At 40.5% G+C, this 144,179-nt stretch overlaps 1 protein-coding gene across 1 annotated transcript; it reads left to right on the forward strand.

Moving 5' to 3' along the window:
- Window positions 1-4,903: 4,903 nt before the first annotated feature.
- On the forward strand, window positions 4,904-82,344 carry chl1b (cell adhesion molecule L1-like b). The gene is made up of 26 exons (XM_083938719.1): window positions 4,904-5,010; window positions 44,678-44,869; window positions 51,219-51,327; window positions 51,733-51,923; window positions 52,513-52,635; window positions 54,607-54,777; window positions 55,055-55,081; window positions 55,238-55,349; window positions 55,532-55,713; window positions 56,919-57,050; window positions 58,207-58,341; window positions 59,283-59,394; window positions 59,681-59,847; window positions 59,929-60,094; window positions 60,198-60,322; window positions 60,661-60,762; window positions 61,073-61,270; window positions 61,481-61,551; window positions 62,319-62,541; window positions 63,911-64,026; window positions 64,230-64,434; window positions 64,566-64,688; window positions 68,853-69,032; window positions 76,213-76,344; window positions 77,239-77,311; window positions 80,393-82,344. The coding sequence occupies exons 2-26, from the start codon at window positions 44,770-44,772 to the stop codon at window positions 80,595-80,597; spliced, it is 3,480 nt and encodes a 1,159-aa protein (XP_083794845.1). The 5' UTR covers window positions 4,904-5,010; window positions 44,678-44,769; the 3' UTR covers window positions 80,598-82,344.
- Window positions 82,345-144,179: the final 61,835 nt, after the last annotated feature.

Here is a 144,179-nt window from a genome sequence, read left to right on the forward strand (position 1 = left end):
ATACAATTAAATAACCTGTTCTCATTCCAACTCGTAACCCCTTGGTGTCACTTGTCAATGCAATGGGTAGCCCTATTCGCATGGATATAACTACATATGTGCAACAAAATCATTTAAGATTAGGTAGTATTTCTAAAACTATGGCTAAAGCTCTTTATAACAAGACAGAAAAAATTATAACAAGTAGCAGAACAGCAAAACATCAGAGTACTGAAATTTGACAGGTTTCAGGTCCACACTGAAACTCATCACAGACCACAGAAAATGTGACAGCTGTCGCGCCGATGACATTCAGTCACTAATATGAGTGGGGTTGATGGATGTGAGCAGAAACAGGTAGAAGCTAGACATTATATATAGAGAAGATACCTTGTGTACAACAATTTACGCATTTTTTAAAATCTTAATCCAGTAACTAGGCGGCGGAGTTGTCTGGCAAGAGAACTGAATTCAAAATGGCCCACTAAGTCAGAAATGACATTAAGTGAGCACCTGAGCATGACTGGCAATGGTGAGTGGCCCTTCCCAACTCGTCATTTCCAGGTTGGAAATCCTCACCATTCCTTTCTGAGGGTCTGAGGTTATTGGTTAAATTGATTTCTAGCTGACCTTTCCTGGCCGCTGCCCTGATGCAAAGAGTTCTTAATGACCATGTGCTGTCAGAGGTGCTGAAATCACACATCCCTACGGAGACTATTAGTCTACAATACAATAGTTGGCATAATGAAGAAAGCAGTGAACAATTTTGATATACAGCAGCTTGACACAACAATGTGAACACCTGTTAATGGAATGCAATCCAATACAACCACCTTGCAGTGAATGCAACTGTTGAAATGGTCAGTTTCGTAGAGACCTCAAAATGATGTTGATTCAATCTTATGGTCATTTTTGAGCGTATCTTTTTTATTTTTTGTGTTGTGATAGTGTATCTGCTTTACATTGTATTGCTTCAAAAGTTGGTCGACATGAATGAATTTCTATTGAGTGGAGGAGACTGTCAGATAGCTCAGCTAATATTACTAGCTCATTTCAGCAAAATAACATATCATAACACATGGGTTACAGTTCTTCTGACCGGTGTGACTATTGTTATTTGTAATAGGTTCTCTCCAGAAATGCCGGATTTCATGGCTTATCGTTGTTTGGAAGATTATAGGTAAGCTAATATAGTCTAAGGCAACGATACAGCTTCTGTGGCCTTAAATCTAATGTTAATTATAGCTCTTAGTATATCAATAAAGTATTATGGGTTGTTCTGTTTGTTATCCATATAATAATGGTACTCTGTCACTAATGTTACCTGAATGTTTATTGTGGCTATGGCAACAACAACAAGCTAGCGTTTCAACAACAATAAGCCATAAAGATAAAATTCGGCACTTTTGAACAAAACCAATTACAACTACCAACAGCCATTCCCCTCAGGACCTTAATGATGTGTTGTCACAAGTTAAAATATCAAATGAGGGCGCACTCACACTGTCCTTCCGCACCGGGCCAAAACAGGATTTTTGGGTCAAGCCTAGTGCGTTTGACCAGTGTGAGTGCACCCGCTCCGCGCATACCTGCGGCCAGCTGGCCGTCCACGGCCCGTCTGAGAGAGGTGGGCTTTTGTAGAGCGCGTTTGCACATGTACGAGCACGAGCGTGCGCACGTGTACGAGCGCCTGTTCGGACATAGAAAATAGAAGGACGGACCATGCACGGACATTTAACAACAACAACAATGGCGGCGAAAGGTTCACGTTGGTGTGATGCGGATGTGGAGTGTTTACTGCAGATTTGGTCAGATGAAAATATTCAAAAACGGTCTGACAAGACGCACAAAAAATCTGAGGTCTATAGAAAGATTTGTAAACAAAGCGACGCATCGCGATGACGTCAATCAATGCGTGTGACGTGTTACGGCGTGATGACGTATGGACAGCAAGAAGCATTTGCGCGAGGCCCAGGCAGTGTGAGTACAAGCGGGCCTGGGGCGAGGGGGGAGAGGGGGGGGGACAAGTACCCTAAAGCCCGGAGGGGGGCGGTGCGGAAGGACAGTGTGAGTGCGCCCTCAGTTGTCTGTGAATGTTCTCATTTGTCCAGGTCATCGTTATCCCCAAGAGCAATTTCAGTCAAAAGCAACTAGACTTGGTTATTTGTATAGGAAGACGTTTCACCTCTCATCCAAGAGGCTTCACCACTTTATGTACGCATCTGACCAGGCTGGGACTGGTCCAACTATCTGGTGTGGAGATCAAGGTATTAAACCTTTCACAAGGCTGATGATGTCACTGGAACCCTTTGTGCTCCACGTGGAAACGACTTTGCCTTGTTGTATATCAAACGAAGGACACACATTGAAAATTTGATGTAAATCTGAAGAAGTTTGTCATTTTAAGCTAACTTCCTGTTGATATTGATGTGTTGGTGTGTTCAGGCTGGGGGTCTTGTCATTTCTCAGAAATCTGGTAAAGATTGGACAATGTATGCTAATGTTACAGCAACTTCCTGTTCCATAACGTGAGGCCAATATTCGCTGACAGGCCATGGGCAGACGCTCTAGAAAAACAAAAACGATGTAAGGTTACTTTGATCACTAAGGTCTTTAGACGTACAGGCCGATTTTGAAGGTGATGAGATTCAATCTCCAGGAGGAGTTTATTAAAGTATGACACAATCAAAAAGCCACACATTTCCTGTCGCTGATAGGGGGAACTCAGACCATGAGTGAATATTGAGATGGGGTTCTGTTCAGGGCTGGACTCTCATCAACCATTAGAGATTTGGTCAAGATTGGACAATGTGTGCTCAAGTTACAGCAACTTCCTGTTTTATAATGTGACGCCAATATTCGCCACCACGCCGCAGACACAAGCTCTTGAAAAAGGAAAGGATATGAGGTAACTTTGAGCACACAGTTCTTTAGATGATACTGGCCGGTTTTGAAGTTGATCATGTTAAATCTCTGGGAGGATTTCATTAAAGTATGACACGTGCAAATGTCGGAAAATGGCCATACATTCCAAAATGGCCGACTTTCTGTTGAGTTCAGGATGTTGCTTCAAGAGGCTTTTTTGTACGTCTGGAGATGTTATATATGCCTATCGATTTTCATAAAAGTACGGCCATCCTGGAGGAGTGGCTGTAATTTAAGGTGTGCCAGTAGGGGGCGCTCCCTCTGTGAGTCAATGTTGTCATCTAGGTATGTTCAGGGCGGAGCTCTTATTGTGCATGTGATACTTGGTGCAGATTGGACAACTATTGCTCAAGTTATAGCTACTTTTGTTTGTTCTGATGAGACGCCAATGTTCATAGGCACGCCACGGCCACACCCTCCAGGAAAACGAAACGATGTGAGGTTACTTTGATCACTAAGGTCTTTAGATAGAACGGACATATTTTGAAGCCCCTCAGGTTTAATCTTTTAGAGGAGTTCGTTCAAGTATGACACCATCAAAAAGCCACATATACAACTTTCTAGGGGGTGCTACTGAGTCATTTTGCCATCAGTACCACCTGACCAGGCTGGGACTGGTCAAATGCGTACATGAACCGATGAAGCCTTTGGGATGAGAGTTGAAACGTCTTCCTAGACAAATAACCAAGTCCAGTTGCTTTTTACTGAAATTACTTTGGGGACAGGGTTCATAAATCTTCACACATCTGTCAATGGAAAATGCACACTTAAAAATTAGGTAGCTTTAAAGTTCAGCAGCAATGTAGATCTTGGAGGATGTCGGCCCATGTAATCGTCTGGAGCGTTATTAAAAATGATCCTATTATAAAATTAGAGTCTTTATATTTTCCTTTTAAAGTATCCATCTTTAAAGAAAGTTCAGAAAACATGCCCTTTGCTTGAGCTGTTCTGTTAGGTCCGTTCACAGTACAAATAATAAACAGTAAGTTAAGTAAAATAATCCACCGGCCTTCATTTGAAACTATGGACTCTAGAATATTCCCATTAAATTAGTTTAGTAATATTGCAATTCCAGCTGAGTAATTTAAGCCATGAGTAAAATACATTGCATCTCCCCATTGTGATTTCCAGAATTTTTCATCATCAGTATCTGAATGAGTTTCTTGTTATAAAATAATATCAGTATTGCAACTTCTGCTATATAAAAATACTGCCTTCCTTTTTGTGTTATCACGTAAACCCCTTACATTAATAGAACAACGATTCAGTGCCTTAAAACTAAAATATTAACAAAAGTTATCTGATGTCCGCAAAACAAATTAACTCTATATTATGTCAGAGAACAAGAAATGAAATAAATACTTATGAACCTCGAACCTCTACTATAAGTACCATTTTTTTTATTTTTGAATTTTAAACCTTTTAACATGTTCAACTGTTAGGCCTTTTTGTACCACTGTGCCTTTTGACAATACCTTCGTGAACGAGTATTTCACTGAGTCACTTTTTCCCTTCAATGTAAGCTGCATCTAAATCCAAAATTAAATTACGCACTGAAATAGTAAAATTTCAAATATAAACAGAAAATGCAAAACATACAATATTTTATTATTTGTATTAGAAAAATGTTTTTAGATGAAGGAGTGCAACATATCATAGGTGGGTGGATACGGGACAGGTGGGGTCCCCTGAGCGATGACCCAGGCCAGTGGCAGAGTGTAGTGGTCCATGGAGTGGTATGAGGCAGCATAGGGTTACAGGGGAGCGCTTTAAGCCGGTCACAACGTGAGGAAGTTGCTCACGGTTTTTCTGCGTTGCCATGGGGTTTTGTAAAACCTATTGACTGCGATAGGGTCCCTTCTTTTCTTTGAGTCTGTCTTTGTTGAGGAGGACGAAGAAACCGCTATTACTTTTTCTTACAGAGGCGGAGTGGGGTGGGGTGGGGGGCGATAATAGCATCCAAGGGAGGAGGGAGGCTCCGGCTCAGACCAACTGCGAGGCGAAGGGGAGCTGTACGTGAACAGTTAAACCTCCCTCTACTCTCTTCCAGCGGGGGAGAAAACCCAACTTTCTGAACGGCTGCCACGACATGAGTTGCACCTGAACGTGAGTTTTTACATTTTTGTGTTTTCATATCTCCTGAGGAAAAAGAGCTTATTTTGACATTTTGTAATCTGTTGAGTGTTTTTTTATTGTGGCATTTGTTACAAAATTTCAACCAGCTTTGAATACGGAGCTCCAGGATTTGAACAGGCACGTGTACGGAGTGTAGCGTATATGACTCTTCATGGCAGGTGGTTGAATACTATAATAAAAAAGGGCATGACAATAATGTAATTACTTAGCCTACAGGTTTATGCAGTCTTGATTGCTGTTATAATATCTTCAGTTTTTCATGAGTGGAATAATAACTAGACTAACTGAGTGATGTGCAGTGACGTGGGAGATGTACCAGCGGAGGGCAGATCGTTTTAAATGAACTAACGTTACTTGATGCAAGGGCACTATAGTTGTATGAATCGATGCCAATCTGAGCAGATAGTTAGTTTTTTTCTCTTTATTTGTATGACTGCTTGTTATGTCTGATAATGATCACTGGCTGGAGATCACCGTCTGTCATCCTTCTTATTTACCACTACACTCCCCATTACACAGCAATGATCTAAGCCTGCTTATCACTGGCTCTCATGCTGAATACTGAACCGCAGAACTGAATCATCCACTGTGGTGAATAGCATTATCTCTTTCTCTATTGGCCACAAATGCAGACATTTCATCTTTCATGTGATGTGACAGGGATAATTCTGTTAAGTAGGAAAAATACAGGAACAGACTTGTGTAGGAGCCCTGCTGATGGTTGAGCAACAGGGATATTTTGTGGGCAGATTTTAATGTAGAGAAACTGCATGTGCCATTTCAGCAGATTTATTAATGTACTGTGAAAAGGTAGGTGGTGTAATTTGCCACTTGAAACAGCACTAGAACTCTATGAATGGTTGTTTATCTCTGGAGAATAAGAAATATAATTTATGTGATTTTTCCATCTCAGCTGACACCTTAAACAAAACACAAAGAACACATTTTAGAGAGAAAACCCAAACTACATCCTCTTTCTTTAATCCCCCTCCACACTTGAGAAAATTGCTCTTCATTACATTAATTTCTGTTGCACAAGCATAAAGCGCAAAAATATTAGAATGAGTGATGAGGCGTCGATGAGTGGGATTAAAATATTATAATGACATTTAAATCAAAAGATTGCTGATGTGGTGGGTACCTAAAGCTTTGGTAATTGATGGGGATGTGGGTGTAAAAGTTGTGCATCAGTCTTGTGTGCTTGACGTGTTACATATAAAGATAGTGATTCCCTCAGTATGAATATTTACGAGGTATGCAAATTTTTCACACTCGGTGTAAGTGCTGTAAATTCAAATGCTGGTTCTTCAGTGTTGTTGTGTCTCATTATAGATGATGCCTCTGAGGGAATCCCAGGAAACAGAGAAATGTTCCATAGTTTACACATAATTTAATATTTCTAGTCCTTTTGATGCCTTTCTTTTATTGTTCACAACAAAATCAGCTTGGCCTATATTTTTTGTAACAATTTGTGGTACACTTTTCAAAAATTGCGATTGTGGTAAACACACTACCACTCCCGCTCCTAACAGAACTAGGTGTGCTGATACTCCTAATGCTGATCCTGCCACTGCTCATTGTTAAACACGAAGACCTTCTGAAGGTCAGGCTGCCATTAGCAAATGTAATCATCTCAAGCTGCTCTTCAAGAACAGTTGTTCCTATTTGTACCATCAGGCCAAGTCATAAGCCTTCAGTGTTCATAGCCAGAATTATCCTGCGTCAGGTAAGTTGGCTGAATTTCATTTCTAGGCCAAAGACAAGAGCCTCTAATGGCACTTGTCATCACACATGGTCCCCAGCCTCTCTGTATTCAGGGCAGTGGTGCTTTGTGTCCAGAAGTAGGTCGAATGCTTCTCACCAAACAATTTGATCAAGAGCCAGTAATTGGACAAGCAAAGTGTCGACCATCTCCCAGCCGGTCCATGTCAGCCAACCCCTCTCACCACTTGATATGCAGCTCCAACCTGACGCATTTCATGGACCTTTTTTATCCTTTGAATAATTTAGATAACACAATTCAGGAAACAGAACATCCTTTGTAGCTGCAGAAAGACTCATTCTTAATATGTAAGTGGCTGCCATACTGGGCTACTAACAAATGTCAGCTCATATGTTGAGAACTGATACTGTTTAGCGAGCTCAAGCTCACCTCAAGGGGGTTTACAATGTGAACAGAATATATCACCCTCTATTCTAAGACATAGTTAAGGATAAGGAAAATCTCCCCCCAGAAAATCTTAAACGGAGAAAAACATAGAAAAAACCTCAGGAAGAGCAACAGAGCAACCATTCACACAGGTAGGAGAAAAAAACAAGCAAACAGAGGGATAGAGAGACAAGCGGAAAGGCTGAACCTGCAGGAGGATGAAGATCCAGATCCAAACATCTGTAATAAGGTACTGACGTTCAGGAGAAAGACAGAGGTCAGAGAATGGCCAATGGTCCAGCAAAGAGAAGGCTTAGTGAAAAAAGAGAACTAGTAGGAGAAACTAGGGAGAAGAGAGAGAGAGAAAGAGACTTAATCAGCACACAGCTTGGATGCTCTTGTGCGCGTGGGACACAAATAAATAGAGGGTTAGAGAAATGCAGTGGTTTTAAGGAAGAGTTCTTGTTGTAACATGTTGTTCCTAGGCTTAATAATTAAATGAAACAGAGCCACCAGGCAGATGACATACCTGAAGTAAAGAATAAGCAACTAACTAAAAGTTAAGGTGAAAAGATTACTTTCAAACCTGTATTTGAATGTCTCAACAGTGTCAGATTGTCTGATGTCAGCACAGAGGTTATTCCAGAGGAATGGGGCACGGCAGAAAAAGGCCCTGCATTTTTATAAATAGAGACAGGTATGAAGGGGTGGTCAATTCACAATTTTGCAAAAAAAGCAGTCCTATTTGACAAAGGATGGGAAGCCTATGTTGGGACGCAGCAGCATTCTGAACCATCAACATTTTTAGAACTTGCACAGAGATAGAAATTCACTCACACAAAGAGTGATGCAAACACTCAAGCTCACACCTTACTGTGTTGCCGTACACATCTGCACAAGCATCACAAACTGGCAATGAGAGAGACAGGAATTACATTGGAGATGTAAAAGTATTTCCCCAGATTTCCAGTTTATAAAGGTGTTGTGTTTGCCTTGCCACAGACTTGTTTGCGCTAGGGTTGTCATGGATAACATTTTTTGAGCTTTGGTAGTAATCAACAGCGAATATTTGGATATTCGTTATCGGCGGTGGCTCGGTTGATGAGCTGGATGAATCAGGAATGAGCGAGCCAGTGTTGCGGCAGAGCAAATTGGCATTACCTGCAGTTGACGACTGTGTTTATCTTCAACAAATCACCTGAAAATGACGCCAAATTGCTGTAGAATAACTATGCAAACCTCTGCACGCATCAGACTGGAAGGCTATGTCTTGACTCAGCCAGACATTTCTTCTTTCTCGGCTGAGATTGCAGAATGCAGTGTTTCAGTGTTTACATTGTATACATTAGTGGCTAGCAGACTTGTAAATGACAGCAAACTGAGCTGTGTGTCTTTCAGTTTAATTCAAGGCATTAATTTGTAATGATTCTGTTATTGCACAGTTTTGAAAACGGAAAAAAAAAATTTAAAGTGTCCAAAGTATGAATATCCAAATAGTTGAATGGGATCCAGCTCTAGTTTGCATTTACAGTTTGTGTATGTAATCTATTGTCCTGTGTAAAATCAGAGAGGTAGGGATTGGGAGTGAAAAGGAGAAAAGGAGACACACAGAGAGCCCTTTCTTTGTGCTGGCGCTATGTACACCTGGCCTTTATCAGTGCAGACTGTTTCAAGATTCAGTATGGCCGAGCCCCCCAGCCTCAGTGATACATGGGTGCAGGTTGAGTCAGGGAAGACTGTAACCTGAATTTTCTATATTGGATTAAGAGAGTTTCTGATACATTATGTCTCAAAATGTGTCCATTTAAACCACTCTAAAATGTTCTTCTGTGTCTCATCTCTGCACAGTCTGTAGTAGATGCATCTCTTAATCGGCATCGGCAATGTAATTTCAGGCTAATTCAGGTAATTCAGTCTGTCAGATAAATTCTGGAGTATCAGATGACTATTAGGGATTAGAAAAAGCTCTCTAAGAACAGTGAGCAGGAGTGAATTGCTGTATAAGAGTAATTGTCCATTTAAGTGTTCCTGTTATCACCCTAACTAGAAGGTGAACTGTTTTTTAGGAATCTCAGAGCTGTGTAAAATAAGTATGCTGATCCATCGATATAGGGTGTAAAGCGAAGCTGTATTAATGACAACTTTGTATTGATACAAGGCGGTGTTGAAATGTTAAGATTGTGTTTACCAGAGTTGTTGGCAGTTGTGGTGGGAAGGTGTTGAGCCTAGCAAGTACCCAGGCCCTAATTGAGGTTCAGCTCAAGCAAGCTACAAGCAATTACAATGACAACTCATGCTGTGCTGCAGGCAGAATTGAGAGGGCTGCAGCACCAGTGTACCTGAGCCCTACTTTCATGTTTGTCACTGATGACAGCTGGAAAGGCACATTCTAGCCAGTATGTACTGGAAAGGTGTTTGGCAACATGAAATATCAATTTCCTTTCCTGCTGTCTGGCAGTGTGCATATTTATTTAAGAGAGTTTTTCATGATATCTGTGACCAGTTCAGAGGAGAGGTAGAGAAGAGTTGGAAATGATTCCCTCCACACAGAGCCTCTGATAGGGGATTGAAGAGGAGAGGAATGCAAAGATAAGAGGCAGTGATCATCACAATCAAGGTTTATTTCTTACTTAGGAGCCCACTGCATCATTGGGGCCACTGGGTGAACATGATCAATCACTTCTTGTGCTGCACAGACAATTAACCAGTGAAGTTGATGCTGAAGGACAAACCTGCTGTGAGCTCACTGCTATCTCATATGTTCAGTCCTTCTTTTCCCAGCAGGAGGGGGTGAGAGGTCAGTAGCCAAGCCACCACTGGTGATGTGTTACGCACATGTCCCTGTCTGAAGATATAGATTGTTTTTTCTCTGTGGTACGGAGGCTGCCCGTAAAAATATCAAGACACTTGGTTACCACTATATTATGTTTTGTGATAGTGTTTGGATTCTCAAATAAACACTGTATCAATTTTGAATTAATAGTACATGCAAAAATTCAAAGCAGATTTGGGTTGTTTAAACCCCCGACCAGGAGATAGCAGTGTAATGTATCTTCAGCTATTTGACTCTTCCACTCCAATATTACAACATATGCATATGGTTTATACTCAATGGTTTTTCTTAAACCTTAATACCTTGTAATATATTCCCCAAAATACCATAGCCCCTGTATCATGATACGTATAATATTGCCAAATTATTGCCAATACAAAGCTCTACCTGACATTAATTTGCTGTCAGCTAGAAGTCTGAAAAAATATGAATGTCTCATTATTGTTTTGTTCAAGTGACAACATTTACACACATCCTCCACTTGTTGTGGTCTTGTCCTTTCCTCCAGGCTTTGTGTGAATGTGCTATTTATGTGAATTGTCCATCATGTGTTGGATTCAGTGCAAATACAGTGGGTTTTTTTTTGCCTCACACAGCTTTAGAATTGTATTCTTTATTTGTAATTAATCAAATTAGATTGTGCTCACATGAAAACCATAACCATTAAACAGAATCAATAAAATTATGTTTTAGGAAAATAATTCTAATCCCACTGTGCACTGCTCTCGGCTTCAAACTCACTTTCCAATCGTATTGTTGCCATTTGCTCAGATTTATAAAGCTGCTGTTGAATTACATATCATTTGGATTCAGTATTTATGTTAAAAACCTTGGTAAAAAGGGCAACACAACCATAAGATTCTCCAAGGGACAACAAACATGACACCCATGCTTCAAAGAGCGAGAAGTTATTGCCCTTAAGTCACTGCGATACAGGGATGATTTCCATTTCAATTGTGGGCTCAATTTGGGATAACTCATGCATACAGAGGTAAGGCGAACAAAGAATGTAGGAATAAAAGTGACAAATGTAAAGAATGGAACAAAGGAGCGTGGTATCATTGGCTTTGTGTCCCATGAAGGGTATTGTGTGTGGCTGCTAGGATAAGGTTACAAGAGGACCCCTGGGACATGGAAGTGAAGGGCACTGAGGATAAAGGAGGACACAAGTGAAAAGCAGGGGACACAGAAGACATATTGGTACGGATGATGCTGGCACTATTTGCCAATTTGTTAATTTGATGGAATTGTGTATCAGAGTTTCCCACACCCCAGATTGCTTGTTTTGTTTAAATAACCCAAAACCTCATTAAATGTACAATAAAATTGTACTAGCTCCTAATTCGGCAAGGAGAAGAGCTTCCCCTCGCTGCTGTGCTGTGTCAGCAGAGTCGGTCTGCTGCATGGTAACATAAGCAAATCACGTAAATAATGACACAAGTAGGCTCAGGTATGGAATAAATGCCCATTCAAACAACCCAATCTGCCCACAATTTTCATGCAAGACAGTGCCCCATGTCACACTGCAAAACGGGTGACAAAGTTCCTTAAAGCTAAGAATATTGAAACAATGAAATGGCCAGCTCAGAGTCCAGATATAAACCCCCAGAAAAGTTTTTGTTGAAGTGCCTTGGTAATTAAAAAAAAACAACAACATTTTAGTACAGCAGTGGTATAGCCACAGTGGATATTCTATTAACCTGTTCTTCCCTGAGTCCCTTTTTGAGGTTCCTGCTCGAAAATTACATGCTCATAATAAATAGGGTATATCTATGTAATTACAAGCTTTATGTGCATTATCTTGGTATTAAAATAAAGGTAACACTTGTGAGATTCCATCAGAAGTTTAAGCAGCACTATTAATGCAACTGTGTCAGAGTAAATGCAGATGGAACAAAGCATAAATGGAAGAATTTCTTCCCTCGAGTTTTTCAGAATAAATCCAGTACTAATACTTTGATTTCTAATTTTGATTTCCAGTGTATATTATTAGTTTAGCTTATGCAAACAAAAAGTGAATAGTGCTGTAATTATATAATATTAAATATGGTGAAAAAAATGTGTGTATCAGTACTTTTTGAGCATTTCCAGCATGTGTCAACTATACCACGATAATACTGACTGTATGTTATATGTATTTAATTTATGCTCATCTAACTTTATCTAACATGTGCAGCTGGACCATACTCAATCCCTGCAGTATGGTCTGGCAATGTGAGACTATGACAATGCTTACATGGTGATGTTTTGCAGGTATAATGTTTACTATGTTCACATTAGCATTAAACACAAAATGCAGGGGAATGCCATTAGTTCTGCAGGTATTTGGTCATATACCAAAGTAATGGACAATACAATTCACCCCTACGGGGGATGAATGCCTTATCCACATTTCAGGGCAATCCATCCTACAGTTGTCAAGACATTTCACCACAAATATCCACCTCATAGTGGGACTAGAGGAAAAGTCAGGGGATAAGGAATGTCAGTAGGCTTTATTATCCCAGGAAAGAGATTGTTATTAATTTCCCCAGTGCTCTCCCTGCTATGACACATCAAAACGTACGCTGTTAAAATGGTAAATTTAAGTCAGGAAACTCACTGTGCTATCTTTGCACTAAAAACCTTGTCATAGTTAACAAACTTTAGAAAATCCCTGCCAAGTATCATTTCATCACACAACACCCTAAATTGTATTTGCGTATTTAAAAAAAACCTGTCAAAAATGTTCTGTAGAAATCTGCATTAGATCATTGTATTAGATAATGCATCCCTCAAGTGCTGCAGCAGTGTGACTAGAAGTATGTGAGTGTGTAAAATGTGTCAGTGTGACAGAGTATGCAGTAAGGGCAGCGGTGCTCTATGTCCAGAGGCTTCCCCTGGGACCTCATTAAACCATGTTGGGCTCCATTGGGTGTTGTAAGTGGACTACTGGGAGCCCCAAGCCAGTGCAGCTCCATGTGGGTTGATTTGGTGTGAACATGCAAGTGCGGTATCTGCTCTGTATAGTAAGAACCTTTTTACTGGTCCAGTGAGGCCTGGAATCAAGCACAGTGCTTTATGAGAAGATGAGATAATTATTTCTAGTGTTCTGTTGCAGCAGTTGCATTGATTCCGAATTTTCATTTAAGTGTAATCATGGCTGGAGGATGTGCCGATAACAGATTACCTTTTCATCCTAATGGGGATACAAGCTTTTATAATCCTTTATTAACAATGTATAACTTGGAAAAGAGATAGCCTGGTCCTAAAACATTGTTCTGTAGTTGGCCACTACTGAAGGTACACCATTTTAGTATTTTGCTGCAAGGACACAGTGGTCCTTTCAATGTGTCAGAACCAAATTAATTTCCTCTTAACTAAAGTTTTCAGCAGTTTTAATGTTGTGATAGTCTGTTAAAGTCTTTGGCAGTTGTCCTTTAGGGTCCTTTTTCAAAGAGCCAGAACTCAGCATGTCTATTTCTTAATCTAATCACCCACAGACAGAGCAAATGTTGAGTGCAACAATCTTGCCAATCTGGTACGAATCCAAATTAATAATCAGCTTGGGGGAGCTCCATTCTCCATTTTTACAAGTGTGACCCACAGACCACCAGCTATGAACCACAGACCTTCTTGACCTCTATAGTATTACAACTCCAGACTTTTTGGGTAGAAACCGAGACTTCTTTCAGAGCACATTTTTATAGCCTCATATAAGATCCCAAACAATCTCACCTTGTAACATTTCTGCGGTTTACAGTGGACTTCTAATGAGCATCAGGGGATGGCTTTATAGGCAAAATGAGACCGGTAAAGGGTCTCATTCTGGCGAGGTGAGCTGCCTTGATTTTTAGGCTCAAAGAAAATAGCTTGTTGCTATTTGATTGCTAAATTGACTCATCCAAACACACAAGAGGGTAAATATGGTTTAATTGCATCAGCTAATCAGTGAAATGCAGGCATTCCTGAACACAACAACTAGAGTAAGGCTAATGCTGAGTCTAATGATCATTTTGAGAGGCTACCCACTAAAATGCACTTCTCTTTCAAAGAATAGTGAAGTAGGTAGATTATAATATGTTTTTATTTTCATAGTTTTGTTCATATTGTATATGCCTTTTTGGTCGTAGTATAGGAGAAAATAGAAACAACATAGCTTCACTGTTAGACTGAATGTTAAGATTATTTAAAGGATATAATCCATGCCTTGTTCCTTTACAGAAATACAACTGCAGGGCATTTCTATCTGCTATGATCCCAAGAGAGAGAAAAACACTGTATTGTTGTGCATTGTGTGTTTCTCAAGAGCAGAAAGACAAATAGCCTCCAGAATATCTGTTATAAACTAGTAAAGTAAACTTAAAAAAATGCACAACCTAACAACAAAAATCTCTTCAAGGGAGGTGTATAGGGAAATAATGATGACATTGTTCTGTCACAGAGGCAATGCATTATTAACAGCCAAATGCTAATGCACTATGTTGGAGAATTACAGATATGTTGAGGAAAAGAAACAGATGTTTGTTTCAGATTAATCCTGTTTATATTAAGAGGACTTCATAGATAAATAGTGCCCTGCAGCTCAGTAATATGGTATTTTTTCTTGTGTGTGTACATTTATCTATGTAGAATCTTCCCATCTAGGGTTGCAATTGTATTTCCTTACAAATTGGTTTAAGCAGACTTTACACATTGTTAAGGATAAGATTTTTCCTGCACAGCAGCAGACATCGGTAGACTATTGTAAGAATCTGGGTTAAATCTTGTATGGGTTCACTACATTCTGCTGTAGTTTAGCCCTGGTTCAGTTTAAAAAAGAATCCACCTTGGTCTGTGCTCAGTTGTTAGCTCTATCAAAATACTAACGTTTGTGTATGAACAAACTCCACACCGTTTCCGTGTGAGAGCTTTGCCAATTTTAAATGGCTTAAAGGCTTGAAGTGCTGGCTTTGAGAAACAAAAACAGATCAATAAAGGTGATCCAAGAGAAATCCTACTTTGATATCCTGGGCTTCAGCCTAGAAATGCTCTCATCAGTCTTCATGTGACATGTAACGCATGCTTCTTTATGTCTGAGTGGTTTCTCTCTTCTCTATAGCTTTCCGCTGAATTTTCCGGTTTCCTGTGGTGTGTCACAAGCCAGAGGCTGTGTGCGAGTCATATTCCTGGTAAGGGCGTCATGGTGGTCTTCTGTTGTATGATTCAACTTTAGCACCAAAACTCTTTGAGATATGGTGGAAATAGAGGCTGTGTGTTGTCTTAAACATTGACATTTGCATTTAAATTGATTTCATGCCGCCGTGACTTATTTTCTTGAGAGAGTGACAGAGTTTGTTGGCAGCTTTGCCCCTAATTCTCTTGCATCTGCCACAAGTATGATAACAGAAGCAGGGTTATTATTCAGCAGAGTTGTATTGGACTTTTTTGTGTGTGCTAGAGACACAAACCAGCCACAGACCACTTCTGTCCCACAAATTCTCTCAAAACTGCAGATTAAATTCTGGTCAGTCATGTGTGAAGACTTTTCTCATGAATTAATTGTAGGTAGAAAAGACATGTTTCTTCACATTGGAAAGAAAATACAGAATGGTGTTCCTATGAGCTTTGAACATTTAACTAGCAGTTCAAGAACGTAGGTAAAGACCACATTACTCTGTACTGTAGCAGTATGGCGCTCTTTTGACAGTTTACTGCAGATTGAAATGTAATGCAGACTGACACGTGTACTCACTAATTTTTATTTGTAGCCCTACACAAAAATGGGCCTATTGTGAACACCTGTTTCGCATATGTTTTCACTTGAAAAATACAGGTTTTTATCAGAATCCCTTTCAAGTCATGTTGATGTCACTCCGGTGATATATTCACCTTACAAAAACAGACGAACATGAGACTGCCAGCTCTCCAGGGGTCATGATAATTTAGGGGGCTGTGGTACTCATGGGATGACAGTTTGACACAGGATATTTGCAGAGATCACATATAATTGACACCAATTGCCTTAAGGTCTGTCACTTTTCTGACAGCTGATGAATTCACGTGTAGCTTGTTGACAAGAAATTCATACCTACTGTTTTTAAACCATTTTGCACATCAGTAATTCCTTTCTATCAACCACTTGCCCCAGCTGAGGCACAGTTTGCACTCTATATCTATGTATCGGGGATTTGTGATTAACCTCTTCAGAGTGTGAAGTGGGTAAAGCACTTTCCATCCTGCCCTCATGAATGTCTGTCCACACGTCTGATTCCCCCAGGGTGTGTATTCTTGTCTTCTTGTTGAACTGGTGCTGTATAAGCCCCTTGGCTCTGCTGTGTGGTGTAACTCACCTGCTGTTGAAACATTTGGATCATATCCCTGCAGTTAGCAGTTCCCTGGTTCCCCATTTGCAGCCAAACCAAAAGTTACAGATGGCTTTGCTTCTTCCTGTGGTTCAGTGGAAGAGGTGTGGAGAGTTTGAAGGTTACGGGCAAGTCTTCATCTGTTGTTCCGTGTCGAATGGCATTGCTAGCACACAGAGGCCTGGTTAATACTTGAGCCCCTCTTTTCTTCACCACCTGCAGTGCGATGGGATTTGAGCTGGGGTCGAAAGTGTGCCAGAAGCACTGCTATTAACCCTGTGCATTATGCCTTTCTATGAAGGGAAGTCCTCTGGCAGACACTTCCCCAATTCATAATAGAACAAACCACATTCCTTCCAGTGAGAACAGACATACTTTGCTGGCTCTCAAAGAACCTTCATGCAGATTTTGCAACAGTAGACACTCCTTTCTTCCGATCTACAGCAGCCTAATTTTTCAACCCTGTTTAGACCAAAGCTGCTCCTTCTTTTGGTTGGTTTCAGTTATCTCAGCCATGAAGTAAACAACATCCTTCCTACCAATCGCTACACGACCGGAATGTAAAGAACTACACAAAAAGAGTGAAGAACAATCAATCTCAAGTGTGTGTAGGAGTGTGTCTTCACTTCACAAAGAGAGACTGAGGCTCAATTTGTAAGTTGACAGTGGCATGTTATCATCACAGTGAAGAGAGGAGGATTCTTACAGCAATCACAGCGGTGGTATTTTGATCCTCTACATCGGGAGGTGTAACGCACTTCAGGGACACACTGTGTTAGCGGTTAGAGAAAAATCTGCACTATTCAGATACATTATTCAAACTGCTGTGGTCACGCACACATTCAAAACATTCACATTGATTTCTTATTTCACATTGATACTGGCTGGTGTTGGAGCTGTTATTTAAATTCTTTTCTAACACAGATGGTAGAACAGCTGTGACTGAAAGAATTAGTCAAAAAAAGATAAAGTAATCCGCTAGGTCTGGACCCTGCTACATCATTTTGTGACTGTGCACTTATTTAGAGATGCAAAAAAAACCCTGAATGTGTGGTGTGAGTGATGGGGATTCATCCACTGTATAGAGACTGTCACTAAGGTGATTCATATTATAGCTGTACGATCATGCTGGTGTATTGCCAGTAGAGTCACGTCCGTCTGTCTTTTTTCTCTGAATTGTGAAAATGAGGGCTCAATACCGATGAAGCCAACCATAGGCATAGCTCTATGTGGGGGGATTCCATTATGATGCTCAGCCTGAAAAAAACTCACACTGGCTCTAACAGGAACCAGTAGGTGGTGAAAATAGTATCAAAATGGTTATCCCCACAAACAGTGGCTGATTTATAAGTCTGTACATCTCCAGTTTCCTGCTGCTGTGATATACAGCAGGAGGTGGGGCCATTAAAGTGATGGCATAGCTTTGCTTCTCTGTCACTGTCAGTAAGCAGTACCCAGTTAGAAGGCACTGCATTCTGCTGCTTGCATTTTCTAAATTTGAAGATGAATTTTCTATGCATTACTTACTTTTAAAATATGGATATAAGGCTACAGACAAAACAGTGTGAAACATGTACATGGAAGTGGGAGAGAGAGAGAGAGAGAGAGAGAGAGAGAGAGAGAGAGAGAGAGAGAGAGAGAGAGATTGAGAGAGAGATACTTGATAAAAGCTGTATGTGCTTCAGTGCATCAATGAGATACTGTTCTGAGCCATTTGGTTCCTGTTCTGACCATATAAATGCAGCATGGGTGCTATCTTGACAAGCATGTTGGAGAATCCTTCCCTGTCTGACCAGAGTACTGGAGCCCAGAATGCAGAGCACAGCAAGTCCACAGCCATCATCATTAGAGCTGTGTTGCTGTGAACATTAATGGCTGTCCCAGTTTTGCTGCCTCGGCACATTCAGAGGGATCATCTGAGACTTGAGGGGTGTGAACACATTAATTAATTCAAGAGAGATTAATTCACACTTCCTGTTCCCGCTTTAAAGCAGGGCGCAGAACGTATAAACTTTTTTAGCGAAGAACAACCAATGAGTACATTAGCGACAACATCCTCTTTCAGCCACCGTCGAATGATGAAAGGAGGCTAATTGGGGAGTTTGTCCTCATTTATCTTCATTTAAAAGCTGGAAAAGATGGCATTGTTTACTCATTTCAATATCGAGAAGGGGGGCTTGGGGAGGGGAGACAAACAGTGCTGGCAGTGTTAATCTGGGGGATGGGGCTTGTAAAATTGATGTACCATCCCTGGACTCCTAATTACGTTTTAAGATTAGATCGATGTAGCCATATGATCAACTTTAGACAGAAAATATTCCAGCATTAAATGTGTTGTAGTCAATGTCTGCATGCATATTTTAGTAGAATAGAGATTTATCACCTCTATTTTCCAAGAAAGTGTTAAATGCAATATTTGAAAAGCAATATAGGGTCATGGTAAGGCACTTTCATCAAGTTTGTTTATTTCTTCTGCCATAGTGGAAAGCGTTACATGAATTACATGACCATCCTTTTCCAATTGCATACAAAGGCCGACATAATCTAACCCCCTTCCTGTTGTTTTTGTAGTGGCAGTATAGATTTTCAACCGTCCAAAGGAACTATTTGCTGAAGAGCCTGCAGTCATAGTGGTTAGCCCTTTCCCTAGTTTTAGGCACATTCATTCCCTCCTCCAAATGTACTTTACAAATCAATAAGCTTTCACAGTAATTTAACTCTGTGTGCCCCTGAGAGCTTGTGGTACATTCTCGGTATATTATAGTTGGAATTAAATCAGCATGGGTCCCTGTTGTCCTTGCTTTTGAAAAGGGTGGTAAATTGATGTCATGGTAGAAGCAGATTTATTTTTTTGTCATGGCCTCTTAAAGGGTTACCCTAACCAAACAGGATGCATAAAGGTAGTACTTAGTTTCTACTCTGGCTGGATTTATCAGGATTTCTCCCAACAAAGTGTGTTATTTTTATTTGGCTTCTAAATCCAATTTGCTTGTGGCATGTAGGGTGTCATTAATGATGATTAGCCCAATGGCTGTACTCTGTCCTACCTGATGCTGATCAATACTTGTATTGTCAATTAATCCCCCATGTGAAGCTGAGGCTGGGATCTCCAGGGCTGTTTTTTTATTTTGAGCCTGACCCTAACTGGACTTCTAGAGGCTGATTAAAAATATTATGAATAAATAAGTTAAATAAATGAGCTGATGTTTTTTTACATTTTGATTATCAAAGAGAAATGACAAAGATCAGGATATTTTACAGCAAAGTTATACACTGCCATCTTATATGTATTGTGATACCAATCTGTCTTCATAAAGCCAGTATCTGCCAATAATATCAGCTTGCTGTCATATCAGCCTGGCTCTAATGTTTTGTTTTAATCTGATTATCTCTGATTCCTGACCAATAATGGTAATCTCATTAGTTTTATGGAAATGGCGAAACCAAAAACACATAATTGGGTTTGCAGGCAGAAGGCTCGGTCACATTTCCAAAGTAGTTTAATGAAAGTTTAATCTCTCTAAATGTCCTCTAAAAAACCTGTCCTTTGATAGTGTTGCTATTTACAAATGTAGCCTCAAACCGGTTGCCAAGATACAGATTAGATGTGTTTTCAGACGTGCTAGGAATTGTTATAAGGGTATTGAAATAAATGTATTGGGTTTTTCTACAGGGCTATAGTCTATATCTCTTTCTGACATTAGAACTTACCCGGCTCTCAGGTTACCAGAATTTTATTCTCCATAAATCCTTGCAGCGCAAATACCATTATTTGATCTGGTTATCAAAAATGAGAAATATCACAAATTCTTCTCATAACAAAACATCCCCAAATGTAAGTGTATCATCATGGGTTTACGATTGCTTGTTAGAGATTTTGTTTCTAGTTCACTTGCATTTTAATCAATTGGGTTTTCTCAATAACCTCATTCTGGTTTAGCAGTTGATTACTCAGGCACTGCAGGAAACTGGGGATAGATAATCAAAGCTGCCTATTGAGAATTGCATGTGTGTTGCTAAGATGCAGTGTACCAACCATTGTTCATCATTAGGCTGGGCTGAGGGATATGCATTATGGATGACGTAGTTATTCTAAATGTGAAAGACAAACTGTTAAAGGCATTGAGATGAAGGACAGACTGTTAGACATTGAAGAGTCTGCCTCGCACTGACCACATAACCTGCTGTGGCCACAGCATAAAATAGAATCAGAGATCAATCAAAGCCTTTGTTAATGGAGCCAACAGCAGAGAAGAATTCTGCTTGGTCTAACACCAACTTCCTAAAAAGCAACAAAGTGGAATCTATTAAACTTTTTTTTCAGGACATGTTATATCTTAAGGTATGTGAAAAAATGATATGGTGCCAATTGAAGTGTAAACTGTAACTATCTAACTAAGGGTGTGCGTAAGCGGTCGATTCTGTCCTCTGTCACAGCTAGAGAAGGTCATAAATGAAGCATGGTCTACTCTATATTGACTTTTTCTATTTGATCTAAACCCCCTTCAGTCACACATTTGGGCAAACAATATTTAGCATTCTATGGTTGGATGCATGTTTCAAACTTTGACAAGGTAGCAAAACACATCAGTGTTTCTTGAAACTTGTGAAAAGGATTAAAACATAGGAGAATGGTGAATATTTTTACTTTTTTATATGTCTACATACAAATAATTATGAAGGAATAAACTCAAAATGTTGCCTCGGAAAATCTACTGTCAGATGTTCTCTCCATTCTGTCCCTACTTCAATATGTCCAAAACAGAGCAATTCCTAAACCTCCCTTTAATAGAGTCTTTCAGGGAGGCACAGGAAGAGGAACAAATGCCTCTATTCAGTAGTGGCCAAAATGCTAATGCCCTCGGCTCTTAACACATTTATAAGGGTTCCCATGTCACGACATGGCATAGTCCACCCTATTGGGGGCTGCGGCTGGGGACTGCATGAAATAGCCAGACACATAACAGAACATGATGAATATGACAACAAGACTGCTGGTTTCCTGGGGAACAGGGCATCTCAAGCCCCTATTTTCCTTCTGGAAGATGCACACAGGCCTGTTATGTCAAACTGAACTTTGAGGTTTGTTTTCTTCACTGAAACCTCTGTTGGGGCCGAACGTTGACACTGACATTTAGAAAACTATAAAAGTTACAGGCATTGTTACCAGCTGCACCTTGTGAGTCTGTGTGTGTGTGTCAACATGTCAAAATGGTTCTGGAGACACCTACTGTAGCTGGAACTTACACCGAGGCAGTTGTGAGTTTTATATGTTTGTCTGCAGCCATATTTTGTCACCATGATGGTCTGAACAGTGCAAGATACAGTCACAAAAAGGTTACAGGCGTGTAGTTTAGATAAAAAAAAGATGGCTGAGTTCCAAGATGTGTGCACACTAGAGGGTCTCTAGTGTGGTTTTGTTACTATAACAGCCCACATGTCAGTGTTGTCATAGATTTTGTGGACTTGTTAAAGGGAAAAATGACGCATTGAAGTCACTGGAACTATTTGCCATTCCAGTGATGGATATTGAATTCTAGTAACTATGTACTCCCATGTAAAAGATGGCATCACACGGTTCTTTATTGGAAAAACTTTCTGCAAGCAAATAAATGAAGGGAAGGCTGGACTTAGTGATTGCTTGGGAAAGTAATTACTCCTTATCTGTATGTGTGCTCGAAGGCACTTTGCAGAGCCATGCTCCACTCTAGGCCTCTTTGGATTGATATTATGTCAACTGCTCAAAAGCTATTTCTTCAGTGACATTCTGTTCAACCTTTGGAACAGGTCCAGTGTTGTTTTGACCATTTTGTGTTGTATCGACCAGTGTAAAGATTAGAGTAAAACTTTTCTCTCAACTCTTAATTCCATTATCAATATCATTTCATTATCCAAAGCATGTAGCTGTTGCAGCTAGCTGACTAGTGTTGACAAGACAAACATTACATTGACATTATTGAACTACTTAGATGAGAAGGAATCGCTTAAGAATAAACTCAATAGCCCTATTGATAGAAAGTACATTATACACATTAGTGTAAATGGACTGTGTAATGCTTGGACAACAGAGCGACAAGCTGCCATCAATGCTACTCTTAAACAGGAGTGAATTACTATATGGGAGTGCTTTTCCCATAGCTTTTCTCGAGCAATATCACCGTTGGATCATATCAGTAATTCAAAAACCTTAATTAAAGATACCAGTCAACATTTGTGCTCAGGTGTGTAAAAATTTGTGTTCCCACTATAAGCTACACTAATTCAGACACACTGCTGGCTGCCTACTTTGTTTATTGTGCCCCTAATCCTTGGCCTCATGGTAATCTTACATAGTAATGATTCCAGTCACAATAATACTGTAGATTAAAAGTTTTGGGGAAAAACAGCACTGGTATTGGACAGGTACTAGGTAATCAGTAATCACAGATAACATGAGTTGAGATATTGGAATCAATATAGGGAAAGAAAAACTTGGATTGATTTTTTTTATTCATCATTTTTTCTCATAATGTTTTCCAATTCAAAACAATTACTAACTACAGACCATCTTGCGACCAGCTGTGATGTCAAAGGGCATAAAGTGTGTGCTTCATTTAGATCTTAACTACAAAACTGTAAAGTTTTGTGACTGAATCTTTCACAATTATCAGGCAAGGGCTGTATAGTGGGGGGAACCTTTCCTACTTCCGGCCCCCTTGGTCAGATCACCACCCGTTTTCGAATATAGCCTTCATTTTGATTGCAACATCTATCAAATTTTGTGACTGTATCTTTCAGTGTTGAGAAGCTATAGCGTTGACATAATCTGTCCACAGATAGACTAGTGGACAAGGTCTTGTTCATTTCTTCCATTTAAAAAAAAAAAGCTGCTCTGTTAGTGGTCAGATGTTACAACTTGATATGTAATTTCAAACTTGTTGCCAAAGTGGCTGACGTTTGGTCCGATTCGGCCTTGTTTTTTTCACAACACTTGTTGAGTCAGTCTGTTTCAAGTCAAATAGGGTTTTTCTCTTGTTTCTTGATATGTCCGTAGTGCCTTCCTCCATGATTAGGGCCAGGGATAAGGTTATGTTCAGATTTACACAAAACACAGTCCCAATCAATGTACAGCATTGAACTGTTGTGAGAGTGAATGATGCTCACATTCCCAAATTGATACATTCAATTCACCATTCATCAAAAACACAGCACATTTTGTGAACACCCTCTTTTTCATCACGTTCAAGTATTATGGTATAATGTCAGTTATATAAGTCAATAGTGCATGTTTCCCACCATCTCTAAAGTCTTCGGTCCAAAGCCATTTTGTACAACAGTTAAATTGACTGCTATTTGGCCATGACAAAAAAAATTGCTTTCCAATGCTTATTCAATGCTATATGCTTTTTGATGACCAAGTAACCCGATGTGATGGCTGAATAATCAGCCATGTGATGGCTGAATACTGGGAGGTCAGCTGTGTCCCCGGCTAGCCATCGGTCAACCTGTTACTGGGATGTGGTCCAAACCACAAAATAAATATATACTGCACCACTCTTTGAAGTAGCATGCATTAACACAATACACCTTTATTTTCCAAGGCTATAGATACGGATAGCATGCCGACACTAATGATTTTCATCTCCATTTCTTTCCCTCATCCTGTCCTGTTGTTGGTTCGATTTTATGATTAAGCAAACAAGGTCCTATCACACTCAGTGCAACCACCGAATAGCAACTACAGTACTTAAACATACTCAGAACCTCATTTTGCTCTAACCACTTGATACCTCTTGAGATCTAAATTAACTCTGTTTACTCATTTGAAATATATAGAGCTGTAGGGAAAAGATGATGAGTATAGCCTAGTACCTAGAAAATTATGTCTAATATTTCTCGTTTATATGTGTGTGTTTTGAATATAAAAATGGGCAGTTAGTTCTCCTCTCTATGACTTTTAATACAACAAACAGCAGGCCTCCACCCACACACAAAAAACACAAAGCTATATTTTGTCTTCAGGCAAAGCGTTTGATGTTAGCCTGACAAAGGCACCAACTTTAAAAGACCCTTTCACTGGATATTTCTAATGCCCCATGTGTCCTTTCAAGTTGTGAAAAGATAACGTTTTGGGTGTGCCTCGTGTTTCAGTTGAAGCACACTTTTGTTCCATGTGTTGCGAACATCCTTTCAAGTGGCAACAGCTCTTCAAAACAATGAGAGCCTTAAGATCTTGATTTGGCGAGACTCTTCACATCTGTCATAAAGGTTTGATGTTGTGTAGATACAGCCTGTCAGCATATCTACATTGTCCTGTGGTTACATTTCCTGTTTTTTACGATTTGTTCCACAGGTATATCCTTGTACTTTACCACTAATGCTTATAATGTGATGATGGAAACCAGCCATTTTTTATGATTGCCCATTCATTATTACACACAATGTGAAAACTGTACCTGTTTTGCCCCAAGTCACCAGGTGCTGCTTTATGTTCATCCTTAAATCTTTCACATACTCTGTAATTTATTAAGCTGTCTGTGTCATTCATGAGAAAGTGAATAATTTATATTGATTTTTGGTTCTCTAAGCCACTACTACCCTGAGCCTCATGTAGCTCGTGCCCTGCTTGAATTTCCTGGAACATGTGTGTCATAAAAATATAACTAGACACCGGTAAGCACAATCCATCAAGTGAAGCCATGAGGGATATTTTCATGGTAGTGCAGTTCCTGTTGTACTTGTACTTGTAGAATTGTGCCTGTGGGCTACTGCACCTGATGAGGGCTAATTGTCTACCAAGAGAGGCTCTGAGAACAATAGGGCTACATGTTTCCCATGGACAAAAAAATGACAGACAATTAAGATATGCATGATGCTGTTGCATGGCAGGTTTTTCAAACTGGACACATTTGAAGGCAAACATTGGAGAATCAAGGATTGCCTAGTGTTGCTAAGGCCAAGAAACATTGAGACAATATTTTCAGCACACACACACACACACACCCACACACACAGACACACACACACACACACACACACACACACACACACACACTTAAGTAGACTTTCTTTTATTGCGTTCAGTGAATGGCCATGAGGACGAAACTTGAAAAGTTGTGCAGCCAGCCTATTGGTGAGCATGTCTGTGTAGAAACACACACAGAGGATACCTCGCCCTCAGCGCCCCACTCAACACACATACACATCTTGAATTCGTCTCAAATATTGGTCTGCCTCCTCATCTCTTGCTGTGTGTCCATGCGAGACGGATCCCACCGACATTTTCCACCACAGGATTAACACTATTGCTCGACAGGCTGCTCTGCCTCTGTGCACCTAAAGGGCAGACCCCAAGATGTGCGTGAGAAGAGGTGGCCAGCAGGACACTCCTTAAAAGGCTATAAGATCCTTACTGCTTATTATGAGTGGGCGTGCAACCAAATTATCCGCCTTGCTTTCCCTTGTCCTAGGACTATAGGCGGAAAAAATCTTGTTTTCTGGAAATAACTAATCCTACTTGTTGGCATAATAATATAGAGGTGAACATGTTGCTAGTGCCTTGAGTGTCTCCGGACAAACTTTTTTCTGACAGTTGGGCTGCTACTGATGGAGATCATCTTCTCATTTAGCTTCCTGCCTGCAGGACCTTTCAATTGCATTACAACTGATCCACCCACACCAAAGAAAGTGATTTGATTCAGACTAGAGCAGGTTTGTATTTGTGTGTTTGGTGCGTATGTTTGCACACAAGGCTGTGTCCAGGGTGTATCTCAAAGCAGGGCCATACCCGGTTACCATGCCTACACATTTTACCAAGAGACACTGCATTTATCGTAATGAGTTCATTTTCAAGATTTAGTGTTTGCCTTGGTATTCTCTGTCAGCTGTGTACACACTCTAAACAGCTATAGAGCAGAGGCCCTTTCCATTGCTTTAAGTCACTTGGTGAATAGATTATTGATTCTTGGGGGAATCAGGATTAAATTGAGGTCTAAGTGGACAGTTCATCTGAACTTGTCTACAGAAGAGAATATAAAACATATAGGATCCAATCTGATTTTGTCCAGGGTCTGGTCCAACATTTTCTCTGTGATGTGGTTAAATGGATGTCCCAAAAGAAATTTAAGTCAAAAGCAACTGGACTTGGTTGTTTGTCTAGGAAGACGTTTTACCTCTCATCCATGAGGCTTCATCAGGCTGACCAGGCTGGGACTGGTCCAAATGTCTGGTGTGGAGATCCAGGTATTTAACCTCTAGTAGGGCTTTCACAAGGCTGATGATGTCACTGGAACCCTTTGTGCCCCTAGTGCCAACAACAGTCGTTTGAGTGACAGTCGTTGGTGGGAAGTTGGTTTCGACTTTGTTAGTGGTCTACTGGGTTATAACGGCAGTCGTCAGAGTCACAGGAGGCCATTTGTGAACAGTTGTTCTTTGAGGTTAGATTGTTGAATCTCCTGGGAAGGGATGAAAGGGCAAAACATTAAATTGGAGATAAGTGGTGTCTCAGACCTCCTCCTCTGGTTAGCGATGGTTTCTCTACTTTTGCATTGGACAGCATAAACCAGATTGCTTTTGTCGGTGTGTAGTGTTCTGTCCTTGGGATGTACTAGTCTCTGTCTGAGTGTGTTACTGGGTTCGAAATACACAGGGATGCAGTGTTTAAAGTATTTTTGATTTGTTGAAGATCCCCCTGAGTTTGTCTGATACCGCAGCCACATATGGGATGACTATGTTTTTTATATTATTTTCTTTTTCTTTTTCACCCACTTTGGTTTTCTTTCTTGAAGCAGCTGCCATTTTCACCAGTCCAACTGGGGTAACCACAAATTGTGTGGGCGCCTCTCAAGTGCTTGCATTCTTCACCTTGGGCCTGTGAGCTGGTGGGTACATTATCAGCTCTGTGTTGCAGGGTTCTGATTAATCCAAGTTTGTGTTCCAGGGGGTGGTGAGAGTCAAACAGTAGATATCTGTGTGAGTGGGTTTTCTGTATACCCCAGTGTGGAGGCTCCTGTCATTCTCCATATGGGCCTAACAGTCTAAGAAAGGCAAACTGTTGTCCTTGACTTCTTCTCTGGTGAACTTGATGTTTCTGTCCACTGAGTTTATATGTTCGGTAAAAGTTTGCACTTCCATGGATTTGATTTTACCCCATGTGTCGTCCACATATCTGAACCAATGGCTCAGTGTTATTCCTTTGAAGGAGTTCAAAGCCTTGTCCTCTACCTCTTCCATGTATAGATTTGCCACAATATGGGATACTGGTGAACTTAAGGCACAGCCATGTTTTTGTCTGTAAAACTTGCCATTAAACTGGAAATATGTAGTGTGGTCTGGTTGGAGATTTGTTCGGTTGTGTAAGGAGTTGTCCTGTGTGAGCCACTCTCTGACTTTTTTCACAAAGTCTATGGAGTTTTGGATGTGGTGTGGGGTGTTGCCCACCAGTGGTGCCAGGATATTGGCTATGTGCTTGGCAATGTTGTAAGTGACTGAGTTTATGCTGCTGTCAATGGGCCTGAGCGGGGCCCCTTCTTTATGGCCCCTTCTCTACCAAGTCCAGTCCAGTTGCTTTTGACTTAAATTTCTTTGGGGATAACGATGACCTGTACTAATGAGAATATTCACAGGCTTAAATGGGTTTCTTTCATCTATATATTTAAAAAATATCTTAACTTCAAGTTTGAATAAAAAAATGGGGTTACACAATTTTGGATACACGTATAAACTTGAAGCTCTTGTCACAGTAAATAATATTTTTATTCTTAAAGATTATTACTGCACTTTTACATATTACATATTCAACTGATGAATTTTAAGGCCATGTTTTCACTGACATGTTATGTTCAGGAAATACAAATATTTTACATGGGGATTTTTGCAGCCTTGTTATTATAGGGCTGAGCTCAATAAGGAACTCTAAAAGATTTTTTTAGACTAATTGCTTCTTAGTTGATTGAGTCTCTCCACAAAAGAATCATGCAGAAGAACCTCTTTAAATCTTGTGTTCACCAGAAATGTGCTCAAAAGTTTCTTAAAAATGAGGCATCCATCATTTAAAAAAGCATCTAAAAAGAACAAAAGAAATCTTAGTTGACTAAGACAGAGAAGGGGACAGTGTTTGCTTCATATTTTGAAAAAATGGGTGTGTTCCTGCATACGTGTTGTGCAGCCAGAGATGGAACAGACGTTGTTGTGCACATTGTGTTCAGTAGGTGTGCTAATCAGAAGAAGAGATCCCCCGATCACTGCCATGATCACTGAGCGCACCATCTGTGATGCTCTGGCTGAAAGCTGGATCACAGTGTGGTACAGTCTCTCTCCTGTGCCCTCCCTGTCCTCACAGGGCTGCAGTGAGCTATGGCTTCACACTCTCCTATGAGTGTGCTGCTTTTTATGTTTGTGACCTGGAACCACTTAACACTTGCCCACAGACACTTCTTAAGCTACAACACATAGGAATATTAAATACTTTGTAGAGTTCCCCATAAACCACAGAACGTGTGCAGCACCCTTCGGGGCAGAGAATTGAACACAAATGTGTGCCATGTCCTTGCTGGAATTTAGCCTGTTTTTCATTTGCAGTAACAGGTCATAAACAGTACCAGTCACATTTCTGGCAATACTACATGGCTTCTTGCTGAGTCCAGATAGAGTTACAACTTGTTTGTGATGGAATTCCAAAACTGTGACCAGGAATGCTTAAAGACACTCATCTAGCATGCTGTTTTAAACAGCTTCAACCCAGAACAACTTTTCATCAATGCCTTAGCATTATGATCATTATGAAGGTAGGGGCACCTGTTACCATGACAACTTCTAAAATCATACACAGAAATGTATAGCTTTGTATATTGATTCAGACCTCAGAGAATAAAGCAGATGACATCAGCCAAAGGCAGGTTGTCCTGCTTCTTTCTGCAAGTGCAAGGTTAGAGGCTTATTGACCGTTTTTGACAGACTGAGTAACAGACGATTTTTGGGTGAAATGGGCCATGTGCCCAAAGTTCAATTAAAAGCTTCACACTGTGTGTAGTAAGCATATTTGCCAAATGGTGGGTGAAGTGTAAATCACTCTCACTGCTACCTCAGCTATTTTGTTGTTCTTGAGGGATATTGATGGCTCTACCATTACTCATTTTTTAATATTCCCTTTGATGCTTTAACATCTGTTCTTACCTGACAGGTTGAAGGTATCACATGAAACATATAGCTACGTTTTCAGGTTTCAGTAGGGCCAGGAACTAGCCGCCTGCATGTTTCTTTCTTTGCTGTGGGGGAGCAACATGGAATTGGGAGGGGGAGGGGGGGTGGGAGGTCAAGAGAGCATTATTTTATTTCCACTGACACACTACGGCTGCTGATCTCCATCTTGTAGTGGTTGGATAACATTTTATTGATTGCTGCTAGAGGGAGATAAGACATTTCATAAATTAAAGATGTTGTAAACAATTTCTATGAGAGCGCAGCAAATGATCTCATTTTAAATTAAATGTCTGAATGAGTCTTACCCAAGTGAATTCTGCATGTTTGTTCAATCCATATCAGACTGGCAAATGTGTAAAATTACACATCAGGTTTCAATGATGCATGGTGACGGAAAAAAAAAACTACATTTATGAGAGTCTATTGAGATGCACAATCTGCTTACACTTTCTCCCCAGCTTTCTTTATGGCATTTTAACAATTGGTTCAAAGTGTGAATAAATGTTTGCCTTCTTGCCTCTGTAAGTCATGTCCAAATCAGTGAATCAAGTGGGATGGAAATTTGAACAAGCCGGGAAGCGGAGAGAAAGGGGAAGAGGCTTTCCCCGGGGCAGTGCCCAGGACAATGTCAGGTTTGTCTGGCCCGAGTGCATGAACACTAAGCTTTTCGGAACTGGCAGCCCGCCCCGGTACCTACCCATCTCCCGGCTTCCAGGGCTGTCCAGCCCCGGAGCACTAAGCATTTGTACAAAGTTCATAAGGCTTCCCTCTGTTTGTGTGGCCATAATGGCAGCTCCATCCTGTTGTAGCTCAAAGAGTGCTTATGGGCTCTAAGTGCGCTGTGCTGGCGCTGCAGAGGCGTGTGAGTGTTCTCAGTTACTGACTTTGGCTGACTGCTCTCATCATGAAAAGACCAGCGCCCCCACCTACCCACTGACAGCTCTAAATCTCAGCCTCCAGTATCAGCATATCCTTTATCATCTTCTCTGTCTGTCTTTTAAATAGTCTTTTAAAACCTAATTTTAAAATCTAAATGGAAAATTCATGCTAGATAAAATAAAAACTAAATAATTTCATTGATTAACATGACAAGCAAATCCGTAAATCGAATCAAGGTGATTTGTATTCAGTATTAACAGAAAAGGCAGGTGATGTACATTAAATGGGATAATTCCTAGTTGTTTTAAATACATTAAATTGCCCATAACAAGCTGCTAAATGACTAAATATATGTGTCCAATCCTACAACACACATTCAGGTACACATTCTCACCTCCACCAATTCCCAACTGTCAGCATTTCTGAGGTCTGCGTGATAATAACCTTGTTATTTGTGGCTGTGACTTCCGTGGAAGCCCTGCCTTTGGTTGGTTTTCTACCGTGGTTACGACCCACATCAGCATAATTCAAGCATGACCCTCCTCCCCCCTTTCATTTTCTGCCTTTCTCCTTGTTAAAACCCAAGTCTCAGACTAGGGTCCACACCATACATCATCCAGACTGGGGGTGCTTCATCCCTTCCCCCTCCTGTGTCGTGGGAGAGAGGCTGCAGCTTTTTTTTTTTTTCTTTGGGCTGGTGGAAGGCTCTTATCGACAGTCTCAGCACTCTCTGTGCATTGAGCTGTCCCCTGACGTGTCACCCAACCTCCACACAAGTCCATCTATAAAGTCATGGTCTTGTTCACCAGTGTGGAACAATCAGGTCCACTTGAATCCAGATGCATACTAAAAATCAAACCAATATCCTTTTACAGTACGGAGTGAGGGGATTTTCACTGTTCCAACAATGCTTGGTAAATGCTGACTGACAATCTTCAGCAGTATAAGCAATTAAGGAGATTGTCTGGCTGACAGAAGAAGATTGCAGCAGCAGCAAAACTCAACAGCTTTTCACGCAGCAGGTGATATGTGCTCCCACCTAGTTTAGTCTATTATTTCGTCAGTTGATTACTACAAATAAACATTTTTTTAGTGCGACTTCAGGTACAGCAAACGTCTTCCATGACACTGAAGGGGGGCGAGATGGAACTTGCATTCCTCCACTCTCCTTTGTACACACCCGGTGAATAGGCTTTAGATCCGGCTTTGTGGGAATGATTGTCAGTGGCTTAATGAGCGCCTTTGCTTTTGGCAACATATGTGACTACAGTGCCTCTGTTCCTCTCTGTCTCCAGCTTGTATGACACAACACAGAACAGGCTCAGCACTCTCAATTTTTCTGCAAATTCCTTTTTCCTTTGCTTGTGGATGTTGTTACCTGGAAAAGAATAGCTACTCCTCTCATGGGGAGCAGAGCTGGGAATGAAGTCCAATTGTAAGTATCCCGTAGTATCTAGGGACATCTATAAAGCTGTTGCAGCAGATCTGGGTAAAGCATGTTTTGTTTTTTTCATGTGCAGGAGACACTCCGAGAGACAGTCAGCAGATTTTCTTTCCACAAAAGCAATGAGAAAAATCATTGGCTTATGATTCACATTGTGAGTGAGTTGAATGAGGTTCTTTTCTTGCTTTTTAAATGTAATATACTTTTATATAAACACAGAAATTTGCTGCATTTATTAGAAAAAAACCTGTAATGATGTTTTAAGTATTTTTATTATATATATAAAACAAGAAAGAATGAATAACAAAATGTTCCCCTTTTTTCTATCCGACCACCAAGCTCACTTTTAGAGAGTGGGAGCCAAATCAGATTACAAACTGTCACAAAAAAATCTACAGTTTATAAAAATTAAAGTATTCACTTCATGAGATTTTCTTGTCTTATTTACTACTATAACTAGTATTTGCAGCCATACATTTGAAGTTGTGCTATTATATTAAAAACATACAGAAAATAGTTCCTTTAGTTAATTAAGTTATTAAGAGCATGTCCATTATTCTGCACATTGACTAAACAAGCAAACGAGCCAATGAGGTTAGTGAAATTTAACGGACAAAATAAATACATAATTACACTAGCTGGCTACACCAGTTCTTAGTGTAGATTAAAGGTTTGTCTTACAGAATGAATCAGAGGTTAATCATACTAAAACATTCTGAAGTCATGTCTTCAAGCATCGTAGTTCAAGCTTCAAGAACTTCAATAACTTTTCAATATACTACAGTAGTATGTCAGGATACTTTTCTCGAACACTCACTAAACAAATCCATGTTCACTTAAGTGCCTCTTTTTTGTTTATTTTGAATTAGATAATTAATTTAGACTGTTGAATATGTTTATGGTTATGTTTCTAAGCTGCAGTATGATCTATTATATCTTTGCATTGTATTGTAGCTAGTGTATCTGTGTTAGTGTAAGCAAACACTTCCTTTTGTTAGACATATTGTTGGTCTTAGAAGCATCTTGCTTTCACTGATATACTGCCGTGAGAGAACTGTGTCAGTTAATGTTAAAAGTTTTATTTTATAAGAAAACAGAGAGATGGCTCTTTCTGTCTCTCCTCACTTGTCTGAGCTGTTGCTTGGTAACAGAATGTGAGTAAGATACACTGAATTGGTACACCTAGCTTCTTCCTCCAAAATGGTCACACAGTGGAATCAACACATTTCTGAAACAGTTTGACCAAAAGCTAAATATTAAAACCTTCATTAAGTAGGATTTATTGCAGGCAGGGCTGTAAACTAGTGGTCGCCACTTGCCAAATGTGACTAAAATATTCCCCTGGAGACTTAATTTTGGAGGGCTACATGCCACGGAGCGGGTAAATGTTTGTCCCGATGGTCGTGCTTGTGCTATAGATTATGCATGATTGTAGTAGCTAGAAAATTACAAATTATGATGGTAGCAAACGTTAGCGCTAAACCAGTTATTTGTTGTGTGTAGCACTAAAGTAGCTCTCCGACGTCACCGCTGTATAAAATAGTTCCCCTCAGAAGCAATGTAGCGTACGCGTCACCGCTCTTTAAAAGTTTGGCGCAGTGACTTTGATCAAAGCACAGCTATGATGATTTACAGGTGGCTGTGTAGCCCCGCCCTAAAGTATCCACTGCATTATGATCTATTTTTACTGTAAATGGCATCATAATTGTATGAAGAAGACTTAAAACTAGAATTTGAGACCAAAAACTGTTTGAATGAAGGTTTACAGCACACACTCAGACCTGGAAGCACATATGTCCACTTATTTTTGATACCGGCTATGGTCATAACACATAACATTACATGTCCACTATGAAATTAAGACGCTGTAATGTTTAAGTATACTGTAAAAGTCCAGCAGATCTTTTGATGAAGTGCTGTGCAAATGTTTTATCTCCTTTCACCCGTTGCCCATCTGTACTCATCTGGGCTGCTCACATGTGCTACCTCGTGGGCACTGCAGCTAGTGAAACTAACACTTGAATAAATAATGTTTGACCCCCTTAATGACGCTATTGCATTCAGGCAGAGATCAGGTCAAATAAAAGGGGAAACATCTGTATATGGATGGTGGTGCAAAAGGTTGTCTGCTGAAGACAGTGATGATGAGTTCTGATTAGAGATGCATACTGGACCAGATCGGTCCCATCTGTAGTTCTGATGAGTAATTAATGAGTGTGTCCTTTGTCAAAGTTTTGCCTTGTTAAAATTTTCAGTCTGCAATGTTTTGAAATTCAATTGATAAAATTAAAACGTATTTCTAAATAATATCTCTTTTCTAAGCATGTATTGCTATGTAATACTTTTTTCTCAATGAAAAGTACTTGAAACAGATGTATATGCAACGCAATTTATTATTTGGCTGGTAAAAAATGTACTTGGCCGGTAGATTCATACCATTCTACCAATCCCCTTGGCAGGTGAGCCAAAAAGTTAGTTTACAGCCTGATTGAAGGACAGATGGATTAGACTGCATTAGTTTTGACTAGGTGGACCTGATCAGTTGGAAACTGTGTGTAGATTTTTATGACAGGATGTCATTTTGGGTTGTATGTACTGTATGTCCGCATGTCTATCTGTCTGTCCCATTCTTGAGTACACAATATTTTAGGAATCGCCAGAGGGATTTTCTTCAAATATGGCACAAATGTCCATTTGGACATTGGATGAATTGGATGAATCTGATCTGATTTTGGAGGTCATTTTGACCTATCCTAACACATTTTTGGCCATAACTCGAGAATTAATTCGCTAATTATGACAACGTTTTACACAAATGTCATATAGGATAAAACGATGAAGTGATGACATTTTATATCCAAAAGGTCGAAGAGACAGCATAATGTTTCATATCTCAGGAACAGAAAAGGGGCAGCATTTGGTCAGATAGTGACTGCTAACACTAATCTTGACACTGTGTTGATTGTAGAGATCTTCTGCTGCCGGGTTGAAGATGTGTGTGAAGCGTCCATGTTTCACCGAAAATAAAAGCAATACATTTCATTAAATTCCTTCAAAGTCTTCATTCAGAATGTAAGTCTGGACCCTTTGGATGTTAACTACAGCTTGACTGCTAAGTGGAGGCATGAAACCACTAGTTTAATTCTGGTAGCCATCAGTCATTCACACTTGATTATAGAAATTACTAAATATGTATTAAATTAAACAATAGCCTTTAAATTGCAGCGATAGACAGATAGATGGAGAATAACACAATAGTACTACAATAATATGGAGTAGTAGATCCAGTGACTTATTGAGATAGGTTTATTATTGTTGTGTCTGTGGAGCATCAGTTTGAGTAAAGATATTCTGCCTCGTCATATTTTAGAGTCCTAAATCTTGAGTGTCTGGTGTTGAGCTCATTCCATTGGATTTGTCTCAACACAACCCCGGCTCTACCCTTTTAAATGATGGAGAGACACAGGAACTGAGCCACATATCTCACAGCTGTGTCAAACAGCTTAGCCAGAGGAACACTGTCCAGATGCTCAGCCATAGCACGGCACCGGAAATTCAAATTCCGATTTCACCCTGCAGCTCATTTTGCTATCTGAAATTATTTTTTTTAACTGTATGTATATTGGACACCTGAAGGGATTAAAAAAGTGGATGTAGCAGCAAAAGTATTTCTGTATAAATGTGGTTTTGCTACTGCTCTGTGCATGCTGTAGGGACATCAGAAATTCTTGGTTGTTGGCAGAAATAAATCCTTTCGGGGTCTGAGGGAGGTAAGGATTTTGGTTATACTAGCTATAGATCATGTCTTGCTGTGGCACAGTTTTGTCTGGGGAAATTTCCAGCATCAGTCAGACAAAGTGAATGCATGTGGAGTGGAGCATGCTGTGTTCGTTCACACAAAATAATATTCCAGTCCCTGCAGACCAACTTGTGAATTCATCTCTCTGCCGGCTACTCAGCAAGGATCACACACTAATGTGATTATTGTCCTGGGCAAGGGGCACTCCTGTGGGACTTCAAAGAGAGCAGATCAGAGAGAAAATGAGAGAAAGCTGTGATGCCAAAGGTGCAGTGCACTCTCTGAAACCTTTTCTTTGGCTTTAAACATATTAACAGGTTCAAAGTGAGGACTCTGACAGCACCTGGTATGTAGTTTTAGCCTACATGCAGTAGCACATATATTCGGTATGATTTAATATGATTGTATGCGACATGCTGTGGTGATCAGCTTAAGTGTTTTCATTCAGCATATAAATTATGCAAAAGACTAGAATTAAAAGTCTTAATCCGTAATGATGGCCTCTATATGGAGGAGATACTACTGTGGGTTTTTTCAGTACAGTTCTCACTCTTGTTTTTCCTGATTATTCTGAGAAGAATTTCATATTTTACAGAGCTTTATTCAACACAAAAGAACAACTAATAATGTGCACGGGAGTCTTCATGCCCTTCGTTCATGAAAAAATTAAAAGCTTTTATAAATATGCACATGTTGACAAGATGAAGACCTGTAGTGGCTGGAAACCTATTAAATTGTTTGTTTCCTCTTTTTTTAATTGAACAACAGCATTGACCATGGTACAGTGGCCCTCAAGTGGGTGTACTGTGAAGCGCGCTGAACATACCCAGAGTTTGTTTGGATAAAATGGATTGACAAATCACAATCAGAGTTAAACGTTACCATGGAGCTCACTTAAGAGGTAATTTGTCAAGCCGAGGTTTCCACTTTAGTTTCAATGCGTGTTCTCATAAAAAGAGCTTGTATCGTGTCATTTGACTCAGCCTTAGATAAAGGGCCGTATATTTCACTCAAGAGGAGCAGATCATTGTAAAGGCGTGGTGGCAAAAAAAACAAACAGATTGTGTAAATTCATAAGTGAAAAGATTCTGTATATTGTCTAAAAATAAGAATTGTTTACACATTAATGCACATTACATGGGAGACCTGTACGCAGTATTATAAAACTGACGCTCTGCCTCCACTCTACCACTGTGTCACAGAGCCAGAGGTTTTCTTTCACTCCAAACACTATAAAATGCTTCCTTGACAGTTTGAGTGGGCAAAAAACTCTGAAACTTTACAAACATATTGTGCAATGAGTTCAGCACAGCTACAATCCTGCTGATTGCAGGGCACACCGCATTTTTTCCAGCATCACTGACTGCATGACAATATGTACCTGTGGCAAAGAATCGCAGTGAAACACAGACACACTAAGCACACGTCTTCTTTGTGTAGCACTGCCAACATTAGTTCCAACAAGGAAGTGAATACCCTCTGATGAGAACCTGTGTCTCTCATAAAGGAAGTCTAGGAAGCTGTGCTTAGCTTTAAGTAGCCAATCTGACACAAAAGTCTATGTCACTTAGCTCTAAGTCTTAGCTGAAAACCCTCTCCCAACCAAGTTTGGTTGAAAGCATGAGTTACTATGGTGATACAGCTACGCTAAAAGAGAGCGGCTTTCATGACACAGCTGACCAAGGCTTTAAGCGCAACACACCTCATTAACCTACTAATCGAGCTTCGTAGTACACCCCACATGTCCTCAAAAAGTTACTCTGTGGTGACCAAATATCCCCTGTAGGTGACAACAGGGTTTTATCAGGTCTCCCTTGAGAGTAAGACGACACAATGTAGCATCACTATATCTCAATGGCGCTACTGGGAACACCGATGTTAACATGTTTCTGTGAAAATGATGTTGTTGCAGTCAATAATCAATTTTCATCCAGTTCATCCATTTTGTTCGCCAGAGACTGTTCATTGTTGAGGAAAACGCTGGGTAGAGATAACTGTTTACATTCTTGATGCCACCTGCGAGAACTTCCAGTTGGCAGAGATGGGTTGGTAAACCTGGTCAGTGTTAGTACTCGGTCTTGACTCAATCTCAGACAAAGAGGACTCTAGGTTTTATTTCAAGCCACAACAGAAGGGATATCGCTAGCTTTCCTGTGCATTGTCTTATACATGTGCATATTTACATCATTGTTAGTTTGTCAACTCTATTATAAACGCTACATGCTGCTGTACACGCTGCTGTACACGCTGCTGTACACGCTGCTGTACATGCTGCTGTACACGCTGCTGTACACTCTGCTGTACACGCCGTGTGCTGTACATGCCGTGTGCTGTACACGCTCTCTTGAAAAGGTGTTAAATTGCCTTTTCTTTTTTAATATAGTTTACATTATTACATTGGGCATGTTGTATACAAGGCAGTGTGGGGTCACTGGAGGCTGTACAGTGTGTATCCCACTCTCCCCATGGTGATAATGGTTCATGCGGGGTCGTTCTTCATTAATTCATATAGAACACAGGGGTCACGAACCCCACAGTTCATCAATGCAGCTGCTCTATATCTTTCTCTTCATTCCCCCATACCCTCAGCCTCTGCTCATTCCTCCACCCTCAGCCTCCTCCATCTTCCTTATGTCATCCCTCCTCTGCCTAGCTCTAGTCTCCAGTCCCCTCATCCTGCTACAGACTACAGACCCCTGAAATATTAATGGCGTGATAATTAACCTGCCATGCTTTCTGAAGTGCAATAAAATTGAGCCATTCTAAATTAGACAAGCATATTATCTAATATTGTTCTCACTTCTTAATCTCATTCAGCATCTTGTTCCTGTTTTTTTTCTCCTGCTACTGATATTTTAGTATTTAAAAAAAAAAAAAGGTTTTTACCTTTATTTATTAAGGGGGAGAACACTGATCATATTCACAGTTTCAAATTCACACCTGGAAGCTGCCCAGTACAACCACAGTCTGCTCCACTGGAGTGGTTTTGGGGGTTATGGGCCGTGCTCAAGGGCACCTCAGTGGTCGTAATGAGGAAAGGGCACTTGTCCCAGGCTTGCTTCTCTAACCTTTAGGCCATCACTGCCCCAACAGTTAGTAATAGATGAATCACATGGCCAAGTAAGTAAATTACTGATTGTATGAATCATTGGATACAATAATCAAAAATCTGAAGAGCTAGTGGGAAAAACTAAATCTCCAAACACTCATGAGAATTAATTTCTACAAAAAAAGGGTTTTGCTATGTACAAGCTTTGTTTTACACTGTGAGCTATACATGGTGTCAGATTCGCAGGGTAAATGAGCAATCGATTGGACAAAAAGAACAAAATGACGAGAAACTGCGCTCATTACACACATCAGAAGCCACGCAAGTCAATTGGTGCTTAGTGTTAATCAGCTCTGCCTTTGTTTTAATTGTTCTTGAATGATCAAATGAGAATCAGTGTGAGAGAGGAGTTTGGAGCTGCTGTCTTCCCGTCTGAGGTCTTTAACGAAGAGAATATTTTAATCCAGCGCGACAAGACGAGGATCTGCTGAATCCTATTAGAGGCTTGCACATTAAACTACAGTTGGCCCACACCTCCCTGCCTGTTGTCTTTGTGCGAAAGAAGGCTATGGTGCCAGCTCAAGAGCCTACTGTAGTGAACTTTGAATGGTTGTACTTGGACCCCACCCAACACGTCCTCAAGTGTGGAGAATACCATCGGAAACAACTTGTGGTATCATATGTGTTCCTTATAGAGTGTGATCCTTATCACTAGATATGCGTGTGTGTGTGTGTGTGTGTGTGTGTGTTTATCATAAGGCTCAAAGTTAAGGTATTATCCTACACCATTAGACCAGATGGCTGAACCATTAGAGTAAAGAAACAGACAAAGCTTGTGCCAAAGTCAGCGGAAGCTGCACAGTTATCAGAGATACATTATACAATTGTTTAAGGAAAGATAAAAGACTCTTAGACCTAACACACGGACAAGAAAATTGAATTAAAATATAAACATGGGTTATATTAACGATGGTCACTATCAAACACTTTTGACAAGAAAATTAGAAATGTTACAGTCATAATGGAATGTATTGGCATCCTATCATTCTGAGACAAAGCTTTTTCTAACTATTTGTGTGCCATTTGTTTAGGAACTGAAAGCACGTCCCCAAATAAGTACAGCACATGCTATTGTTTTGGTGTAAAAGTCTGTGAAATGAGCTCTTGCTCTGATGGAACTCTGTCTTGTCACACACACTAGGGGCGCACTCACACTTTGCCCAGATGATCTGTGTCGTGTTCTGGCGTGATTGTCCCCCTTCCCTCTCCCCTTACAGCCCAGGCCCAATTGCACTCACATTACTTAAAATTAGTCATCAGACATCAGTCTGAAACAGAATCTGATAGGTGGTCAAGATATACCACAAACTAAATTTATCACCTGAAGCATCACCATCTGCTAAAGCATGAGGAGAACAATCACCCACACCCTCAACCACCAGCAACTATACCCTGGATTTTAACTGATACAAAACTTACCCAATATGCAGTACTAGCTTCCCGGCTGTAAACATTCCACCCTGGGGGGATTTAAGGATTTAGACTGAAGCTGTTAAGACAGTGTCTAAGGTTATATATCAATACCAACTACTATGAAGTAAGCATAATACATTTTTCTTCTACCATGCCACCCAGCAATAAGGTGAAGTTTTTAACTCAGCATGTAGCTAATACCTAGGGTTGGGTACCGAAACGCTCTATTCAACCAGTATTGACAGAAAAGCAGAACTGTTGTGGGCTTTGACGGGACTTTATGGAGCTTTCAGGTGAACCTCATGAACTGAGAAACTTCAGTGGTTATAATAAAGTACCCTTCTGTCTAGTTTTTTTTAATGATCTGCTGATCTTTTTGTATCTACACTCCACAATCTAACATTTGGCATAAAGGTCTGTGCTAAAAAAACAAATTGAATCGAATCATGACCTTAAAATTGAAAGCCAAATAGAATAATGGATTAAGATAATTGTGACAATCTTACTGTTAATGTTAAAAAGTTATTATATTATTTTCTGCTTATTTAAAGTATCGGTTCAGGCACCGTTTAGGTTTGGTCGTTCATTTTAGCATCATTATTGGAATTAACCCAAGCGATACCCAACTCTCCTCCTGACAGGAGAAGTTTGGAAGTTTTCGAAGTTCGAAAATGATCTGGGTCGCGTTTTATTGTGGCAAAGCTATTGATGATTGGAAAAATTAGGTTACAGTGTCTTTGTTTCAAATTGGTCTACATTTGAATGTGATTTGGTGTTGTTGACAAGGGGGAGGTTTGCCGGAGAGTGCTCTACATCTGTCAGTCAGAGAGAGCTTTAAAGTATGGAGACTTTACTTTGCCCACATGTCTTCAGTTCCCTCTGTACCCCCTCCACTGCAGAGCTTCTGTCCCCTCTGAGCCTTGGCTAAGTAAGGTTAGGGTACATATTGGACTTCCCACAGTGAGCAGCTTTTAACCTCCTGCCAGCTTCATCAATCTCAGGCTTGTGTGATCGCTGCTGAAAGGGGTGGGGATTAAGAACAGCCTGCTGTCTGTAAATCAGGCAAGCTTGAGGGGGCCCCTCTTGTGTTCTTCATATAGGTCCAAAAGGCACTATACCCTATGAATGTAGACATCATCACTCGCAGCAGTTAAAGAGCGTACCTCCCTCAACCAGATGGCAGAGCTGGATTTTCAATAAATGTTTAACGAGGGGAGAACAAATTAAATCAGAAGGCAAATTATCAAGCAGAGTGTGAATGTAATTCATCAAAGCTGGTGTTAGTTTGGTGAAGGATTTTGGCCAATGAGAAAACATTGTCTTATGGGGATTGCCCCTCCCTCTCCTCTTAACCAGGCCAATCTTACTAGCAAAGCACAAGCCAATTAGCCCAAAAGCCTCTACCTTTTGATCTAATTCTGTGTTTAGCAACATAAATCACCATGTCTGGGAAAGACTGAAACAAAGGAAAGCCTAATGCATTTTTTCTGGATGACTTATAACTCTGAGACACCAATCTTCAGTTTGATATAAAGTCAATAGGCCTGAATTGTGATTGAGTGGGGTGGGATGCATATAATGTATAGCACACTTAGAGTCTCAAGCCTTGTGGTGATGCTTTAGGTGGGTGGAGCAGGGGTCACAATGGTTCAGAGAGCCAGTATTGAGTCACAGACAGATTTAATACTATTAACATGAGGTATGATTGAAAAGTTCTGAGTGCACATTCGTCTGAAAACTGATCTGCGCCGAATGAACAAATTCTACTCCTTTGATCTTTTGTCAATTATTTAATTACATCCCTTGAACAGGAGTTTGACCTCAGTGTTTCCTATTGAATTTCATAAGGCAGCAGAGAAGAAATTTGTTTCAAGTACCATTGTGAACATTGGGCTCTTCTGGATGGAAAACACATTTTCAAGAGGGAATATGTAGATTGTCCTTGGATCTCAAAAGGTTTACAAAATGCCTGTAAAAAGAAAAATACACTTTACAAGGTCTTCATAAAACAGAGGACAAAACATACAGAAATTAAATACAAAATATCTAAAAAATGAATTAACTAAAATATTAAGAGAGTGCAATACATAATACTTTGATAAAGTATTGAAGAAGAACATAATAATCTGAAAGGAATGTGGGGGATCCTAAACAAGGTCATAAAAAAGGGTTCAAAGCAAGTGAGTTATCCTAAGTATTTTATCTACAATAAAGGGGATAATTACAACATGAATGAGGTGGTAAACAGCTTAAATATATATTTTTTTGTAAATGTTGGGCCTGAACTTGCGTGGAAAATCCCTGATTCTGTGCTTTCTGCAGAAGGGAATGATCTGTTAATTGATCGAAATATTGCCTGCATGTTTCTTGCAGGTGTGGAAGAGAAAGAAATTATTGATCTTGTTAAAAATTGTAAAACCAAAAGATTTACACATTGTGACGGAATTCATATGACTGTTGTTCAAAAGGTCATAGAGGGAATTTCAGAACCACTTGCTTACATCTGTAATTTATCATTTTAACAGGTAAATTTGCTAACAAAATGAAAACAGCAAAAATCATCCCCTTGTACAAAATGGGGGATAAACACAACGTCACAAATTATAGACTTGTATCTCTACTGCCACAATACTCAAGAATTCTAGAAAAACTATTCAATTACAGTTTAGCCAGATTCATAGACAAACATCAATTACTTGCAGACAGTCAGTAGGGATTAAGGCCAAACCGTTCAATAGCACTTGCATTAATGGATCAAATACAGTAAGCATTTGGGATATTTATTGACCCAAAAAAGCCTTTGACACAATCAACCTTTACAATAAACTGGAGCGGTACGGCATCAAGTTTTAAATTGGTTAAAAACTGGTTTAAACAGTTATCTTAGTAACAGGAAACAATTTGTGCAGTTGTGTGAATATTCCTCTTCATGTTTGGATATTACATGTGGTGTGCCACAGGGGTCAGTACTGGGTCCACAATTGTTTGTCCTGTACATTAATGACATTTGTAAAGTTTCAAAGGTGCTCAAGCTGTTATTATTTGCAAATAACACAATTATTTTTTTGTTCTGGGGCTCATCTGCAGAGATTATTAGAGGTGTTAACCCTTGAAATGGACAGGATAAAAGGCTGGTTTGACAAAAATAAATTGTCACTCAATTTGTCCAAGACTAAATTCATAGTCATGTATCTAGTCATATTTCATGTATTGCACTGACGTCTGGGGAAACACATAAATCTGCATTGCAATCACTAACTATATTTCCAAAACGAGCTATAAGAGCACTTCACAAAGCTGAATATCGAGACCACACAGATTTTTTAAAAGTAAAAAACAATACAAATTCAATTCAATTTTCAATTAAATTGAAAACGGTCATCGTGCATACAACAATGAAAAGTTTCTGCATTTCAATCCGGGAGTAAGACTGTGGAACTAAACTTATTTACAACCTATGCATTGACCTATCAACACTAATACAGTAATTGCAATTGTTGGATTTTACTTGCTCCCTGCATGTTAAACCAGTTCTGTTGCACATGAACACCAGCAAAATTCCCTGTAGATCACATTTTTCTAAAACTCTAATGTTTTGCCATTGTTCCTCTTTTTGTTAGTATGGTGTTTATTAGCTGTTCAGCTAATTACTCCAGCGTGAGCCACTGAGCTGGGTCTCAGCCAAAATGAGAAAGACTAATGACTGACATGCCAGAGGGTGTACAGAGTGGAGACACTAAAATTCCCATACATCCCTCTTTGCCTTCCTCCCTCCCTCCTCCAGTTCTGCACTCTGGACCGAGCATGTGCTCATTATGGTCCAGACCCTGGTCTGTTAAATGGAGAATGATCCAGTGCTCTGCACTGTGCAGCCTGTCAGTGCGTGAGTGCAGACAGCTTCCTTGTTAACTATGTATGATATTTATTCCTCACATCCCTCAGGCAGCAATATTTTCTGCAATAATAGATATGTGTAGCCGCATTGTTAATCTCTTTGAGTCATTGTTATCAGAAAAATGCAGGCACAGATGAAAAAAGCACCATGATTAAATTGGCTGAATAGCATCTTAACTTTGATAGTAATTCTGATTTCAATCTCAACTTGGTCATGAAATAAATGCCCTTTCTCCCAATAATACTGAACATCTGCCATGCACTAATAAATCCACAGGCTCCTTCATTTGTTTCTTTATTTATTTCCATTGTCGCATGGAAAATTTACTTTCCACACCACTGACATCAAACTACAAAACAAGTTGAGCCCCAGAGGGATGGGAGTGATAGGAGACTTTAATGTGAATATTTCTTTGTCACAGAAAATTTTGAACTAGTGCAGAACAAAGTCCCTGTTGATGCAAATGAAAATGTGCGGTGTGCTTGGTTATGCCTGGCTGAGCAGAGAGCAGGCGGGCTCCCAGTCACGAGGGATTTGTTGTGTTTGGGGTTTGCTTTTCTGTCTGCCAGCGCGTGGGTGGATTCATGGGAACTCTGTCTGTGCTTCTTTCACAGGTACCACATATTAAGCGTGCCAGAGAGATGAACTGAGGTCTGAGTGGGAGAGCATTCGTTTCTTGAGGACGTCCAGGATTTAAGAAGAAACCATGAGGTTGCAGAGGAACCCGGGACTGGTCACGATGCTAGGCTTGATCACCTGTATTTGTGCCTTTCATACGACTACAGCCATTGACATCCCACTGGAGGGTGAGTGTTAACTTTAGTACTAAATAGGGTATGGAAAGGGAATGGGTAAAGGAGTGTAATAATTTCTCAGAGAAAGATATTTAAAAATAGAGAGATAATAAGTAGAGAGAGGTACATGAAAATATCTGTTTCTTCATATTTTCATTGAACTGACAATTCAAATAATTACTTGTACACTGTAAAACAACAAATGTAAACAATTAAAAAATGCATTCATGTGTGTTAACGGAACTAAACTTGAATCATCTGTTTACTCGACTCATGAGTAGGGTGGGATGAAATATTAATATAGGAGCATATGATATTGCTTCCTCTTGCAAAACTTTATTGATACACTAGCGCCAAACAGACAGCAAATTTCCATCATGTCATCGGTATTTAAAATACAAGAGAATCAAAGACTGGAGTTTTTTGGACAGTTTCAACCTCCAGGCAATGTATAATAAGAAGTCTGCTCATATGCTGATCATGTTTGCTAAAAAAAAAACTACATTTGATGAGTTTAGTGAGCACTCAACAGTACATTCAGGACTTCAGGACAACCTTTTGTTAGAAATGACTAGGGTTGTTATGCGACTAGAATTTGAAAGTTGATACCGATACCCAGGCAAATATTTGATACTTGATACCATTTAGAGAGAAAAACTGCAAAACATGAAGGCAGCATTTTAAGGTACAGATTAGAACAATACAAACAACATCAGTAACAACGCAAAAATTGCCTGACATACTGAGAATAAGAAAGAAAACACATAATTGTAGGGTGTATATAAATATTACAATACAATACAGTATTTAAATAATACAAATACTTTCAATTTCTCTTGTTTGATTTGATTTCTATAGCTCAGGGATTTCTGTGTACATTAAATGATTCCATGTTAAAACGTGGATTCACTAGGTGAATACGTTTTTGGTAGTCAGGTATCTGGTCCATGCCAATGTATTCAGCTACAGTCCTGTTTATCTTTCGTGTTTCAGGTGACTTGGCACCATATTATCGTTGCTGATTAAATAGAGTCTGTAGAGCAGGCTTACGCTGTTTCTGTCTCCCTGCTGGCTGACTTCATACACGTTATTTTGTCATCCAGTTAAATTAACCTCTCTTAACATTAGACGAGCAGGAATGATGATGTTATCTTCTTATCGTTAACGATACCATTACTGTTTATTATTAGACCTTAAACACTCATGGCTTGATTAAATCCTAAGCCTTTCCTTGGTCATTCGCATGCTCGTATGCTAAATACTTTCAAACAGCACTTTTGCTTTGTTCATTTTCTGTTAAAACTGGCAGCGAAAGTCCTCCAACAGCAGTGCTAGCCGTGTTCAGTCAGTTCAGTGTTGTTAACGTGATAAAATATCGAGAGACGAGCTGTAGCTTCTGTCTTGTTTAATCTGCAGTGCTGCTGGGTGACTTTAGGCGTCAACTGGAGTAGGCTGGAACGGCACAGTTGACCACAAAAGTATTGATACTTATACTTTTGCAAGTTATTATCTATTGCTATACTAATTTTTAGTCTTGATTTTTTTTTTTGAGTATTGTTTTTTTGGACAACCCTAGAAATGACTGGAAATTAAAATCTTGGATATTAGGTTAATAATAAAAGACAAATTGTTTCCACTTAAAGGCTGTTTGGTTTTGTTTTACATTGTAACAATTCAGTATAAATTGGCTGAATTATTGGCATAACAGACACCTAAACCGTTCTTATTTAACACACTTTATAAGCTACTCCAAAACAGTCATTCGTAAAGCAAAACGATACAGCAGAATATATAAACGAGGACATGTTATGTAAAAGTAGTCTTAATGCACATCTACAGAGACATGTCCTTGGTTTAAGTTGAAGTGCTTTCATCACAAAAAGGTGTTGAATAATTTAGGGACAAATAAATCACACCCTAGAGAACTGTTACAGTCATCAAGTATTCTGTGAACGGAATATATTTACAGCTATTATCTTGTTTGAACCAGGTTTTTTGTTTCTTATGTGTTGGATTGGCGTGCATCCCAGTTTCCCTGGAAACGCATATCAAACCTATCCCTCTGAATTATTCAGAAATATTTCCTAATGCCTTGATAAAGAACAGTTCAAACAGGTTTTCTCACATGTTTGTGGGGCCACTAATGTTTTTAATTCAGTCTTCTGTTTTGCATTACTCATGTGTGTGTTTAAAAAGTGTTTATATAGGGAATTTTTGTGACATGAAGAGATTATTCCCAAACTGCTGACTGTTTTTGTTTTGTTTATTTTCCCCCTGCTGGCATGGATTTTGTAGTTTTAAGTCATGTAAACAGTAAGTTCACTTTGACATACTGTGGCATTAGTGACACCCTTAGTTCTCCTCTCTTAATCTCTTTGGCTCGCTGTTGAGCACAGCAGCAGCAGCTTTACTAGGGCGCACTCACACTGTCCATCCATACCGTGCCCAAACAGGTTCCACGGGTAAAGTCTAGTTAGTTTGACCAGTGTGAATGCAACCATACCTCGCCTAGCTGCGGCAGCTTGTCAGCCATGGACCGTTTGGGAGAGGTGGGCTTTTGTAAAGCACGTTTGCACATGTACGAGCTCGAGCACGGGGCACAGTACGGACGGACAGTGTGAGTGTGGACTTAGAGCCGTATGTGTTGGATCTGAATCTCACGTGTTAAGTCATGACTCCATATTACTGGTATTTTAGCTTGCATGCCCTCATTTTTCTTCACACAGCACCATTAACTCATTGTGTTGTGTTTGTTCCATGCATAGCACATTTCACAACTCGTAGGATGATAAGAGTCCAAATGAGAGTTTTATGAAAACCAATCTAGCAAAAAGACAGATTAACTTCAGTAGGAATTCATAATTTCTATATCAAGAAATAATGTTTTACTTATTAATTTTTTTTATTGTGAGTAAAGTTAGTGTCAGCATTTTATGAAGAATAATGTTTTGTGATATAACTCTGAGTCCTGCACTGGTCCAGTTATGCAAAGCCCCACCAAAACCGACCTGTTAGCCACAATTATCTTCAAGTCAAACATGGGCCCAACCTGTTTATATAATTTGCGCTGCCCGAGAGAGCACCTGTGATGCATCCGGTGCTGCATCATCAGCTCTGGAAAGATGTCTTGTCAAATGTTCTCTGCATATACAGTGATCCATAGCTGCTGAGCGTCTACACAGCTCCGGCATCGATGTCAATCAAGCCATGTGCCAGTTTGTTTGAGAATAAAAAATATTTAGTTTAATGTTCAGAATCAGAATAAGAAACACTTTAATAATCCCAGGGGGAAATTACTTTCATTACAAAACTCCAGATATAAAAATATTATACAGAAAATAAATATAGAACAACAGAATATAACTATATATATATATATATATATATATATATATATATATAACTATATATATATATATATATATATACAGTATACATATATGAAATATCAAATTTAAATTTACAGAAATTAATATTTACAGTGCTGAAATATATACAAGATCAAAAATGCCAGACTAATGTGCAGGAAAACAGACTGTCTTTGGTTGAGTCTGAATCACGGAGAGGAGGTTACATGCTCTCCAAGGGTTGATTTTATAGTTTAATGACCAAAAGCAGGAAAGATGTTCTGCTGAAGTTGCTCCTCTGTTGGGCAAGTGTGTCATAGAGAGGGTGTGGGACATTGTCAAAGATAGACCGGACCCTCCTCAGATCCACTACAAGCTCCTTTGTTTCAGTTTCGTTGAGCTGCAGATGACTCTCACAGTGCTCGCAGGCTTGTCCAGATGACTGTAGACTCTGTTCAGCAGGTAGGCTCCCAGGCGAACTGTAGTGGATCAGTGAAGGGCCTGACCATAGGCCTTAGCTGCTCCAAGGTGAGTCTCTCTGTGGTCTTCCTGATGTGGGACATCGGGGCCACCAGTCTGTAGTCATGAGGGCCACTGGGACGCGGCGTCTTTGGCACAGGCATGAGGCAAGACGTCTTCCACAGCACATGGACCCTCTGAAGGTGCAGGCTCAGTCTGAAGACTTGACTCATTACTCCACACAGCTGGGGGGCACAGACTTTTAGCACTTTGGGAATACGCCATAGGGGCCTGCAGGTTTGCCAGAGTGGAGTCTCGTCAGCTGTCTTCTTACCAGGTCAGGCGTGACGGACACAGTAGAGGTGTCCCTTGGGGAGGGTTGAGGTCATCAGGTTGTGGAGGACATGATGCAGAGCAAGGAGGAGGGGTGGAATAGGTAGGTGTGAAGTGAGGTGGTGAGGGACAGTCAAGGGGTCTGTAAGGAGCAGGAGTAGGGGGAGGTAAAGTGGCATTAGTTGAAGGGCAGCCAGCAGCAGAGTCATGTGGGGGATGGTCCGCAGTATCAAACCTATTGAAAAATTGGTTTAGTTCATTGGCCTAGTCCATACGGTCCTCCAACCCTGTCCTACCAGTCTTCTGGAGCCACTCCACACCTCCTTCACGTTGTTTCGCTGGAGTTTATTCTCCAGCTTTCTCCTATAATTGTCTTTAGCCTCCCTGATTTTAAGTCTGAGTACCCCCTGCACTCTCCTCACCTTATCAAGGTTGCCATCTCTGACGGCTTTCTTCTTTTCATTCAGGATGGCCTTAATGTCCATGGTGATCCAAGGTTTATTGTTGGCGTAGCAGGTTACAGTCCGAGCTGGGACATTGCAGTCCACACAAAAATGAATGTAGTCTGTGATGAACTCAGTGAGCCCATCTATGTCCTCCCTGTTCGGCAAAAGTGCAAGCCAGTCAGTCACTTCAAAGCAGCCCTGCCCAGAGGGGGTAGAGAACAGGAGATGTATGCATCCTTATTGTTAGCATACATCAGGTCCAGAGTCTTCTCCTTTCTGGTAGGACAGCTCACATACTGTTGGAAGGTCCGTAGAACTCTATCCAAGGTGACGTGGTTAAAGACTCCCGACATGATGATGAGGGCACTGGGGTGTTGAGTCTGGAGATGGTGGTGTCTATGATGCTGCAGTCAGATGTCGGGTTTGCAGAGGGAGGGATGTACAGAACAACGGTGATGACATGTGGGATCTCTCTAGGCAGACGGTATGGAGTCCAGCGGCCAGCAGTTTAACACCCGGGTTACAGAGCTGTTCTTTAACAGTGCTATGACCAGGATTCCACCATCTGCTGTTTACTAGTATGACACGCCCCCTCCTTTCCGCTTACTGCGCTCAGTGCAATCCCTGTCAGCCCGAATGGTGTGGAAGCCACCCACGGAGACGTTCTGGTCAGTGATGTCCCTCTGCAGCAATGTCTCCTTGAAACACATCAGACTGCACTCATGGTACTCCTGATGGCTCCGGGTAAGCGCCGTCAGTTCATCCATTTTGTTGTACAGAGATCGTACATTTCCGATAACAACAGAGGTGAGACACGGCTCAAGTGTTCTCCTCTCGCTAAGCCCGTCCTGTCTCGACCCTCCTTTATTGCCCCAGCGTTGTTTCCCAGTGTGTTTTTCTCCAGTGTTCGGGTGGAATATCAACTGGTCTCGCCGTGATGCCAGCCAGCATTAGGGCGATCAGATGTTCTCCGGAGTAAAGAAAGGCAGTGTGTCCCGGTGGAAGCAAACAACAAAACCCTGAAAACAATTGAAAGTAACCTCATTGTAGAGGGCAGAACTTCACAGAAGTTATGGTGAAGAAACAGAACACACAAAAAAAAAATAGAAGTCAAGAAAGATTGGAAAAGCGAACTCAAAGGCTGGAGTGGTAACAGGCAGCGTGCAACTTTCGCGATGCACACTAATTAAGCATGCACACTAATTGGTAATTGTTAATGTTAATGTTCACCTTAAGTTAAGTTCTACCCCTGCCCGTACCTGTGAAATGTTTTATACAATTACCCGTTGGGAACCTGGCCCAGTACAGGACTCTTCTCTTTATAGAGATAACAATAATAAATAAAATATTTGGCATGTGTTGTAAAGCTCTTTGAGTGCTCGTTAGACTAGAAAAGCACATATAAATGCATTCCATTTAAAATCTATTTACCATTTACAGTGGTTCTCAACCTGGGCTGCATGACCCCCCCCCCCCCCCTCCCCCCTAACATATATCTGAGTTGTCACAAGGTGATTAAAGGAATAAGAAAAAAGATAAGAAAAGTGATCATAATTGCTTTTTTCTTGTGAAAGACTGGACATTTTTACTACTTCAAGCTTCTTGAAATACTTCAAATAAGCCAGTCTGAAAAGTTGTTTTAAAGGGTCGCAAGACTGCAAAGTTTGGGAACCACTTCTGTAGTATCGCATTAATCATAATACTTCTGACTAGAGGTCTGTATTGAGGCCTGTGTTGTGTTTCTCACATGTTCTTGCCTGCTTGTATGTTGCCCAGTTGAGCAGCTGCCCACCATCACAGCTCAGCCACCCAGCTCTCTCATCGCCTTCCCTTTCGACGAGAGCTTCCCCATGACGTGTGAAGCCAAAGGGAATCCTGAGCCAGAGTGAGTACTGACGCTTGCATCACTTCAGATGGGAAGAGAGGATGGAGGGCTCGTTAGCAGCCAGACACACACACCAATAACAAACAACAACAACAACAACAACAACAACAGTTAGCTTTGATTTCAGCTTCTTAAATGTGAAATTTTTCTGTTTTTTTTCCTCCGCTGTGACAGTAAACTGAATATCTTTAAGCTGTTGACAAAACAAGACAATTGAAGATGTTATCTTGGGCTTTGTGAAACACTGAGTGTCATGTTTCACCATTCTCAAATAATCCTCAGCTCAATCGACAATTGACCATCAACATGATGTATTTGGATGCTATGGTTTAGAACTTTGAAAAATGAGCATGCTGCCGTCTTAGTTAAGGACTTGACATTTCAATACTGGCTTCCTTTATGTAGATTCAGATGGATGAAGAATGGCCAGGAATTCGACCCCTCTTTAGACCCCCGGCTGATGAAAGAGGAGAATTCTGGGACCTTTGTGATACCCAATAATGGGAACCTCACAGAGTACCAGGGAACCTATCGCTGTTATGCCTCAAACAAACTGGGGACCGCCATATCGAAGGAGATTGAGTTCATTGTGCCCCGTGAGTAACATATATCTGTGTGTGTGTGTGTGTGTGTATGTGTGTGTGTGTGTGTGTCTATATGTATGTATGCGGGGCGGAGTTGCTCTGTAACAGTGCTTTCTAAGTTGGTTTAGGGACATCAGTGCTGTGTGATGACTTCACCTCTCCATTGTGAGCTTTTCATTTTATTGGATGTGGCAGAAAGTCATTGAGGCTCCCGAGCTGAGGTGTGATCCTGCCTCCATCATTTCCTTTGCTACATTCTTTTTAGTTGGTTTACAAACACAGTACATACATTCTCAAAAAGATACACTCAAAGGGAGACTTTGACTGAATTTGGCTGGGCTTCAACCATTAAACAGCGGTGACAAGCCAAGCACAATAGTACCAGTGATGTCTGTTTTGTTTCTGCAGGCCAAGAACGGAAAGATCCAATAGACTTTAATCTACTGAATGATACAGATCCAAGAAAACACATGCTATGCCTTCCACTAAATCCAAGAATGATATTACTGCCATCTTCTGGAGTGAAAGAGAACTGCACTACATATTTCACTCATTTATATCTGGCTACATTTTCTTATTGTGGGTTCTGTTTTTTCTCTAGATGTTCCAAAATTCCCAAAAGAAACACTTGATCCTCTTGTGGTGGAGGAAGGCCAGCCTTTTGTTTTACAATGTAATCCACCTCAAGGAATACCTCCACTCCAGATCTACTGGATGACTATCAGTAAGTGATGACTCTTACTTATAATCACTTAATACTGTTGTATGTGCAATTTACTTCAGAATACAAATGTAAACATATTGTTATAATACATTTTTCAATCTCACCCATGGAAAGGAAATTTTTCTCCTGTCCACCTGAACTGATTAACTCAATAAACCTCACTGGTCTCAGGGTGGGTCAGCAATTACAAGTGCAGACAAACATTGTTAAAACCCACACGTTCATTTTAAACTCAACTGGAGATGCCAAAGTTCTCAGATATCCTAAATTTGTCTTAATTATGTTTATATATGTATAAAATGATAAAACAATCCCTCACATAGCATAATGCCTTAAAAAAGAACAGTCTTGTTTTTTTAAAAAGCTTCAAATGAAAAGCTTGAACGAGCTGATACAAAATGTGTTGTATATGTTAGGTGGGCCACACCAGTAAAACCATTGCATAATAACTGATAATAAACACCTCCTCTATAACTGTATTCTGGTCAAGGTGGACCAGTTGGAAAACCAGACCCTGTGTCAATTTGGTCCCCTTTTGGACGAAGCCATTTTCCACCTACGTGTACGTAGTTATCCATAACTGAGAGCCTGCTACACTCCTTGATTTTTCTACAATCATCACATTTTGGAAAATCATCCAGTGGGCTGCATCGGACCCTTTAGCGGGCCAGTTCTGGCCTTGGGGCCTTATGTTTGACACCCTTGGTATAAGTGATAATGCCAAATAGTGTGGAACAAGATGCTTTTTCCAACCTTAAGGCACTTAATGACATATTGGCAGACCTAAATCTTATTTCATTTATCAAAGTCAATATGTCAGTATGACTGATTTATGTATCTTTTCAGAAAAGCTTTTTATTAATTGCATCACAGTGTTATGTTTTCAACATATCTGATTTGTTTATTATTATTATTCTTTTGATCTTATATTATCATATTTTTAGATTATTTAAATGTTTCTATTGCATTCCATGTTATTATTGTATTACTTAAACTTCCAGACATTCTTGGGTCAACTAAAAAAGCAAAAGTGCTTTATAAATAAAGTTGTTATTATATATTGGCATATGATGGAGCTGTGATTCATTACAAATTTCCAGGATGTCTATTCAACTCACCCACATGGATAAAAAAGCATAAGACATTCAGGTTTTTAGTCGGGCTCAGGCCCAAAACTTCTGCCGGGGTTCAGTCTTGGGTCAGGCTTGCAAAGAAACTATTCAGGTGGAGAGTAGTTATAGTTCCACCCTTGGGACCCCGCAAGATAAATGTGAGTTGCTGTGAGATCATTATTAAGGTACCAAAGAGAAGAAAAAATAACACAAATTTGTATATTTGCATGGACTTTTCTCTAATCTTTGCTTTTTTCCCAGAAACCCCTACTTTATTATATAAAAATGCACTACATTTTATAAATTTAGCTGTTAATATAAGTATTTTGTATGTAAAATGTTAATCTAAAAAGAAATCAGAGATTAGAACTATCCTGTCAGACCAATATAGTGGTGTAAAGTACAATGTTTTCCTTTTTAATATACCGTAGTGAAGTAGAAGAACTACATTGGAATAAATGTATGTAGACTGAAAACTTTTATGTTCACCTTAGCTTTCTGCTAAATCTTGGCACTTTTAACGTCCGCACTGTTTTTATTAATGTCTATGTTTTTATTCTCTTTGTCTTCCTGTAATGCATTTTAATTCATGACATGTTGTGCTGTAAAGCACTTTGAGTCTGCCTTGTGTATGAAAAGGGCCATACAAATAAAGTTGCCTTGCCTAAATAAAAATACTAGTAAATACCTCAGAATTGTTCCTTAGTATACATGTTACGTTCTTAGTTACATTATACAACTGCTCAACAGGTAGAAAAAAAAGAAAAGAGTAGTTATGTCGGACCTTCTAATGTCTGATTAATGGACGTAAGACAAATGAGCAAAAACATGAAATCCTCCACTCTCTTTTCTGTGATAGATCTTCAGCACATAGAACAGGATGAGAGGGTCTCTATGGGCTTGAACGGAGACCTTTACTTCTCTCACGCGGTGGAAAAGGACAGCAGGAGGGACTACTGCTGCTTCGCCGCCTTCCCAAGAATACGAACCATCGTTCAGAAAAATGCCATGTCTGTCATCGTTAAGACAAGTAGGTACCACTTCAGCTTCTTTGCCTGTTTGCTCTCAAACCAGCATGATGCAAACTTTAATTTGTTTTCAGAGCGCTGATCATTTCCAACATGTTGATTGATGTCCATATTCATAGCTACACTTCAAAAGCCATCTGAAATGTCATGCTGTCTTGTTTATGTGCATCTCCTTGGTTTTATGTCATGGTTTTGATCTTGGTGATGTTTGTCATGATGTATCTATGGGCTTCTCATGTTCATTGTTTGATTTGTTTGTCTCATCCACCTCCATTTTAGAAAAAAGTGACATGCATGCTGAAACTGGTAAGTTTGAAGTTTTTAGAGTAACACACTTGTGCTGTGTGTCATCTGTAAACAGCTGTGTGCACAAGGCAACTGTGTGTATAGAAATGTTTACAATATAAAAGCATAGTCTCTTATTTCTATTCTACTTGTATTTTTTCTTGTATACTTCCTTAGCTAATGCACTCCTTGAGAGAAGTCCCTCTCTTCTGACGCCCTCTGATGCCAGATCAGAGATACAGCTGGTCAAAGGAGAGGACTTGAAATTAGAGTGTATTGCTGCAGGATTGTAAGTAACACTGATTTTTGTTTGATTACAGTTAAAAAGAGTTTGAGTTTCTTATGCAGTTGAGGGTTATTTGTCAAACATTTTAGTCATGTTTGCTTCTCGACCACATTGTATATCATTTTCTGTCAAGTATGGTCAATATCTCATGTTTTTGGACTCACTCTTTGTTCGCTTTCTGTTAGTCCAACTCCACAGGTTGAGTGGTTGAAGATGGGTCAGCAACTCCCCGTTAAAGCAAAAGTGGAGAATCATGGGAAAGTGCTGATGGTGCCGCGGGTTGAACAGGAAGACAGTGGGAAGTACATGTGCAAGGCAAAGAACAATCTTGGACACATTGTCCATTACTTCATTGTGACAGTAGAAGGTAACTACTTTAAAGAATCATATAGAATTAGTAGCTCTGATGAAACAGTTTATGATAATACTGATTTAGTTCAGTGGTGGAAGAAGTTCTCAGATACTTTACCTCCTGATATATTAATATATAGGGCATTACAAACAGTCCTGAATTCAGACATGTAAGTAAAGGCACAGACATGTTGTCAGCTAAACATACAATATTAAACTACTCCTTCTACATAAACATGTCTCTTATGCTTGATATATTATTATATATGGCATTATAATAATTTATTATACTGATCCATGAGTGTGTTAGCAACATTATATTGTTCTGGCTGCTCCAAGTGGAGTTGAGTAGAGACCAGGCCCCTCGAAAGGGTTAAAAGATAAATCCAAGGGGTCATATGATGATCAATGGGAAAAGGAAGAAAAAAAACAAGTTTTGATGTAGATATCTGTACCCATATTTTGGCTTTCTGCCTCCTTCTGTTAAAAACTCAACAAGTTTTTTCTTACATGAAACCATGTGAAAAGTTTAGAGGGTAAATGTTTCTCTGGTGGAGCAAATTACTCATAGACAACTAAAGCTCATAAGCCAAAAAGGCTAGAAACTCTTGGTTTAATCTTTGACTTTGTGCTGTATTTTATTGTTTTGTAGGTAATAGCTTAATTTCTAGTAACTTTGGGTAATTTGCAAATACTCAAGTACAAGTACCTCAAAATTGTACACTACTTGAGTAAATGTACTTTCTGCTTAATTTGAACTTTAAATGCATTTCACTGATTTAGAGAAAATTATATATATTATAAATTATATATACTGTTTATACGTGTAACTTTTTTATCAGATATCCTGTAAATAACCGCAATATCCTTTGCGTTAAAATATTGCTATGGCTCAGTGCTGTGCTTGTTATTGTGTCATCTATGTCTATATCTGGAGACACGTGTGCATATTAGCAGAATGACTTCAAAACAATATGTGATAGGAACCTTTTCATAATGCAGTAGGCAGCTGAAGTGTCTCTTGTGCTTCAGTGCCAAGGCCTGTCAAGCGCGGACCTATAAGTGTGTGTAAGTGTAGCATTTATTGCAGCATGACTCTTTTACTGAATAAGACATATTGCACTGCTCCTGTGATTGTGTCCATTCCCTGTAAATGCTTAGTGTCTTTCTTATAAAAACACTCATCAGTGTGATGATATCATGCTGATTGTGTCTCCCCAGAGCCTCCAGAGTGGGTGGTTGAGCCTGAGAGTCAGCTCAGTATGATCGGCTCAGACGTGCTTATCAAGTGCTCTGCCAGTGGGACTCCTCAGCCAACTATAACATGGAGGGTGAACGGTGAACCTCTGCAGGGTCAGTCCCATCACATATTTACTTTAAACACCCTTTACTATATACAACCTTTTTACTTTGGGCTAGTCCTCCTAACTGTGTGATTTCAAGTTAACAAAATAAAGCTAAAAACACAAATTTCTCATACTGTCTGTCTGAATATACCTGTATTCATCCTCCGTCTGAAACATGCCCAAAACATGTTTTAGTGCCTGTCTCTTTAAGACCCCCTCTTGAAAAAGCCCAATCTGCTCTGATTTGTCTGCATTTCCTATTCTTCCACATCTTTGCTCTTGGTGTCTCTACACCAACACTGCATCCAGGGAGTGACTATAACAGCACTGTAGTGACACTTTCTACCTATATATAGTATAGTTGTGACATCACAAACCTAAACCTGCTTTAATTTAAAAGATACAAAGATACTTTTTACAGTGGCACTGTGGCATTGTACAAATACGACGCTTGGACCAGGAAATAAAACTTTGAAAGGACGTTAAATACAACCTATTATATAACTTAAAACTAGAACCAGAGCGATATATCAGCTGATATTGACATCACAGGCATAATATACCGGCATATATATGGCTATATATGTGCCGATATTAAATTTCATTTTTACAGAACAAATAATGCAGAAAACGATGATTAGGGTGATAAGGAAATGGTGATGTTTCATATTTTATCCAGCAGAGCGTGGTCAGCAATGGACTGATAGTGAACATACAGTGCTGATCTTTATTTAGTTTTCTTTTATATTTTTATTTATCCTTTGTTAGCTCTGTGTTCATTTCTATAATTGGTTAATAATGTAATACATTTTATATGATGTATTATAATGTTAAATAGTCTTTAATGAAGTTATATATATAACTTGTTAGTAATAAAAGTTAAGGTTATTATTTAGGAAAAAAGCCCTTGTCGACTCATATTTGCAAAATCCATTTTCATCCCACATTAGTTGGGCCTCACTTAAAACATTGGAGGGAATGTTAAAAAGTGGGCGGGAGAGACAGCCCTGGCTTGTGGACTTTGGGGTATGATTACTCGAGTACTTAAAGCTGATATGTTGAGTCCAGTCTGTCATTAATGTACAAACAGTGTGGCAGCATAAATGGTGACGGTCTGAATCTCTTGTATTTACTGAATGTATCTTTGTTTTTTGTTTTTACAGGAGCCCCTGCAGCCAAGGCATTTGATGACACCATAGTTTTACATAACGCCAAAGCGTCTGACAGTGCCGTCTATCAGTGTGAGGCCTCCAACAAACATGGCACCCTTCTGTCAAATGCAAACATCATGATTATGAGTAAGTACTTTTAGTTCTGTGAGTCATCATCATTTAAGTTTCACCATCAAGTGTTTATTTTTAAGTACATGAAATCCTGATTTGGTTCCAAGTATATGTTTCACAGTGTTCCGGAGGAAGCGTCAGACTTAGCAGTGAGTCATTGGGAGACTGCTGACTGATGTGTCAAACTAGAGAGCGGGCTGATGTTGGCATATACCCATAAAGCAGTGAGGAGCCCAGGGAAGGAGGGCTGTCTACGAGCTGTACTCCTTCATTCATGCTAGTGGTCCTCCCTGCGGAGCAACAAGCCCAGCTTCCTGCCATTTATATGCTAACAAGTTCTCCCTCAATCCCATACTGAATTCAGGGCCATAAGATAAACATGTGCTGCTTTACAAGTGCAGATAAAAAACAGAATGTTGTTTTCCATGTCTCAGCGCAAACGTGACGAGTTTGTTCTCGGCGACACAGGAGTTAATAGAGCTGGACAATTGCTGAATGCTAAGTCCCAACGGCTGCCTTTGTAACCAATTAGGAAGGACAGACCATTTTAATCGGAGGCTTTAGCTACAACAGATAAGGTGCACACGCTCGACTCACTCATTATTCCATTGTTTCCTTCTTTGATTTCATTTTCACATTAACACATTTCTGACAAGCTGACAGCTGAGTAATTTTTTGACACAAAGGAGCCTACAATTAACAAACAGGGAAAGCAATAGTTCTGTCGCCTCATTTAACCCATGATTATCTCCCTTATTCCCTCCTGTTGTGTCTGGTTTTAAGACTGCTAAATTGCAAACTTGATCTCGCTCAGTGTTGTTTTTACTGTTTGAAAGTCCTGAAATTTCAGAGCCACATCTAGGTTCCTCCAATGGACAAGCCACATTCGAGCATCCTCTCGAGCTTTTCTGATAACCTTAGATTGCTGATTAGATTCTGCTGCATGTTCTTTACAGATCTGTCCCCCATGATTTTGACAAAGGAGGGGGAGGATTACTCTGCTGTGGAGGGGAAGGGAGTGATGATGCACTGCCATGTCTTCAGCTCTCCTCCTTCTACTATAACTTGGTAAGAGTGCGGTATTTTCCTCTCTTGGATACACCAGCAGGGAGCAGTATATCTCAACTGTTGGTTGCAAGTCCTTCTTTAAACAGCATGTTTCTTTAGTGGCGACCTGCTGTTTCTTTAAAGTAACCCTGTCACTTAACACTAATGTTCTATTAGTCAACTTTGAATTTTTCTTTGCAGCTGCAGTGACACATTTGTCCAGTCAGACTACTGCTGTGTTCATATTTAATTTGTCTTGAGAGTACTTTGAGACTTTAATTGGCATTTTTTTCTAAATGTTTTCCAGGAGCAGAGACGACTCCTCTGAATCTGTGGAGGGGCCGAGGTTTACCGTTCATGACAGTGGGTCACTGGAGATCTACAGTGTGGAGAAAGACGACACGGGACAGTACACATGTTTAGCTAAAAACACAGAGGGATCATCTGCCATCGATGCCATGCTCCACGTGAAAGGTAAACAGTTTTACTTGTAAAAAGTGTATCCAGTAGCTCACAGTGCTTGAAATGTAACTAATACTGTTGTGCCAATGGAAGATCCCACTAGAATAGTGGTGGCCCAGAAGGATCTGGAGATCTTAATAGGTACCACGGCCCAGCTCTCATGCCTCGCAGAGTACGACAAGTCCTTCAGCAACGACTTTGAGCTCCTGTGGGAAAAGGATGGCATGGAGATAGCCCGAAACTACACTGAGAATTCAAGGTAGGATGCTGACTGTTTTTAACAGCACTGCAGACCAAATCCCAGCAGGAAAGCTATTTTATTTTTGTCAATCAATATTGTGTCTCCATCTTTCTGTCAACAGATACTTTGTGGAGGATGGTATACTTCAGATTATCAATGTAAGCCACAGGGACCAGGGTGTGTACACATGTGTGGCGAGAACTCCAGTGGACCAGGACAAGGCCTCAGCACTGCTCATGGTGTTAGGTGAGTTAATGTACGAACACGGTTTCTGCTCCGGGCCAAACAGTCAGAGACCCCCTGCTGCTACATTTATGTATGACACATTCATAATATGTCAGGATCAATATGTCAGGAAGTCAAAGCAGAGCATGAGCATACAGACCATGGCTTTATTAGTGCACTGCTGTGTCTGACAATCGTTCTTTTGAGATATATTTGACATCTGAATGACTAAAAGAAACAGTGGCATTCAGCTCGTTCCACATCCTCTGGCTCTCAGGATGATTCAATTGAACATTTGTACCCATGGCCTTTTTTGATGTGTTTGTGATTGTCCAAAGCCATGTTGTGATGATTTTCAGATGTCCCTGATGCACCTGAGTACTTGGTACTGTCTGAACACAAGAGCAAAAGTGTCAAACTGAAATGGATCCCTGGGGACGATCACAACAGCTCCACCACAGGTAGAAGGAGCATCTGTGTGTGCAGGTGTCAGAACATACAGTATACTGAATCAGTGCTAAACAGTATTAATACATCCACATTTTGGGCATCATTCTTCATGTGAATAGATTTGTTTGATACCATCTTGTATAATATGAGTCTATTATTGATTCATCCAAGCATTAATTATGATAAGTCTCCCTTAGGGATATACAAACCCAGAGCTGGGTTTGAGGAGTTTTCTGCACAGCTGGTGGTTAGATAAGCAATCCTTTGGCAGAAACCATAGCAGTGAGGGACCACTCTGATTGTCTTCCTGCCTGTCAACAGAGTTTATTATCGAGTATGAGGAAAGCCAGTGGGAGCCGGGAAACTGGAAGGAGCTGCTCCGAGTACCTGGGAACCACAACTCAGCTGTGCTCAATCTCCACGGCCATGTTGATTATCGCTTCCGTGTGTCTGGTGTTAACACTGTAGGGAGAGGTCCCTCCAGCGAGTCCACAGAGAGATACAAACCCCCTCCGGCAGGTATGAGGCTTTCTCATTTCATTGTTTGTCATACTTTTTGATAAGCTCCTTCAGGCCACTTGAGCTACTGCTCTGTGAACTTTAAAACACTCACACCTGCTACAAAATTAATTCCACTCTTGAAAATCTCTTCTCCTGTGTGTCTGCTTCACCTGAGATTTATTCCACTAACAATAGCGACAAAATCTATATTCCTTTTTTCTTCTACAGCTCCTGACAAGAACCCTGAAAATATCAAAATCGAAGGTCATTTGCCCCATGAAATGAATATCAACTGGGAGGTAAGAGATAGAGATTGGTCTTACTGCAAATTCTGTAATGCCAGCTACCTTTATATAGTGAATTATTCATATCTTGTACAGTTTTTGAAGTCAAAGAACAGATATTGAAGTTTTATGAATGTCTCATAGGCAATTACCAATAGGAATTTAATGTAATAGAAATTGTCCACTTTTTATATTTCATTCTGTGGTTCAGATCTTTAGAAAAGCCATTATCTGGGATCACTCTGAATGTGTTTCCATTGAAAGCTGCTCCTTTTCTGTGAGCTGTGAAAGGGATTTTTCTTTCTTTTAATGTGTACAGTAATATATTCAGCTTTATTGTGAAAAGATAAATTTCTCTTTCACTTAATATCTGGTTGCCCTGTCATCGTAACGCAGTCCCTGAATCCTGAATTCATGAGCTCTCCCGCGGTTAATGATTTGCTTTTGTGGATAATGGTATCACATTCTGTTTCTCATGGCCTGATTTCTGTTAGGACATAAATCTTTTCATCTGCAATGTCTTAGCAAGCTCTATATCAAAGAAAAGCCATGCTGCTAGACCAGGTCAGTTGTGCCATTGTTTTATTAGATTGCAGCATAAAACACTGCCGATGTTTCAGGCAGGGTTCACTGCGCTAGCTTGTCATTTTAATTCCACAGAGGCAGTGACATTGAGTGGTGAAATATAATAAGTGTCTTATGCAACTGTGAAAGTCTCAATGAAACCCTTCATACCATTGTTGCTCCTTCTTATTTTCGATTTAATTTCTTCCATTATTCAGCCCTTGTTACCCATTGAGCACAATGGTCCCGGTTTGGAGTATAAGGTGAGTTACAGGAGACAGGACATGGAGGATGACTGGAAGGAGCACATGGTGAAGAGACACTCCTTTGGGGTGAAGAACACTCCCACCTTTGTGCCCTACGAGATCAAGATCCAAGCCAGGAACCATCAGGGCTGGGGCCCCGAGCCCAAGATAGTGACTGGCTACTCAGGAGAAGACTGTGAGTTGGGAACTTTGTTGACCATATGTGTACAAACACACATACACACACACACACACACACACACATACACATATTTACACATGTATACATAAAGTATATATAAAAAATATATATAAATATATATATATATATATATATATATATATACACACACATATACACACACGTGCCAGTCCTGTCTCCTATCCTACTGAGCTATCCAGCTGCTTTATCTTTTCACAACATATATATATATATATATATATATATATATATAGCAGTTCCCTGTAGAAATGAATGTCCCCCTGTGCATTTTAATGCCGTTTAACTCAGTGTTTCATTTTCCCAGACACAACTGCAATCTCATAAACCTTGTATCCAGCTCTAAAAACGTAGTGCATGCCCAGAACCAGACAATAGACAAAGTTAGCAACTAGCTCGTGAACAAAGCATTTCTTCCCCTCAGGAAACATTTTACATTTATCAGGTGCCAAGAAAGATATCTCCAAATGAATATAATAAATAAATAAAGTGAGACTTTGTAACTTGTGAAAAAAAAAAAGTCCTCTTATAAAGAAGAGTTTAACTCTTGGATGCAATCAATAATAATAATAATAACAACAACAATAATAATACAATATCAATTAATGCTGCTTTAAAAAAGAAAGTATTAAATTATCATTTTTTAAAAAGCTGATATATGCACTTTAAAATGCCTGTATATCCAAAACAGAAATATTATATTTTCTTTCATTTAAATTGTGATGACACCTTTCTGCTCTGAATATAAGGAGTTACAAGAAGGAAATTGCAGACAGACCTGGTGGATAAAACCAGGCGATGATGTGTCTTGAGTTCTGTCTTATATGGTTTCTGGGTATGAAGTTCTCAAATTAGTTGCAAAGTAGCCAATATAGTGAGAGAAATGTGTGGTTTAATTAAATATCTCCTTCCCTTTCAATTTAACTGGCTTCATTTATAAGATTTAAAATGTTGAAATGTTTTAGACTTGAGAGTATGACCTTCACAGTTGTGTAGCAGTTACAATTTCTCAGGAGAAGAGCAAATGTTTACTGAATTTCTTGTGTTTAGCTTTCTTCTGGATTTGCCCACAGGAAGTAACCTCAGGTCATGACTCTTCTCCTTGTTGTGTCCTCCATCAGATGTGGTGTTTTTATATGCTGTATTTAGCTCAATGGCTCAATCCTTTATATTAGCTTGTGTGACTGTAGGTAGAGTCCATTATTAGTAGTCCCTAATAGGTGCTCCTGTAAGTAGGTGATCAGTGATTATAGCTAGATGTATACAAATAGTATTGATATCATTTGAATTTGCTTTGTTTTTCCCTAGACTAACTGCATATTTTAACGTGCATTTGACTTTGCAGTTCCCTCTGCTGCACCTCACGATGTAGCTGTGGAGGTGATGAACAGCTCAGTGGTCAAGGTTAGCTGGACACGTGTACACAAGGACAAGTTACATGGACATCTGGGAGGCTACAGGGTAATACCTCAAAAACAGACCTTTGCTTTTAGACACAGCTTAAAGGGAATGGCGCTGACCTCTAAACATTTGCTTCTCTCACCCCACTCTGTCTCCTTTACCTAGCACTCTCAAGGTTTTCCCCCACACACGTGTGATGTACAAAGTTGGTTATCTTCCAGCCCCTGCTTAGGATGGCTCTGTGTGTCTCTTTCCTGATGTAGATAAGCTGGTGGCGTCTGCGCAGTCTGGCGGACTCAAAGAAAAGCCACGGAGAGAAACAGACACTAACGTTCCCAGGGGACTGGAACCTCGCCACGGTACCGGGACTAACACCCTTCTCTGAGTACAGCCTCATCGTCATGACCTTTAACGGGCGGGGCAACAGCCCCGGCAGCCATCCTCTCAACTTCAAAACCCCAGAGGGAGGTAGGATTGTGGAAAAACAACATGGAGTGTATTGATTCACAACTACTAAAGGGAAAATGTAATAATAGCCAAGAAAGCTGGATTGCAGAATTTGCCTACTTACTGTGTATAACCTTTTTTTGCCCCCACAGTCCCTGAGAAAAATCCTGTTTTTAGAGTCAAAGATGTACAGAAGAACACTGTCTCTTTGGACTGGGCTCCTCCACTGGAGCCTAATGGGATTCTCACCGGGTACCTCCTCGAGTATCAGCTCAGTACGTATCCCTATGCCTCATGCTTAACTAACTCAGATACAATGGTGATGCCTCTGTGATCCCACTAGGATTTTTTACTCGTGTTTATTAGTGTGTTCCTTTTCAGCTTTTAACCTCTGAAGAAAAAATAAATTGATTCTTTACAAAATCAAAAACACACAGGCCATATGTTTCAGTTTGGAAACAGTGACTGCACATCAAAGACCTTAATAGCCTTACTGTTTTAAATGCACAGCCTCTACCTCCATATTATTGTATTGTATTGGTACAGACAGGTATGTACAATACAACAGTGTGTTGGAAAAATAAAGGAGGAGGATCTTGGTGATTGTCTAACCCATGATACTCAGCAAGGGAAGGAAAATCATTGTGCTGCTCTAATAGGGCAAGGGTCATAGTAAGATCAGAGTGTGTGTATAGGAGACATGTCAGGATGATGTCTACAGGCCAGTTAGTCACAATCAGGGCTCAGCTAGTGCTGACCATGCCACTGTGTCACAGTCTGTTAAGGTCCAGCTTTACTTACCCCATCTTGTCTTCCAGGGACATTTTCACCATAGCTCATATTCCCAGGGGATACCATCACTGAACACACTTTGCCGTCCTTGACCAAAAGTCGTAAGAAAGCCAAAGACTAACTTTCAATAACATCTCAGGGTCCACTCACACTGTCCATCCATACCGTGCCCCATGCTTTAGGGTACTTTCCCCCCTCCCTCTCCCCCCGCGGCCCAGACCCGTTAGTACTCACACTACCTGGGCCTCGGCGCAAATGCTTCTTGCCTGCCTATACGTCATCATTCCGTAACATGTCACACGCATTGATTGACTTCATCGCGATGCGTCGCTGTGTTTACAAATCTTTTTTTTGTGCGTTTTTGTGCGTCTTGTCCGACTGTTTATGAATATTTTCTGCCAAACACTCCACCTCCACATCACACCAACGTGAACCTTTCACCGCCATTGTTTTAAATGTCCGTGCATGGTCCGTCCTTTTTTTTTCTATGTCTGAACAGGCGCACATGACGTCAGTTCCGCCGTAGGCCTCATGCTCGTGCTCGTAGACGTGCTCGTACATGTGCAACCGTGCTTTACAAAAGCCCACCTCTCCCAAACGGGCCGTGGCCGGCAAGCACTCACACTGGTCAAACAAACTAGACTTTAGCCGTAAAACGTGCTTGGGCACAGTACTGATGGACAGTGTGAGTGTGCCCTAAGTGCCTGTATATCCTGGCTAATTGAGTTTGATTTGGTGTCTGCAAAAGAGGGCCATGTGTCATACAGTATTTCAGGAGAGGACGTTTTCATACCACAGCAATAAAGCTGATGGGCTCTTTGAAGTGGAACTTTTTTGAAGTCCCCTTGAGGGAAGTCATGTGTGAAATGTTGAGGATAATGTGGCCAGCTGTCAGTGTATCATCAGCGACACAAAGGGAATCTCAAGCTGCAGCACAGCTGTTTTAGGGCAACGCCCATCTAAACCGCAGCCTATAATAGCTTTATGTCTCACAAGTTTCACAGGAAACATAATTTAACACACTGAACATGCAGGAATATAAGAGCGTTTAAATTGTTAGACTAACCTGCTTTGAAGTGGCACATTTTCTGTGTGAAATCTATACACTTTGTAGTGATGACAACAGCTGTTCACTGAACTTGTACAGAATGATTTTGCCAGTATACTTACTTATTCTTTCTTCTCTCTTCTCTCTCTAAATCACTAAATAGATTCCAAAATGTATAGGCTGAAATGCTGAGATGTGGACAGAAAATAAATAGCTTGTGACTTAACTTGGACTTGTCGTTGTCAGTTACAAGTCCAATAAATATTACAAATGTTCAAAAGTGTCAATGTAGACATTACAAGTGTCTGTGTCTGTGAGGACTGATGTTAGCTAATGTTAGCCAGATACAACCGATTCCCTCACACTCAACTTGACTGGCCTGAGAAAAACATGATTTGGGACCTACTTTAGACTTTGACCAAATTAATTTAGTCACATGTCTGGCTGAATGTATCGCAAAGTTCCCCTCAGAATTGAGTGGGTGGCAGGGTGACACTGCCTTAAAGAGCTGCTAACCCACTCTAAAGCCTGGGGCAGAGTAGGCCAGCACAGGTCAAAGAACCATTAGCCTGCCTCTCAGCAAGCTAGTCACACTACTTGACAAGACAGAGATAAGTGTGTCACAAAGGTTAAGATGGGAATGCACACACCATCCATCCAGTCATTTCATTTTTTCAGAGTAGTTTACTGCATCATTTGTTGCTATGTGGCAGAGTAGATAGTTTTCTTTTACTTTATTTGCGGTTGTATATTCGTGCAGAACACCATTCTATATTAGAGTTACTGTAGAGCAACTTATCAAGAGTCAAGCTTGCACTTCACTGATGTACATGCGTGGGAGTTTAAAATGACCATGGCTTCTACTCATTGCTTTTATTCCAATTTGTGCAAAATTCATACTACTGTTGGGTCACTCTTAGATTTCAGTGTTGGTCTGTTTTACACACAGCACAAAGCCAACCAGCCAGTCTACAGCCTTCAGAAAGTTCACTCTAAATGCTCATGTGCACCAGCTGTCAGGCCTGAGTACTTCCGCATAAGTGAGAAAGTATCCATCTATAGTGTCGAAACGTGATGCCTGTGGCCTTTTCTCTGCAACAGCCGGGATTGCATAATTTACCTAAAATTGACTGTTTTTGTCCCGAGAAACTACAAAGAACTATGACAAAATAAAAACTGTGATGTCTGATAACAGCGGGTGGTGTCCTGGCAAAAACAGAACAGACCAATACATTCTTGTTATTGTTTCCATTGCCTGCTACCAGAGAGACATAGCACCTCTTTCACAGCAAAGGGCACCTGCTGTGTTTGTTTGTGTTACAAAGAACTTAAATGCCACCTCACTACCTACTGTGCTACTTTACATAGTGAAAAATGAGATCCCATCACAATGTGGACAAAGAAAACACTAATAAATTCCAGTTGTGAAGGACACAATCTGTTTGTTTGTTAAATGCAATTAACATTATAAAGGGTTATTAAGCAAATACAAATGTCTTTTATCTTCCGCTAAAGCCAAAAAAGTGCTTTGCTTTATTTGGCATCGCTGAAATGTCATTTGAAATGCCTAAGTTTTGTGCTTCAAAACAGAGTGCAAGCTGAAAAATCCTGTCTAATGTCTAAACATTACACAGTCACTCGTAAAAAAAGCTTGTACTTTGTCAACTAATATATAAGATCGACTAAGAGAAAGCAGCCATATTGTCTTGTGGGAACGTTCCCTTATAAGAACGTCAGTATGCAGATTTACAACTGCACATTGTTTTGTGTCGTCCTTCCAACATTTTTTACTGGCAGGTGAGTGAGGAGCTACAGGCACTGGCAGAGGCAGGTACCCTGATCTGCACGTACTGCCAGCACTGTGAAATTGAAAATAAAATCACTTTAAACACTCTTTAGACACTCAGCTGCCATGACATTTTGTAATCATATGTAGAGATATAGCCTTACCAATGCATCAGGACATTCATTTGAGAACAAATAAAAGACTAGACAATAGCTAATGAATATGACCATGCCAATGACTGCAAGGGGTGTGAATTAGTTAAAGTTCCTCGCCACTCAATAGTGTGTTTTTCTAATGTTTCTATCTTTTAAAATGTCTGACATTGGCTATAGTGACTTGTATCTGTAAAACATTTGTCACTGCAGAGGTATTTTCACATTCCTCTCCTGAAGGAGATGTCTGCACTTCTCTGATCTCTGAGATTTAAACGTATCCCGTAACTAATCCATAAACCAATCACTGTCTAATATGTGAAACACTATTTGACAGGGGAACAACTTTAACGCAAGCCCGGCAAAGAAACCTGCAACCTTCAGCTCAGAGTAAACTGTCATTGCAGACAGAAAACACACTGCCATCATAGCTGTGAGCCACAGAAACTAATAAAAGATGCTAACTAAACTTACCGTACTGGACGACAGATTCTTCATCTGACTTACGCAGCATTAAGGATGTCAAAACTATAACTTAGTTGCAGATCGCTAATGTTAGCTCTGTGCATGGGCATCACAGGCTCTGTGTCTGTCCATCCAACCACGTGTGTACATGTCATGATCAAATGTATTAATATTTTTTTTCTATTTCTACATCTAGTCAACGACACAGAGGAAGTGGGGCCACTGCAGATCATAGACATCAGCAACCCTGACATCACCAAGTGGACTCTGCGTGACTTGGATCCTGTAAGCAAGTACAAGTTCTACCTGCGCTCCTGCACCACAGTGGGATGCGGGCCAGTTGTCAGCGAGGAGTGCACCACCACCCTAGAAACAAGTGAGTGAGGGAGGGTCCAGTAAGCAATTGTCTAGGTGGTGTATGTATGAATAAGCTCGTGGTAGCAGGTGAGTGGATGGGTGAGTTGCTTCCTGGGGGAGACAATGAGAACACAGACAAGCTTTGAAGTACAGAATTGGCTTTGCTGCATACGTGACAAAGCCATTTCAGTATTTCAAAATGGCATTGAACTAGTGCAATATGATCTATGCCTGGGCAGCCAAGCTTTTCATATCTCCATGTAAGTAATTTTTGTGGATAAACAATTTCATATGGGTGTAGTGGAGGTTTTCATTTGTCACTGTCATGAGAGAGCAAGTGCTTATTGATCGGAGGGAGAGAGTGAGCTATGAAACAATCAGCTAAGAAAGAAAATTGCTTTGAGCAGGAGGAAAACTGAAGGTTTTGATACTCAATTGTGTAATCATGAAAGAGTCGGTGGGTAAGTAATCATAATGAGCCGGCTCATAGCATGTAATCTTTTCTCTTCAACTGCATATCATTTGTTGAGGACTGAATGTCATTTTTTGGCTGGCTTAAAGTCAAGTCAAGCGTGTGTACGGACTAGATGGGAAATTAAACAGGAAACTGCATGATTCACCTGAGTTTATGAGTGTAAGTGAAATGGACTGCAGCCCGAATAAATGCAGTACGTCATTCAAGCTGTGTTATGCAAAACGACTTAATGCTGAAATACACTGCAGGTGTTCAATATGGCAGCGATTTCTTAATGTTTACTGGAAGAATCCTTATAATCACAGAAAGAAAGAAACATAATTGGCCCTGAGGGGTTGTTTATTTGCGTGCTGAAAAGACAGCAAAATTATTTCAGGGAGGAGGACTCATTTTTTATGTGTTAAATTTTGTGAGACTGTTTGTCGTGGCAGCTGTACTTTGACTATTTGTGCGTTTATGTCAGTGTTTCTGTCAATTGTACTGCTCCTGCCTTCTCTTACCCCACTAAAACATGCATAGCGTTGAGCATTACCTTTGATCACATGTGTATTGTGTGTCAGTGTGTGTGTATGAACGTCTGTCAGCATTGCTTGTCCCTCTTTTTCTTTATTTTATACAGCTTCCATTTTGGCTTCCACCGTTGGCCTCAGTATGTAGATCCTTGTTCTTGTAGAAACTGTGCCATGTCATACCTACTAGGGATGCACAAATCCAACTTCTTTAACTCTGATACTGGGCTTTGATACCGATACTGAGTATTTAAAAAGCTGTAGGCCTCGCTGTGTGGATGTGACTGGAATCCTTCTTTTAGGTCTAAAGCAACATCACACATGATTTAAACATTGCTTTCCTAACAAAATGCAACAAATAAATACATTGAAATAAATGTTAACACCTTAGTCATACAACAGATGACATACAGCACAGCAAGAGATTATTACAAACTGACCCCATTCCCACCTCTTCCCAACACAGAAACAAGAGGGGCCAACATGCATGCAGAGTGACATATTGCAAATGCCAAGGAGACAATACAATTCTGAAAAAAATAGTAGTTTATAATATATGTATAATAAATAAATTAGAAATAAAAGAAAATATGTCCCCAAATAATTAATGAAAAATATATAAATATAATTAAGATACAAATAAAAACATGTACATCCATCTCATCTTTGAATTGATGCTTCTAAAGAATAAATATATATGCCCCACTTCAGGAGATATCTGAATTTTTATTATCATTAAAATAAATAATTTGTGCGCTAGCCAGTAACTAAAATCATAAAGAATTACAGGAATTACAGTTCAAGAGTAAATCTTTAAAATGCAGCAACAAATTAAACATGAATTAAAATTACAGTATATAACGTATATTGTAAATAATAACAATAACAATGGAATGTTTTTTTTTTTAATGGATTGGATTTACATAGCGCCTTTCTCAGTACGCTTTACAGGTTCAGTCCAGGTTCCACTCATTTACACAGACATGCATGGTGGTGATAAATTACGATAGTAGTCAGAAGAAGCGTGATAGATAGAAGCATGGCTCCACCTCCTCAAACATATGGCAGTCGTACACATTCACACGAGGCAAGGTGGGTCAAGTGTCGTGCCCAAGGACACAACTATGACACAAGTACGGCAGGACGGGGATCGACGATCCTTCAGACATTGCACCAACCCACTCAAAGCCAAAGCCGGTCTGAATTGAATAGATAGGCGCCCTCGTCACAATGCCGAAGCCAGCTATTTCAACCAGTTATCAGCCCAATATTGGATATTAGTATCAGATCGGTGCATCCCTTGTACCTACACATACAATCTCAAATTGCTATGAAAGACATGAATACTTCATTTTGGAATTATTTGTGTCTAAATTTGCTGTATGATGGTATGACATGTTTTACAGTCATGATTTATTTTAGGTAGCGGGTGCATGCTTTAGATTTAGAAATCTGGACAGGTTTGAATGCTAGAGGCCTGAATAAAGTATCAGGATTTGAGTGAAACAGCTCAACACATTTATTTTTCCTGTACGGAATTAAAAAGCTCCAAACACTGCGCTCCTCTGCAGATAATTGACCTTGTCTGCTGTTTGCCCTTGCCATCAGCAGACAGCACTCTGATGCTTCCTTTGATTAGAACATTGTCAACTTCTTCTTAGATAAAGTTTGTGGCTTCCTCTCTAATAGCAATGGTAATGAGTAACCTAATTATACATTCATGTTAATCCTGGCTCATTAGTGACTGTAAACGAATATTGACTTTTATCCTAGCAACAGCAGACTTAGTGCAACATGTTTAACTGAGGATATAAATGATGCGTTAAGAGCCAAACCCAGGAAGAGCATCAGGTCTTCATCCTTCTTCCTATTAATGATGTGCTGAAAGAAAAATAATTCACTTTTAAAAGGCAAAATCAAGTCACATTAAAAACATCACCTCATGCATAAAGAAATGTCTAATGTATGTATTTGTTTCGATCGTAGATTATATTTCTCAGTAGACCTGACTAGAAACTAATCTTAAAATTGAGCAAAAAATTGCATGTGTGCTAACAGTAGAATATAGCGCCCCAAGCTTTATCCTAATTGATAACCACAAGGTCTGTCTTTCTTTCCAGGCAAGTCAGCTTCCCCCTCACCTCCAAGCACTCCAAAGTCCCCAGTGACCAAACCCACTCGTTCCACTATAGGTAGAGCTGCAGCACATGCTCACACAGCAGCTTTAATAGTTGGAAATGTAAACTAGCTCCATTGTGTTGTTACAAGACAAGTGCGTACTGATGAAAAAGCTGGTTTTAATTTCTCTGCTGCACCACAGGGAAATCTCAGATACTGGATCTATATGCCGACCCGACAGTGAAGCTGTAGAGTGCAGTCACTTGAAGGGGACAAATATGTCTAATTGTCAGTGATTGATTTGTTGGGCCTTGGTCCCCCCATACACGTCAGTGTATTGACCCAATAGTCACCTGACATTTCCATGTAATCTTCAACTGCGTAAACAGCAACCATGCTCAGGGACAAGGGACAAGGAGTTGTCCAGGGCAGCATGTGGTCTGACAGAAAAAAAGTGAGGATGAATGCCCTCCCGGGCCATGCTGGAGAGGTGTGAGCTCATACTGGGAAGGTGGTATTTACAGGACACTGAGATAAGTGGATAAGTGGAAGCTGTTGCAAGCTCCTATATCAGAATATTTTCTGGCCTCCAGACTTTGAAGGGGCTTCTTCCAGGGCATCAGCATCCTGCTGGTTGAACAGCTGCTTTCTGCAGCTTTTAATAGCAAGCTGAGGAGCACAGTGACAATGCACGACCAGCCTTAGGATATTATAGTTTAGGGACCTATGTCACTCAAGGTCATTGTGCATTTCCAATGATTGGAATGACTATAGTTCCAGACTAATCCATCAACATTAGTTAGAGAGTGTCACTAGCATTGGTTGAGATGGGCAGCACAGACACAGGTGTGTGCCAAATGATCACCTGAGATAATAATGCACCTGAGCTGGAAACACAGCAGAAGATTTGCATGTTTGCCATGGGCAAATGAAGTGAATCTGCGGTTTGTTGACTGGCTTAGACAGCTGCTGTCAAAGCAATCTCTTCCCATACTAATGATGCACATCATTCTCTACATTATTAGATTGTTTGTCTTCCCAGTTGGGTATCAAGGCTACATTACATGATATGTCTGAGGCAGATAAAGCTTACACCAGATGGAATTTGCTCTTGCTTTCAAAACACCTTACATGAAATAGAGTTAATAAAGCTCACTAATAATTGAAAATGAAAAATAGTATAACCAGGGCGGTAGCTATCACAGAAGACATAGAGCGCATGTCCTCAGTGTTGCTTCTCGGAATAAAATTTGGAGCTGAAACAATTATTATTATTTATTGATTGTAAAGATTATTTTTGGGGCATTTTGCCTTTATCATAGTTACAGCTAAAGATGAAAGGAGGAGAGAGAGGGGATGACATGCAGAAAACAGTCAGATCTGAAGCCCAGTCTGCTGCGTCAAGGGGTCTCCTGATCTACCGGGTTTCAGGGCCTAATTATTTGATAAGGCAATCAACAGAAAAAACTTTTCCAATGAATTGATTGTTTATTAATTGTTAAGTATCAATAAGTTATCATTTATAAACATTCTCTACATCCAGCTGAAGATATATTGCTTTTATTTGTTGTTTTTAAAAAAAAAAGTATTTGGGTTTTGGCCTGAACTGAACAAAATGAGACATTTGTAGCCATGACCTGACCTCTGGCAACAGGTGCTTTCTGACATTTCAAAGGATAAATGATAAATGATATAATAATTGAATAATCATTAGTTGCAGCCTTACTAAACATTGCAAAATCTGACTGCTTTTCGGCAAAACTGTCAAACCTAGGAGAACAAAATAAAGGTATTTGGCACTAATCTGATCATTGTGTAGGGAGATAAACATTACTTTATTTTTTAATAAGCGTTAGGTAATAGGTAATAAGGGCCTTATAAGTCATTATGAGGTGGTTACTAACATTATTATGTGTTAATACGACAAAACAACTGTTAATAATAGCATACAAATACATTTGTTGGTAGATCAAGATCTCAAGCATTATGCATCATTATGCAATAATACATTTTATAACTAAGAAAAAAGTACAAACTGAATGTTTGCTTAGTGTCTTTTCTGGCTATTTAAAATAATGTAAGGGCTAATTTGACCTCAGTACTGTATTTCTAAAATCTTCGATATGGCCTTGAGTATAAAAAACAATATCTGAACTATTGTTGACTAGAGTGGCTGTGTAAAATGTTATATGACAATAATGTAAAAGTAGAACTATATTGAACATTTAAAAATGCTTATATTGTTTTGATGGCAAAGATTAAAGTAGATTTCCATTTATCTTTATTTCCATATCCACATTACTCTTGTCATGTTTGCTGTTGAGTGATTCACCCAATGTCCCATCTGTCAGGTGTAATTGATACCTCCTTACAATAGTGTCAGGAAACACAAGAGCATGTTCACTTCTTTTATAGAAGGTGAAGAGAAACATCCTTCATCACATAATGACAACACTCATCTAACCGCTTCACTATGGCTTTGGTCTGCTGTGTCCTTTACTTACCCTTCTTTCTCTCTTCTCTTGTCTTCTGTCATTTCTCCTTCAGTCCCGGCCTTGTTGAATTTTAGATCAGCTGTTAGTGACAGCTTTGCAAATATCAGCTGGATATCTGGAGGAGCACACATAGAGTTTTATATTGCATATATGAACAACCGTAAGCTCATATTATTCTTTGTGAGTGTTAGTTTCTGAATGTTGTTGGAGGTATTTTTAGTGAAACATCGAATAACTTTAGATGTGTTGTGTTTGTGTTTGGTCATGTCTTTTCATTAATATCTTCTCTGGATTCAGTAGTTGTGTGTTGTCATGAGTACTAACACATCCTGGTAATTCACCCTCTACACAGGTGAGGGTCTCTGAAAGATATCAGAGGCCTTAAACACCTAAGACTTCCCACATCATTGACGGTTTCAAACCTGGCACTGTGTACACTGTGCGCCTTATTCCTAACAGCTGGGTTGATAATTCTAGTATATTTGAAGATTTTTTCACGGCCCAGTTTACAGATGAAGATGGAAACCAGGGCCCGCGTTCACAAAACATCTTAAGTTAAAAGGCAAGAGTCAAAGTGTATTTCAAGAGCTTTTTAGCAGCTCCTAAATCCTAGAAGTTAGAAGTAATCAAGGGGACTCATAAGTAACTAAGAGCACATCACAAAAAATCCCAAATGACTGCTTTTGGCAATCTGTCTCATAATTGCATCAAGATTTTACAGACCTATGATGATAGAGGGAAAGCCACATCTATTTCTTGGCACATGTTTCGCTGTGTTAATTTTCTTTTTTGCTTTTGCATTTATTCCAACTTTGATAATGTCCTTCCTTTCATTATCAAGTTGGGCAAGAAATAAAGGCTGCGGTTTTCACCTCTCACTATCAGGCTATGAGGCTTTTTACATGGATACCTGCTAATTGTTAAAAAGGTACCAGACATGTAAAAGGCTGACGATTTTCTGCACATTTACACGTCAGTGTAGTCTATATTACTCTTTGTTTGATGTTAAATAAGTGATAGTACTTTTAATCTTAAAATCTTTTTTTAAAAATGGTCACATACCTACAGTATTCAGGAACTCACTGACACACTGAGACCCGAAACAGCCAGTCAGAGTTTCCTGAAACATGACATCATCCATAGCAATAGGGTCAACCCCGCCCTTTCTCTTAGTCAAGACTTCTCACTGTTTCTTAGTAAAAGTTGGTTTCAGCAGCTTTGTGAAGATGTTTTAAAAGAAGACTCGTAGAGGAGAAGAAGTCCTCCTAGACGTTTAGAGGTCCTCCTAGTGGTAAGATCAAAGGTTTTGAGAATACACGCCCTGAATAACAAAAAAAAAAGAAAAGCAGGCAAAACTAAGTGCAGGTGCCCACTGCGTGGCCTTGAGCAGTGACTCAATCTGTAGCGTGTGTGTGTGGACTTGATTAATTAGACAAGCAGGATTAGCTATTTAATATTATTATTTGAGCGTTTGCAACAGCAACAGCACCCTGCCACCTTCTGCTTTTGCATCAGATTGGCTTTGTCGATTTAAACATTCAATCAAGGGTCCTGATGAAATGGAAAAGGCATGTCAAAGTCATCGGGTATTGTTCTCCTTAGGTCTGGCCAGCATCCATGGAGGAATATCCACCCAGGGCTGGTTTATCGGCCTGATGTGTGCCATCGCTCTCCTCACACTCATTGTGTTGATCGCCTGCTTTGTCAACAGAAATAAAGGAGGAAAGTATTCTGGTAGGTGCTCACTTACAAGCACACACACATCAACTTGCTTGAATAGTAATTGCTGCCTGGAGCATCATTATATTTCCATTTGGTGCTTTGTTGCTATGAAAGAAATTATCAATCACACCAGAAGCCATTAGAGAATAATTTTTTCTTCCAGCCACACAATTATTTGAATGCACATTTTTACATAAAACAGGCTTGTGTATTGATAGGAAAATGATCATCTCTTTTGTATGTCCAGCATTTGAATATGGCATTATTTAGAAATGCAGCTTTTTCCAGCAACTATCTAAACAAAGTGCAGCCTGCTGCAATACAAAATGTAAATGCTGCACATGGGGTGGCAGAGCACGGAATGATGACATAAGCTCTGTGGTATCTCAATGTTATTCCTCCTATTGGGGACATAAGAGTCCTTATCTGCTTTATTATTCACAGCTAATGGCCTTCAGGTTGTCGTCTGGGCAGCGTTCGCTTCACTCGTCAGCAGAAAAAGAGAGCGATATGCAGCTCTGTCCTTTGTTTCCTCATTAAGTTCTCATTATCACCAGTGGCTCCAACAACCTTTTCTTTCATTTCCCTGTGCTGTGTCTGTTTTCTGTTACATCACATATAGCAGTATACTTTTGAACGTCTCAGAAAGGTTTAGAAAAAAAAAACACTGAACTTTATTTAGCTGTATTTTTTTTTACAAAATGTTTGATTACAATGTATTTGACCTCATTGAAACATTGCAACATTGCTTTTCTAAGGCTTGCACTGATCTTTCATTTGATGATAAGTGCAGGGAATCAGGGACTGAGACTTATGACAACTTATTCAAACAACAGAATAGTCAGGGGACATTTGCAGCCATCTCTTGAGAATATCGCTGATTTCTTCTTTTCATTTTGTGAGCAGTAAAAGAAAAAGAGGACCTTCACCCAGACGTGGAGTCCCAGGGCATGAATGACGACACATTTTGTGAATACAGGTAAACGTTACCCTTGGAGCACTATTTCACCACCTCATTGCAATTCACATGCAACTTAGTATGAAATTCTCTTCTGCTGTCCTTGTCTAGCTGTAATTTTTTTTGCCTTTCTCCTGTCGCTGAAAAGACAACCCAGCATGCACCAGGTTCACGTGGAGCCTTACACTTCTTCTGTTGAAGATATTTGATGGCCTGAGTAACTGGAAAGTATGTGATAAACAGCAGTAGTGTCCCTGGGCTGCTTACACATTAGTGTTTTCCAAGTAGCATCCCTTCATAGGACAGTGTGATGTTAGATACAGTGTCGTTGTTTGTGATAGACATTGCATCATAAAGGGAAATACAGCGTTGCCATTTTGTGTCCGGGAGGAGCTAAACGCAGGCTACCCAACACACAGCAGGAGGCTAAAACCAATCAGTGTAATTGAAAGCAGCTCATCTCCAGGGCAGTAATATCTGGGCACGTTTCATTAATCCTTTAGTGGTCCAATTCATAACATTCTACAACAGTATGAGTCCCAGTGCAATTCTCCAATCAGTGGGATCCGCACAGCACAACAAATGCTTATGTGATGAAGTCAAAAGTAGCTCAGTGTGACAGGATTTATTATGTCATGTTGACTCCAGGAGCTATCAATAAATATATCAATAAGTTTGTGTTGAAGTTTGTTTAATTACAAGCTAGTTTCAAACAAGTGATTTACTGCACTGTAGTGGAGACGAATAATATAGAATATAATAGAATAGAATGACTTTAATGATCCCAGACTGGGAAATTATTTATTATAAATTATTGGACTTATATATTCAAATATGCTTTTTTTTTTTTCTTGCTGCTGATGAGAACATCTACGCTGTCATGTCTATACGGTAAATATGTAGCAGCCAGTTAGCTTAGCCTAGCACAAAAAACAAACAGGCAGAAACTATTTCCTGCCATGAGATTTGAGACTACAGTTAGTTATTGCTCCCATACTAGATTGAATCAATAAAATAATCTGGCTTACTATGCAAGCATCTAAAGTTAGCAGTAAGCTAAAATTAGCTTTGAAAGGTTGGGGTTACAGTTTAAGTTAAAGCTATTACACAAAAACTAACCGTGCATTCACACCGATGGTTTTGCGTGTGTCACTTGAAGCTGAAAATTGTAACTTTTCAAGCGACATCGCATGACGCTGTGCCGCGACAGCCAATTGCCGCTGAGATTGTAGTAAGCGCCATCGAAGTTCTCTGTGATAGATTCAAAGGGCTCACCAATGCCGCTATTGTTGTAGTCCTTGGGGGAAATCAGACCGTTACTATGGATATAATATAATGGATATAACTATGAACTATGGATGGCAGCGACGTGTCTTTAGGTATCTAGTCCGATGGAAATTCAGAATAAGGAGAAGAAGAAAGCCGTCAGTGAAGAGTGAAGCGTATCCCGGTCTGATCCCCTGGAGAGCGGACAGCAACCTGTGCGGCTTCGGAGGTTAAATCACTGACAGCCTGATCTCACTGCAACACAGCGGCTCTTTGAAGAGCCAAACACTTCGTCTGAGAGCTCAGTTCTGTTCTTTTAAAAGCATTTAGATCCCTGTTAGCACTAGCATAACTTCCATTTAGCACAAAATAGAATAGGGTGAGCTTCAGTTAGCTAGCTACCTCGGCTGGTACCTGCAATTCAAGCGATGAAGCGATCATCAAAAATGGGACAAATGTTAGCAAGCGACGTAATACTTGCGTACCGAGTGATTTAATCGCCTTCATCACATTTGGTGTGAAGGCAGGGTAACTCTCTGAACTAGCATGGAAAAAAAATCTCAAATACTCACCCTGGAAATGACAGAAGAAGACCTTTTTTTCTTCGTCGTTCTAAAAAAGTTTTCCGTCCACACAACCTTGGCTAAAGAAATATCTTCATCCACACAAAAACAGTGAAGTCGAAACGCTGTAATACACATGCCAAGCCTGGATTTCGCGCAGTAACTGCCACAGAAATACACCAACAACGGAGGGGAAGAGACAGGGAGACGCTATATAGCTATAATAGAAACACCGGCGGCAAGTTTCTTGCAAAATCTGGCGACTTCCCAAATCCTCATCCATCCTATAGAGAAATCTAGCAAGCCCCATCCCCGTACCAAAGCACTCAGGGGCGGTCACTGTCTCGCTAGATTTAGCGACTTTTCACAACTTCTTAGCAACTTTATTAAAAAAAAAGGTACTAGCGACCGATTTAGCGACTTATTCAGACCATCGGGAAAAGGGAGAAATATATTGCCTAATTCATTCCCACGTATGTCACTCAGAGTACAGTTCAGTATACAGTCTATGGGTCTCTGTCTCTTTCCACACAGCAGCATGGTTGTTATGTCATGCCATGGAGTTAGAGGTTTGAGGTGGTGCGATGATGGCATCGTTTAACAAAGTATGCAGTTTCACTGTCCAGGCAATGCCACAGGGGTTGTTTTCAAATCTTCCCAGTCTGGGACCCTGTTTCAAAAGATACCATTTTCTGGCTAAGATATCGGTGCTGCATCTGCGTGTGGATGGTCGGCGAAAACGATACTTTAGTTGTGCGGATACAGCAAAAATGTATCTTTGTGTGGATGGGCCCTAAATCTGCACTTGGTATGAATGATATGCCTACGCTATTTTGACCTTACGAACAGCTGGTGCAAGTGGCTCCAAGGTAACATGAACATTGTGTCAAAGGTTATAATGTGACCAGGAATTCAAAAACGTACTTGTTTATAAAGATAAGAATTAAGAAGCAAATAATGTTTTATAGTCAGGCAGCCAAAGCATGTGCAGCTTCAATAATCCGGTTCAATGTACCACTCAATATCTCATTTCTCTTCCAGTCTTGACTTTGTCAAATGCATTGATGCATGTGTAGTGTGATGATTAATATCGTCTCAACATGTGTGATTATTTCCCATTGGTCAGCCAGATCTATATGCTTATGTCAGTCACAGAGGCTCATCGTGGCGCCAGGGATAGCTCGAGCCTGCACCCCTGTCATCTCCAATAAGCCATAGAGTGAAGCCATGGATGAAATGAGGTGATTCTAAATCCACTGTGCCTCTCTCACAGTGACAACGACGAGAAACCACTGAAGGGCAGCCAACACTCGGTAAGCAGAGAGATCAAAGCTGGGGACAGTGGGGACAGCCTGGTGGACTATGGGGACGAGGACGTTCAGTTCAACGAGGACGGCTCCTTTATCGGCGAGTACGCAGGGCGAAAGGAGAAAAGGGTGTCAGCTGAGATCAGAGCCACCATTCAGACCCCGGCATGAGGAGCCAAACTGAACATCTATCCTCTCCCGGACAACATTTTCATTAAACCCGCTGGGAGGAACAAATGAAAGAGCAAACGGACATTATCCATACAGCACAAGTTTTGTGTCAAATGTAATGTGTCATTGCCAACTGCACACTGCCACCCTCATTTTATAAAGCTCTGTTTTGTCAAGTTGCAACACAATGACCATTACTAAATACTGTGTATATATAGTGTATATTGTACCTGCAGAGTGTCTTTTTTTTATAATTATTATTACACAAAAAATGTAGAGGGCTTGGATTTTCTTCTTTTATCTCCATTACTTCAGCTTTTTGTACAAATGTTAGGAACATTTCACTCACCATTGCACATCATTATAAGCAGCTTTGCCTCTGATATCATCTTGTAGCAGACCACAGATAAGTGGGGATATCAAGTTGATAGTTTTCAATGGGAGCAAATATTACTGACCTTTTGTATTTTAAATTGATTCATTAAATATGATGTAAGAGTATAAAAGAGTATACAGTTTGCTTATTAACTTATTTTTTTTCCAGTGGTTTTATACCTGACACAATTACTTTACATATCATAAACTTGTTGGCACATGAATCTCCCTGTGATGTTCAAAGAAAATAAAATGTAGCTATATATGTCTTATTTAGCATTTAGATCCATTGGACATTATACATTTCAGAACTCAGTCTGTGCTTACTATAACAGCCCCATGGACTTCTATTTTCAAAAAATGTAATCCATTACAAATTACTATTTATCTGATTATTAGAAATAGTTGTGTAAACGTTATTCACTTTTTTTAATCAGAATTTTTATTAAAATAATTCAGTTGAAACCAGTTCATAGACAACATATTTCACAATGCTACTATCAAATGGAGTTACTCTTAAAACATGATTTAGTTGTGCAGGAACCACAAAGTCTTTAGAGGAAAAGTTTGACATGTCCCCTTTTTCGTTGATAGTTAGATGAGAAAATTCATACCATTCTTATGTCGTTACAGAAAATATGAAGCAACAGCTAGCAGCTGGTTAGCTTAGCTTAGTATAAAGACTGGTAACGGTAGTCCAAAACATAGACAAAAAGATTTTGATCAATCTTGAAAGCATAATAATTATATATTTTCCATTAATATCAAATTATTCCTTTAAAGCAGTGCTCCAGTGATTTAGTATTGTACTTCCATGATGTTGTAGGACAAAAAATAATGGTAAAAATGGAAGCCCCAAAAATGTAGATCCTACACTTCCCATAAATTATGAGTCTTTTTAATATATAAATACTGTCGGATGAACACCCACATCTTTCAAACTCCACACCCCCAGTTTGTAATGCAGTAAAGTCCAGAAGTCCAAGTTTAGGTAACCCATAGGACAGTTCAGTTGTTTTTTTTTGACAAAGCATCTTCAGAGCCACTGAACATTATACAACTGCGCTTGTAGACTCTGTAGTACTCTCCATGATCAAAATTGATTTTTATGTGGGAATTTGACAAAGAGTGCCCCTTTAAGAGGAAAGTGAACAAAAACTTGTAATCAGATTACTATAATCAGGTTGCTTTATATTTGACATCTTCCTACCTTAATGAGATACAATAGACTGTCGTCACTGTTACATCAGTCTTAACAAGCCTTACTCTGTTATTTTCAATATACTGCCATTCAAAACACAAGCATTATGTTGTACAGAATTAACATTAGCACCATGATCAGAAAAAAAGGTTTTGTAAAAATTCAGCCATTGCATGTAAAGAATGTTAATTGGTGTTTTTGATGTCATTAAATTGCTTTACTTTCCTACAAGCTTGTAATGGTCTGAATGCCTGTTTGGTCACACCAATCAATAATGGATGTTTATTAATCTTGACACTTTGTATGCCGCTTCACAGTAGACACATACATGACATATCTAGTTGGCAGCAAAACCATTTTTGAGAGAAAGTTGTACCTGCAAACCCTCCTCATTCTCTCTGAATAAAACAGAAGATCTTTGACAAATTGTTGTAGTCTGACTTTAACAAATGTCATGCGAAGGTCAAGTCTGTTTGAGTCGAGCTTCTTGTATAATTACTTTCGCTGCAGGAGAAGATAATCATTAGAAATCAAAGGAGTGGGCTCAGATAGGCACTGGATCATAGAGCGATCGTTGTAATCATGTCTGATGGTTGAAAGTAGGGAGTGTCACTGTGAGGGTTCTCACCGCATGGGTCACATCCGCCTCAGGTGCTTTGTCATCACTCAGCCAGGTTTGCCTTAGCTGAAGCAGTTAGAGGCTTCAGCTTTCAGGACCTTCAGGTGTTAATAATGGACTCTGGAAGCCAATTCAAAGGTCCACAGCCCTTTTGTAACAATGCAAACCGCTGGACGTGTACACATACCATCAGCCATGGGGGAAGCTACTTACAGAGCTTAATTCTGCAACATACAATTACTGCTCTCTGGAGAGATGCATAATTACATCACAGCTAGAGCTAGAGACTACAGTTTGGACAAAGCCTCTTAGACAAAATACTTTAGAAAAGACAATATGATACAAGGATTGTTATACACTCACATGGCCAAAGAGTCATTGTAGTAATTCCTGCTTTCCATACTGACCATAAATTGCTTACTCAATGTGAGGGACAAGATCCACATTCCTCACTCTTTGTAAACATTTATTATTAACTTTAACTGAAACTATTATCAAGTTTAAGCAAGTTTTAGTTGGTTAAATTAGCTTGCTAGTATCTACAGACTCTAGCCTTCGGAAAATAAACCAAAGAGCCTTTTGACAATCAGACATGTAAATTCCATACTGTTCTGAGATGAAAACAACAAAACATGTTCTTCTCTATTGCTATAAAAAGTCAAAACTAAAGTGCCTTTTATTTTGTGCAAACCACTTGTTGAACTACTCATCACGCACAATAGACCACCAACTTCTTGTGGCTTCAAGAGATTACCATAGGTAATACTCTAAATCCTTATTCAGAATGTGAATGAGATTTTATTTATGAGAGAAAAGGAAGGAGCAAGGAAAAAGACAAAGCAACAGGTCTGTGATTAACATGCAACCTTGTGATTAAAAAATTACCTGCTCTACCTCCTGAGCCTGAGCCTTCACACATACAGTGCTTATTCTTTAGCAGCAACCTTCAGATGCAAATTGACAACTCATTCAGCTCGTTGGATGTCCAACAGAATTTTTTGGAGGGTTGTGGGAGACCACAAAAGGTTTCAGGAGTGGCTGCACAAAGGTATGTTGAAGCTAGAACTCAAGGCCACTTAAATGTCAGATGAAAAAATAAAATTCTTCCAGTGACAAGTTTCCACAGGCGTGGGGGGGATGAATAGGGTGAGTACTAGGTTCAGACACAATATTGGAATATCACTTTATACCTCGTTCCACACAGTTTTGTTTGGTGTCTGTAATCCTGTAAAGTATAGCATCTATTTACGGATGGATATATTAGCCATGGGAGATGGTGTTTTTTGCCTATCCGTGCGTCTGAGAAATGTTAAATATGCTATGATGTCTTACATATGTGGGTTTGCATGCATGAGGGGAGATATGTCTGTCTCCTCTCTAATGTGTGAACAAGGGGTTGTTTGGATATGCTGGTGTCATGACTGATAACAGGACGTTGATCCTTGGGAGGGTTGTGCTATAATATAGAGTGCACTTTTGGACACACTTTTGGCTTGCTGGTGTCTGCAACCATGTACTGACGTGCCGAAGCTTCTTTGATCAGGTCTGTTCTTATTAAACTATATATTCAATTAAGATCAACTGAGGCTCTCAAGTTATTACTTTATGCATCATCTGGGAGAATCATCAACAGTACTAGTTTTCTTCATCACCATGTTAGGAAATATGCAAATTGAGCATTACTGAGATAAAAACAGGACAATATTCAATTTTACTACAATTTTATTAACAGTGCAAAATCATAACAAAAGTTATCTCAGGACAATTGTTAGACCGAACAATTCCCCCGTTGAGTACAGTTGCAACAAAAACCTTCCCTTTAACAGGCAAGAACGTCGGACAGACACAGCTCTATGGAGGACCGCCATCTGTCTTGACCAGCTGGGGAGGAAGACAAGGAGAGAAGAGACAAACTGAAAGATGGACAGAGAGAGACAAAGACAGACACAAAGACAGACAGAGAGAGACAGTCCCAGAGATGCAAGCAACCACAAATGTAACATCAACTTTAATAATATCTATAGTAATTTGAAAATTACTTATACTTTATGGCAGTTAATTAAGGTGAATAGTAGAAACAAGTAGAACTAAGGTGACAGAATATGACAATGATAATAATTTTGGTAGTAAATATGATCAATGATGAGTAGCGGTAATAACAGCTGTGATACAGTGAGATACTGTGTATTACTGATGGTGTTTTTATGGCTACAAATTGTATAATTTATAAGGCTAATGATAGTATAAATGAGTAATAGTAACACTAGCAACAGGAAGCGCCATGCAGGACCACAGCAGCAGGCACCACCACGATCAGCAGAGACCTGCGAGACGACAAAGCACACACAACTCCTGGGAAGAAGCTGAATTAGTAACATGCATTGATGATATATGAATGTTACAGATAGATAGAGAGGATAGAAGCTCAGAGCATCAGGAAAAGTATTTTCCCCCAGCAGACTAGGCCTATGAAAGCATAATTAAGCTTACTCTTAAATATGGGGACAGTGTCTGCCTCCCGAACAACACTTGGGAGTTGGTTCCACAGGAGAAGAGCTTGGTAGCTGAAGGCTCTGCCTCCATTCTACTTTTGGAGACTCTAGGAACGACAAGTAGCCCTGCATTCTCAGAGTGCAGCGATCTAGTCAGGTAATATGGTACTATGAGCTCTTTAAGATATGACGGAGCCTGACAAAGAAGAGCTTTGTAGGTAAGGAGAATTATTTTAAATTCTATTTTAGATTTTACATGTAGCCAATGCAAAGAGGCTAATACAGGAGAAATATGTTCTCTATGATTTATCTTAGTCAGTACATGAGCTGCAGCATTTTGGACCAATTGGAGACTCTTGACAGACTTATTGGAGCAGCCTGATAATAAGGAGTTGCAATAGTCCAGCCTAGAAGTAACAAATGCATGGACTAGTTTTTCTGCATCTTTCTGAGCCACAATGTTCCTAAGTTTCGCAATATTACGCAGGTGAAAATATGCAGTCCTTGTCGTTAGTTTTATGTGAGAATCGAAGGACATATCCAGATCAAGAATAACACCCAGATTCCTCACTGTAGTCAACAGCACAACATGACAACACAATGTCATCCAGAGTAACAATATCTTTAGAAATTGAGTTTCACTCAAGTTCAAGTTCCACGTTTCTCCTGTTTATTTGTTAGGGAGGCAGGGAAGATTCCTGTATTTTCTTTTATTATTTAATTTGTGATAGGTAAGTTAGTTTTCAAATCAGAGATGTTTTGTTAATTATCTTACTCATCCTGAAGTTTAACTACCCTGTGATAATACATTTGTTGGACTGCTACTTTGCTTGTTTATAATCTGTTTAAAATAGATGTGGCATTAAATCTGAGGAAGGAGGAGCTGCTCCAGCTCATAACTGTGAAACTTGGGGAACGAGGTTTGCTTACCTCAACAGACGACACTCAGAAAGCTGACGTGACGCTTGCAGAGCCGGTGCCACCTGCCCGCTCCCACTGATCCTCCCATTTTGCCGGCGATGTCAGCTGAGGGGCTCAGACTGACCCTGCGCATTAAGGAAATGGAGTTGAGGAATCAGGAGTTAGAGGTGCAAGCTATGCAACTAAGGGTGAGGGCATTGGAGCTTGAACACCAGCCTAGTGCCGCCAGCCAGTCTCAGTCCAGTCAGCAGACACCTCATTCGTCCACAAACAGTTTTGATGTGAGCAGACACTCTGTTCTTGTTCCACCTTTCAGAGAGTCCAAGGTGGACTCTTATTTCAGTGCTTTTGAGAGGATAGCAGCTGCTCTGAGTTGGCCGAAGGACTTTTGGTCCCTTTTGCTCCAGTGCAAGTTGGTGGGTAAAGCTCAGGAGATTATGATATCATGATGTTGTTAAAACTACTGTGCTCAGGGCATATGAGCTTGTGCCTGAGGCTTACAGACTAAAATTTAGATTGTGTGTAAAAAGTGTCAACCAGACTTATTTTTTGCGCGTGATAAAGGGGTCCTTTTTGATAAGTGGTGTCTGTCTAGTAAAGTCAACGATTTTGCCAAGCAGCGTGAGCTTAAAAAGTGTCTGCCCGAGCGCATGGTCACTTATTTAAATGAGCAGAATGTTGCATCTCTCGCTGAGGCCGCAGTCCTTTCTGATGAATTTGCACTGACCCATAAAAGTGTGTTTTTGTCTTCTGTGCGCCGCGACCCTCCAGTAACAAACAGATCACCAAGATTGCCCAGACGCAATAATTCTGCCACCGGTGAAAACCGGCAGTGTTTTTACTTTCACGAGTCTGGTCACCTCATTGCAGTCTGCCCTGTGTTGAAGCAAAAAGAACAAGCCAAGAGTAAAAGTCACTCCACGGTGGCGTTGATCCGATCAAACATAGTCATTCGCCAGCATGAACAGCTCACTGAGCCACCACCTTAAGAGGTGGATGAAGACTTTAAGGCTTAAGCCATTCGTGACACCTGGTTTCTTTTCTTTGACTGGCCCCGAGGTGGACAACGTTCTGATTACCATTCTAAGAGACACATGGGGCAAAACACTCTGTGGCCTGACATGGGGTTGTGCCTTTTTCGGACATTTCATGTTGTGGAGCCGATTTGTTGGTGTGGGGACTTAAAATGAGTGTTGTTCGTGTGCCCCTTCATAACGTCACTTTCTTCACCTCCTTAGTGTCTAGCCTGGTTGGAGTTGGTGTGCATGATCAGCTGCTTGATGCAGGGATCGATCTCATCCTAGGGAATGACTTGGCGGGAGTTAAACTGTTCCTAAGGTGACAGAAAATCCCACTGCAAATTTATGTGTTGTCCCTGCAACGCCTGACAAGCTATCTGTTTTTCCACTGTCCACTTGTCCGTTAAGCACTACATCTCCAGTGCGTATCACCCACAGAGTCAGGGCGCACTGGAGCGGTTTAATCAAACACTAAAGTCCATGCTTCTAAAATTTTGTGTTGAGTCAAACAGGGAGTGCGATGAGGGTCTGCTACTGCTGCTGTTTGCCATTTGTGAAACCACGCAGGAGTCCCTTGGTTTTAGTCCGACTGAGCTGGTTTTTGGGCACACTGTGCTTGGCCCGCTTTGTTTGCTGCATGAGAAGTGGCTTGCAAACGGACCCAGTCCCGCGCACAGCATTTTGGACTATGTGAGTTTGTTCAGAGAGAGGTTGCACACTGCTTGTGAGCTAGCCTGCAGTTCTCTCTCTGCTGCCCAGTCCAAGATGAAGAAACATTATAAGAAAAGAGTTCTCGTCCTGTTACATGTGGTTGGTTCTCTTGGGGCAAAGTTCTGCGGTCATTGCGAGATTGAGAAGGCGTAAAGTGACACAGACTATGTGGTTACTGATCGAAAGAAAAAGTCCTGTGTGTGCCACATCAACATGTTGAAGACATATGTTGCTTGTGAGAATGTTATTGTGCAAACTAGTAATCCTGCTTCATGTGTCACTCCCGTAGTGTCCCCCTCATATAGTTCAGAGGAGGCTGCGTGAGCCGACAATTCCAGTTCCGTGTGCTCGCTTAGAAAATTCTGTGATTCTGGAGATGTTGTAATGGCACTTGTCATATTTATCCAGCCCTGTAAAAAGTGACATTTGCCGCCTCATTCGTAGCCACATGCCGTTATTTGATGACAAGCCCACCAAAACGACATTTCTGCAGCATGATGTAAATGTTGGTGACAGCAAACAAATTAAGCAGCATGCGTACAGAGGTCGAGTATCTCCTGGAGAATGGCTTTGCTGTGCCCAGCTCCAGTCCATGGAGCTCACCCTCTCTCCTGGTCCAAAAATCAGACCAGACTCTTCGCTTCTGTAGTGATTAACGCAAGGTAAAGGCCGTCACCCAGCCCGATGCTTTTCCTCTCCCTCGTATGGATGACTGTGTGGACGGTGTGGGGTCAGCCAAATATGTGACAAAGTTGGTCCTCCTGAAAGGGTATTGGCAGGTGCCCCTTACTAAACATGTGTTTGATATCTCTGCTTTTGTCACCCCTGACCACTTCCTTCAATACAAAGTGCACTTTGTCACCAATCCTGTTCGTAATTTTCATGGACCGGATATGGAGGCGTAGCCGTGGTGGGGAGGGGTTGCAGGTCAGTGGGCTGAGGATCTCATCTCTGCTTTTTGCAGATGATGTGGTCCTGATGGCATCGTCGGTCAGTGACCTTCAGCACTCACTGGATCGGTTCGCAGCTGAGTGTGAAACGACTGGGATGAGAATCAGCACATCTAAATCTGAGGCCATGGCTCTCAGCAGGAAACCGGTGGATTGCTTACTCCAGGAAGGGAATGAGTCCTTACCCCAAGTGAAGGAGTTCAAGTACCTCGGGATCGTGTTCACAAGTGACGGGACAATGGAGCGTGAGTTTGGCCGGATAATCAGAGCAGCGGGGGCGGTGTCTCCCTTAGGGATAGGGTAAGAAGTTCAGCCATCCGTGAGGAACTCGGAGTATAGCCGCTGCTCCTTTGCGTTGAAAGGAGCCAGTTGAGGTGGTTTGGGCATCTAGTAAGGATGCCCCCTGGTTGGTGTGTGGTGGTGTGAGGTGTTCCAGGCACGTCCAGCTGGGAGGAGGCCTCGGGGAAGACCCAGGACTAGGTGGAGAGATTATATCTCCACACTGGCCTGGGAACGCCTCAGGATCCCCCAGTTAGAGCTGGTTAATGTGGCCCGGGGAAGGGAAGTTTGGGGTCCCCTGCTAACGCTGCTGCCCCCGCGACCCGAGCTGTGTGTGAGCTTTTGAGGTGCTCACAGGACAAGAGACTACTCTGCCTCTTTCTCTATCCCCTCATCTTTTGTTCAGACCAAATGTCCACAGTGACTGAAACATGGTCAGTGTTGCTCAATTGAGTTTTTAATTTTGAACATCTTTCTTTAGCGAGGTTATCTGTTTTCTCTTTCAGTGTTGTCTGCGACACACTGGGCTGTGCTTGCTATCAAGAACTGTCAGAAAGTGCAGAAAACTCTTGTTTTTTTCCACAATAGACAGGGAAAAAAACTCATATTTAAATTCAAAGAAATAAATATTTACAGGAGTGAAATATTTCCAGATCAAATATTGTCTGTGGTTGACATTACAGAGAGGACTTGACAGCTCTCCAAGGGATGCATTGTATAGTTTAATGACCAAAGGCAGGAAAGATTTCCTCTGGCGTTCTGTGGTGCATCTGGGTGCAAGGAGTCTTCTGCTGAAGGGGCTCCTCTGATGGGCCAGTGTGTCGTAGAGAGGGTGGGAGACATTGTCTAGGATAGACCGGAGCCTGGACAGCTTGCTCCTCTCCGCCACGGTTGTTCAGGGTGTCCAGCTCCTCCCACACGACATCACTGGCCCTCCTGATCAGTTTGTTCAATCTGTTGGTGTCTGCGACCTTCAGCCCACTGCCCCAGCATGTGACAGTGAAGATGATCGCACTGGCCACAACAGACTCTTAAAACATCCTCAGCTGTGTGGACAGGCTTAACGACCATTGTAAGCTACATGTTTCTGGTGTGGCGGGGCGACCTTGGGCCCAGCAGAGAGGCTACGGCTTCTCTGTTGTGGAAACCAGGACCAGCAGCCTCCGCAATCCCCCTCAGCTTTGTCACTCCAGCTCTCCTCAGCCTCTCGGTGAGTCCAAGTCTGCTGTCTTCTTGGAGGTCCAGCTGGGTACCCCACACCAGAGGCTCCTCCAGGAGCCAGAACAGAGATGCTGCAGGTTCCAGTCTTGTCCATTTGAAAAGTTCCCATGCTTTAAAAATTCCATGATAAAAAAGAGGCACATTACACAAAGGGATAAAAATACAGTCAACTAAAAACAATGAAGCATCAAGACTCAGACCTGCATTCCCCTTATAATGGTGCTGGCTACTGGTCTACATGACATCGTCATTTTTAAATAAAAATCTCTGTATGATATATATGTAGTCGAAAAGCAGTTGTGTGTAGCTTAACCAAAAAAAACTGATGAGTGCATTGTCTGGAGCAGTCTGGATGTGTTGTGTGTGATGAGTGTCATCAGTACCATCAGCATATATTTGCAACCCACATCCAGTGCATACTGATGGCTAGTCATTTATATAGAGGCTGAATGGGATTGGGCCAAGGATATATCATTGTTGTTAACCCAGTTTGTTCCTTAGGGTTGGCGATATTTCACCACGTGCCCTTAGACACTGATCTCTGAAAGAAAGAAATTAAAATAAGACAATTTCTGAATGAGCACTTTATGACTGACAGTGTCAATAGCTTTCTTAAGATCTAAAATCATCTCCTGATGAAGTGCTTCTAACAGGTTCTTCGATAAGTAAACAGGCTAAACATAAACTCAAGAGGCTACCAGGGCTCATAAAGCCTATTGTTATTATTTGAAGTAACCTACATGATAGTAAATGAAAACCCCAGAGGTCACCTGACAGGACTTTGCAATGATTTGGCTGTAATCTGATGGACAGCTGGGTATTGAAAATGAGATGGTGTCATCACAAAACACCCTCGATATCATGGTATTCGCCATGTTGGCAGGATCCCGTCAAATGCGTTTTTGTGTTCTGTGTACTGTGTTTTTACTTTTCTGCCATCATCCCGCCGCCCCCTGATGATGTGATGCGAGGGCCCATTCAATGCTGCTTGCAGCTTTAATTTATATCCTGTTTCCTATAGGTGCAACAACAGCTTTGGTCCATGGCAGCAAATAAAACAAAGTTCCTGTTGTTACATTAGACCCTTCCCCCTGGTTTTCCCTCAACCAATGTCATGTGCTCAGCTCACATTTCTGAACAGTTATCTGCACGTGCCGAGCCAACGCCTATTTTCCTCTGATCTGTAGCTTTTGTCGGGGAGCTCAAACAAATGTTGGAGAAGAAAATCAGGGCTGTGGCCTCATAGTGGAAACTAGGCAATAGTTTAGCCGAAGACTTGGAGCAAGGAGGAACTAGTGACTAGTTTGTCTTTAAAAATAGATTGATTTTAATGTCCTTATAGCAGCATGTCCTCATAGCAGGAAGGACAGTTGTTTTATGGCAATGATTGAAATATAATCAAAATAATAATACAAATAATCACACAGTCCCATTGTGTTGTGTGCATTGTGCCCGTGGAGCAGCACTTAGCAAACAGGTGAAAGGATTTGAATATAGTGGGAAAGCCATGAAGTGCAGTGCCATATATTTAGCCAGTCTTTATGAACCCATACCCTACATATCATTCCATGACCCCAGTCCATTACAATGGCAATGTCAAAGGCTTAAAAAAATGCTCAATTGTGTGTCCTCTAATAGAATTCAGAGTGGGTAATAGTAACAAGAGTCTCTATGGGCATCACCATTAGTTGAGTGATGAATAGAGGAGAGGGAGGGTCAATGACTTGAAACACATGGTGGACTTTTAAGAGCTTCAAAGATGTGCAAGACCCCCTTTTTGGAAAAAGTGGTACTAGTCTTTCAACAAATCATTTATAAATAATACAAGACTAAACGTCAGTGTTGCCTCCAAGGTCTCGCACTGTAAAAAATCACTGCATTAAGTAAAGAGGAAAAATGGACCCCTAAAAAACGCTGTAAGGCCGACATCACAAAAGCAAAGGAAAAAGTGGATGCAATTATGATTTTGCGACTTCATATTCATATAACAGACATGAAAGTAAAGCCACTTAGTAGCCTTTTGCAGTCTACATCAGAAATTATGAGCGCAAATTAAACCAGTGGTTGTCTGATTCATACAGATGGGTAATGAGAAATCCTGCGGCTCTAAAGCACTAATTCATTTGGGGAAATGCTGAATTTCCAGTGCCATCACAGTCTTGTGACTCTTTCAGAGTGCTCAGGCGTCTGGTACATCTGAGGGACTGATCTCAACATATCACACTAGCGCTGCAAATGAATTGGTCCCCAGGTCTCCAGAGCTGTCAGCAACTCACTTTGTATGAGAGCTTCATTCATCAACATATTTTTCACTGTGAGCAGCAAAAACTGAATAAAAGAAGGAAAGAAATGTAGCAAAACTTTTTTCTATGTGGCATATTCATGTGGTATTGTTTTCTGTCAACTGGCTATATTCCTCATGTGAGTTGTAATATCAATGTTTTCACCTCTAGATACATACAGTATGCACTGTTTTTGCAAATTTGATCATTTTACAGTTACATTTTAAAAGAGAAAAGGGCATTTGGACATGTACACTCAGTTATTCTTTATTTTGTGTCCCAAGTTTCCTGGAAGGAACTAGGCCATTTGGTTGTAATTATGAGGAAAATATGAATTTCAATAATGGTAAAAACATACTTTGAACCTGGTATTTATCAGTTGATTAAAAATATTTCTTAGAAATGTTATATGCCATGTTGAATGTCAACATCACATTTTTATTTGATTGGCTGTGCACTGAAAAACTTGGTTGTTATTGGCCATTATTTGCAATGATTTAATTAGGAGCTTACCTCTTAAAATATATAATATAATATAATATAATATAATAATGCAATCATATTAAAAAAAATATTTTAGTTTCTGAAAACATATCTTTTAATTGTGACTTGGAACTGGGAGAGACCACTCATTTAGCCCCTTACTTACCTGGAATAACCAGCATTAGATTTTTCCTAAACATAGGAGGCTAGGTTCACACTGCAGTTAAAATTGACCTGAATCTGATTTTTTAGATTTAGGTCACATTGAATCTGACATTTTCGAATCAGAATTAGGCCACTTTTAAATGTGGTACTGAGTACGTATCAGATTTCCTTTTAATGCAACCTCAATCTGAACAGCCAGGTCACATTTAATGCAACTTTGACGTCATTCTGACCTGTGCTGCACTGTTTTGTAAATGAATAACAAATAGAGTTTGTGTGCCACAGGCAGGAGCCAGGAACAGAATCAAAAAATCATGCAGGACAGCAGTGATGCAGGCACCCTGTTGAGGGATAGTGAAGTTTTAGACCTCATTAGTATTTGGGGTGACACTTCAGTGCAAGCTTGAATATATACTAATGTTATACCGGTTGCCGTTGCAATGTTTGCTTCTGTACACACCGTTGTAGCGTGATGTCATCAATTATCAACTGCGCATGTGGGTCACTTCAGGAGTGTAAGCTGTTCACACAGCAATCCGTAGACAGGCCACAAGATGTAATGTGAACAGCCAAACAAAAAATCGAGTTAAGCAATAAATCGGAATTGTGCATTAAGACCTGCAGTGTATAGGTAGCCCTAGAGATTATCATCACTCTTATTAAAACCTTATATTAAAAAACGCCCATTATTATTTTTAATATGCTAGTGAAATAAGATTGCTTTCAATACACATACACCTGTTTTCAAGAACTTTCAAGAATTCATATTTTTCTTCATCGGGATAAAAAGGCTACTAGGGAAAAAATGCATTGTTTCTAAAAAATTACCAAAATTATTGGAAGCAGATGTCATTTCTTCAATCGCACACTTAAATATTTCATTTTTCTAAGAAAATAAGACCATTAGGTCTTAATATTAGTTAAAAAGAGAGTTTTGCACTGCAGGGTAAAAGTCTAAAAGCCATCATATGTTGATATTTATATAGTCATTTCATCCTGTTACAGACAGTAGGCCTACACACAATTTCAGGGCCAAACAACAAATATCATGTATTAACTTCAGAGATCATAAACCATAAAAATAAAATGAAGCTAAACAGGCACTGAAATATACTTCTTCAGAAGAGGGGCAGCTTGAACATCCAAGCATTTACATAGCTTTTATTGTATGATACTTGAGCACTGACTTCCTTCTGACCCTACTTCAGAAGCAGTTCTAAAAGTAATGATGATTACGCAGCAATGTCAACTGTCTGGGGCCAGCACTTGATGATGTGTAATCCAAACGCCCAGGCAACATAGGGCTTTCTTTCTGGGGAGGTGATAATTTACTGGAGAGGTGTGGGAAGCCTGGAGTGCAAGAACATTCAGTAATTGTGGAGGGGCTGTGAGCAGACAAGCAAAGACTGATGTATCTAGCACAGACATATGCTGAATGTGTGCTCGGCTGCCACCAATTTAGGAATGTAGGCTACGGTGGAACACATGGTGGGGCAAAGGTAGCAGTGGACTCAGGGGAGGCAGGCAGATGGACCTATATTAGACGTCTCAGATAGCTCTGCTTCTCCCTGGACGCAGCCTAACACTGCCAGGTCAGAGAGTGAAGCATTGGTCTCTTCAGATCCAGGTGGCTCCTTGTTTGACCCTTACTTCAGCATTCATCTGCAATGTATTTCACGCCTCATTCTGCACTGCACTGACGAACAAAAAGAAGAGACACCTGCTCCCCTTGGTGGGTTATGAGATGGACATGTATACGGCCCCAATACCTCTCCTATAGGAGCAATACCCTTTATATAGTTACAGTATAAAGTTAAACAACTGTTTTTGTTGTTGTTTTGTCTCTTTGAAGTCTTTCACATCTTGTCATTTTTTTCTCTTTGTAGTTGTTTTGTGTCACATTGATATCATTGTTTGTCTCTTTGTTGTCTTTTATCTATTTGTGGTCATTTTGTGTCTCATAGTTGTTTTTTTTGTGTCACTTTGTGTTCACTCTGTATCTCTTTGTAAGTCATTTTAAGTCTCTTTGTAGTTGTATACTACATTGTAATTGCAAAAGTCTTTTTAAGGTGTTTTTGTCTCTGGTTGTTTGCACCTTTTGTGTCTCTTTGTAGTTGTTTTCTGTCTGTGTGTAAATTGTAGGTCTTTGTAGCCATTTTAAATTATTTACAGTTATTTTAAGTCTCTTTGCAGCTGTTTCACATCTCTTTTTTAGTTGTTTTGGTTTAAGTGTTTTATGATTCTTTGTGGTTATTTTGCATTTTCCTGACACAGGGCTTGTGCCCAACGGATGGGCATCCATTAATCCATCCATGTCTCCACCAGAGAAGAGGAAGTCTGGAAAGGTCCGTTTTATTTCTTATTAATTCAGCTTTTCATTTGTGAAAGAAAGGTCCACTTTCTCCTTCAAATGTTACAGTGTCAATTTAAAGCAGTCTTAATTGTTAGATTTTTTAGGCCCATGGGGCAACAGAACAGTTTAAAACACACCTTTCACATAACACTTTACAAGTGATACATGATCATATTTTTATGTAATAATCTGGATAAGCCTGTGAATGTTCTCATTTGTATATAATAAAATGGATACTTCTTGTTAGCAATAATGCCAAATGTCAGAAAGAAAAAAACATCGACAGAGTGAAAAAAACTACAACAACCTCAAAGCAATAAGTTATTAGAATGCTGACAATTAATTATTACAAATATTAAAGGGGCTTTACGGTATTTGAAATTTTTACAATAACTTAGGTAGATAAAAATGTGAAAATGGTGCTTGTATGATGAGTCTACAGAGAGTTGCATATCCTCTAAGCTTTACAATGCTTTGTAGGGAGTTTAAACCAGACCCTTTAAAAGCCCACCGTACACTACTGGCAAGGCACCAAATGGCCGACCATTAGCAACAAAGTTGATGGTGTTTCAACGTTGCTTTCCCAACATGTTTCCACTGCCCCAGTGTGGCCAGTACAATCAGGTTTAATTATCACCATGGTCTCTACTTGAAAGATTGGAAAGGTGGCGTTTCCACATAAAATCATAGAAACACTGCCAAAGCACTTGTTTCGTGTAATAGCTGCATTAGTGGATAATAAGAGAAGGTCAAAAGTTGAAATGGTGATTAAATCCCATAACGTTCCTCCACAGTAAATACTCCCCATCTCTGTATTATGTGAACTGATTCATGGGGAAAGGGGTAATACAGGAATTGCCCGTGGCTTGTATTCAATAACAATGCAATTTCAGCGCTGCTTGTATTATTTATTGAAGTGCTGTTGAGGGCACCGAACAAATTTTCTTTAACATACAAATGGCTTTGCAAATCCTTGTTCACTGTATTTTGGTTTTACAATTATTACCCCGGATACAATGTCCTTGCAAAGGACAAATAGACTCCTCAAAGTGTATGGCAATATATATTTTAATTTGTTGTATCTGTTGCCATTAGTTTTTTAGGGCCATCTGGGGAAGTGGGATGTAGATAGCCACAATATGATGGGTTTTGATGCATATGTTAGCAACTCTCCTTCAAATAAAATTTTATGAGTGTAACATGGGATACTCGCAAAATGGAAAACAGGTTTTAATGATATTTTTACCTGTGCTAGACTTGATTTCCAAAGCTGTGCAAGAAGAGGAAGAATAATCACCCTTCGCTGAAAATCAGAATTATTAAATGTTTTGGCAAAGCAGAGAGAAATACACAATGTCCAAATATGTATAGCTAATTGTGCAAAACAGGCTCTGACTTTCCAATAAGAAATTAATCGTCTGTCAGCTGCTGCAGTTTCCCTGTCAGCATACTTACGATGCAGCCAATTGTTACCCCATCAGATGAATATATGTTATAGAATTAATTTTAGTAATGTATGTTATCCTGCAAAACCTGCTGTAGTATAATCAATCCGACAAAGGCTTTTTTCAACACTACTTAATATGTGCTGAGTTTCCCCTGGGTCCTCTGGGTAACACTAATGACACTCTGGTTTGAGTGGCCTTATCCTGGCTGTGGTCCTTCCCTTTGGCTCCCAACTGCTGTAGTGCTGCAAGAAGGCTCCTTTGCTCTGATCCAATCAGGTAAGGACAGGTAAGGAACTTCACCTGTGATGCTAACCACCTCAACCGGGGCTGTGGACTGCAGAAACAGAAGCAGGTCTTTCAGAGATTCGGCACACATTTTTCACACCAGTTAATGCAGGATAAGCCCTGAGCCGAGCCCCTAACATGGCAGTTTTAAATGCCCTCCTACTTCGAGAACATTGGGCTTGTTGCACCACGGTTATAGCAATTTAGGCTATGTTGCTTCTGACATTCAGGAAAAAAGAGTGGATAAAATAGCAACAAAGAAATTAAAAATATGATTTTACTTTTGCTGACACATAACGTGAAATGGTCATGATACATCTGCAGAGAATAGAGGAAGGATTCAGCCAACAAATTCAATTCAGGGAGAGACATAAGGTTGTCAAAATTTGCTTTCTCTTATACTCTCTGTTTCAGAGAGAGTAAAGAGAGTAAAATGTCCTAAGGCAGTGGCACCCTTTCCATCTGACATTAACATGCCGCTCGGGCTTTATAGTTCATCTCTGGCATACACATTAAAATCCCATTTCTCTCTCACTCACCAAACATTTGTCATGCACAGCATCTCTCCCTTCAATATCTTTTCCCATTCTGCCAGAGCCAATGCCGTGTCCATCATTACAAATGCTTGTTGAGTATGTAAGCATTGTTCAAACTCACATACCTTTATTTTAAATTCCAGAGAAGATGCCATGGTTTCATACTGATATCAAATACGTCAGCTGAACTGTGGGGGAATGTACTGTACATAAACAGTGTAATGTGACATGTGGGACATTTTCATAATATGTAATGAAGCATCACAGGAATAAATATAAAATCCAATGCCAGCATCATGTCTGTGCTTATGTGTTGAACAGAATACATGTGTTATAATATGATCATGTTTTTTTTTTTTTTTAACAAATTCTGTGCTATTTATAATCTGATCAGCCCCGGCTGGGTCACCTGGTGGAGGGCGTATGATGTTAAAAGACCCGAATCGCCCGATGATACCAGACACATCCCTGACAAAAGACTATGAGCAAGCAGTGTACATGTATCTGCAAGATCATCCATGGCCTAAAGATTCACTGAGCGAGGATGAAGTGTCCGCTGGGAGCAGTATCAACGCCATGAGAGAGCGCGTGCTGCCTTTATCTCCAACCCCTTTAAGTTCACCAAAGATTTGCTAGGGCAGAAGCGCAGCGGTAATCTTGCCTCATCACAGCAAGACATCCACCAACATCTGAAGCAGACGTACAGGGAACCTGCAAGAGAGCAGGAGCTGGGAGAATGCAACATCCTCATAGACATTGCTGTTAACCGGAGGTGCAGTTCGACACGTCAGAGCTGCAGCTAAAGGAAGTCAGGGAGGGTGTGCAAAGTAAGGGCAAGCTCTGCTTCAGGACCAAGTGGCCCCTTATACAGATGGTCCTCCTTTCATTTGACCTGAGCTCTGCAGGAATGCCTTGGCGTAATTAAGGGGGGTGAAACATGATTTTTTTTTCCTGTTCATTTTACTGGCTGCAGTAGCTGCAGTGCTCACCAGGTGAGCAGCTCAGATGAGTTATACAGCCTATGGTATAGACCAGTGGTGCCTAATTTATTTCCTATGATGGGCCAAAAATCAACCTGGGTGGGGGGACGTGGGCCAAAAATGATCACTTCTAAATCTAAAATAAACATCTGAATGAATGAAAATACTACTGTTTAATCGGTAATGTATTGAAATAATTGAAATATCCAAAACAGTTTGCCTTATGTGTGTGTGTGTTTTTCTTAATGTGTAAAAATGTACATGAAATAAACAACCTGGAACTTATCAAAAATTGCTCCATACTACAGAACCTGTATTACATTGAAATGATTTGTACTCAGTTATCACTCAAACCATCAGTGGGAGACACGAAGATGGTCTTTGTTTTTCAAAAGTCTTTCAAGATTGGGCTCCAACTGACTTACTGACAGAGGGAGAATGTACTGGAGGTGAGAGTCAGAGTTTCACACCTTGCACTTGTTCGAGTTCATCAGGTTGAAAGACTGCTCATAGAGGTAGGTGCTGCCAAAGAGGGACTGCATTACTTGTGTGTGTTTGCGGATATTTGCATTCTGGAACACATCTGTACAAAAAGAAAAGTATAATCTGATTGACATTCAGGCACAGCAAATCGTTTGTCATAATTTTGATGTTTGCTTGGTTCGATTGATTGAAGCCTTCCTCCATAGAGCTGGGTCCGTCCAACGTTCCTGCCTGCTATAGGGAAGGTTTTCGTTACCACCATACTCAATGGGGGAAACGTTGGGTCTATGTAAAGCATTAATAAGTCATAGAGTGTGGTTTATACCTACTCTGTAAGGTGTCCTAAGATAACTCTTGGTATGCTTTGGCACTGTAAATAAATTGAATAGAACCTAAAGTCAAGACCTGCATTAATGTTTGTAATTTTTCATGATGTTAGCACACAAACAAATCAACAAACATCTGCATTGAATTAAGGCGACATTTTGAGTAACCTTGTTAAACGATAAGAATCCAAACTTTTACTGTAGCTCAACAACAACTTAATTCACCATCATGGCCGGTCATACACAACAACTTCTCCCTTCCTGAACACAACATCCAGTTCCTTCACAATAAAGGTTCCTTTACAGTAAAAATTATATTTTCCATACAGGTTGATATTTGGCTAACAGAATATATTAACAGTACAACAGTCACCTATTGTTTGAATTAATATGTGTGCATTGTCTATGAATATACTGTACATTTCCATTAGATTTTCTTTTACATGTCATAGAGATCAATTGCATTACTTTTTTTGTTATATACTGACACTAACAGATTTTGGTTGGTTTGCAGATGGATTTGAAACATTTCGGCCTCATCCCCTCCTATGAGCAGATCACCCAGTATGTATGCGGAAGCTCATATAGGTACTATGATATGTCCACAGTGAGCCTGACTTTGCACCGCAGTGGACAACAACAACAACAACAACACCAAAAATGTAAAAACATAATCCAAAGGAAAGATTATTTTCACGAACGATGACCTTGTTGACATTTATCTTCTCTACATGAGAGGAGATGAAAAAAGCCAACAGGTGACGCTTATCTGATGATGAAGCAGATTATCCGATTTCATCAACTTACCGGAATCCTGCTGCTACTATTTTTCTTCTGCAGAGCTCACATATCTTCACTTGTTCTCAGTCTATAAATCAATTTGAGGCTTTGTGTTTATTTTTGTGTCTTGAGAATGTTCTAGAACATGTAAAAGGTTAATCCATATAGTCTTCACTCACTACAGAGATGTGACTTTGCAACTTCATCTCACAATATCTGGGATATTAAATAGGATTTTTTTTTGGTAACAAAATGAAAACAATACAACAATATTACACTTATCGCTTTGTTGTGGAAATCAAATAAAACACTTTCCTTCAAGAAAGATGAAGTTCCATCTCATTGATAAGGTAATGATGTATGCCATGGGTCAGGCAGGGAGAGGCGATAATGATGATAGTCATTTAACATATTTACTGGCGTGCACTGGATTACCATCTGCAATTTTATGGTTGATTTAGAATCACTTTATCCTCTCTTTTATAGCGGAGATTTCACAATCAAATGTGCACCAGCCATCCTTTTCTCATCTCTTGTTTGCTGAGCCAGCAAAGAGCAGTTTATTGCCATGGAAAAAAAGGAGTCTTTCATTACATCCCAATACAAATGCTTTTTATCTAAGTCTGTCTTCAAAAGAAGGCCTTCATGTTCAATTCTTGACCAGAGCTCATCATCACTGAATCTGTTCACTGCAGTCTTTAAGACTGAGTTACTTAATGGTTTGAGGGATGATGAATTGAAAAATTAATACCACCCCCATCAGCTTTATTATACTTCAAACTATCTGTCTTAAATGAATGTGCAAATGTGATCTACGGACTATAACACTAAAATGACTTGGAACGTTTTTCAGGATGGAGAATAATTTGAAACAGTAGTGAAACCATCATAGGACATGACATGTGATTCATTAAGTTTTAATTAACTATGTCTTATTTTTTTTTTTTTATTAATTAGGTCAAACATGATATTTGTCTCAAAAGCATCCGATAGTACATGGGCTGATATTTGTTTTCAACATAAACTCCTAAGAGTTTGACAAGTCAATTGCAGTATCTAATTGGGCCATTTAATGCATACTGAATTAGGGTAAAGTTTTTTGGGGGCCTGATCCTGACCTGATGTTCTAATTTCAGTCCATGATGGTCAGTTAAGCTAAATTACTTGTTTTGTTCCTTTGTAAACCTTCACCCCTGTGTGAATTCACAGATTGTGATTGACAGCCAAAGTGTAACACGGTCAGCCCCAAATTCAACTGACCCAACTGAAAGGTTCGTCCAAAAATGTGTAATTCACATTATCAGTTGCAAGAAAAATAAATTGATTGCAGGGACTGTATGATGATACGTTTGTTTAAAAAAGACAAAAATGGGGCAAAACTATTATTTTGCTCCACCAAATTGAACAATAGGGATGTTCCCTGACTGTCCAGTCCTGCACCACCACCACCACCTTCTGACAACAACCCGTTGTTGGGATTAGGATGCAGTCACATTTACACAGTCTGAGTCACAGTCAGAGTGTACATAAACCTACTCACTGTTTTAATCACACCCTCAACCTTGTTTTTGCTTATGGTGTGGAAATCAGACCTATATTTAATAACTTCTGAATTCATATTACAGGACTACTCACCTCTGGGCAGACGTTTCTACACTAGATGTTTATCTGATAGCGCTGTTGCCAAATTTAAGGAAGCAATTCCATCTGCATTTAATGTAATGTCTTATCCTAATATTCTAGATTCAAACTTAGTCTATGACTAACTTTAATTTCTCTGAAATTTATCACAATGTTGATGGACAACACTCGACTCTGTTGCCCCTATAAAAAAGAAGATAGTGAAACAGAGGAAGTTAGCTCCATGGTTTAACTCACAAACCCGTAAATTAAAACAAGTATCACGGAAATTGGAAAGTCATGGCGTTCCACTAAATTGGAGGAATCTTGCTTAGTTTGGCCAGAAAGTCTAAAAAAATTTAGGAAGGCCCTCCGTAATGCCAGAGCAGCTTATTACTCATCTTTAATAAAGGAGAATATGAACAATCCTAGATTTATTTTTAGCACTGTAGCCAGGCTGACAGAATCAGAATCAGGTTTATTGCCAGGCAATTTTCATTACAAGGAATTTGACTTGATTTGACAGTGCCTACATAAATATAAACATGAACACAAGCAAACTAAACATACGGCATTGAATTATATACATGAAATATAAGTGAGTGTATTTGCATGACCAGTGCAGGTGGTAGTGTGCAAGTTAAAGTGTCCAGTGAAAAAAAAAAAAAAAGGGGGGGGTTAATATAACACCTGTGATTTGGGTATGTTAATATAACGTATGAGTTCCAGATGTCGTTAATATAACGAATGACAGTTAAGTGTCTTTAGCAGAATTCCAAAGCCTGATGGCAGAGGGGAAGAAACTGTTCTTGTGGCGGGAGGTTTTGGTCCTGATGGACCGCAGCCTCCGGCCAGAGGGGAGTGGTTTAAACAGATAGTGTCCAGGATGGGAGGGATCAGCAGCTATCTTCCTTGCTCTCCTCAGGGTCCTAGAAGAGTAGAGTTCTGGGAGAGAAGGGAGGTTGCAGCCAATCACCTTTTCTGCAGAATGTATGATACGCTGCAGTCTGCACCTGTCCAGCCTATTACTTATCTTCAATAGAGTAGAATAAGAGCAATCCTAGATTTCGTTTCAGCACTGTAGCCAGGCTGACAGAGAGCTACAGCTATGACCCTCAGTAGTAATGACTAGGACAACTTCATGACCTTCTTTAATGACAAAATTGTTAATTAACTATTAGAGACAAAATCAACTCGGTTGGCACCAATTTTTCTTCAGTCCCACGAACCTCAGAAACAACTGTACGACCTGATATATTCTTGGACTGCTTTTCTACAGTTGACCTTAACAAATTGACCTCTACTATTTTGGCATCAAAGCCTTCTACTTGTCCCCTAGACTCAGTTCCAACTAGGTTACCTGAAGAAGTGTTGTCTTTAATTAGCCTCACTGTACTAGATATGATTAATATGTCTTTATCAGCAGGTTATGTACCACAGTCTTTTAAAGTAGCTGTAATTAAACCTTTTCTTAAAAAGCCCAGTCTTGATCCAGAGGTACTAGCCAACTATAGACCTATATCTAACCTTCCTTTTCTTTCTAAACTCCTTGAGAAATTAGTTGCTAATCTGCTGTGTGAATTTGTACATAACAATGAGTTATTTGAGGACTTCCAGTCAGGATTTGGAGCAAATCATAGCACTGAGACAGCACTGGTAAAAATTACGACTTTCTAATAGCTTCAGACAAAGGACTTGTCTCTGTGCTTGTTTTACAAGATCTTAGTGCTGCCTTCGACACTATTGACCATCGCACCCTGCTACAGAGACTGGAGCATCTAATTGGCATTTAAGGAACCGCATTAAGCTGGTTTAAGTCGTATTTATCAGATATATGTCAGTTTGTACATGTTAACGACAAATCCTCCATGCACACTAAAGTCAGTCACAGAGTCCCATAGGGTTCTTTCCTTGGACCGATTCTTTTCACCTTATATATGCTTCCCTTAGAAAATATTATAAGGAAGCACTCCAGAAAGTTTCATTGTTATGCTGATGATACACAATTATATTTGTCAATCAAACCAAAAGAAACCGATTAGTTAGCTAAACTTCAAATGTGCATTAAGGAAATAAAAATCTGGATGACCTGCAATTTTCTGATATTAAACTCAGATAAAACTGAAGTTATTGTACTTGGCCCTGAAGGCCTCCAAAACTCAATAGCTAAAGATACTATTGATACTCTGGATGATGTTGTGTTGTCCTTCAGCACCGCAGTAAAGAATCTGGGTGTTATTTTTTATCAGGATATGTCCTTCAATTCTCACATAAAACTTACGACAAGGACTGCATATTTTCACCTGCGTAATATTGCGAAAATTAGGAACATTGTGTCTCAGAAAGATGCAGAAAAACTAGTCCATGCATTTGTTACTTCTAGGCTGAACTATTGCAACTTCTTATTATCAGACTGCTACAATAAGTCTGTTAAGAGTCCCCAGTTGGTCCAAAATGCTGCAGTTCGTGTACTAACTAAAACAAATCTAAGAGAATATATTTCTCCTGTATTAGCTTATTTGCACTGGCTACCTGTAAAATCTAGAATAGAATTTAAGATCCTCCTCCTTACCTACAAAGCTCTTATTGGTCAGGCTCCATTGTATCTTAAAGAGCTCATAGCACCGTATTACCTGACTAGATCACTGCACTCTGAGATTGCAAGGCTAGTAGAATGAGAGGCAGAGCCTTCAGCTACCAATAACCTCTCCTGTGGAACCAACTCCCGACTGTTATTTGGGAGGCAGACACGGTCCCCATATTTACGAGTAAACTTAAAACTTTTCTCTTTGTTACGAGCCCTTAGCTATGTTGGTATTTTTTTTATTTTTTGATGACTTAGTCATGCTTAATGATGATGCAGTAGCCCTAGTCTGCCGGAGGATACTATTGTTGCTGATACTCTGAGCTTTTATCCTGTCTGTCTGTATCATTTATGACTCATCAACGCATGTAACTAATTAAACTCTACGTTTGCCACCATAATTATTATCTTCTCCATGTTTTGTCACTCTAGCTGTGCCTGTTTCTTGCTGTTCTGCTGGATTAACTGCCATAACTTGTAAGTTATATTCACATTGCATTAGCTATCACTATAGTCACTGTTACTTTTGTGGTTGCTTGCATCTCTGGATTTGTGTCTGTGTTTGTTTTTGTGTCTGTCTTTGTCTCTCTCTGTACATCTGTCCATCTTTTCTCTCTTTCTCTCTCTCCCCAACCGGTCAAGAGAGATGGCCGTCCTCCATAGAGCTCCATAACGTTCCTGCCTGTTATAGGGAAGGTTTTTGTTGCCACTGTACTCAATGGGGGAATTGTTGGGTCTATGTAAATCATAAATAAGCCATAGAGTGTGGTGTATACCTACTCTATAAAGTGTCCTGAGATAACTTGTGTTGTTATTTGGCACTACAAATCAAATTGAATTGAGTTGAATTGAATTGAATTGAATCGATGCATTTTCTCGCTGCTCTGGGCTCTGCTTCCAAAAGCAGGCTAAACAAACTCCTAACCTAATCCTGAACTTTGAGTTGATCCATCCTGTGATGGAAAACTCTGAGATTCCTGTTCCACACCTGATCAGAGTCAGTTGAATCAGTTCTGAGTAGGTTGAGCCTGACACAAAAAGCCAATATCAATGGAGCTCTGATACAATGATTCAACATGGCAGCAAGGTAAATTAAAGACAGAGCCTCCATTTAAATCGAGTGTATGGAGATATTTTAATGGATGTCTATGCAGACTGGGCACATTTATCTTTAATGAAAAGATCCTGAGTCAGGGCAGGGAGAAGTGTCAATAAGGTATCACTGTAGGTTCAACCGGCATTCCACAGAGGATTGTTCATTTCTGGATTAATTTGAACTTCCAGTTTGGTTTAGACAAGGCCGCAGCATGATCAAACAAATGACTACACAAGGCCAAAAAAGCCTGCTCTCTGTCATCTGGTCAGAAACAAAGGGAAGATGGTAACAACCAGGCCAACCCCTCCCCCAACAGGTCACACCTATGTGTGGAAAAACCCTTGAAAGGGCCCCAAACTGTTAGTCCATTAGCTGACCTGACCTCTGTCTGATGACACCATCATGTCTATAAAACTGGAGGACACCCTCCTGCTCAACTCTCTCCTGCTGGATCTCCTCTGCAGCCTCTTTAGGACCGGTCGCCCCAGCCTACCCGAATCCTGGAGCCTAAGTGGCCTGCACAGAGCAGAGCCGCCTGACGAAACAACAGACCGGCAGAGATGTGATTGCGATCGCCTTTTATGTGTGCCTGTTCGGACATAGAAAAAAGAAGGACGGACAATGCGCGGACATTTAAAACAATGCCGGCGAAAGGTTCAGGTTGGTGTGATGCGGAGGTGGAGTGTTTACTGCAGATTTGGTTGGATGAAAATATTCAAAAACAGTTGGACAAGATGCACAAAAACTCTGAGGTCTCCGCGGGGGGAGAGGGCCCTTAGGGCACACTCACACTGTCCAACCGTACCGTGCCCCGTTCTTTAGGGTACTTGTCCCCTCCTCCCTCTCCCCCTGCGGGCCAGGCCCACTGGTACTCACACTTCTTGGGCCTCGGCGGAATGCTTCTTGCCTGCCTATACGTCATCAGGCCGTAACACGTCACACGCATTGATTGGCGTCATCAAGCCAACCTTTCCCAAACAGTCCGTGCCCGGCAAACTTGCCACATCTAGGAGTGGTTTTAGCCAACAATACCAGGTTTTAGCCAACAATGCCCCCACAAAAACTGTTTTCACCTTGCCTCTCAGGGCTTCTGTAACATAGATACAGATCACAATCTGATCTAGTAATAACGTGTTTCTTATCTCCAGGTTGAAATCCAGTAGATGTTAGACATCTAGTCTTTTTGAATCTTTGCGCAACAGCATTTAGTAGTTTTACTTCAGCTTCTTCAACAAATGTACTCAATTTTAACAAAGTCACAGTCAGCCAGGCTGCAGACTATTCAATGACTCACTTTCAAACTATAATCGACAGAAATATCAGAAATATGAACATGTAGTGTTTGAAAGGCTTTTGCTCTTATGAGTAACTGTCATTTAAGAGCCTCTACCTTCGCCTTCTCACCAGAGAGAATGACGTTCCTTAGATAAGCTACGTTTTTGTTATTGCCTGCTAAGAGTAAGAGTTGGAAAGCAGTGCACACAACCATGTGCTTATAATTCCTCTTCTCCCATATTTCTCCACTGAGTGATACTCCAGATATTAAGTTTATGCCTGAAAGTAAGTGTTTGGTGCTTTGTTATTCCATTATTGTGAGTTTAATATCGCTCCTGTATGTGCAAGTTTGATGTTTAATATTTGCTAGCGCGCCCTATACAAGTTAGTGCTATTTCGTTACCTCCAAAACATTGGTCCTTCAAGCCGGATATCAGTATTCAAGATGGAGTTGGATAGAGAAATAAATCCTACTGTGAGGCCTCACCGGCAAACACATCGACCTGACAGATTCAGAGATCTTGATATGGACTATGTGGATTCCTATTGGAGAGAAATAGGAAACCAACCCTTAACTACTTCAGCAGACAGGGCACTTACATATACAATAGGAGGATCCAGTCCAGGTGACCCCCTTCCATCCAGCACAGTCTCCCTCTGCTAGCTTCCATGGGAATGCTGCTCACCAAGAAACTCCTCAGCTAGCCCCAATCTGCCATCAGAGGAGAGACTGGAGTAGTTCTGTCCTATCTGAGTATACGGCCCCCTACCAGGGTAGCCCCTACCAGAAGCCACAAATGAGCGAGATGAGAGACATTCAAGAAAAGAACGCCAGGCTAGCGCAATCAAGTCAGGCTTTGCAGACATTAAAAGCCATTGATGATGCCTGATGTGAAATCAAAGAGCTTATCGAAGTAGCTCGTTCCCTGAGAGTGGATATGGGTCGAGCCACCAGCCTAACCTCATCATATCTTCACCCAAACCCTCAACCAGCCAGCGCTGTAGACTCCCGGAGCTACTCAGTTCTGACTGCAGCACTAAAGGAATAGGATGACTGGCCTGACCCTCCGCCATGGCCTGAACCTGTGGAGGACCTGCACAGTGTTACTTGTAACCTTAAGTTTGAACCTGCTGGTAGAGAACCCTACTACACCCTTAAAAATGATGCCTCCACCGCTGATGCTGCTGCAACCTCAGCACCCGTACACGGCTCCTCATCCACTTTCTTATCCTGCACCAGCCTGTGCAGGTTCAATGCGCTCAGTGCCTGCATTAGCCTATCTTCCCTGGGCATCTGCTATGTCCTTGCCACCACAGCTGACACCTACGTCCACGGGTAGCTTAACAAGTGATTAAGGGTCCCCAACCGACCTTTCCAAAATTTCTAAACCCTGACGCCGGTGAGTATGCGAGGCTTCGCTTAGCTTCCCATAACCTACACCCAGCCCATGCCACAGAACTGTTCAAGTATCAGGTAGTTGTGGACAATCTGAAATTAGAGGAAGCCAGTCTCATTGCTAATGCCTATTTAAACTTGCCAACCCCTTATACACATACCATGGCAGCCCTTCATTATCAGTACGGTCAACCGCATCAGCTTGCCCTAAGGAAGATAATGGGTGTTATGGAAGCCCCTGAAGTCGGGTGCGGAGATGCTAAAGCCTTCCGGAGGTTCTCCCTCCAGATAAAATCTCTGGTTGACTTGTTGCAGACCCTGGGACCTGAAGGGGAAATTAAACAAAAAAATGTGGCTCACACGTAGCTCGACTGGTTTGCAAACTTCCACCAGAACGGCAAACTGACTTTTGCCGGCAACAGTTCAAGCTGCCTGGGGCTCCCCACACTCTGCATGAGTTAGCAGAATGGTTCCACTATGAGTATTGTGTCAAACTAGAGGTATTAAAGAGAAGCAGAACACAAAGTCTACCTATGGATGAGCTATACCAGCATGTCCAAATTCTTCGGCAAGCAGATACTGTCCCCTCCCAACATGACAAAGAGGTCTTGCAGCATCAAGACATGTCCCTGCTACACGTGCCCAAAGAGTCAGTCATGCCTCTGCTGTGTAGTATGGAGAGGCGTCTCCGAAAGAGCCTCAAGCAAGCGGACTAGCGTACACCTGCTCCCTGTTGCAGTTCCTGTGGCGTCACCTGAAGGTGGATGAGGCTAAAAGAACATTCAAGTAGCAAGTCCTGCCTTTTGGCACAATGTGCAGCCTGTGTTGTGCTGCATACACCCTACAATGCCAAGTTGTGGATCACATTGAGCCAGACGATGAGCTGAAACTCTCAGTGGAGAAACGCTTCTATGTCGATAACTGCCTGCAGAGTGTGTGCACACCGGCTGAAGCAAGATTACTTTTTGATCAACTCAGAGACCTTCTTGTGTGAGGGTGCTACTCGTGAGGTGCACAGCTTTGCAGACGCCTCCAAACTAGCTTTTGTAGCCGTAGCCTACCTGAGGACCAAGGACGATGGAGGCCAGATACACCTATTCCTCAGCCTTGCCAATTTACAAGCTTTGTGCAGCACTTGTGGCAGCACAGCTGGCTCATGTCCTCCAGAAGGAACTGACCTTGATGTTGGATCGTACCATATTGTGGTCCGACTCCACAACCGTGTTAAATTGGCTCCACTCACAGTCTTTCCGCTACAAGGTTTTTGTGGGAGCTAGAGTCTCAGAGATCCAGGATTTAACAGAGAACTGCACACAGCGCTATGAAGACTCTGTGAATAGTCCCGCGGATGATGTGACTAGAGGGAAGACCCTAGAAGCCCTTATAGTCACTAACTGATGCTCCCAAGAATCCCCCTTCCTGTTCCAAAGCTCGGAGACCTGGCCAGTAAGACCTGTTATGGGACAACATCCGCAGGGGTACTTGACGCCCCTGTGGATGTTGTTGGAGGTGCTCCTCTGCTGGGCCTGTGTGTCATAGAAAGGATGGGAGACATTGTCCAAGATAGACTGGAGCCTACTTATACTCCTCTACAGTGTCCACAGGGACCCCCTGGATGGAGACAGTGGTCACTGTTTTTTTTACCTCCCTCGGATCCACTACAAGTTTCTTTGATTTAGTCACATTGAGCTGCAGATTATTCAGCTCACTGTGACAAAGCCAGTCCTGTATTCACTTACATTCCCCTTTCCAATGCAGCCAACTATTGCTGAGTCATCAGAAAACTTCTGAAGGTGGCAGGACTCAGTGCAACAGTTGAAGTCTGAGGTGAAGAGGGTGAAGAGAAAGGGAAAGAGGACAGTCCTCTGTGGGGCCCCAGTGTTGCTGACCACCCTGTCAGACACAGTTCTGTAGGCTTACATACTGTGGTCTACCCATCAGGTAATCCACAATCCAGGACACGATGGGAGCCTCCTCCTGCATCGCAGCCATCTTCTTACCCAGTAGAGCCGGATGGATGGTGTTGAATGCACTGGAGAAGTCAAAGAACATGACTCTCACAGTGTTTGCAGGCTTGTCCAGATGACTGTAGACTCTGTTCAGCAGGTAGGTGATGCAGTCCTCAACTCCCAGCCTGGGATGGTAGGCGAACTGTAGTGGATCAGTGAAGGGCCTGACCATAAGCCTTAGCTACTCCAGGACGAGTCTCTCCATTGTCTTCATGATGTGGGAAGTCAGGGCCACTGGTCTGTATTCCTGAGGGCCACTGGGACGCGGCGGCTGTGGCTCAGGCACGAAGCAGGACGTCTTGCACAGCACAGGGACCCACTCGGTGCAGGCTCGGGCTGAAGACTTGACTCAGTTCTCCACACAGCTTGGGGGCACAGGCTTTAAGCACCCTGGGAAATACATCATCGGGGCCTGCAGCTTTGCCAGAGTGGAGTCTTGTAAACTGTCTTCTCACCAGGTCAGGTGTGAAGGACACTGTAGAGGTGTCCGTTGGGGAAGGGCTGATGTCATCAGGTTATGTGGAGGACATAATTTAGAGCAGGGGGGGAGGGGTGGAATAGGTAGGTGTGAAGTGAGGTGGTGAGGGGCAGACAAAGGGTCTGTTAGGAGGAGTAGTAGGGTGAGGTAAAATGGCATCAGTTGAGGGGTTGGCAGCAGCAGAGTAATCTGGGGGATGTGCCGTAGTATCAAACTTTTTTAAAAATAGTTTCAGTTAATTGGCCTGGTCCAAATGGTCCTCCAACGCCATGCTACCAGTCTTCTGGAATCCGGTGATGGTTCTCATGCCACTCCACACATCCCTCATGTTTTTTCACTGGAGTTTGTTCTCCAGCTTTATCCTATAATTGTCTTTAGCCTCCCGGATTTTCAGTTTCAGTACCCCCTACACTCTCCTCACCTCTTCACGGTTGCCATCTCTGAATGCTTTCTTCTTTTCATTCAGGATGACATGCGGGATCTCTGTCATCACTTAGGGCCAATGTATGTACTTATAGATGATAGCCAAGGGTGTGAGCTTTCAAATGTTTTTCATTTGGAATGTGGAGATCGTGCTGACGTGTTACGGTGACGTATAACGTAATCTCTGGTGCTTGTGTGTTGGTCACTCGTTGTTTCACTGTTTGCTTCTGTCACTAAATGCTGCTGTTTTTGCTACAAAAGTTATCTCAGGACACTTTACAAACTAGGTAAAGACCACACTCTATGAGAAACATAGACCCAACTAGAGTAGGGTGGCCATCTGTCTGCACCGGTTGGGGAGGAAGAAAAGGAGAAAGAAAGAGAGAAAAGACGGACAGATGGACAGAGAAAGACAAAGACAGACACAAAGACAGAGACAGACACACTTCCAGTAACAATTATAATATCTATAGTAATGTGAATATGACTTATTGTTATGGCAGTTAATACAGCAGAATAGTAGAAACAAGCACAGCTAAGGTTATAGATTATAATAGTAGCAGGAAGCGTCATGCAGGACCACGGCAGCAGGCACCACCACGATCAGCAGAGACCTGCGAGACGACAAAGCACAAACAACTCTGGGGAAGAAGTTGAGTTAGTAACATGCATTGATGAGACATGAATGATACAGAAAGAGAGGAGAGAAGCTCAGAGTATCAGGAAAAGTATTATCCCCCGGCAGACTAGGCCTATAGCAGCATCATTAAGCAGAACAAAATCAGCTTAAAAATAACAACATTGCTAAGGGCTCGTAAGTCCTAGCTGTAAGCTTTATCAAAAAGGAAAGTTTTAAGTTTACTCTTAAATATGGGGACAGTGTATGTATACCGAATAACACTTGGGAGTTGGTTCCACAGGAGAGGAGCTTGGTAGCTGAAGGCTCTGCCTCCCGTTCTACTTTTGGAGACTCTGCTCTCTCTTGCTGAGAAACGTGAACTTAGAGACTCTGCTCTCTCTTGCTCGGAGTGTCGTATGTTTAGCTACTCCTCTGCCTCCTTTAGTGATATTGGTAAATGTAATAAATGTAGTGTATTTGTAGTAGGCTCAGTGAGTTAGAGGCACAGCTCCGCACCATGGAAGCTCAGTCTTACGCTACGGTAGCTAGCCGGCCACCAATTTTAGCCGGTGCAAAGCCACTTAGAGCGTACTCACACTGTCCTTCCAGACCGCGACCCGGACTTTAGGGTACCTGTCCCCCCTCCCTCTCCCCCCGCGCCCCAGCCCCGTTTGTACTCACACTGCCAGGGCCGGCCAATGCTTCTTGCTGTCCATACGCCAACACGCCGTAACACGTCACACGCATTGATCGCGTGTGTGTGGTTTTGTTTACAAGTCATATTTGAAACTGCTGGCTAAGGATAAACGTAAATATGGTAAGATTTTTTTTCACGTCGGCAGTAATGACTCCCGATTACGTCAATCGGAGGTAACTAAAATTAATGTGGAGTCGGTGTGCTCTTATGCAAAAACTATGTCGGACTCCGTAATTTTCTTTGGTCCCCTGCCCAACTTGACTTGGGATGACATGTATAGCCGCATGTCATCATTCTGTCGCTGGCTGTCTGGATGGTGCCCGTTAAATAATGTGGGCTTCGTAGATAATGGGCCATCTTTCTGGGGAAACCCTCATCTTATTAGTAGAGATGGCATTCATCCTACTTGGAGGGGTGCCGCTCTCATATCTAAGAACCTGGATGCAGTTGTTAGCGGTCTAAAACCATTACAACCCAGTGTTGGGATCAGGAAACAGAGTCGCAGTTTAATTCACCTCTCTGCGCTGCCCTTATCACAGATGCCCAGTAAGCAGAGTGGCGGTCTTACACACCTGCGCTCCCTGTGGAACACTTTCCAGCTCAGTATAATATACAAACGCTGTCTGCCCGACAATCATTTAAATTAACGAGATCAAAAATGAACAGAAGGGGAGCTATACAGAAAAACTTGATACAAATCAACACAAAATCTGCGGTAATGCAACAAAATCAGATCTCTGTCATCTAAAGCTGTAATGGTAAATGATCTGATATCAGATAATCATATTGATTTACTCTGTCTGACTGAAACCTTGCTGTGTCATGAAGAATATGTTAGCTTAAATTAAACCAAATCTCCCAGTCATATTAATACTCATATTCCTCGAGGCAGTGGACGAGGAGGACACGTTGCAGCTATTTTTGACTCAGGCCTATAAATCAACCCTAAACCTACACTAAATTATAATTCATTTGAAAGTCTTGTTCTTAGTCTTTCACATTCAACCTGGAAAACTGTGCAGCCAATTATACTTGTTTTAGTGTACTGTGCTCTGCTGGTGGAGCCGTCACATTTTGTTTCTGCCTGGTGTAAACTTTGTAGCATATAGCCATGTTGATATCTATCTTTGTAAAGTTTTTTTGTAATTTTGGGTTGCCATTTTCCATTGGATAGATGCTATGAGGTTTATGTTCATGCTGAGATGTATTGTTTGAGTTGATTGTGTGCTATACTGTATAGTGAATTGTTAGTGATTTGTATACAGTCTTTCAATATTTATGTATCATTCATTTATGACTTATGGTGATTATGTTTTGTTCTAGACTGATGACAATACCCAGTATTGGAGTATTGGAGATAAATACGGCTAGAACGCTTAGAAGAAATTACGTCTCCTCTTCATTCCTGTCCTGATCGACACGTCATTCTTGTTTACTGTAAATCCTATATGAGTTAGAGCGATTTCGTTACCTCCAAAATCGCTGCGACCGATCACATACAAGTGATAGAGTGTGATAGTATCTAAAGCTTCATACCGATTATTTAAACTGAGATCCCACATAATGTTCAATGAACATTTTAGCGGAAATGCTCTAACAAACTGATGACTGTCTGCACAGAGTCACTGTGTTGTATTTGTTTATTTGATTATTTAAATGTGAGGGCAAAAAACACTGTTCAAAGAAATAATCGACAGCGCATAAAAGTTACCACAGTTACCGACCCAGAGTTTAAGTAATCTCTCTTTCTGAAACCAAAAACCCAGAGTTTATCTAATCTCAGTGTAAACATACTCAGTTATCAAAAATCCTGCTTTCTGAAATAGGGCCCAGGTGTTTATGTTTGTAAGACATGTTTATAGATTCACATCTTCTGTATAGGAACCAAAGGGTTTGTTCCTACTGAGTCAGAAGGTACAGCATATGGTTGAGCACATTGTTGGTTTGAATTTTTTTCTTGGTAATTGCTAGCACAAACAAATAATTAAACCAGCCTTATCCTATTGTGCTCAAAATTGAATGACACTAATCTGCTACTTGTTTTCACTTGACAAACCTGACAAATCACATTTGATGTCATTTGATCCATCCTCATATTCTTTACATGGTAAGATGGATTTTAAACCTGTGGGAAACACTAGTAAATTGACCTCTTATTAATAATATTTTGTTAAACTTCCAGCATTCGGCACACATTTGACACATTTTTAAACTTCTTCTATGGATACCTATGACACCAAGCACAGCTTATTTATTAGAGTTCAATAGGTTTACAGTAACATACTGTAGAGTATCACACAAAGAAGCAGCAGGCCTGGTGGCTATGATGTTGTGGCACACTGCCAACTTCACACCTTCCCCACCTGTCAAATTACAAGCAGTGTGCACTGTGGTTGTCTTTGAAATTGACAAAAAATAAATTTGAGCAAACAGATGGTCAACGGGAACTGTGTTTACCCAGATGGCATTTGGATTGACAAAACAGCAAACGCCTTAAGCAATGACTAATACCATGTTTGCAATGAGATAAAGCATTTTTACTTGAGGGAGTGTGTGTTTTCTTTATACTCAGGTTTACACAGGAGCATAATGCAAAAATTTAAATCGTATTAAAGGCTTACCAACATCTGAAAAGTTGATGCCAACCCAGTCACAGAGACATGAACTCAATATAGCCACAAAATAACACTCTCTGCAATGTGGCGTGTACCTGCTCGGGAAACTGTCATTTTTTCTGTAAATTTACATGTAGACACATACCTGCCAGCCTAGTAAATTATTGTTGTACTTTGTACTTTGTACGTTCATAAAAAAATTAATGTGAGGTTGTTGGGTGTAACTTTCGAACTGTTAAGTCACTAGAGGCATGTGCAGCTGATAGATTCTTTGGCCAAGTAAACGAGCTGCTGGCGGAAATAATCCAGCCGTCTGTACCCAAGATGGCTACTTATTACGTATGACGTCATCGGACCTTGTATGCATTCTTCACTATTTCTAAACATCAAAACACAGTATTTTTTACAAGTTTGCTGCAGAGAAAGTACACAACATGAGGCAGCGTCTGTGGTGATCCTGAGGTGATGCACTGAAAAAAGTGTAAAATGTTCATTCAAACTAATAACTGCCATTTAAAACAGAATAAAATTATTGATTTGATAGTGAAAATCTTTGAGCATTTAGAGACATGTTTGATTTTTACTGAACTAAATAGTATCCAAAATAATTTGAATCAAGGCAAATAATTAAGGTTGAGTCAAGTGCAGTATTATTGTTTACGTAAAAATAAAATAATAAGCTCATAAGAAGTTACTCAATTTAGATTCTGTGAAATCAAATTTTTAGATGTGATATCTGGACATCATTCTTTCTCAATTTATACAAGGTTATATATATATATATTTTTAGTGTGAAGTTCAACAGGGAGTGTTAAACAAAACACTATTTTCCCAAAAATGTGTTCATAAATCTGCTACTTTTTTCTTGTAAAGATAAAAAACGTTTTTTTCACCTCTAAAATTACCGTAATCTTAGATGCTAATCTTGTGATCAAACTGCAAAAATCTTGTTTGGTTTCATCTTGTTGTGGTTGTCTAAACTTTTTCTTGTGCACTCTGCAATTTAGTGGTCCCACCTGAACATGTTGAGCAGACGAATGCACAGGCATAGGTTTGCACATGACCCTACTTTCTCCGTGGATGAAATAAAAATGAACCATAATTATGGATTATATACTAATCACAGTGCACATCAGTGTGCTCAGAGAAGCTCATTCATATTTCCCCAGACAAAACCTTAGCTGTAATGTCTTCAAAGAAATCGATATTTTTGCATGAACAGTGACTATTGATGGAGCCACAGACCAAGCAGGTCAAGATGCTGAAAAGGCTACAGCTGACAATAAGTTTAGAAGGTGCTGCCAATATATCATTTTAATTGATTTATTTTTGAACACTTTTATTTTTTAAGCTGTACCAGCTTTAAAATTGGTATAAATTACATTACAAAAATAAAATAATTTGATGAGAACTTCACAAACATGTTTAAGCTTTTATAGAGCATTTTGCCAAAAATATTTATATTAAAGTAATACTTCACCCATTTGCATTAAGATTTGTAGCCTTAGAAACTATTAATGATGAAATATTTTTGAATGGTCGTGCATCATTCCCTCATAATCCCCTGACACGGGAGAGAGCCGTATCTACCTCTAACACTTCCTGCTTTAAATGTTATTTGTCATTTCATGTAATTTAAGCAGGGAGTGTTAGAAGGGACGGGCTCTGGTGAGACAACATCTTTAGGGGGTAGGATCCACTTACGCTACAGACCTATTATAGATCAGTGGGTGGGACTTCACTTGCCGAAAACCGGCAGAAACTAACATCCGCCATCTTACTTGGAAGCTAAGCTAACAGGTGCTGTGAAGGATGTGGGTGAAGTAATGACAATGGCGGCAGATATGATACGGAAGAAAGGGATTTGAAAGACCTGATGCTCGAAACTGATGTTCATGGCTACCCTCATGAGCTGCAATACTACAATGAGCAGCTGAAGCTGATGGAGGAACAGGAGGCGGCTACTGCAGCTGCTAAAGCCGAGTCAGAAGACCTGTCTGTCACTGACGAGGAGCTCGGGCTGGCTTGAGCCGGGGCGGACTGGTGGTGCCTGTGCTGTCACTGTGTGCCTATGGACACAGAGCATATTAGTTTTGCCCCCTATATGGACAGCGGAGACATATTTCCATGTCCAAGATGTCTTGTGGCAGCTATAAGTGAGGAAGAGTGATGCCTCTGATAGGCGGGGTTATAAGCCAGTGGAGAGTGGCCTGCGTAGCTGTGCTTTGTGGTGCATTATGGTTGTTGTCGTCAATCCACAACCTCTATAAAGTCTTTGTCTGCCTTTTCTTGTTCATATAACTTACTTTTGACTGGTTGACACTAGGGTTAGCTGGAACGCTAGGCTGTTGCTCACGGCGTCTCTCACGGAGACGGTTGTCAATCTTTATTGCTAGGCCAATGAGCTCCGGTAAGCTACTGTTCTCAGATCTCCCCACTACACAGTCATTCACCTCCTCGTTTAACCTCTTGAAGAATATACTCTGTAAAGCCCTATTGTCCCACCTCAAAATCTACTTAATAATCTGACTAGTGCGTGAGAATTTTACTCAAAAACTGCTGAAAAGTAGCGTATTGTGTTTGAGGGTTGTGCCAAAAAGCTGCTCCCCAGTCTCAGGCCCTACCAGTGAGCAAACCTAACACATATGCTACCTTGGAGCTATTGCTAGCGTAGGTGAGGGGCTGTTGACCGAACACTAACGAACATTGAAACAGGAAAATTTTGCATTCACCCAACTTCCCATTGTAACGCTCTGGTGCAGGGAATGCTAACCGAGCAAAACTCCCTGAGCGGATACTGCTTGACAAACTGAAGTCTTAGTGTCTGCAGCAGAGACATCATTCCCTTCTTCTATACTGATCCAGAGACTTGAAACTATCTCAGGGATATGTTGTCTGGTCAAAAGTAGGTTTTGAGGATCTATCTAACTTTGACAGGGCATACAAAAGGCATGAAAAAAACAATAAGCATGTGAGTGCATGTGCAAGGTTAAGTTGCCTGGGCAGAGTCAGGGTTAAACATGCAATAAATGAAGGTGCTTGCATTCAAGTAGCAAAACATAATGAAACAGTCAAACAAAACTTGTCTTTCCTAAACCGCCGTATTGATGTGACTTCTTTGCTTGGCCATCAGGAGCTATCATTTAGTGGGCATGATGAGAGTGGTGAATTCACAGGAATTACAGGAAATTTACAGACATATTAGCAAAATATGACTCTGTCCTGGCCACACAATTCTAGTCATCAGCTGTGTTTTCTGGGATATCCCATTCAATCCAAAATTACTTGGTCAATGCTCTTTCAGCCACTGTTTCTGATGAGTTCAAAGAGCTAAGCTCCTATTCGATGGAATTTTACATTACGGATAGTGAGCTTTGTGGCAAACAATTATGATGCCCTCCTGGAGACTTTTGAGAAGATTATTGCAGAGAAGACCATGGATAATGACACATTAGATTGTGCCAATGGCTTTCTGATGAAACTGGAGGATTTTGAGTTTGTGTTCATGTGAACAAATCTTCTCTGAGACAGATATCTATGGATGTTCTGTACTGTAAGAAAATAATCGAGTCTTTTCATTTTACTTTACTGAATGATGTAAAAGGTTAAAAAAAAGAGAAATAGAGAGAGAATCAGAAATACTTTAATAATCCAAGGGGGAAATTGTTTGTGGCCAATGTGGCCTTGCAAACAGAATGGCTATGGATCTTACTTGCTTCACAAGGTGGGGCCAATACGTCATGAACAGAGATGAGCTGGATACTTGGCTGACACGAGTATCCGGTGAGGATAAAGCAATTTTGCCGAGTCCGAGTAATATATCAGTAATATGCGTCAATATCTGTGCTTGGCTTGACTGAAAATCCTCATAGGGTAGCAGACTGTGTCACAGCACCCCTCCCCTACATACATGCAGATCTTGTTGCTGTGTCTCGCTTTCATTAACACACAGAGCAGCTCTATGTTTCTCCCTCACTCAGACTCGCGGGTCTTTTCCTTTAAAGTTTTCTTCAGCTTCAGTTTTCTATTCCTTTCGGTTTGTACTCACTTATTAACAGCAGAGATCTGTAAACGTGGGTTCATTCAGATGTGCTGCTTGGTGGAATGGGACTCGTGTCCCGTCTCTGCCTGTCGGAGACTTGTTCTCTTTTTCTTTTTTTAACCGAGTGTCCGATCCTTTCTTGCAGTATTCAAAAAATAAAAATAAAGGTAGTATTAATATTACAAACTAATTAAGCTGCTTCTTTTAAACCATCAGTTGTCAACACAGGCACTCTTTCCCTCCCTCTCTCTCTCTCTCTCTCTCTCTCTCTCTCTCTCTCCCTCCCTCTAGGAGTGGGAGTCAGTTTAAACAGATTTAATAAAACAATGTTGTACAAAAAGTAGGCAGTAGGCGGGCACAGCGTGCTGATGGTCACAGGCTTCAACTGGGAGACATGGAAGGTAGGATGGATCCTGAGAGATGCGAGGAGTTTGAGTCAAAAGACAAGGGTTAATAACAGCCTCAACCTCAAAGGGACCAATGAAATAGGGAGCGAGCTTCTTGGAGGTAACATTCAGAGGGATGTCGTGTGAGTTCAACCAGACCTTTTGACCAGGTCTGTACTTAGGGGACGGGACGTGACAGCGATCTGCCATCCTGCGGTTCTCTTCTGCCGTGCGGAGCAACGCCCCTCAGACCTCTCTCCAGATCCGAGGGACCCTTCGGAGGTGATGTTGGACTGAGGGAACTGCAATCTTGGACTCCTGGGCAGGAAAGAGAGGATGTTTGTAAACCTAATGAGGCGCCTCGATAGCTGACATACCCGTGGCAGAACAGGTGAGGGAGTTGTGGGAGTATTCCATCCAAGACAGCTGAGAAGACCACGATGAGGGATTGCGAGCGCAGGGCTGTCTCCAGATCCTGATTGGCCCTCTCCGGCTGCCCGTTGGACTGTGGGTGGTAACCCGAGGAGAAACTCACATTGGCTCCCAAAGTCTGGCAGAAGGCTTTCCAGACACAGGAAGTACCCCGGTCCGAGACGATGTCCAGAGGGATACCATGGAGGCGGAAGACATGATTCACCAGGAGAGATGCAGTCTCCATGGCTGACGGCAGTTTAGGCAGGGGAACAAAGTGAACCATCTTAGAGAAGCGGTCAACTATGGTCACAATGGTGTCATTACCTAGAGAGGCAGGCAGTCCAGGCAGTGACAGTCCAACACTATGTGAGACCAGGCACGGGAAGAGGATGGAGAAGACCAGCTGGAGGATGATGAGAGGCCTTGCCTCTATCGCAGATGGTGCATGCCTGGACAAACTCCCTGGTATCCTTCGTCATGGAATTCCACCCGAAATGACAATGAAGGAGAGACGGTCCTGGTGCGTTGGGCTTGTCTCACCGTCGTCTTTATTTCGTCTTGATGGCCATCCTCGACAGAGCTGGGTCTGTCTGACGTTCCTACCTGTAATATGGAAGGTTTTCGTTGCCACCGTACTCTACGGGGAATTGTTGGGTCTATGTAAATCATAAATACGTCATAGAGTGTGGTCTATACCTAGTTTTTAAAGTGTCCTGAGATAACTTTTGTTATGATTTGGCACTAGAAATAAAATTGAATTGAATTGAATTGAATTTCCATAACTCAGGAAGAGGGTAGGATGTGATTGGAACCGGCTTCCTCCTCTTCAGCTGGTCCGAACTGTCTGGACAGGACGTCAGGCTAGACATTCTTACTCCCTGGAATATAAGTCAAAGAAAAAATAAAGTGCTCAAAAAACAAAGCCCACCGGGGTTGACAAGAGTTCAGTCTGTTGGCCATCTGAATGTACGACAGGTTTTTGTGGTCAGTCCAGACCACAAATGGATTCTCCACTCCCTTCAACCAGTGTCTCCCCTCCTCCAAGGCCATCTTGACAGCCAGTAGTTCCCGGTTACCTAAGTCGTAATTCCTCTCTGCCGGTGAAAGTTTCTTTGAGAAGAATGCACAGGGGTGAACCTTGTTGTCCTTTACTGACTGCTGAGACAATACAGCACCCACTCCAAGGTCCGAAGCGTCCACCTCAACAATAAACTGGCAAGAGGGATCGGGTTGGAACAACAAAGGACCTGAAAAGCATCTTCACCAGAAGGAGACCACACAAAGGGAGAAGTGGGAGAAGTTAACTTGGTCATAGGAGAAACAACCTGACTGTAGTTGCGGATGAAACGACGGTAGAAGTTAGCGAACCGGTCAGGAGTCGATTTTGGGGCCTTACAAATATCTCCAACTTGACTATCAGAGATGCTCCTATGTCCGTGCATTATTGTCTGACCCAAATAAATGACCTTCTCCAGACAGTACTGCAATTTTTTTCTGAGAGATGTTTTCTCATCTGGTGAGCAAATAATGATGTCATCCACATATTGGACAACAGTACTTTGTAATAACTGATCTATTCCAGCCAAATCATCCTTTACTACTTTATTAAAAATATGTGGCGAATGGCGGGGCCCTTGGGGTAACTGCTGGTATTCATATAACTGTTTTTTATATGTGAACCAAAATAAACTCTGACTTTCCACACTTAGGGTAACACTAAAGAATGCACCAAAAACATCTAATACTGTGAAATGTGTCACATCAGGGGGAATCTGACCTAACAAGGTATGTGGATCCGGCACTTCATTACCACTTTATTCACTGCTCTCAAATTGTGTTCCAGGCGTAAAGTTCCATCTGTTTTTTTCACAGGCAACAACAGTGTGCTACAATGAGGATTCTTTGTTATCTTCAAAACACCTACTTTCAAAAGTCCAACCAATTTGTGGTTTGATTCCTTGTATTGCTTCTTCTTTCAATGGACACTGGTTCTTCCAAGGAAGTCTTACTCCTGGCCGGGCTTCCATTTTTCACTGGTTGTGTTGACTTCACCAGTCCAATATCAGTACTGTGCTGAGACCACAAAAATTCTGTAACTTGTCACAACATTTCTTTCAGCGAGTCTGAATCAATCTCGACACTGCAAATTCATTCATGTGTCATCCGCACAGCTTGTGGCTGTCCTTGTCCTTGAGCTGAGATCATAATCTTCAAGAATCGTTGAACTTTGCTCCTCCAGATAACATATTCTCCTTTAATGGCAAAAAAACCCCAGCTTTCTCCATCTTTATCATCATTTATCATATTTGCTTCTGCTCATATTCTTCAGCCACCAACAAAGTCACATGTGGCACACTCTTCTCAATATCAAATTCTTTATCCAGATAATAATCTTTGTTTATCTTCATAGTCGCTCTTTTAGGTCCCAAAATGATACCGCATGAACTAAGTTGAACTCGCTTTGGTTGAAGACTCAACCATTCTTCTGAGTTTGATTTGATTGATTGAGCTTTGTGTCAGGCCTTCAGCATCAGTCTCTGTTGTCATCAATAATTGGTGTGCTGCTGATCTACACAAAGCATCTCTTCTGAACAATGCATTAGGTATGTGTTCTGATACCAATATGGGTATTGTAGTTTTCTGGTCAATGTGTTCCGTGAGAGGAATCAGCTGTTTCGCTCCTTCAAACCCAAATGTCCGAATCAACTGATTGGACATGGGGGGATGTGCAGCATCCTCAGGCCGAATGCAGGTAAAAGCAGCTCCACTATCAGCCATCACTTCCAAAAGTCTATTGTTTATTTTCACCTTTAATGTTGGATCTCCCTGGCCCTGTTTTCTGGGCACCTCTAAAATCCTGGCTCCAGGCCCCTATAAGGGTTCACCGGTCCTCCAAATGGCCTTGACTGGCTTCTGCCATTGGCCTCTGCCATTTGCTCCTGGCTTGTTACATTCATGAGCAAAATGACCAACCTGTCCACAATTGTAACATGCTTCTGAAGACTCGTCCTCTTCCTCTTCCAAAATTTCCTCATCCTCTTCCTCCTCAAAACTGTGTTTGTCCAGAAACAGGCTGTGGGTAGGAAACAGCTAGAACAACTAATGGTGGCTGGGGCAGTTGGGGCTTAACCTGGTTTGGTTGCAGTTGAAGTGGTTGTTGATTTAGTGGAGACTGACCCTGTATGGGCAGAACATGTTTCTTTTCCTTACTATCCACCAATCGTATTTGATTGAATTGTCTAAGGATTTCTTGGTCCAGTTCTTTCAGGTCACGTTTCTCTCTTCCTGTATAGCTCCACTGGATGGGCTATATGACCCATGTAGACACCTTTCGCCATGCTGGCTTGACTGCTCTATTTGATTCAACTCTGAGTCATTTCCAGTGATATTTCTCCACACCTGATGAACTCTTGACTCTTCCTATCCCAGTGACTCAATAAGTATAGTTATTAGGATGCACATTTGTAGGAAATGTATCTCTCAGTGCTCTCCACATTTGACCTCTACTTGCAGTAAACAACTCAGGATCATACCCTCATATCGAGTCCAGCTTTCTGTAAAATTTCTTCCATAGCCGGAACCCCGAGGAGATTGTGCTCCATCTTGAAGAGTAGGCCGCTTCTCTGTAAGTATATCTTGACATATCTGTGCACAGCCAAGGCTTGTACTTCAAATGCCGTGCTTGGATGGTCACTGGAAACATCTCCTCGTGTGACTTTACTATTTCTTGAGCACAGTGCATATCTTCTGTCTGTTTCTTGGGACTCTTTCTTCTGCAACTCTCTTTTGTTTCTGCAGCATCACTACATGATCTTCCACTGCTCTAATTTCTTCTGGTCCAGTTGATCCGTCCAAAAATTTTGACACATTGATCAATTCCTCGTTCTACTTCTTTTAAGGCTGTCTTATGATCCTCTTCTTTCCTGTAATCGAATATCGGAAGGTCAAAGTCTCTTGAACATGAAGCACCTTTACTTTCCAAATCTCCATCACTATATTAATTTTTACTCACGTCTGAAGCATAACCTCCTGTGTCCTTTTCTCCATGTCCTCTCACCTCTCTTTTCTCTTTTGATCAGTATCTTCTTGATCTCAGGGTCATATCCACCTATGATTTCTTCCAGATCACTCTGATCATCATCAAACTCACTTGGACGCATAGTTGTTTCCACATATCCTGTTTCAATTATCCTGTCATTTTCGGCCCTGATGCAGAAACCTCCCTTCTGACTGATCAATGGAAGCTGGGGATAAATATCCTCAAACCTCACCTCCTTCTCATAATCTGGGGGTTTCTTGACCTTCTACTGTGTGTGAAAAAGGTGTATTAACTTCCGCCATTAGTTTTCCTGTTGCTTTTGCCTCTTTTGCCATTTGTTCTACACCTTTATCTATGTTTTCTTTTCAATGTCCCTCATTTTCACACAACTGCAGCATGCTCACCTCTTTTTGTCTCTTTTCTTTAGGTTTTTGCCCTTTCTTTCCCTTCTTTTGGTCTGCTTTATATGTGGTCACAAGCACTTGCATTATTTTAATTACATCTGGGTTAAGAGTTCCTTCAACTGGCCATGGCTGTCAACAGGTGTAAAACCTTTTGGAATTTTAGTGTACTTTTTCTTAATTGTGATGACTCTTGTTTATGTTTCCTTTATTGTAAGTTATTATAATTATTACAATAAATTAAATCATCAAATTAAGGATTCTTAAAGCTATTTTACTTATTGTCCCTCTCTTTTTTCAATCCAAAAGTATTTTGTAATTAATTAATTTTTATTAATTTAATTAATTTCAATTAATTAATTATTCTATTCATGATGTAATTTATCATTATTTTTCCTAATTCCATTAATGTTTGAAATCAATCAATTAATTTAATTAATCAATCTTTAATCAATGAATTGGTTAATCAAGTATTCTATTGATAAGCAATCAACTTCTTGTAATTAATTAATTAATTACATTCAATCCCACCAAATTGTTTAGTTCCACAAATGATAAAGAAAAATTAAGAAAAATCTGAGAAATTAAAAAACCTGTTCACAGCAAAAACAGTCAACTAATCGCCTAATCACTTTGATTCACAGAATGATATCAATACTCTCACCAATGCAACTCTTATCAAAATACACCATGCACAAGCAAAAAACTAACATTTAAGACTCTCAACAAGAAACCAAACGATCATAATCCATTAATTAATCAAACACATTAAATGGTCAGTCAGGTGCCAAGCCCCTGCCAAGTGATCACTACGTGAAATATTTTGAAAATGTAAAAATTAATGAATGTACCCTCTTAACCCGAGTACTGAGAAATGTGTTTATAACTCACAAATGAAAACAAACTAAATGTATATCAGTACTAATAATCACAAACATAGACACATATATCAGAATACTGCATTAAGTGAAAGAGTTTGTGGAGAAAAACAGCAACATTTACTGGCCTTTGTGGACTGGAATCTTAGGGCTGCGAGCAATGACGTCAGCAGGCCGCGACCTTGGATCAGCCCCTTCTTTCTGCCTATTTCTGTCTCCTCTGTTTCCTACCTTTTCCTGTTTTTGTTTTTTTTAAATCTCCCAGGCAGCAAAAGACGACAAAGAATACAGACAACAATTTAGTATTTCAAAAACCTACTAAGACATTCAATCTAATTAATACTCATTATCTGCTTAAACAAAGATGGTTTATAAATAAAACAAATAAAAACAAACAAATAATACCAAATTTGGTAAGAAAAAAAAAAAAATATATATATATATATATATATATATATATATATATATATATATATATATATATATATATATTACCAAATTAAAACTTCATACCACACATTGTCAGTGTGCAAACATTCATTTATTTTGACTTTAATAATGTGCAAATCTTCTAACATTATATATTACCAATAAATTGAGTATCTCTATTTCTTGTTTCGTACTCAGAGACATACAGACGTGTGGAAGCTGGGAAATTATACAATTCTCTTCAGCCAAAACACCGACTGAGTTGAGTGGACTAAAAATAGATAATTCTGTCAGCTAAGCAAGTAGCACACACACACACACACACACATACTGTACAACTCTGAGTGCTCTCTATCCAGTACATTCATACAGCTATTAGCATGCTTTTTGCCGCACCTTTATCCTTTTTCCTTTATTTTCCTGAATTGTTACTACCTTGAAATATAGAAATCCAATAATTGGCCACTTCAAACGTAAGCCCTTCAACATATGTACTGAGTGGTGGCGCCAATTGAATTTTAAATTCTACACTTCCAGTTCCTTTGAACGGACCTGAAAATTGATCTAGAAATTTGCAGGATTTGCGACCAGAACCTAACTCTGCCTCCTTCAGAGGGCTTTTATTCAAATCAGCAGCATTCCCATAAACTTCTTCCTTATTTCCTTTTTTCCATATTTCCTTTTTTCCTTACTTAATTCTTTAACTATCTGCGATTTTGTTTAATTTAAAACGGACCAAACTAATCACATTAACACATCATGAAAACAGACACTCGGGTCATTTTACGGTGAAACCTAACCAGCACACACAAACACACATCCCCAACGGATATGCAACGCTCACGGATGACAAAAGTGCTCACCCAGTATTTATTTTGGGCTTGGAGTGAGCAGATGCGCTGGAGCTGTCGTGCAGCAGACCAGGTCCCAAAACATGTCCTTTGTTCATGATGCCAAGGTTTGTTGTATCTTGTTGATGATGATATGAAAATGTGATGTAGAAAGAAGTCCGCCATCACGTCTTGTTGTATAGAAAAACCAGCAGAGCCTTCGGACGAATGTTTAAGAACTCTGCCCAACTGAACAAAAATTTGTCTCACATAGATAAACTGACATATCCCTAATCTAGAGGTGTTGTTGTGTCCTGCTTAAAGGAGCCCGGGATTTGTCAGTCATAAATCAAGAAGCCCTTTCAGGATATTTTAAACAAAACCATATGTGCATGTCTGTGGACAATTCAACGCCAACCATGAATCTTGCATTTTCTGTGTTAAACTGTATAACACAACCTGGTGACTGTTACCTCATCCCACAACCTGAAATGATCATCCTGTTTGTACTTTGCTGAGTAGGCCTGTGATAATGAGTGTGACACAAGCATGATATGAGATAACTCCAGAAGAGACAGAGGCATTGTGTGACCCACCCTCTTGTTTTGTATAGACAGGAGATGACAAATCATTATTGGTTGCATGTGTGTTGGTGAAGAATGATGAGTCTGAAAAGTGCTCTGTCCCTGTCTAAAAACGTCATCCAGCTGAACTCTTGTTTTTTTTTTTTTTTTTTTACCTCATCTGTGTTTTGTCTCCTCCTTAAAAGGATAATCACTGTATGGGTCCGGCATCCCTCCTTCTGATTCTTAGCCTTGTGCATGAAGCAGCTGGAGTGAACATTTTTCTGCAGAGAAATACTTTGACACTGAACCACGGAGAAAAGCTGATCCTGTGTGTTGATCCTTATTGACCAGATTCTTCCACAACACTACTGAAAGCTAGTATATTCACCTTAAGGTGAAATTCCAGTGTAAAATCATCCCAGGCTCTTTTTAGACAAATACACACATCAAAGAAGCCATCTAGACGATTTTTTTTTGTGAGCAAACAACTAACGGAGAAATCCGGGACAGTAGCTAACAGCCCAATAACACGGATAAGCTCGAGGCGGCGAGTTGAACGCTTTAAAAGAACGTCTTTTTTAACCACCAATATAGCTCCAAATAACATCAAACCTTTGCAGTAGCATGATAAGAGTCCTTTGACATTAACTGAAGCACCAACAACTATTAGTGACATCAGAGTGTTTTTGAAAGACTTACCTATTCCCCCATTACCAACTCCCTCTGTAGTAAAGTCAATTCAAGTATATTACAAATACAATCCAAAGGGAGGAGCTCATTGATGATTTATTCCAGCAAAACACGTAAACTTTGTGGTATATGGCACTTTGGCAAAACATCGTTACCCCCAGTCTATCCGTATTCAGTTGCTGCACTCTTGCATTCTTCTTCAAGCACGCCTTCTTTGGGTCAGAAGCTCTTCTAGGAATTATGAAGTCATCCTTTTCCAAATGTTTGCTGCAGACACAATAATCCCTCTGTCTAAGCATCTTGATCAACGTCTCAATGTCCAGATTCAAAACAATAACCCACTAGTTTATCAGAGCACGGTCATCGTAACACAATGGCAGCCTATGAAAAGTTTCTGGGTTTTAAGCTTTCATTTTTGTTACACAGCCGGGAAAGTTACAAACACAAACCATTCTGTCTCTCTTCACTTTAAGTTGCAGGCTCGTCACTACTTGTCAAATTATCAAACCACGTGTTTTGCTGGAATAAATTAATTTGCTCTTTCCTTTTGGATTGTATTTGTAATATAGTTGAATGGACTTTACTACAATAGGAGTTGGTACCGATAAGTAGGTAAGTCTTTCAAAACACTCTTTCAAAAAATTATGATGTAACTAAAATTATGATGTAACTAACTACGTTGTTGGTGCTTTAGTTAATGTGTAGGGACTCTTAACATGCTACTGCAAAGGTTTGGTGTTATTTGGAGCCGTATTAGTGGTTAAAAAAGCCGTATAAGTGGTTAAAAAAGCCTTTTTAATGCGTTCAACTCGCCGCCCCAAGCTAATCCGTGTTAGCCGCATTCAGCTGTTAGCATCTGTCTCTGAGTTCTCGGTTAGTTGTTCATGTATGAAAAAAAAATGTAATATAAAAGTATATTTGCTTAAAAAGAGCCGGGGGTGATTTTACACCGGAATTTCACTTTAATATAACTAATTAGGTCTTTATCACAAAAATCACAATCATGTAACACTGTTCACATACTTACAGATAAATATTTTCCAAGGCAAAAAGTGGAGGAAAATTCCAACAATATAATTTCAGCAGTCTGTTTTGCTGTCTGTGCTCACTTTTCAACCTGAGCATGAGTTCTGAGCATGCAACGAGCCAAGCACTCACTCTGACGTGGTTTCTCTGAACCAAAGAACTAGTGGTGGGACACGATAAAAAAATGTATCCAATTAATTAGAAACTTTGTAATTAATTATTCGCAATTAATCACATATCAATATTTGACTAAAGAAGCAACATTTTTTTCAATTTAAATGAATTGTGGTATATGACTTAATGAATACACACAACAATGAGTTTATACAACAAAATGTGTTTATTTTTATCAGTGAGCACTAACTTTTTGTAAACTTTTATGTCTTAAACTGTTTTGGTTTATAAAAAATAAAACAGTGCTTGGTACGGTATATTCAAGAAAAGTGGAATCCTAACATTGCAAAAATAGAATTATTATTATTATCAATTATTATTTATTATAATAATATAATGATGAAAGAGTGCTTTTTCTCCCATGTTTTCAAAAACACAGAAATAAAAATGATCCATCCACTAATGACCCTCCTAGGAGCGTTCTCTGTGCTAACGTTAGGTGCAGCATGTTTGGCATTGAGGTTGAAGCGGAGGCTGAAGAGCTCCAGTGGGAGGTGAATTCTTTCTTACACATTGTGCACACAACCGTGCTATTATCCACGTTTTGACTTGGTCGTTTTTTAGAACTCAAATGTCCGCCCACTGAATGCAGCAACAACTCATCATCGCGCTTCTCATCGGTTTGATTTCTCTCGTGTTGTGTCCTGTGCATCAGTTGAATGGGCTGGTTGGGAACACATGCAATGAGCAACGTTCTGCACTGTGCAAAAATAAATTGCGATTAATTGCGCTATTTTTTTGTCGTGTCATTTTTTCTGTAATTAGTTAATAGTAAATAACGCATGTCCCAGCCATACAAAGAACATATACTTTTTAGACCTGCTTAATTTTAACTTATGAACTTTAACTTCAAATCTAAACCCTTAATGACAGTACAGTTACCTTTAAACCAAGTTAGGACTTCGCAACAGAAAGTAACATTACTACCTAGGAGACCCATTTCGGTCGTAATTCTGTCCAAAAGTCGGCCGTTTGGGAATTTGACAGAGGTGAATAGGACAAAAGCTGTAATCAGTCCAGCTGTATGTTGGCGGAGAGCCACCTACTGTACCAGAGGTTGAGTTACTCCGTCATTTTACCATTTTCAACCCCGGCTGATGATGATCAATAATTGGATCACTCCCTAAACTGGGGTGTTACAACCCAGCTTGTGAGGAAAAAGGGAAAAGTAGAACAGGAAAACATACAAAACTACAACAGAAGAAGGGCCTACGGGTGCTGCTAAAGCAATAAAACAAATATAACTGAAAAAGCACTCTTTAAAAGTAGAGCTGAAACAAAAGGCTAACAAAAGATCATCCACTTAACTAATCCTTTAAAAGAAAACATATTGGCCCTCATTTATCAAACGAACGTACGGCAGAAAAACGTGCGTACGACCATTTCCTGGCAAACGTCGGCATTTATCAATTTGGACGTGAGCGGGAGCTACGATCAAATCTCACGTCTGGTCTGAGGTTGTGTACGCACATTTGAGCCTGCGTATTTGCGGTGCAGCAAAATCTGGCTGAAAATAATTAACAAACCTCAGCTGTCATTAAGCATAAGCAGTCACATATTAAGAACAGTTAAAAACAGATTCTTAAAATGAATAAAAAAAATTCAAATTGTGGTTAGAGCAACTGATTGTACTCATGTGCGTCTGAAGGCACTATCCATGGTTGATTACGCATTCATCAATCGCCAAAACTACCACTCGATAAATGTACAGGTGATTTGTGATGCCACGCTGTCGCTTTTAAACGTGGTGGCCAGGGGGAACACACGTTTCTTTTAAATATCAAAACAGCTCGGCTCCAGCCCCCCACGACCCCGACATTGAATTAATGAATGAATGTGTTGGCGCGTGACTGCAGCAAGACGCACTGCAGAGCCAAAGTCATCTATTCGGTTAGTGGCTACCCTAGATAAATTGCATTAAATCAAACAAGGTATCAGATGATTAACATCTTGGTATGGTTCTAGGTGACAAAGGTATTCTCTTACGGAATACCTAATAACCCCGCTGGCAAACCCCACTACAGAGCAAGAGCGCAGGTGTTGTGCTGTATTCGGCACCCCTGCCTTGAAATGCACCCCCTCGCATTATAGGTGATATTCTGGATCAGAAGGCTGTTTCGACCTATAGGAGTAGTTTATATACAGCTAACCCACAACGGTCAGACCATTGGTTACTTACAGTCTTTAAACAATTTTAAGAGTTTAAAATCACAAACTTGGATAATAGCGAACACAAAACAACACTTTTTGTATGTTCTGTGGAAATATACTGCAGCCAAAATTACAAAATGAATTAAATGAATTCTTTGAGCAAGTTGAATGTATTTGACTCAGCGTTTCCTAAATATAATCCCAGCTTTTCTTGCAATTCATAGGTTCAAAAGTGTGTGCTTCTAATGTGGTTACCTGTAAATAAGCTACTCCTATAGGTGGAAACAACAGCCTTCTGATCCAGAATATCACCTATAATGCGAGGCCATTTCACGGCAGGGGTGCTGAAGACGGCACAACACCTGTCCAAAAGTGTGCACAAGCGCACTCGGGTCACAGTGGAGCGCTGCTTCGGGTTGACTGCCTCCGTTATTTTTTTCCATACAGCCTTTTTATGGGCCCCTTTTATTCCACTCTTAAGACTGCAAAAAAGCACATGTTTATTTTGCTCCATCTCGGATGTCAGGATGCCCATTTCTGTGTCGGAAAAGTTTCTTTTCTTCACAGTGTTTCTCCTCTCCGTGTTGACCTCAGTGGGCGAGGCCTCCGAACCAGGAATATTTAAGGGCGTAACATGTTAATGACGATCGAATTCAGCCGCCGCATTTATCAAGGCCCACTTATTCGTACGCTGAGATTGGTCCGATACGAATGTCTCATAAATCACATGTGGGTCCTGTCATACGACCAATTCTGCGCTCAGATCTGCGCCCGTTTCTCACGCAAGATTGATAAATGGGGGCCCAATGTGAGCAGCACCCCTATCCCTAGCATTACTAAACATGAGGCAGCTACGGTCGAAGCAAGATTCACGTGAGTTAACCTTCCCCGGCCCAATCTCTGGAGTAGTAACTCACACAAGAAACGAACAATGAACGATACAACATTGAATGGACAGCAAAGCACACAACAAAGCACGGCTTCTGAGTCACAGAAACACAGCGCCCCGGTTGTCACACAGGGAAGGAATTTATATGCATAGCCATTTATACTGTAGCTGAGCCAGTGACGCTGAAGTGGCTGGAGCTGCTGCTTAATTAGTGGGGACTACTGCAGGCTGCCACACCAATCGGGATCTGCAGGAACCAGGAAGTGGGATGGACCAGACTGAACTAATCCCCAACAGGAGGCCACACATCCTACTTTGCATACACACAAACACTTAAACACATAAGTTGGGAATAACGACAGCTGTAACACGAGGTAAGGTGTAGGAATTTTACACAATACTTTTCAGAATTTCACACCAATCAAAAGGACCTAGCAGAGTATATATTGCGTAATTCAAATTCTACAGGAGGCTTTCTGGAGTCAGCAGAGTCGTTGGTAGTTTAGTGCGCCAGCAGGCATTTATTAGCAGAAGGACATCGGATGATACAGACGTCTGGAGAAATGTTCTATTCTCTATCTAGAGTAACTGTGAGCACACAGTACCCGTGATCAGAGTCAAGAAGTTCCGATATCTATTCTAAAAACTCCAGCATATAAACTTGTTACAAAGGCGTGGTTATGTGTGCGCTTGTGCGTGCATATGTGTATTTTAGAAGTAGCAGTTGCTCCAGCCTCCATCTTCCTCCCTGTGCGTAGGAGTAGCCTCTGTAGAGCAGGAGTCTTCTTCTTTATCTGTGAAGAAAGCACAACACGTACAGCAATCTCCTAATCTCAACTAACTTTGCCAGGTGCATATTTGCAACATGGCTAGTTCATTGTCTTTGTGACCTTGACCGACTTACTGTTCCTGTGCTTTTGGAGAAAGCAGAAAAAGATTGAGTCAAAAGTTTGTGTGCTTTTGGAAACAGAAAAGTTTGAGCTTGGACTAATAATCACTATCACACTTTAAATGATCATACCTAATAATCACACTTATCACATTCTTATTAATCATTACTAATAAACTCGCTAACATATGATTATTAATTCTTCAATCATTGATTATCACACTCTTATTAATCATTACTAGTACACATGCTGACACATGATTATTAATTGAATTATTACTAATACACACACTAACACATTGATTTTTAATTCTTCAATTCCCCCTGTTGATCACTCACCAGAGTGATCATTCCTCCGAGACCACAAAATCCTGGATGTCTAAAGGGATGCCACGGACGTGGCCTGCCAAGTTCTATAACTCTAACAATTATCAAACCATGCACATATGAGATAAATTACCACTAAAATAATGAATATTACAATAAACACACTAAGTGTCCACACACACACTGTTTGTTCTCTACTCCTACTTAACACCTTTACCCTATTTATCAACTCTATATACTGTGGTGTTCTTTACTATTGGTGTATGTGGGTCAATCATAGATTATATGTATTTACAGAAGTCCCTTAACCCTGTTCGGTTAGATCTGTTCTGACTTGATCTAAGGACCTTTTGGGCTCCTCCCCCTGTCTACACCTTGAAAGGTGAATCCACTTGTCACTGTCCTGCACTTTTACTGCTGTGGAGGTTCGCTCCACTACCCTATGGGGTCCTGTCCACCTGGGGTGTGTCCACTTTCTTTTCAATGTCTTTACATACACCCAAGGTTCTCCTAGCAAAGTCAGTGAGGCGGGTACTGGTCCTGACCCCCCTTGGCTTCCTGACAATGTCTTTACCCAGCCTTGGAGTTGAGTCACCTGGGACCGTGCTAGTCCTGGTGTGGCCCCTGGCTGCAGCGGTTCCTGGTGTCTTGGTCCAGGGATGGTGCGACCTGTAAATAACTCATAAGGGGTAAATTTCTTTTCTCTGTTCACACTAGCCCTCTTAGAGTATAATGCCATAGGCAAACAGTCTAATCATGATAAACCTATAGTTGCCATCATTTTAGCTATTTTCTCTGTCCTCATTTCCTCCTCATGCTTAATAGGCAGACCTGGAGCTGTCACAAAACCTGCTCTCTCTCACTCTTTCAACTGACAATGCACTGCTGCACAGGCCTATGCAGAGTCTGCATATGCCTGCCATCAGACTGTACAACGCTGCACAGCCACGCTGAGCGACGCTCAGGGAATAAACTAACACTACTCATAGTGACCTATCACTGAAATGCACCTTTATCTCTCTTGCACATTAAAATCCACACAGCACATTGTAATATAGTGTTTATCTGCGATACTGTACTTTTATTTTATTTTATTGTTGTTCATATTTTGTATTTTATATTTTATCTTATTTTTAGTACTTCTGATTGTTTTGTACCGCTGCTACGATGACCTCATTTCCCCTCGGGGATAAATAAAGTTATCTATCTATCTATCTATCTATCTATCTATCTATCTATCTATCTATCTATCTATCTATCTATCTATCGTATCTATCGTATCTATCTATCTATCTATCTATCTATCTATCTATCGTATATGTTCACTCTCTTTCCCTCACCATGCTTACGAGCTGCTGTCACTGCCATCACTTCCTCTCGCTGAGCTGACGGTTTTTCTGTCACTTCTCCTGTACTTAGTGTCTCAAACTTTCCCTGATCTTTGATTACCACTGCCTATGCTGCGCTTAGTCCTGCATTATCTTTTCTGAAACAGCAGCCGTATACATACAAGTCAATGTCTGGTCGATCCTGTGGTTTTGCATGCAAGTCGGGTCTCACTATAGTGGCTTGCGTTGTCAGTGGAATGCAGTCATGTGGGTTTTCGTCATCTGGAACTGCTAAACAGCTCGCTGCATTAACTCCTTTGTGTGTGTACATTATATTTGCATCTAAGCCGTCCTCTACTTTTCTCAGTCGAGAGTCTGATAGAGTAAAAACGGATGATGAGATTAACGCTATTACACTATGCCTGGTCAAAATTTTGAGGTGATGCCTGGATTACATTTTTCTCTAATTCTGATTGTGAGGTGATGTGATGAGTGATCTTGTACACCTGTCCTTCTTTAGAGTATGTGACTGCCGGGATTGTGGTTTGTTCCCAGTCCTGTAACTGAGATGTTGTTTTTGCCATGGGCCCTAAATCTTTAGCTTGACTTCCTGCTCCTAATGCTAAGCTAATATGGGGTGTTGCAGTGTCACCCATGTTGTACCACTCTGCCTGCTCTACAGTGAGCAGGACTTGTGCTACTACTCCTTTCTTTGATACATATGTACTATGAACTATGGTCACTTCTGTTTTTGCACTATTTGGTCTTATTTACTCATATTTATTCACTCCATATTATATTATTACAAAACAAACAAAACAAGAACAACTGCACCATGTCATGTGAATATGTATATATGTCTATTTCTATTTCTTACCTTTTTAAAATTTAACTTTATTGCTTATTTTTGCTATTTTTTATCTTATTTTGTAATATTCTGTTGCTGCTGTGACAAAAGAATTTCCTCCTCTGCGGGACATTAAAGGTTTTCTGATTCTGATTCTGATATATATATACAGTCCAAAGTCAGTGTCCAAGGGGAACCCTCTACTTCCCTAACTCTTTCCTCATACACTTCTTCAGTTTGGGTACGGTCATAGAGAAGAGTACAGTGGGGAACGTCAGGGACCGGTTCATATGGGTGCACTGAGTGAATCCACGGTGTCCATTGTTGATACAGTTTCAAAACATTGGTAATTGGCGGGTCTGGGTCCTCTTTCAATTGAGTCCAGTAAACGTTGGCCGACTGTTGCTGCTGATCAGGATCTTCCCCTAGGATCCATTGTCCAATGTTACATCTTGAAGTAATTGTCTCTGAACAGTCTATTTTTACCCTATTAGGGAAATGAACTTGCACCCCCTGTGGGCCACATAGGATATGTGTGTATATACATAGCTTTGATGAAACTGGTAACCAGCTATTTTAGTGGTGAGGGGTTCTGTGAAAGGGAATGGCATTGGCTGTCCTCCAAATCCCACAAGGTCTATGGAATATTTGGAGAGCTGTTGACCGAACTGAGGTTGTATCAGAGTTGAATGTGTTGCTCCTGTATCGACTAAAAAGTTCACTTTTCGTTCGTTCACTTCTCCCGTAGCAAGGAGTCAGCCTCTCCCCTTGCCCTTGACCCTGGGCACCCCTAGTATTGGTCTGGATACCCGGTGCCTTGGGGCGACTGGTTACCTGGGGCCAGTTGTGGTTGTGATGGCACCTGCTGTTGTTGCCGCTGTGGCAGGGGTCCCCCTCTTGGTAGACCTCTCTGGTTTTGTGGACAGTCTCGTGCCCAATGTCCATGACCTCCACACACGAAACACCCATTGTCCCTAGCCCCCGGTGATCCGCCCCTGCCCCTTCCATAACCTCCTCGAGCATTAAAGCCTCGTCCTCTTCCTCCTCTATAATGTGATTGTGGTGGGCCCCATGGTCCTGGTGGGTTCCATGGTCCCTGGGGAGGGGGTCCTGCATAGAATTGGCCTGCAACTGGGGCAACTGGAACTGGGGATTCCTATTGGCGCTGGCTTGGCCTGTTGTTGGTTCATCTGATCTTGTGTCTTTGCATTAGCTGCTTGTTTGTGGCTTGTGCCTTCCTCTCTGGCTTTTGCTAACTGTAATTTGGTCAGTTATATTTTAAAATTCTCTATCTCTGTTTTGCTCGCAGCCTTTCTTTCATCTGCTCTACGCATGTGATGTTGAAGTGTCCTCATCCATGTGTGTGGAGGCTCTGTGTCTGCTCTGGGGTCATCCTCCATCTTTGCCTGCACTTCCTTATCTGTTCCTTTCATAAGTGCAGCTTTAAACATTGATCCCTGCAGTGGATCTGACCCTGGGTTTGTTCCTGACCTTTTCCTGCCAGTCTTTCCTGCATCTAAATCTAATTGGTCTGTTGTCCCTAATCCGTATTTCTGTCCAATTAATTCTTAATTCTGTAGGAAATGCTGCTACATTTTTAACACTGTTTCAATTATTGCTCTTTATCACTTATTTAGTTTGTACTTATTTTATTTCATATGCTGCTAAACTGCACAGTGCGTATTGTTGTATATTGTATAAACCTACGCTTAACCACTATGTCCGTTGCACTCTGTCACATTAGTTATTGTTTGATTTATTTGATGTTAGCTTTATTTTATTTGATTATGTTAGCTTATTGTTACTCTGATCCTTTCCCATCTTTGAATTGAAACAGTTGCACAATAATTTCCTCTGGATAAATAAAACTTGAATCTTGAATCTTAATCCTCTCACATCACCTATAGTGGGATACCGTGACTCTACTAAGGAGCTTTTCATAAAATCTAATGTTTTAAAATTTACGGATATAGTCAAGCTAAAAATACTTGAAATCTTATTCAGAGCTGTAAAAAATCTTCCTACAAGTATTCAATCTTTATTTAAATTAAGAAACAATTGCTATAATTTAAGAGGACTGCTTCGATTTGAAACAAGAAAAGCAAGAACTAACATTAGACAAAGATGCGCGTCCGCGTCCGTTATTGGTGTAAAAATGTGGAATGACCTTAATGATAAACTGAAAGTAATTACAATACGACCGATATTTAAAAAGACCTTGAAATTTGAAATAATTAATGCATCTGTATAAATGTTATAATTGGAAAAGAGAAAAATGAATAAATAAATAAAAAAGGGAAATGTTGTTCATTTTGATTATTGAATACATGGAAATGAGAAAAAAGTAAAACCTTATTTAAGCAAATATGAATTTTGATTTTGCAGATTTTGATTTTTGCTTTGTGAGTATGTGTATGTATGTTTACATGTATAATATGTTTAAATGTATATAAAGTAAGTAAATTCTTTCATTTATTTAGGTATAAATAAATATACTTTTAATCAAATATATGTTTAATCATAAGTAAATACGTTGTGTTTAAACAGTCAGAACTGTGATGTTAGGATGGGCTAATAAAAGCAATCCTTTTTTGGTTGAAATTGTCAAAATATTATGTCATTTTATTTAACATCTGATGTAGAACCAAAAATAAAATTCATTCATTCATTCATGGTGAGCTCTGTGCCTACGGTTAGACCAGCTAATTTCTGTAACCATATTCCAGCTCCGTCACTAACTGGTGGTAGTTGTGCATTCATGTGTTCCTTGTCTGCTAAACTAAATTGTTTATATATATCGGTGGTCCTGTCCCTAGTCTTAGTTCCTGGTCCTCTGCTTCCGCATTCTGACCATCGTATCTCCTCTTCCTCCCCCTCTGAGCCAGAACTCATTATACTGATTTTTTCTAGATTTACGTGTTTGTTTTTAAATCCCTCTCTCTTTCTCCCGTGTTTGTCGCTTTTCTGGCTTCTACAGTCATAGTCAGAGTGGTCTGAGTCAGTTAAGTCAGTCTCAGGTTTGGGTTTTCCTGCTTGGTGTCTGTGGATGTTAGTAGGTGTTTTTTCATTAAACAGCAGTTTTGTCCTTGTTACTGCTCCCTCTATTTCTCCCTCTAACTTCTTCTCTCATACTGTCTCTCCGAAAGCCCCTCCTTTCTCATGCACCCTCCTTTCCTCATCTTGCGCTCCTCTCTGACGCTGTCTCTCCTTCTCCTACTGTTTCTCCTCTTCTGTCTGAAGTCTCACCCTCTCAGAATCACCTGTTATTATGCTATAGTCTTTCTTCCCTCTTTTTGTATCCTCATATTCTGCGTTTCTTCTCATTCTTACCTTCATACTTCCTTCTGCCTCAATCGTAGGTAACTGTAAAGACAAATCTGGGTATATTCTACTTGCTGAAGGGGCTGATGGTGACGGGGGTGGGTGTGGATAGGGTGGGGGTACTGTTTCTGCCTCCTTCTCTTCTGCCCTATTTCTCAGCTGTCTCTACACTCTCAGCTGCCAGTCCGGCCATATGCAAATCTGCTCTTCGCTCCTCTCTCTTCTCCTATTCCTTCTCCTCCTTCTTTCTCTTATGCCACAACCTACTCAGACCATTATTTCTGTTTCCCACTACTTCTTCACGTGCTCTGTCCTCCTCTAACTCCTCCTCTAACTGAACCATATATTACATACATATACATACATATTTTACCATATTCTCTGGCTTCACCCGTCCTGCTACTCGCTGCCAGTATTCATCCCAACCTAATCCTGGGCCTGTAAATTACCTTTAATATAGCACATCATATTCCCAAAATGTGTAGTTGCATTTTCATGAGAAATCTCTTAAAATGTGTAGTTGCATTTTACCGTTACTTCCTGTTTTTAGGCTTGTGCTTTTATTTTGATAGAGTGTAACCGGAAACGGAAAAAAAGAACAACTTTACAGAAAGTTAAGTGTATTGCAAACGGGTCTATCAAAAGTGCAAAAACTCAAGGAAATGTAAACCGACAAGTTTGTTAAGCACCTGGTGGATAAAGGCACAAGGTTTGTCATCATTTTGTTTTATGTGGTGCTTAATGCGTTATCAAAACGGGATGTCCTTGTGTTGCTTTGCATCGTTTTATACAAGTCTATTTTAAGCTTTTAATTTAATCAGTAACGCTGTTTTGGAACGATTCAGAGCATCTGTCTTTCTGAAGGAGACAATTATTTCATTACACTGCTTGCTAGTTTTTAATAAATACAGCATTATTTTTGTGTGCATTAACAATCTTTGGAAGTTAAAGCTGCAAACTGATATAATAACTGTTATAATATCATTTTTTAAGTTAAATATGTTTGTTTATTGCACTCTATTCTGAGTTTATAATTAAGATAAAATAGGTTTAAAGGATATGTCATGATTGTAAATGACAATTCATTTTCTGTAAAAGGTTAAAAACACACTATTTTGATATTTTTGAACATGATATTATAGAGATGGTATTATTTATTTATTTATTACATATTATTTTTGTTTCATTCCATAGCTCTTACTCTTATTGTTCACGTTGTGTTCACGGTGTGTTCAGAGTCTTTAAGGTGTCAAAAGATTTAATGGAGCAACTGTATCATCTATTTTGCCCAAAAATAAACACTTGTGAACCATCAGTTAAAGAGTCCGACCATCAATCAGCCGGGACTCTACAGGGCCTGTCATAGTTATTTCAGCTGTTAAAGTACTATTCACAGGTATTTATTTATTCTTTATTCACACACACTCGTTATCCGGTCAGTGGATCTAGTCCCCAGTGATCCTCCCCTCACTCAAGCTTCTACTCTACCGTGATAGAGCGGAGTGAGACGATATAAATCACTACTTTTAATGACCAAAAGCCGAGTGTCACAGCCCCGTTATTTATGTACCCCCAGATAAGAGAAGACCAGTGGTGAGTTTAATCGTCAGGCTTTTCTGTGATGTCTGCAACAAGCTTCTACTGACAGTGTTTCACCATCAGCGGCTACAGACAGGGTGTATCCACCACCACAGAAACCTACTCACACTTTTATCTGTTTGTGTTCTCTATTATCCTCAAAACTTCCCACACAACAATCCCACAAACAAACACAGTTTTTAAGTATTTCTTACACTTTGGTTCCCAGAACCTTAGGTCCCAGACCTACAATTTTTTCTTTGGTTCCCAGAACCTTTAGGTCCCAGACCTATGGTGGCTTTCTAGGCTCACCTAGGGGCTATCCCCCTGTGGCGCTTTTAGTCCTTAATGCCTAATGTATATTCGAGGGTCTCTACAGCCTCCGGCCTTTCTGCGTTCCCTGAACGTCTTACTGAGCACCGTTTATGCGCCTAGGACCTGTCAGGATTTATGATCCCAACACTCCTTTACCTTTTACTTATACTGATTCCAAATCAGTTTAACAGGCCTTTTTTCAATCGTCAGTCCCCCGGCTAAATTTGGATCAAATTAACCTCTAGGAAACATACTGACATTCTCCACCAATTTAGATTATAGGCCGAATCACAGTCTTCACTTCTTAAGAAGAATAGGTGACTGCTTACCTTTTGTCAGTGATGGGCCCTTGTGGAGAAGTTCAGTCGGCCCCAGGAGGTTCCCAGTGACTCCGCGTGGTCACCGGTCCAACCTCTACAGCTCCTTTTACCTGAGCCTCCTTGTCAGAATCACGTCGGGGTCACCAAGTTTCTCTGTAGGAATTTTACACAATACTTTTCAGAATTTCACACCAATCAAAAGGACCTAGCAGAGTATATATTGCGTAATTCAAATTCTACAGGAGGCTTTCTGGAGTCAGCAGAGTCGTTGGTAGTTTAGTGCGCCAGCAGGCATTTATTAGCAGAAGGACATCGGATGATACAGACGTCTGGAGAAATGTTCTATTCTCTATCTAGAGTAACTGTGAGCACACAGTACCCGTGATCAGAGTCAAGAAGTTCCGATATCTATTCTAAAAACTCCAGCATATAAACTTGTTACAAAGGCGTGGTTATGTGTGCGCTTGTGCGTGCATATGTGTATTTTAGAAGTAGCAGTTGCTCCAGCCTCCATCTTCCTCCCTGTGCGTAGGAGTAGCCTCTGTAGAGCAGGAGTCTTCTTCTTTATCTGTGAAGAAAGCACAACACGTACAGCAATCTCCTAATCTCAACTAACTTTGCCAGGTGCATATTTGCAACATGGCTAGTTCATTGTCTTTGTGACCTTGACCGACTTACTGTTCCTGTGCTTTTGGAGAAAGCAGAAAAAGATTGAGTCAAAAGTTTGTGTGCTTTTGGAAACAGAAAAGTTTGAGCTTGGACTAATAATCACTATCACACTTTAAATGATCATACCTAATAATCACACTTATCACATTCTTATTAATCATTACTAATAAACTCGCTAACATATGATTATTAATTCTTCAATCATTGATTATCACACTCTTATTAATCATTACTAGTACACATGCTGACACATGATTATTAATTGAATTATTACTAATACACACACTAACACATTGATTTTTAATTCTTCAAAGGCCATTTTCGGGTTACTGATGTGCATGTTAACGCATTGATTGAGAGCCTTTGCATAATCCTTTCCTCTCGTGCACTTGTTTTTCGACGACTGGTAGCAGTGAAGCATGCTTATATCAGTGTCATGCTAAATTGTTAAAATTCTAGGAAAAAATTCATATAGCAATTTTATGCCTGGCATATTTTAAGATAATAATATTGTTACAATTAACATTGCTACTTCTCATTTAGATGATAATTTTGTGTTGTGTATTTTCTGGGAAGTCAATGTGGTTCATATGAAATTAGACATTTAAATGACGAAGCAACTCAGACTGGGGCATCACAACGGCCCTATTCAGGTTTGTCTCATTTAAGTCAAAAGTCTTTCATCAGCTTTCAATTTGATGAATGAGGGAGCAGCTCGGGCTTTGTGCTCTACTGTATGCCGATGCGCCAATACTTTGGGGCTGGTGACTATAAAGCAAAGTAAACAGAGCCGGAGCTGCTGCCACTTCACACAGCTGAGCTTTCCACTGGCCCTCCACACATCATTCATCTCCTTCATAGCTTGATGAAACCGTAGAGAAAGCACAATAAGGATGGCGTACTAGTACATACTGTACGCTGGAGGACACAGTTGTTTTTTGGACTCATCTCTGAAATATGGCCCTCTTACACAGCCGTTTCCTTCCTTAGAATAATATGGAGGGCTTAATATTATGTAACTTCTCAGGCTTTAAGCAAATAAATAGTTATAAGTAGTTCTTAATTAAGCTTTCTGCTAACGTTGGACTAGGCTTAACATATTTAAGCTCTGGCATTTTGATAGCAATGAAAAAAGATTGTGTTCACAGCATTGTGAAGTCCACAGCCTTTAATACTGGAGATATATCATTAGCTTTACAATATAAATCCACTATAATGCACAATTTTGTACAACCTTGTTATTATGTGTATTTTTTGGCACATTTGGTCAGATTGTATATATATATATATAATTTATTTTTTATTCATTTATTTATTTTTATTATTATTATTATTTTTAGTATAGCCTTTTTAGCTCCCCCTTTTCTCTTCTCAATCTTATCTTTTTAAACTATTTATATTTCTCTTCCACTATTGGACAGATATGCAGGTCGATGGAAGTTGATGAGATTTGGTGGGTGAGTGGCAAGTGGTACTACCATGGACGGACCCTGGCTCAAGAAGTACTATCAGTACTACAGTACTATACACTCAACAACCACTTTATTCGGGATACCTGGTGCTTAATAAAGTGTCAGTGTGGTCTTCTGTTGCTGTTACCTATCTGCTAGAAAGTAGGACGTGTTGTGTGTTCGCAGATTCTCTCCTGGATTCCTCTGTTGTAACCAGTGGTTATTTGAGTTATTGTTGCCTTTCTATCAGCTCAAACCAGTCTGGCCATTCTCCTCTGACCTATGGCATCAACAAGGCATTTGCTGTAAACCCTAGAGATGGTTGTGCGTGAAAATCCCAGTAGATCAGCAGTTTCTGAAATATTCTGACCAGCCCGCCTGGCACCAACAACCATGCCACATTCAAAGTCACTTCAATCACCTTTCTTCCCCATTCTGATGCTTGATTTGAACTGCAGCAGATCGTCTTCACCATGTCTACATGCCTAAATTTAATGAGTTGCTGCCATGTGATTGGCTGATTAGAAATTTGCATTAACGAGCAGTTAGACAGGTGCACCCAATAAAGTGGCCGGTGAGTGTACTTTTCAAAATGGTAAATGGCCTTGTACCTATTTAACAGCTGTCTGTCTACTCAAAGCACAAGGATCTAATCTAGTTATTTAAATGCACATTCACACACCGATGGCACAGCCTTTGGGAGCAATTTGGGGTTCAGTGTTTAGTAAGTAGACAACCCACTCTGTCTCCTGACACACAGCTGCCCACACAGTGGCATTTGTTCCGCCCTTGCTCCACTGTGATTTGACAGTTAGTAAAAAAAAGTCACAAGTGCAGCGAGTTACCCAAAGTTGGAAGCAACAGCCTACATGATCCCTTTACAGTATACAATTATTGCGTC

This window comes from Echiichthys vipera (genome assembly GCF_963691815.1).
Source record: "Echiichthys vipera genome assembly, chromosome: X".
Lineage (NCBI taxonomy): Eukaryota > Metazoa > Chordata > Actinopteri > Perciformes > Trachinidae > Echiichthys > Echiichthys vipera.

Excerpts from the sequence above, each read along its gene's own strand:
- chl1b (XM_083938719.1), top strand. The coding sequence starts at position 44,770 with ATGAGGTTGCAGAGGAACCCGGGACTGGTCACGATGCTAGGCTTGATC. Across the intron at positions 57,051-58,206 it reads GAACGGTGAACCTCTGCAGG|GAGCCCCTGCAGCCAAGGCA; the intron begins GTCAGTCCCATC and ends TTGTTTTTACAG. Across the intron at positions 62,542-63,910 it reads TGGCTACTCAGGAGAAGACT|TTCCCTCTGCTGCACCTCAC; the intron begins GTGAGTTGGGAA and ends TTGACTTTGCAG.